The sequence below is a fragment of the Agelaius tricolor genome, unplaced genomic scaffold (genome assembly GCF_023055355.1).
Source record: "Agelaius tricolor isolate 1412-34295 unplaced genomic scaffold, bAgeTri1.0.p SCAF_10, whole genome shotgun sequence".
NCBI lineage: Eukaryota > Metazoa > Chordata > Aves > Passeriformes > Icteridae > Agelaius > Agelaius tricolor.
Window position 1 is genome coordinate 22,039,634 of NW_027269270.1, and position 143,107 is coordinate 22,182,740.

Consider the following 143,107-nt stretch of genomic DNA (forward strand, 5'->3'; position numbering starts at 1 on the left):
CAAAAGAGAAAAGAAGGACTTAGAAACACGCTGGAAAGGAGATAGCATCAAAGGAATTGCAATTGGAGGAGAAAAAAAAAAAATTTGGGAAATTTGGGCAATTTAGAGACTATAAGAAAATGGACCGGGATTCTCTCAGAGCAGTGCAAAACACCAAACCATGCCAAAACTAAGCTCACAGACGTTGCAAAAGCAGGGGAAAAAGCAGAGGAGGAAGAAAAAACGTGGATGGGAAGCTATGAGGGACATGGGATGGACACTTAAAAAAAACTGAAAAAAAAAGGAAAAAATTTTTCCCAAAGTCCAAGCCATCAAAAGGCATGGCATGTCATCAAGTGCCGGGACAAGCACCAAAGATTCCTCTCTTGGTGCCCATTGAAATCGCAAGATTCCGTTTCCCTTCCCGAAAGGAAATTTCATTTCCTTTCGGGAAGGGAAACGGAATCTTGCGAATCCAAAAAGAAAGGCTAGAAAACACTCTGGAAAGGAGATAGGATCAAATGAAATGCAATTGAAAAAAACCCCAAAAAACCCAGAAAATGGGGAGTTTTAGTGTCTTCAAGAAATGGTCTGTGAGGAAAGGAGCTGCATTGCAAAGGACCAAACCATGCCAAAACTAAGCTCACAGACGTTGCAAAAGCAGGGGAAAAAGTAGAGGAGCAAGACAAATCTTGGAGGGGAAGCTATGAGGGACATGGGATGGACACTTCAAAAAAATTAAAAAAAAAAATAATTTTTTTCCCATATGCTATCAAGTGCAGGAAGATGCAGCAAAGCTTGCAAAAATGGATCCCCGCTGAAGGCCAAAAGGGAAAAGAAGGACTTAGAAACACGCTGGAAAGGAGATAGCATCAAAGGAATTGCAATTGGAGGAGAAAAAAAAAAAATTTGGGAAATTTGGGCAATTTAGAGACTATAAGAAAATGGACCGGGATTCTCTCAGAGCAGTGCAAAACACCAAACCATGCCAAAACTAAGCTCACAGACGTTGCAAAAGCATGGGAAAAAGCAGAGGAGGAAGAAAAAACGTGGATGGGAAGCTATGAGGGACATGGGATGGACACTTAAAAAAAACTGAAAAAAAAAGGAAAAAATTTTTCCCAAAGTCCAAGCCATCAAAAGGCATGGCATGTCATCAAGTGCCGGGACAAGCACCAAAGATTCCTCTCTTGGTGCCCATTGAAATCGCAAGATTCCGTTTCCCTTCCCGAAAGGAAATTTCATTTCCTTTCGGGAAGGGAAACGGAATCTTGCGAATCCAAAAAGAAAGGCTAGAAAACACTCTGGAAAGGAGATAGGATCAAATGAAATGCAATTGAAAAAAAGCCCAAAAAACCCAGAAAATGGGGAGTTTTAGTGTCTTCAAGAAATGGTCTGTGAGGAAAGGAGCTGCATTGCAAAGGACCAAACCATGCCAAAACTAAGCTCACAGACGTTGCAAAAGCAGGGGAAAAAGTAGAGGAGCAAGACAAATCTTGGAGGGGAAGCTATGAGGGACATGGGATGGACACTTCAAAAAAATTAAAAAAAAAAAAAATTTTTTTTCCCATATGCTATCAAGTGCAGGAAGATGCAGCAAAGCTTGCAAAAATGGATCCCCGCTGAAGGCCAAAAGGGAAAAGAAGGACTTAGAAACACGCTGGAAAGGAGATAGCATCAAAGGAATTGCAATTGGAGGAGAAAAAAAAAAAATTTGGGAAATTTGGGCAATTTAGAGACTATAAGAAAATGGACCGGGATTCTCTCAGAGCAGTGCAAAACACCAAACCATGCCAAAACTAAGCTCACAGACGTTGCAAAAGCATGGGAAAAAGCAGAGGAGGAAGAAAAAACGTGGATGGGAAGCTATGAGGGACATGGGATGGACACTTAAAAAAAACTGAAAAAAAAAGGAAAAAATTTTTCCCAAAGTCCAAGCCATCAAAAGGCATGGCATGTCATCAAGTGCCGGGACAAGCACCAAAGATTCCTCTCTTGGTGCCCATTGAAATCGCAAGATTCCGTTTCCCTTCCCGAAAGGAAATTTCATTTCCTTTCGGGAAGGGAAACGGAATCTTGCGAATCCAAAAAGAAAGGCTAGAAAACACTCTGGAAAGGAGATAGGATCAAATGAAATGCAATTGAAAAAAACCCCAAAAAACCCAGAAAATGGGGAGTTTTAGTGTCTTCAAGAAATGGTCTGTGAGGAAAGGAGCTGCATTGCAAAGGACCAAACCATGCCAAAACTAAGCTCACAGACGTTGCAAAAGCAGGGGAAAAAGTAGAGGAGCAAGACAAATCTTGGAGGGGAAGCTATGAGGGACATGGGATGGACACTTCAAAAAAATTAAAAAAAAAAAAAATTTTTTTCCCATATGCTATCAAGTGCAGGAAGATGCAGCAAAGCTTGCAAAAATGGATCCCCGCTGAAGGCCAAAAGGGAAAAGAAGGACTTAGAAACACGCTGGAAAGGAGATAGCATCAAAGGAATTGCAATTGGAGGAGAAAAAAAAAAAATTTGGGAAATTTGGGCAATTTAGAGACTATAAGAAAATGGACCGGGATTCTCTCAGAGCAGTGCAAAACACCAAACCATGCCAAAACTAAGCTCACAGACGTTGCAAAAGCATGGGAAAAAGCAGAGGAGGAAGAAAAAACGTGGATGGGAAGCTATGAGGGACATGGGATGGACACTTAAAAAAAACTGAAAAAAAAAGGAAAAAATTTTTCCCAAAGTCCAAGCCATCAAAAGGCATGGCATGTCATCAAGTGCCGGGACAAGCACCAAAGATTCCTCTCTTGGTGCCCATTGAAATCGCAAGATTCCGTTTCCCTTCCCGAAAGGAAATTTCATTTCCTTTCGGGAAGGGAAACGGAATCTTGCGAATCCAAAAAGAAAGGCTAGAAAACACTCTGGAAAGGAGATAGGATCAAATGAAATGCAATTGAAAAAAAGCCCAAAAAACCCAGAAAATGGGGAGTTTTAGTGTCTTCAAGAAATGGTCTGTGAGGAAAGGAGCTGCATTGCAAAGGACCAAACCATGCCAAAACTAAGCTCACAGACGTTGCAAAAGCAGGGGAAAAAGTAGAGGAGCAAGACAAATCTTGGAGGGGAAGCTATGAGGGACATGGGATGGACACTTCAAAAAAATTAAAAAAAAAAAAAATTTTTTTTCCCATATGCTATCAAGTGCAGGAAGATGCAGCAAAGCTTGCAAAAATGGATCCCCGCTGAAGGCCAAAAGGGAAAAGAAGGACTTAGAAACACGCTGGAAAGGAGATAGCATCAAAGGAATTGCAATTGGAGGAGAAAAAAAAAAAATTTGGGAAATTTGGGCAATTTAGAGACTATAAGAAAATGGACCGGGATTCTCTCAGAGCAGTGCAAAACACCAAACCATGCCAAAACTAAGCTCACAGACGTTGCAAAAGCATGGGAAAAAGCAGAGGAGGAAGAAAAAACGTGGATGGGAAGCTATGAGGGACATGGGATGGACACTTAAAAAAAACTGAAAAAAAAAGGAAAAAATTTTTCCCAAAGTCCAAGCCATCAAAAGGCATGGCATGTCATCAAGTGCCGGGACAAGCACCAAAGATTCCTCTCTTGGTGCCCATTGAAATCGCAAGATTCCGTTTCCCTTCCCGAAAGGAAATTTCATTTCCTTTCGGGAAGGGAAACGGAATCTTGCGAATCCAAAAAGAAAGGCTAGAAAACACTCTGGAAAGGAGATAGGATCAAATGAAATGCAATTGAAAAAAAGCCCAAAAAACCCAGAAAATGGGGAGTTTTAGTGTCTTCAAGAAATGGTCTGTGAGGAAAGGAGCTGCATTGCAAAGGACCAAACCATGCCAAAACTAAGCTCACAGACGTTGCAAAAGCAGGGGAAAAAGTAGAGGAGCAAGACAAATCTTGGAGGGGAAGCTATGAGGGACATGGGATGGACACTTCAAAAAAATTAAAAAAAAAAAAAATTTTTTTTCCCATATGCTATCAAGTGCAGGAAGATGCAGCAAAGCTTGCAAAAATGGATCCCCGCTGAAGGCCAAAAGGGAAAAGAAGGACTTAGAAACACGCTGGAAAGGAGATAGCATCAAAGGAATTGCAATTGGAGGAGAAAAAAAAAAAATTTGGGAAATTTGGGCAATTTAGAGACTATAAGAAAATGGACCGGGATTCTCTCAGAGCAGTGCAAAACACCAAACCATGCCAAAACTAAGCTCACAGACGTTGCAAAAGCATGGGAAAAAGCAGAGGAGGAAGAAAAAACGTGGATGGGAAGCTATGAGGGACATGGGATGGACACTTAAAAAAAACTGAAAAAAAAAGGAAAAAATTTTTCCCAAAGTCCAAGCCATCAAAAGGCATGGCATGTCATCAAGTGCCGGGACAAGCACCAAAGATTCCTCTCTTGGTGCCCATTGAAATCGCAAGATTCCGTTTCCCTTCCCGAAAGGAAATTTCATTTCCTTTCGGGAAGGGAAACGGAATCTTGCGAATCCAAAAAGAAAGGCTAGAAAACACTCTGGAAAGGAGATAGGATCAAATGAAATGCAATTGAAAAAAAGCCCAAAAAACCCAGAAAATGGGGAGTTTTAGTGTCTTCAAGAAATGGTCTGTGAGGAAAGGAGCTGCATTGCAAAGGACCAAACCATGCCAAAACTAAGCTCACAGACGTTGCAAAAGCAGGGGAAAAAGTAGAGGAGCGAGACAAATCTTGGAGGGGAAGCTATGAGGGACATGGGATGGACACTTCAAAAAAATTAAAAAAAAAAAAATTTTTTTTCCCATATGCTATCAAGTGCAGGAAGATGCAGCAAAGCTTGCAAAAATGGATCCCCGCTGAAGGCCAAAAGGGAAAAGAAGGACTTAGAAACACGCTGGAAAGGAGATAGCATCAAAGGAATTGCAATTGGAGGAGAAAAAAAAAAAATTTGGGAAATTTGGGCAATTTAGAGACTATAAGAAAATGGACCGGGATTCTCTCAGAGCAGTGCAAAACACCAAACCATGCCAAAACTAAGCTCACAGACGTTGCAAAAGCAGGGGAAAAAGCAGAGGAGGAAGAAAAAACGTGGATGGGAAGCTATGAGGGACATGGGATGGACACTTAAAAAAAACTGAAAAAAAAAGGAAAAAATTTTTCCCAAAGTCCAAGCCATCAAAAGGCATGGCATGTCATCAAGTGCCGGGACAAGCACCAAAGATTCCTCTCTTGGTGCCCATTGAAATCGCAAGATTCCGTTTCCCTTCCCGAAAGGAAATTTCATTTCCTTTCGGGAAGGGAAACGGAATCTTGCGAATCCAAAAAGAAAGGCTAGAAAACACTCTGGAAAGGAGATAGGATCAAATGAAATGCAATTGAAAAAAACCCCAAAAAACCCAGAAAATGGGGAGTTTTAGTGTCTTCAAGAAATGGTCTGTGAGGAAAGGAGCTGCATTGCAAAGGACCAAACCATGCCAAAACTAAGCTCACAGACGTTGCAAAAGCAGGGGAAAAAGTAGAGGAGCAAGACAAATCTTGGAGGGGAAGCTATGAGGGACATGGGATGGACACTTCAAAAAAATTAAAAAAAAAAAAAATTTTTTTTCCCATATGCTATCAAGTGCAGGAAGATGCAGCAAAGCTTGCAAAAATGGATCCCCGCTGAAGGCCAAAAGGGAAAAGAAGGACTTAGAAACACGCTGGAAAGGAGATAGCATCAAAGGAATTGCAATTGGAGGAGAAAAAAAAAAAATTTGGGAAATTTGGGCAATTTAGAGACTATAAGAAAATGGACCGGGATTCTCTCAGAGCAGTGCAAAACACCAAACCATGCCAAAACTAAGCTCACAGACGTTGCAAAAGCATGGGAAAAAGCAGAGGAGGAAGAAAAAACGTGGATGGGAAGCTATGAGGGACATGGGATGGACACTTAAAAAAAACTGAAAAAAAAAGGAAAAAATTTTTCCCAAAGTCCAAGCCATCAAAAGGCATGGCATGTCATCAAGTGCCGGGACAAGCACCAAAGATTCCTCTCTTGGTGCCCATTGAAATCGCAAGATTCCGTTTCCCTTCCCGAAAGGAAATTTCATTTCCTTTCGGGAAGGGAAACGGAATCTTGCGAATCCAAAAAGAAAGGCTAGAAAACACTCTGGAAAGGAGATAGGATCAAATGAAATGCAATTGAAAAAAACCCCAAAAAACCCAGAAAATGGGGAGTTTTAGTGTCTTCAAGAAATGGTCTGTGAGGAAAGGAGCTGCATTGCAAAGGACCAAACCATGCCAAAACTAAGCTCACAGACGTTGCAAAAGCAGGGGAAAAAGTAGAGGAGCAAGACAAATCTTGGAGGGGAAGCTATGAGGGACATGGGATGGACACTTCAAAAAAATTAAAAAAAAAAAAAATTTTTTTTCCCATATGCTATCAAGTGCAGGAAGATGCAGCAAAGCTTGCAAAAATGGATCCCCGCTGAAGGCCAAAAGGGAAAAGAAGGACTTAGAAACACGCTGGAAAGGAGATAGCATCAAAGGAATTGCAATTGGAGGAGAAAAAAAAAAAATTTGGGAAATTTGGGCAATTTAGAGACTATAAGAAAATGGACCGGGATTCTCTCAGAGCAGTGCAAAACACCAAACCATGCCAAAACTAAGCTCACAGACGTTGCAAAAGCATGGGAAAAAGCAGAGGAGGAAGAAAAAACGTGGATGGGAAGCTATGAGGGACATGGGATGGACACTTAAAAAAAACTGAAAAAAAAAGGAAAAAATTTTTCCCAAAGTCCAAGCCATCAAAAGGCATGGCATGTCATCAAGTGCCGGGACAAGCACCAAAGATTCCTCTCTTGGTGCCCATTGAAATCGCAAGATTCCGTTTCCCTTCCCGAAAGGAAATTTCATTTCCTTTCGGGAAGGGAAACGGAATCTTGCGAATCCAAAAAGAAAGGCTAGAAAACACTCTGGAAAGGAGATAGGATCAAATGAAATGCAATTGAAAAAAAGCCCAAAAAACCCAGAAAATGGGGAGTTTTAGTGTCTTCAAGAAATGGTCTGTGAGGAAAGGAGCTGCATTGCAAAGGACCAAACCATGCCAAAACTAAGCTCACAGACGTTGCAAAAGCAGGGGAAAAAGTAGAGGAGCGAGACAAATCTTGGAGGGGAAGCTATGAGGGACATGGGATGGACACTTCAAAAAAATTAAAAAAAAAAAAATTTTTTTTCCCATATGCTATCAAGTGCAGGAAGATGCAGCAAAGCTTGCAAAAATGGATCCCCGCTGAAGGCCAAAAGGGAAAAGAAGGACTTAGAAACACGCTGGAAAGGAGATAGCATCAAAGGAATTGCAATTGGAGGAGAAAAAAAAAAAATTTGGGAAATTTGGGCAATTTAGAGACTATAAGAAAATGGACCGGGATTCTCTCAGAGCAGTGCAAAACACCAAACCATGCCAAAACTAAGCTCACAGACGTTGCAAAAGCATGGGAAAAAGCAGAGGAGGAAGAAAAAACGTGGATGGGAAGCTATGAGGGACATGGGATGGACACTTAAAAAAAACTGAAAAAAAAAGGAAAAAATTTTTCCCAAAGTCCAAGCCATCAAAAGGCATGGCATGTCATCAAGTGCCGGGACAAGCACCAAAGATTCCTCTCTTGGTGCCCATTGAAATCGCAAGATTCCGTTTCCCTTCCCGAAAGGAAATTTCATTTCCTTTCGGGAAGGGAAACGGAATCTTGCGAATCCAAAAAGAAAGGCTAGAAAACACTCTGGAAAGGAGATAGGATCAAATGAAATGCAATTGAAAAAAAGCCCAAAAAACCCAGAAAATGGGGAGTTTTAGTGTCTTCAAGAAATGGTCTGTGAGGAAAGGAGCTGCATTGCAAAGGACCAAACCATGCCAAAACTAAGCTCACAGACGTTGCAAAAGCAGGGGAAAAAGTAGAGGAGCAAGACAAATCTTGGAGGGGAAGCTATGAGGGACATGGGATGGACACTTCAAAAAAATTAAAAAAAAAAATAATTTTTTTCCCATATGCTATCAAGTGCAGGAAGATGCAGCAAAGCTTGCAAAAATGGATCCCCGCTGAAGGCCAAAAGGGAAAAGAAGGACTTAGAAACACGCTGGAAAGGAGATAGCATCAAAGGAATTGCAATTGGAGGAGAAAAAAAAAAAATTTGGGAAATTTGGGCAATTTAGAGACTATAAGAAAATGGACCGGGATTCTCTCAGAGCAGTGCAAAACACCAAACCATGCCAAAACTAAGCTCACAGACGTTGCAGAAGCATGGGAAAAAGCAGAGGAGGAAGAAAAAACGTGGATGGGAAGCTATGAGGGACATGGGATGGACACTTAAAAAAAACTGAAAAAAAAAGGAAAAAATTTTTCCCAAAGTCCAAGCCATCAAAAGGCATGGCATGTCATCAAGTGCCGGGACAAGCACCAAAGATTCCTCTCTTGGTGCCCATTGAAATCGCAAGATTCCGTTTCCCTTCCCGAAAGGAAATTTCATTTCCTTTCGGGAAGGGAAACGGAATCTTGCGAATCCAAAAAGAAAGGCTAGAAAACACTCTGGAAAGGAGATAGGATCAAATGAAATGCAATTGAAAAAAAGCCCAAAAAACCCAGAAAATGGGGAGTTTTAGTGTCTTCAAGAAATGGTCTGTGAGGAAAGGAGCTGCATTGCAAAGGACCAAACCATGCCAAAACTAAGCTCACAGATGTTGCAAAAGCAGGGGAAAAAGTAGAGGAGCGAGACAAATCTTGGAGGGGAAGCTATGAGGGACATGGGATGGACACTTCAAAAAAATTAAAAAAAAAAAAATTTTTTTCCCATATGCTATCAAGTGCAGGAAGATGCAGCAAAGCTTGCAAAAATGGATCCCCGCTGAAGGCCAAAAGGGAAAAGAAGGACTTAGAAACACGCTGGAAAGGAGATAGCATCAAAGGAATTGCAATTGGAGGAGAAAAAAAAAAATTTGGGAAATTTGGGCAATTTAGAGACTATAAGAAAATGGACCGGGATTCTCTCAGAGCAGTGCAAAACACCAAACCATGCCAAAACTAAGCTCACAGACGTTGCAAAAGCATGGGAAAAAGCAGAGGAGGAAGAAAAAACGTGGATGGGAAGCTATGAGGGACATGGGATGGACACTTAAAAAAAACTGAAAAAAAAAGGAAAAAATTTTTCCCAAAGTCCAAGCCATCAAAAGGCATGGCATGTCATCAAGTGCCGGGACAAGCACCAAAGATTCCTCTCTTGGTGCCCATTGAAATCGCAAGATTCCGTTTCCCTTCCCGAAAGGAAATTTCATTTCCTTTCGGGAAGGGAAACGGAATCTTGCGAATCCAAAAAGAAAGGCTAGAAAACACTCTGGAAAGGAGATAGGATCAAATGAAATGCAATTGAAAAAAACCCCAAAAAACCCAGAAAATGGGGAGTTTTAGTGTCTTCAAGAAATGGTCTGTGAGGAAAGGAGCTGCATTGCAAAGGACCAAACCATGCCAAAACTAAGCTCACAGACGTTGCAAAAGCAGGGGAAAAAGTAGAGGAGCAAGACAAATCTTGGAGGGGAAGCTATGAGGGACATGGGATGGACACTTCAAAAAAATTAAAAAAAAAAAAAATTTTTTTTCCCATATGCTATCAAGTGCAGGAAGATGCAGCAAAGCTTGCAAAAATGGATCCCCGCTGAAGGCCAAAAGAGAAAAGAAGGACTTAGAAACACGCTGGAAAGGAGATAGCATCAAAGGAATTGCAATTGGAGGAGAAAAAAAAAAAATTTGGGAAATTTGGGCAATTTAGAGACTATAAGAAAATGGACCGGGATTCTCTCAGAGCAGTGCAAAACACCAAACCATGCCAAAACTAAGCTCACAGACGTTGCAGAACATGGGAAAAAGCAGAGGAGGAAGAAAAAACGTGGATGGGAAGCTATGAGGGACATGGGATGGACACTTAAAAAAAACTGAAAAAAAAAGGAAAAAATTTTTCCCAAAGTCCAAGCCATCAAAAGGCATGGCATGTCATCAAGTGCCAGGAGAAGCACCAAAGATTCCAATCTTGGTGGCCATTGAAATTGCAAGAGGAGCAAGACAAATCTTGGAGGGGAAGATATGAGGGACATGGGATGGATGCTTAAAACAAAAAACAAAAAAGATAAAAATCTTTTCCATATGCAATCATGTGCAGGCAGATGCAGGAAAACTTTCCAAATTGATCTCCGCTGAAGTCCAAAACAGAATAAAGGGTTGTGATTGTGATTGGTGTTTTTGGAGACTTGTGATTTTAACCAAGGGGCCAAGAGAAATGCATCAAAGACAGCAGTGAGTCAATAATGTTTTTCTGGTCAGCTGGACATTCCTGTGGGATGTGAGGAGCCTCTAATTTCACGATAATTAATTTGGTACTAGAGAACTACTTGTAATATTACATATAAATAAAAGGGAATCTGTAATTTTTTTTTTCTAAAAATTTCATAACTGATCAGAGTATCTTTATCAAAACCTGTCTGGTGCCTTGTTCCATCCAATACAGTATAAAGGACAAATAGTGTGTATTTCCATTTTTGATATTCTGGTAATTATGTAAGAAGATGAAGACTTGTTTGCTGTGATAATGGATAGGATAGGATAGGATAGGATAGGATAGGATAGGATAGGATAGGATAGGATAGGATAGGATAGGATGGGATGGGATGGTATAGGAGAGGATAGGATAGGATAGGATTAATTAAATATCTCCAGGAAACATTTCATTAATGGCAAGGTCAAACGTTCTTGTTCCCCTCCATTAAAAAAAAAACAAACAGCAAACTTTTTAAATAGAATGGAAATGTGTAATTTCAGCAGGAAAGAACTGTGTGGTTTCTAGGATTACCATACCCTTTTGAGGCTATGACTTGGTGCACGTGTTTGTAGGATCTGCAAGTGGATTGTACCTATTTTTTGCTCTGTCTAGGGAATGAAGGCTTGCTTTCCTTTCTAAATATTTACTGTGTAAGACTTGGTAAATCTGGATCGTGTTGGCTTGCTAGGAAGGGATTATTTTTGTTTGGTTGGTTGTTTTAAATCTAGGATATCAGAAGATCTGACAGCACACATACAGCCAGGGGATAATGCTGTGCAAGATTACTCCTATCCAGGCAGTTTACTTTGTTTTGCTCACTGCTGTTATGTAGACCAAAAATACTGCTCTCTGTTAATAGTTGCCTTTTGGGTTTCTATTTGCTACCAGTTTCTGGAAGCTTGTTTTTCACGCAGCATATTTCTGCAACATATATATAATTAATTTACCTTCACCTCCATGTCCAAGAGAGAAGTGTCACGTTTTGTCTTTCCTTAGCTTGTGACTCAAGGCTGTGAATTCCTTAAAAAAATTGAAAATGTTAAAGTGATGGTTTAATTCCCCCTGTCCTTCTTTGGTTTTCAGTTTTTGTGATTCAGATTATGACTTTTTTTCCTGCCTGGACACCTATTCATGTGATTCCAAAAGGTTGGGAAATCCAAAAGGGATTTTGAGGGAACATCAAAAAATTTAAAAAAATTATTAAAATTTCTATTAAAAATTATTAAAAATTATTTAAAAATTCCTAGTAAAAATGCTCAGATGCTGCAACATTTCTAGACATGTGGTTTCTCTGTCAGAGTACAGTAGTAGAAATAACATGTATTTCCATCACTTGTGCAGGGAGTGAAGTGTTAAGAAAATTTTTCACAATTGACTACATTTGGTTCATTTATCTGATAGTGTTGCCTTGTTTCAAAATACAGTATGGAAACAAAACGGAAATTTAGCTTGAAATTTATGTTTATTCTTCTACATGCTGATGACCCTGATATCTGTACACACATGGCTTTCACTCATTAAACTGTAGAGGATTCTTCCTGTAGGACTGTGAATGTTCCTTGCTAAACTTGGCAGGGAAACTTGAAGATGCCACAGCATTGAATGATACATTAAAATGTCACATAATTTGGGAAGAGAAATATATCAATTCTAACTAATTCTAACTATTTGAGGCCTTCACTGTTTTTTGCTGAATCTTTATGAAAGCCTTTTTACAGAGTTGATAGAACTCTGGAAATGGCTGAGTTGTTACAGGTAAGAATATTTTTTTTACATTTTTCTGTGTTGTATTTTCTTCTAATCCAGGTCTAGGAAAACATTATAATAAATGTCAGTAATTATTAAACAGAATAGATTGTATGAATAAATTGTATCCAATGTTTTATTAGATATGTGGAGAAAAGAGGATTTGCCCAGACTGGAAAGTTACCATCCTTATTTTTGGAAAAATCAAATCCCAAACCTCAAAAACAAAGAGTTGGATAATATTGAAAGCTGCAAAGATTTAAATTGATAGCAACCTTGCAGTAGTTGAAGGAGAGATGGTTCTTGTAAGTAATGTGCAGTGAATAAGTCATTCTATTTCGTTGCCAAGGAAATAAAATGAGGCTCTTGGTAAAGGGAAGCAAGGAGGAAGACATTGCAACTGGGACAACTGTTAGCATTACATAATCCACCTGGCATGGTTATCCCAAGTGTGGAACCTTGTGGATGTGTGTTTGATAGAAAATATCAAATACCTCCTGCATTTCAGTGACAGTTTGTGCTGTTGATATGGTATCCTGGTGATATGAGATCCTTTGTGTGATTCCACCAGTTGGCCCATGTGTTCTACTGTAGCTATAGATGGGGATAAAGCAACCTGTCCATTTGAGTATATAATTATTTCTGATTTTTTTAGATATTTTAGTAAATAGTTGAAAGCTTCCAGAATTTTCAGAGTATTTTCCTAAGGAAGCACATGACTGCCTGTTCCTTACTGACTGATGATAATGAAAACCAAAATTATTTCATATTTGCTAAACCCCTTTTATTCCTGCACAATAGGGTACACAGAAATTTTGACAAGCTTCTTGTAAATATATTTATGCAAAGCTTACAGACCATTGCCATTTTTTACTCACTTCATTTAATAGTGAAGGGCAGCTAATCTGTCACAAATTCAGGGCCAAAGATCACTTTGTAATGGCTAAATCCACTCAGGCAGAGAAAAAAAATAGTTACATGCATGCGCATCAAGCACCTAAACAGCCATGTGGATGGAAAAGAAATACACTCTGAATTTTAAAAAATCTGCCAAAATTTGGAGATTCCAGTAAAGCACATCATGAGCACCCAGTAATTACCTAAAATTCACGCAAGCTTGCAATCACAGGACAGTCTTCAGTGAGACATGACACAAAGTTTTAATGCCATTTTATTTCCTGCCTCTCTCTGTTTCTGAACAGGTGAGTCTGGACTAGGCAGGCAAAGCTCTCAGCTTTGGAGCCTTCCCAGTGCTGGAGTATTAGGTTGTTTTTTTTTGGTTTTTTTTTTTTTTTGTTTTGTTTTGTTTTGTTTTGTTTTGTTTTTTGTTTTTTTTTTGGTTTTTTTTTGTTTTTTTTGTGTGTGTTTAGAGCATGACAAGAGTAACTTGAGTATCATCTTCTGTTTCTCATAAAAAAAATGGAGAGATTCAACAGGAACTGAGTGTCTGAGAGCTGTGGGAGGGAACACCTTCGGACACTATTTTTAAATCAAAGTTCTTTCACGTTGCCCTTGTTTTAAAGGAGAGAACATGCAATCAGCAAGTTCTTATCTATTATTTTTATGGCAGAAACTTCCTGATTCTTCCCTGCACCTTCCTGTGGGAGAACAAAGGGAGAGTTTGCAAGAGATTATAGTCAGTCAGGAAGGAATTTTAAGGCAAACTAGATAATGGTGAAATGGATAACCAAATTATCCCTGACAATGTTATCAGGTTAAACAAGACAGAAATCACCTTTGCAATCTCTTCTGGAATGCTGTCCCAGAAGAATGCATGATCTGCAATGGAAAGAAAAAGGTGGGCAAGGTTGGAGTTAGAACTTGATTAGATTTTGTTACATAATATATTTAGTGCAATTTGTTGTTTTCAAGATGTTGGATTTACTGTCTTAAATTAGTCCTTTAACTGATGTCACTGAAGCCAGAGAGTGGTGCTGGCAGGGAGTGAGGCCAACTGGCCTGGAGTGCTACAGCCAGAGTCAGAACAGAACTACAGATCCAAACAACCAGGTTCTTTGATATCTGAACTTCAGCTTTGAATGCTACAAGAAATTGTGATTGAAATAGACCCATTTTGCATCATATGAGTACTTGGGGTAAAGGGCTTTAGAGCTCTTCAAACAGTTTACTGCAAATATTATTTGGTATAAGAATTTAAAGAATCCAATAATGATATATTTATATTTCCATAAACATTTAATTAACTGAGCTCTACTAAATATTTTCTAAAAAATGTAATTATACACTTAAAATCAGAAATCCTTGCTGAAAAGAAACAAAAATCAATTTAACTGGCTTTTAATCCTCTGTGTAATTGGAACAGAGACTATAAACTTCTAGTTACATGAATAGTAGAAACCACTTCTGCTGTTATTTTACAATTATTTTATTTAAATGAGTTGTATTATGAAAGATTTTGCCATCAGTAGCAGGGAAGATTTTGATTATCACAGCTTGTACTTTTAAACATGCGAACTACAATTAAAAGGTTCAAGTCAGAAAAAATAAAAAATAAGTTAATGGATACATTGCTGAAATCACTTTGCAATCACTCTTCTAATCATGAAGAAAACATCCTGCTCCCAGATGGACAAAACTGGCAAAACAGGAGTACTGATAATAATGAAAAAAATAGCTGGAACAACAATTTGTGCAATGAAGGGAATAAATTGTACCTAAGCTACAAAATAATAGACTCCAAGCCAGTGAGCATTTAAGCATATGTTTAATTGTAAACAGGTGAACAGTTCATCTCCCTTTAATGAGACAACTGAGAAGTCAAATGCACTTATGGGGCTGAGGCCTAACACAGTTATTATTGACTAGAGCATTAATCAATTAAGAGAGCCATAAAAAAGCAGTGGTGACTATGTACATGTTAGATATGCCTGTTTGTGCTGGAGTGTTTGACAGATTTGCTTCTTCCCTCTGAACTGTGGCAATGAGTCATGCTGTCACCAGGGAGATGGACTACAGGTGGGTTTCATAACCCATCTGGCTTTCTTAACTTCAGCTATTTAAGCTATCCAGCTAATCGCCCTCTGTAGCTCAGGGGGAAGGGAGATCTTTCTGGTTTACCCTTCCTCAGCTTTGGAGATACAGATTCTCTCTTTTGACTATAAAAGGAACCAAGGTGACTCAGCTGAAATTAAATATGTTTAGCTGGTTACAGTTGGGCAAAATGAAGTGTTCTGGGGTCCAGTGTTAGAATAGATTAGACCACTATGCATGTATTGAACTTAATCTCATTGCAGATGATACCCATTAAGCATGAAGTTTGATTTATATTAACTCAAATTGTGCAGAATCTGTCACTAATGGCTTCCAAAAGGCTTGACATCTCTGTTACACAATGAAACAAAACATAAACAAATATAAAAGCATTAAGTTACCAGCCTGTATATTTATAACAACATAATTGCACTGCAGTCCAATTGAATTTATTTACATTTATAACCTTGTAAAACACAGCAAGCTTGAGATCAGAACAATGGTGGACAGATATGAGCCGAAGCCATTCTTGCTCACAAAGCAACAACCTCCTGCATATGTTACCTGGCTGAAATGGCTTACATGGTCATTCAGGTGCATGGCCACTCATAATATGTGGGTCATGCCAGGGGAGTACCTTTTGCAACACACCTGGAGCCCAGTAAATGCTTTGCAGCTTTGGTGCTGAAATAATCAAGTACAGAAATAACTGGGAAATGACTCATGCTGAGAGGTGGATACTTGCTGTTAATCCCAGCTTTTAAAGTGTACACAGTTTGTCATCATTTTTCATTGTGGTGAACGTGTGTGTCTGGCTGCTTTTGTTTCACGGTTGTCTGATGTTTGCTGTGGACTCTCTTCTCAGCTAATTTGCTTTTCACTTGAAAGGACGTAATCAGAAAAAAATCCTCAAAACCAGTTCCACTGAAGAAAAGACCTAAGCAGGAGGAGCAAATATATGAGGTAGGGCGGAGAGGAATGTGTTCTGACCCTGAAACATCTGCTCTTTTTAACGTAATTTTATAAATGTTTAACCACATGTGCATCTTTCAACCTTGAAAACTCCGCTAAGGCGGGGGATGTGAGGGTGAGAAAAAAAATTATGGATGATACCCAAGAAGAAAGGTAATATGAAAATAACTAGTAAGGCTGAAATTATGGAAGAAATCAGATGCATTTGGGACAAATACTACAGAAAATGAGTATTTATAGTATTAATATAAATAAATATTATGTAATATATATACAATATTATAGTATTAATTTATATTAATAGTATTAATCTATCTGTATGATTAGCATTTAGTATTAATTTATAGTAATACTAAATGCTAATCATACAGATAGATGAATACTAGATGTAAAACCAGGAAGAAATTGCATAAATTTGCAGTTTGCAATACAGATTGGCATCATGGGTAGGCACACACTATGTCCAGTGTCACTGCACTTTTCTTATGCACAACTGGAACACATGCCCTAGTATTTTATTAAATGGGAATAGTGTGTCTACTAACATAATTGAAGTATACCATGGATTTAAACTAGATTCTGAATTAAGGTTTTGTCATTAAAAAAAGCCATTGTCAAAACAGGCAAGAAATGCAGAGGCACTGTCTCATGAAGCCTTACAAAGAGGTGTTGACAGCTTCTCTGCTCACAGTTTCTAAGGGCTCTGGCAAGACAATTGTTTTTATTTTTATTTTCTGTTCGGAATGAACAGAAATAGTACTGAAGCAGAAATGGGAAACAATAAATGACATATATGTTGGAAGACCTGGCTCAGCTGTCTTAAGTTATCACCTTCGACATTTATCCGTTGCTTTACATTGCAGTAGTGCGTGCTACACTATTCCCTGTGTGTGAAACTGGAGATAACAGTCTTCATCTGGAAAAATAATGGCTGTGTGAAATGCTCCAGGGACACATGGAGGTTTTGGTCCCATCGTTGAATTAAAATAGGTGCTTCCACCTTAAACAAAGGTAAATGCGAGTTTGCTATATGTCTCAATTTTCTGTAGAGCACTGGATTGGTTGGTACTGTACTGGGTACTGAGTGCACATAGACCCAAGCTCCCACAAAGAACTGGGATGAGTGTGCAGGAGCAGGATAGGAAGGAAGGAAGCTTCCCCACCACTCACCCAAGCCCTGGTGTGTGGCACTGAGGGAAGCCTGGGGGCTGAGGATTAGGATGTGAATAACAGCACTGAGGTGGCATCCTGTGTTCCAGGAAGCAGAACTCTGTCCTGACGTGCAAAGGAATAAAGTTTCACAAAAGGTATTTGCCCAGTAGACCTAGCAAAGCAAAACCAAAGACAGGTGGCCAGGAAGGCCAATGGCATCAGAAATGCCATCAGTGTGGCACCAGACCCAGGGCAGTGATCACCTCACTGTACCTGCACTGGTGAGGCCACACCCCAAATCCTGTGCTCAGTTTCCTGGCCGTGCTATTCAGGAAAGACACTGAGGTGCTGGAGTGTGTCCACAGAAGGGTAACAAGGCTGGTGAAAGGTCTGGAGCACAAGTGCTGTGAGGAGCAGCTGAGGGAGCTGGGAGGATTCAGCCTGGAGGAAAGAAGTCTCAGGGGAGGCCTCATCCTGTCGGCACACAGTTTGTGGTGGTGACTGGGAGTGAGGCAGAGCCTCATCCCCAGTGGGCACAGCTGTGAGAAGCAGGTGAGCAGCATTGACAGCACTGAGCCATGGAGTGCCCAGGGGCACTGACCAACCACCAAAGGGAGCAGAGGGCACACAGGTGCAATGCATGTAAGATGAAGAATTTAAAAGGTTGGGGTAAACAACAAGAAGGGCAGATGCTTGGAGCCATCTGATGAGGTATGATGTTACTCTGTATGGCTTGAAGCTTTCTGAACTTGTATGATAGTACTCTGTGTGTTGTGGCTGTCTCAACTACAACATCATCACTCTGTGCTCACCTGAAAAGAGACTGTAGCAAGGTGGAGATTGTTCTCTTTTCCCAGGTAACAAGTGACAGAACTAGCAGAAATGGCTTCAGGATGTGCTGTTGGTGGTTTAGATTGGATATTGGGAAAAATTTCTTCACTGAAAGGGTGGTCAGGCATTGAAATATGCTGTCCAGGGATATGGTGAAATCACCATCCCTGGAAGTGTTCAAAGAGTGGGGGAATGTTGCACTTGGGGGTATGGTTTAGTGGTGAACGCAGTGATGCTGGGGTAATGGCTGGACTCAATTACATGAGAGGTCTTTTCTAACCTTAATAATTCCATGATTAAAGGATGGAATCTTCTGAAATTTCATGTCACCTTTTAAAATCAGAGGTTTGATTAATTTCCAGGTGCCCTTCTTTAAGGAATTAAATTTCCCTTTGTGCTTGTGAATATCCAGGAGTAATCTGGAAAGTACCTTTGTCCTATGAATTTGGACAATCAGAGATAACAATTAGTGGCACAAGTCTCTTAAAACAAGAGTGGCGTTTTGCCGCGGGATGAAAGACGGCAGCAAACTCATCCCACCACCTAAGACGAATGCCTTGCGGTGTTCCCCGGACTTTCCCACCCTGCTGGCTTCCTCTGGGACGGGCAGCGGCGAGGACCTGGAGGAGGCAGGGTGGGGGAAATCCGTCCCAAACCTGCCCCCGTGCCTGTCCCTGTAAGGCAGCGCTGTCCCTTTAAAAGGCGGCGGGCGGGCGGCGGCGGCGGTGACGGCCGGGGCCATCGCCTGCCCGCCGGGTTTTCCCCCCCTTCCTGCCGGTCCGTCGCTCGCAGCCCGTTAAAAGGAGCAGGCAAGATGGCCGAGCTGGGCAGCAAGGGGGTCACGGCCGGGAAAATCGCTAGCAACGTGCAGAAGAAGCTGACCCGGGCGCAGGAGAAGGTAGCGGGGAAGGGGGGCATCCCCGGGATGCGGGGCTGGGCGCGGGCACCGGGGATGACAGCCCTGCCCGGAGCAGGGATGGGTCTGGCAGTGGGTGCCTGCGGGGGGGTGGCAGCTGCCTTCCCTGCCTGCGGAGCCGGGGCCCCCGTGCATCCCGGGGATGCCGGGTGTCCCCGCTGGAGCGCTGCGGGCTCGCCGGAAACATGGCATCGGCTCCGGCCGGCTGCAGGAGCGCCGCACGCTCGGCTTGGATCCGCGGATGCTTTTTGTTTCACCAGGAGGAGACCTTTGCTTGTGGCTTTTCGGGTGTGCTTTATGCAGCGTTTTACGAGAGCGGCTCTGTGCTTTGCCATAGCGCTAAATGCGTAACCTCAAAGATGGGGAGGGAAAGGAGACGGACATTCGCTCCTTATCTTCACCAGCATCGCGCGATAGTCGCTGCTCGCTGTGCTGACCTTGAGCTCCTCGTTTTGGAATGGTGGTCCAGCCGTACGGCCTCTAAAGATTGTGCCGATCTGCTGAGAAGGGGGGGGATTTTTGAATCCCGGGAGCCCTTTCGCTGCTCTCCGCCCACCCCTGTGCCGGCAGAAGGTGCCAGGAATATGCAATGGATACTTTTCCTGTTCATCTCTCTGGCATGCTGCATCTGATGCCAGCTGCCTGCTCTGGGGAGGGATTATCGGGCGTTTTACGCAGGGACATTGATCAGCTGCTTTTATTGCGGGCACGCTCGTCTTGGTTTTCAGTGGTTTGCTGTGAGATGACATTGACTGAATAAGGACTGGTGCATCTTTGAGGGAGGGCGGGCGAGCAGATCTGCCCACTGCTGCTCGTGTTCCCTGGGAGTTATCTTTAGCAGCTAGATTTAATCTAGGAGGGCTGGGATTAAATGCAGTGCTGGCCTGAGCCTTGTACCAATCTCTGACACTGCTCAAAAACGCTGCTGGGTGAGAATGGCAGCCCAAACCACTTTTATTTAATGTTGCCCATGCTGCATCCACTACTTTTAGCTCGCTTGCTGAGACGAGGAGCATCCCTTGAACTTGTCTGACTGCTTGTAAAATTCCCCAATGACTGCCAGATCCAGTATGGAGCTGCAGCAGCAAGGTCCTGTCTTCACTCTGTACACAAGAGTGAACACGGCCACATCTGTGGTTTTCTTTATACCACTGCTGTTCCAGAGGGGACAGGACAGGGAATCTGGTCCACCTTGAACTCATCACAGATGCTAAACTTCACTCTGTGTTAGCCACCAGATGGCAACCATATTTGTAGTTAACATTAGGGTAGGTGGTAGAGCTTCTGGGCCTGCTGATGGAGTTTTATATTTAGTGGTGCAGCTTGGAACCAAGCGTGTCCTGCCAAGCCCTGCCCTCTCTCTTATCAAACGCACACAGGTTCTTTTCCTAAGCAGGATTTTCCACAAATTTCTGTCAGCTGTTGATCTAGCTCACTTCCTTGCTCACTCCCTGGTGGTGTTTGGGGACTAGGAATGACAATAAAAATCGAGAGTTAGCTGGGTATTGCAGGTGATTTGCACGATCTGAAAGCAGTTGTTTGTCTCTTTGGGAAGAGAAAAGCACGGCTTGTTTTGCTCTAAGGAGAAAAGGAAAACAAGCCCAAAGCACTTGCTAACACAAATTTTAGACCCTTCAGCCGTTGTTACCCTGATGCAAACAGCACAATTTAAAACTCTGGGCTCTCAAAAAAAGAAAAAAAATGGCATTGCTTGCTTCATCATCTGACTTGCCTCTTCACACTGCTGCAGGATTCTATGTAACAATTCTTCTTTTGTGAAGCATTCAGTGTTTTACCCATGAAGGACAGGTTTTTCACTGAGGAATATATGTCAGTCTTAACTTTCAGGTTGTGAGGAGAGATGCAGCTGAATATGAAGTGATGTGGAAGCACCAGTGGTTATGACACTCTACACTTGTGGTATTTAGTTATAAACTGAGATACTGTGTTTAGCAGGAAGGGTGAACCGTGGGTCAGGAGATAAGGACCAGGTGTTAAATAATTTAAAAAAACAGCACAAGTGTGCAGAGGTGGATCTGCTAACAGCTTAAATATGCGTTAGATTTTTTTGTGAATATATTTTGGCTAGGGTCAAACTTTTCCTTTTTGAGACTTAAACAAGCGGACTGTTCCTTTTCCATATTGTATTTTCATTTGAATCAAGGATAAAAAAGTTCTTCCCTTGAGAATATCTCCTTCTTAACTTGAGCCCTGAGGCTTTGACCTCAGCAGTTTTCTTCCTGGTGAATTTCAGCCTTGTGCTAAGCAAAGAATGATGTCTTTTTGTTCAGTGCAGAATTCACATTGAAACACTGTACACATCCTTTTTTCCCCTTCTGAGATGCCTATTATGTAAACTATGTAAGATATTCCTTCAGAAGTGCTATTTGTTTTGAGCCTTTCAGTAAAACTGTCGGCTATTTTTGGAAGGCACTCGAGCAATCCCACAGGAAATATACGATGGAATGGTCGACTGTGCTTTTTACAAAGGGGATGGACACCCATTTAACCTCCAACTCTACTCAGAGGTAGCCTCAAGTACAATACTGGGCAATAATTTGCCAATTGTCCAGTGAAATGTATCAAATAAGTTGATGCTGCTATCAAGAGGAACACACCTTGCAGAAGGAACTCATGCAACTGTTTCTAACTCATATCACCTTTTTCAACTAATTAGGATATTTGGACTGGAAGTCACAATCTATTCCTCCTAAATTTAGCTGAAGGATTTTCAGACTGAGATGTTGAGCTCTAGACTTTTCATAATTCTAAACTTCTTAAATATGAGTAAAAATGTAATGCCCCCACTGTCATGGTGTCTTAGAGGGAGCCTGGTGTTTGCAGCTCTTTTAAACTCTTCCAGTGAGGCTGTGAAGTTTTTTTTTATTCTTTATGTCTGTAATCCGTTATCTTGGTTAAAGTTTGTGTTTTATTTTAACACTTCTGAAAATTTAAAAAATCTCCCCAGTTTCCATAATTCCCATTTTCCTCTAATAATGTCCTGTTTCTGGATGTGTCTACCTGCACGTGCATGTTTCTGTTTTCAACAAATTCAAACAGCATCTTGATGACTCGATGCCATCCTGGGGTGAGGGTAACTCTGTGTGGTTCCCGCAGGGAGCTGAGCTCAAGGAGCAAAGAGTTGGGTTTAGTATCTTGGCTGGCAGTGTCCTTGTCACAGCATCAGGCTCTTTGCTTTCCTTCTGCATGTTAGGTGGAGGTTCAGTGTGGAAAGCTGTATTGGCTTATGGGCACCAACTGTTGATTTAAGTTGCATACAGGTTAATAACTTTGTCTGAGGAGATGAACTGTAAAGTTGACATCAGAAAAAAAGATTTTTTTTTTCCCCCTTGGGAGCTTTTTTTGGTCTGGAGAGTAGAAAGGAATGAGCTTATTTTTACTTAGACTTAGTGTGGGAAGTTCTTATCCTATAGTAGTGTTGGTCTCTCACTCTCTCTTTGTTACAAAGCTGGGCAAAATGAGGAGTCTGTGTTCTGTGACATGAACAGACTGTCGTGTTTTGTCATGGGTATCTTCTGACGTACCAACAAACCAAGGCATCCCCTTTTCTCCCTCTCCATCCCTAACCAAAGGGGAAGGCTTTGTTTTCCACATGGGACCTGCTAAAGCTTAGTTTGGAAATCCAAACTCCCTCGTGTTAGGGGGTCACATTTAGGTCGCAGACTGTGGTTTATAGTCACAGACTCTGGCTTGCCTGTTGCCATGAAATGTCACTTTGTTTTCCTGTTCTTGGCTTTGTTAATTCCACCGATGTTTGCCCACATGTGTTTGAAGGTTTCCCGGTTAAACCATCCGTCAGAGCAAAGTTCTGCTCGCCTCTGGCTGCACAGTCCAAGGAGCCTGGGCTGCAGTCTTGGTCTCACAGGTTGTGGTTTGGGTGGAACTGGCTTTGCAGGAGGCATGGTTTGCATTTTGAGTTTGCCCTGATAAGACAGTTTTTGTCCTTCTAAGTCAAGCTCCAATAGGTGGGGCATTGCAGGAGGAAGCACTTGGAACAAAATTTCAGCCCTTTTGAGGCAGGTGAGAGTCCATACTAATGAGCAGTACCCAAGAACCTTAAAGCAAATTTAAATACAGCTGTTACTGGGATTGACCTGTCAGAGGCTCCCTGCTCTGTAGAAACTCTACAGGTGGGCAGGGAGTCTTTCTATATAAATGGTAGATGCAGAAATCTCTCTTACTGAGAAGTAGTAATCCATCTACCTACTTGAGAGAAATTCCTTATTGGTTTTCCTTCGGGGTCCTTCTGTCTCTGCAAAGCTTCTATGGTTTTTTCTTGCCTTTGTATAGGGTAGGATGGGTTGGTGGCAGTCTGCCGTGTTATGCCAGTGAAGAACAAATAGCCTGAAGAGCTACAAGTATTCTTTGCCTACTGATCTGGCAGGAAAATTGATGTTTTGTTTTTTTTCTGAGGGACTCCCCAGATGACAAAGACGGGGCTTTTTACCTTGTTAGCTTGCTTTTTTAAGAGTGCAGGGCTTAGGGGATGGGTAGAGTCTCAAAGGTACTTTATGCCTAAAGGTTGCTGGAAAACAGGCACTGGATACAGCAGGAAGATCTGAATTAATGCCCCTAATGTTCAGATGATTCCAGTGTGAGCTCAGACTGTATTACTGGTATCAGATAATCTGCATGGTACAGGGAGGAGGTGAAATAGGAAACCAGGCTCCACATGTCTCGTTGCCCATGGAATGGTTTGACTGGCAGTGCACTTACAGTGCTGTGCTGAAGGTGCCCTTCTGTCTGGCTATTGGCAACAGATTTCTTATGTGAAGCAGAATCTCATGGATGGATGAATTTTTTGATTGGAAAAGGCCCAACCCTATTCCTTGTCATTTTATCTTCCCTGTAAGTTCTAGTCTTGCAAACAGTCCTCTTCAGTGCAGTTCTTGTGAGATCAGGTTAATGAAGCCGGATCTGGAAGATCTCTTTTCTCTGTGGACTTTTAAAGAGGCTCTAGGCTGTGCAGAGTGTTTCAGACCTCATCTCTCTGGGGGTGACATCAAAGCTTGTCTGGCCTCTACCTCCATCCTGCATGCTCTTAGGCAAGGTTTGTATTTCCAGGCACAGATGTTTGTTTTCTTTCCAACATCATGATTGTTCTTTGCACGTGGCTGTAGCCAAGCCATTGGGGAAAGCTGGGTTCAGCATCTAACTGGACTAGGGCCTTTAGAAATAACACAAGTTTTCCTTTGTTCATGACTCTTTAGACAGAGACACAAGACCCTATTGCTTGGGATCAAATGTATAATAAAGCTCTGGTCCTAGAAACATTTGGGATGACAAGAGGGTCCCTTAGGTTAACAGGCATTAGAGTGGCTGTGTTTTTCTGCTGTTGCCATGGTGACCAGACACCTGAGCTGCCCCTGGTGTGAGTTCTGCAACTTTGCAAGGATCATCTTACAGCCCTGGCTGCCTACCTGTGCACAGAGGGGTCAGCCTGTCTTCCCAGAAGCTCTGTGCTGGCACCCTGACATGATCACAAAGCCAGACTCGGTTTGCCAAGCAGAGCAGGCAGGTCTGTCACCCTGAGCTGGCCACAGCTCAGCCCCTACCTGGGCTGGCCCATTCAGGGTGTGCAGACCAGCAGCTTCTAATGGGGTAAGACTGTACTAATGCTGACCAAGAGACTGCATTCTCTACCAGAGCAATGAGATGGGAACAAACATTAAATATAAATAAAGCCTCCTTGGAGCACTGCTGGCAGGTAGAATTGTGCAAAAAGGCCCATTCTGACTTCAGGCTGTTTCAGCCTTCTCTTGAGGGACTGTTGTTTATTTGGGTTTCTCCAGCAACTACAATATTGAATGTGTGAGTGCCACCAAACCTGTGCCATTCTGGCATCCCTTCTACTGAGCTAAAAGGGGACATCTCTCACAGGAAGGGGTTGGGAGAGGGAAGAAAGTAATTTCCATTTTCTTGCTAGTTAAAATCAATTCTAAATATGCTTTTAGTTGAGTACCTAATACTGTCAGAACAGGAGAGGGGAACCCCTGCAAATTTGCCTGAGCTATTGGCAGTGGCACAGGGGATGAATAAATCTTGTCAGGTGTCTTCTCAGCAGGTGCATCCAAGTGGCTGGTGGCCCTCAGACTGTTCAGGTTTCCCTGGGCACTTTCCTAGCCTCTGAAGCCATTTGATCTTCATACAGCTGGCAAGTACTGCAGGGTAGGTCCTGTGTCACATTCCTGGAGAAAAACTTGAAATGTATTTATTAACAGAAAATAGGATTGATGAGGTTTTTTTTTTTTTTGTTTTGGTGATATTTTCGTCATGCCAACTTGCTTGCATAGTTTTGTTTCTTTGCTGCTACTCAGAAAGTACCTCTCTTTAGATTTGTAGATTTATGATGTGAAGGAACAGAAGGGAATAGAAATTCTTCAACCTGCTGAAGTTGGACAGTTGTTTAATTTAGTTTTTTTTTTTTCCCCTGGGTTTCCCCTTTGTTATGGGGAGCCTGCATTCAGGAAAGGTTTGCCAGAGCAGGGAGTTGCATTTTGTGATGAACTTGGGACCCAGAGCTTGGGGCATTCACAGATGTAGACAGAGGTCTCACAGAGTCACTATAAAGCAGCTTTATGAAATGAGAAATAGGTTTTGTGTTTGCTCAGATCTCTGCTAGTACACATGTGCAGCACAGAATTTTCTACTGTTTAGGCTGGGTTGGAGTGAGCTTTACTCAGACCTGTGGCTGGGGGATTGAAATGCTGACTCTCAGAAACTTCAACAGAAGTGCTGCTGGGAGAGTCCTGAAAGCCAGACAGTGTTGCCTTTCTTTCTGTCCCATTCTTTACAAGAAAGAAGAAGTCTGGGTGGCCGTGTGTTCTTAATATAGGCTGCCAGGCAGGATGGAGAGTGCGAACTTCACCAATAAGGAGAAAGCAGTGCTTAACAGCAACTAATCCCTCTGTGAAAACCATGGGCTATATTTAATCTCTTGATAGGCAGGAGTGCTGCCCTCTCTGCAGTTTCGGAAAAAAGCTGGTAACCTGTTCTGAAGTTCCTTTTTTTTTTTTTTTTTTTTGGTGCTTCTGTATTGATTGTATTTGGTTTGTTTATTTTAAATAGGTTTGGAACTTTCTGTTAAACTTTAAGAGCCACATTAGTTTCTCAGTTGTTTCAAAGTTAGCTCTTCAGGAGGGAGATTAGAGGTTGATACAGCTGAAGTGCAAACATTTTTCACTGTGCAATTGCTAATACTCTGCTTTGGAACTGTATTAGAGCTGAATGCTTGTTTGCCAGCAGGGATGGAAAGGGAACTTACTTCAATGGTGCAGAAACTACAGTATTTGAAAACACAGCTAAAAGTGTTTACACTTTAGGTTTTGGGTTTTTTTTTTCCTTTGTACTACTTGGCTTGATTGCACATTTTATCAGGCCAGGAACAATAATGTGTGACTTAACCAACTCAGAACTGAGTTGCATGGTATTTGCAGAGTGAAACAGCAGTTCTTCCCATTGGATTTACTTGGAATGGTGCTAGCAACAGATGCAAACTTATACCAAGGAGTTATAGAGACTGACATTTGAAGAAAATGTAGATCTCTGCATCTTTTTATTTAACAGATATGCTGGTCTTGTAGCTCTCTAGCACCCTTGTAGGTGAAATTAACCATTCTGTAAATTGTTGTAACTACTTAAGTCTTGATCCTGCCAGCTCTGTGAGTCTTGAGTGTGGAAGGACCAATCTTATTTCCTTATTCCTGCTTCTACAGTCATTGTGGGGAAAAAATGGGCAAAACCTTGAGGGGAAAAAACGAGAGTGCTTTAAAAATTGCAGGAAATTCCTTTCCTGGAATTTGAATGTTCAGCTCATTAATTTTGAATTTTCAGGCAGTAAAGTGTTGTGTTGGAGAGCTACTGTCTTTCCCCACTGTGGGTGCAATGTGACCCCTTGGTCCAAATGTTGAGTCTGACACATGAGGCACAAAAGGCTCAAGGAGAGTGTAAAATCATTCAGATGGAGAAACACACTTGGGTTCTGATTGAAACACTCCTTAAGGTACAGCTTCCTCAGCAGAGGAGTGAAGTGGCTATTCTTCAGTGTATTGAACTGACCTCTGCAGTAGAGGGATAGTAGGGATTTTTTTTTTGTCTGTTTAGACTGAGCAGCCATTGTGAAAGGCCAAGCTTAATTGTGTGTTAATAAGCTTGAGCTATTAAAAGGATGTACTTGCTCTGATAATGTTTCCTACATCATGCAGGCAGTCAGTATGATTATTTGTTAGTATCTGCAGTGTGATTGCATTATGTATTGCCAAAAAAGGCCATTCCCTATTCTGAAGCAATTCCAATGTAAATATTGGACAGTCTCAGTTAATAAAGACGATTCTGGTTTGTTTCAGTAAAAGTGTATTCCAAAAGACATAAAAGGGTTTTCAGATATTTTTGCAGAAGTTTATTATGAATTGTTTTGTAGGCAAAGGTTCAGGATTGTTTTTGAATAGTAACATTTTTGTGAAAGTAGCTGAAGAAAGTGGAAAAAGAGATTGTCTTTCTTTGGAGAGGAAGAACAGTTTTTGTGCAGGGCTGGGACAGTAGGGTTTGTTCACCTGATCGTGGTGGGAGTCAGAATGTCAGAGGGATGACATGATCCATCAATCACAGAGCTCTGGAATGGTGTGCTGCACCCAGTTGCTCATGGTCTGGGACTTCTCTGTGAATGGATGTCAGAGTCAGTTGCCAGACTAGAGCTTTTTGCCAAGCTGGAGGCTTTTGCTCTCCTTATTCTGTGACCCTTGGTGGCCATAAATAATTCAGGGAGGAAGTGTGCGTTATCAGGGCTGGATGCCCTTACTGTGAGGCTGTGGATGGAGTAGGTTAAAAGAGCTGCTTTGTCATGCTGGATGAAGGTGACTTGGAGCTGGGGTGTTTTAGCTGGAATGTCTCCTGAGCTGGCAGTCCCAAGTCTCCAGCTGAGGCCTTCATTTTTGAGGAGGCTCTTTGGGGAGCACTTTGTGGTGATTTTCCTCTCCAAAACCAGCGTGGCCCAGATTCTTAACAAGTGCTCTGGCAAAGAAGCTGATGGACTTAACACTCATTCACAGCCAGAGAACTTGCCTTATCAAGCCTGGCTCTCTAATTTACTGTTCCTTGCCCTTCAGCTCTGCTGAAGAAAAAGCAAAGGTGCAAAGGAGAAGAGCTGTTCAAAAGCTGCTAGGGAAGAACCAAGAGCTGATCATCTGTTGATCCATATGTTCCCACTTTGATGGGACAAACCACATTCTGTAGCTCAGCCTGGCCCTGGAGGGCACTGTTCCTGACTCCCCCATGGCTGATCCCTTGCACCTATCACCTTCCAGCTCAGGGAATTGCAATGGCTGATCCAGATGCCCATGTCTTTTCTGTGCCCCATTCTGTGTGCCATGTGTTCCCAATCTGTCCTGCACTTGAGAAACTCTCACTGTTGTTCAGCAAGGTGGTTGTGAACCTGTGAAGGAGCTGTACTGGCCTCTAAGGGCTCTGCATCCAGCCTGTCCCTTCTGGAGTCCCCCTCTGGCATTGTTTTGCCTTGTAAGAGCTCTTTGGCCCCCTCCCTCCTAGCATGCACCTGCTCCTCTATCTCTTTCTCCACTTCAGTCATGGCCTCAAATGCCTTTTATGTTTTCCTGATTTGGTTGCTTCATTCTGCATCAGAGCCTGTGTAAAAATAAAAATACTTCATGCAAAAGTATCAGCATTTAAAATGAGTGTTGCAGAGGAGGAGGCAGAGGAATTGAGAAGGGGAATTTGTGCAAACAACACTATTTATACTATCTATTCCTCTTGCTAGTGTTACTGTTGGCTATAGATAGGGTTTAATTAAGCTATGTTAAATGCCTACCCAAGTAATAGATGTTGATGTTGCTGAAGTCCTGTTGCCTGGAATGTCACATTGATGCCAGCTGAATTAAATGATGCCATTTGGCTTTATTAACTATAGAGTTAGGATGTAGTGGCTATCTAGCTCCACAGTTGTGCCACTTTTTTTGGCCTCTCTTTGGTGTCTGTTTAAGGCTGGGCAGAGAGAAGGGAGGGTGGAAATTTACCTGCTTTCTTGAGACTGAAATTTCCTCCTCCTTTATTTTCAGGGTATTGATAAATACATATTCTCTCCAGTTTCTGCTTTGTTGAATAGCATGAACTCAGGAATGCAGTGTTTTTAGCTGCCTGCTTTGAATAAGAGCAAACCAAGTAGAAAAAATTGCCCCCAAAGTTAAGAATGAGGCCTACAACAGCATATGGTGAGGATGGCCAGCACACCCAGCAGCTGAGGGGGCAGTGGTCTGTCTTTGGGACAGTGATAGTGATGGTAGGGTGGTACCTGTGTCAGTTTGTGCACCCCAGGCGTGACAGACTGAGGCTGACCCTGACAGAGCTGTGTCTCCTGGTGGAGCTGTGTTTTCAGCACCTCAGGAACTGGGCCATTGGATTAAGGTGTCAAGATTAAAGCATTCAAAGTCTGAAAACTCTGGCTTAAGCTCTTAATATTCTTAGTCTCCCACATCTCTTGAGGCAGGTGCCTGCTTCTGGCATTGGGTTTGTTCTGGTGGGAGAAGTGACCACTTCTGGATAGTTATCTTGCTGCCCTGTCTTCTGCTGCTGGAGCACTTTCTTTGTGTCTCCATCTGCCTGCCATAGATAAAGTCTTGCCTTTACAGACTGAAGTTTAACCTGACCCAGCTACTCCTGCTGGGGCAGCTGTTTCACATCACTCTGAAACCACCTCTGCCACTGAGGCTGCACCTTTTCCTCCTCTGTTCTGCATTCTGCTGCTCCATTATCAACCCTCTGGTTGTGCTGCTTAGCCTGGTTTTCTTTCAAATCTCTCCTCTCATAGGTAGATTTGATGGCAAGTTCTGGATGAGGGACTAGAGGGCAGGAAAAAGTGTGGGAACAGGGGAAAAGACAAGCAGACCACGGGGCAGTGGGATGGTGCCTGAGCTTTGCCTCTGTCCCAGCTCAGCTCAACTAGACCTGTGCTAGCACTCAACTTCTTAATTTTATGTTCTCTTTAGCTTATGTTTTGACTCTCTGAAACCCCTGACTGAAGGCTATAAAATAGATGAAGAAAAAATTGGAAATGGAGTTTAAATCACATTTGCCCAGATTTGTTTTTATTCTCAAAAGCTTGGGTGGTGAAAAAGCAGGACATTTTCATGTCCTTAAAGATAAATTGGGGGGGGGGAGGGGTGTGTGTGTGTGAAGAGTAAAGGATATAAGAGGGACATACCTTTGTTTTCTTTTTAACTGTTAAAATCTGTAAAGAACAGGAGAAGATAAATAAAACCCAATACTTTTTTTCCTCATAAGCTTTTGTTTAGCAAGGCAAGCTTGTTCACTTATAGAAGGGAGAAAAAAAACTCCACTAAATAACACAGTGAGTTAGACCTGCAGGGAACATGACAATCAGCCAAATGTTTGGAGATGGATGGGGGGTGGGAACATAGATATATTTAAGAAAGAAAAAAGGACGAAATAATTCTTTTTTTCGGTTTGTTATATAATGTTGGTTATAACTGAGAACCAACCCTTGAATTCATGCTAGAGTATGAACACAGTGCTTGGGCTGTACCTGAAGGGCAGGCATAATGCAAAATGACCTAAAGAAATGAGAGAGAGAGAGAGGAGTAACAAGATAAATCAACGAATGTAGGAGGAGCCTTGGTAAGGAATCTGCTTTTGAAGGTGCTTGGGTGGCCTCGGGCTAGGCAGACACTGAACTGCACTGCAAGTGTGTGAGTGTAGCACAGTGAGAGCGCAGAGACCAAGCATCCTGCCAGGGAGACAGGGAGCTGCTTTTCCATGCTGTCTGTCACAGCCCCGCTCCTGCTGGAGCATCACTTAATTTAGACTTGACTGACAAATGGAGCTAAACTGCAAAAACTGTGGGTGAAGAGGGAGGGAGAAAATACCTAAAATGTTGAACATAGTGAAGAGACTAAAATCTTCATGTAAAAAAATCCTGGTATGTCAGGGTTTGTGTCAGTACTCGATGCACGCCAGGGTCCCCAGCCAGTTCACCATCTCGAGGCTTGTCTTGTTCCTAAATGCCCTCTGTGGGAGAGGAGATGCTTGGTTTGAGCCTGGGGTTATGTAGGTAAAAGAACCTTTCATCTTAACTGATTGGCCATTGCAGAGAGTGCTTGCAAAACATCCGGAGAGCCAGGGGTTTATTTGTATCTTTCTGTAAACATGCTGTAGATTGCTTTGAGGAAAATAACTCTTGCGTCCTGGAGATCTGTTCTTGTGTTTTCCTAAACTGTCAATATGGCAGTTTTCTAGAGAAAAGTTACCTTATAAAGGCTGATATTATACATATAGAAGGTACATTAATTTTCTCTTATAACAGTGAGTACAGACTTTTAAGATAGATCTTTGCTTCTACTCAGGTTTCAGTTTAGGTCAAACAAGTGCTGGTCACCTATTTCCAAGGCTGGCTTTTTGTTGCAGTGCTTTTGGGCCAGTCTCCCACTTGCACTGACCTTTTTGTTGTTGTTGGAGCAGTTTCAGAGGTTAGTGCTACATCTCAGTCACTTCTGAAAGTCACTTGAGGGTTTTTTATGTAAGAAGCCACATCCTTAATGTTAATGTCATACCCTAATTTGCTTTGTTTGTAATATTAAGTGGCAGCAAAAATCAGTTTTTACTGTTGGATGAAAAACTGTCTTTGTCCTTGTTTGTTGAATTCACTGAGTCTGAGCTCCTCAGGCTGGCAGGAATGGGTGAGAATCCTGCCCTCCTTCCAGCCTCTTCATGCACGGGGTGAGCTGACTGTGACTGCACAGAAGGGGGAATGAGGGATGAGGCTACAGCTCACCGACTAATGAAATCTAACTGGCTCTTTTCCTGGGACAAAAGAGAGAATTGCATGATGTTACAGTTTCCCGACACCTGAATTCCAAGGTATTTGATAGATGCTAACAGCAGCTTTCCATTTCTGCTGGTTCATGGTGCACCAGTTTGGTTTCTCCTGCAATGGGTGCCAAAGCCTTTTTCAGTTCCTGCACCAAGGCCAGTGAGTCAGAAAAGCAGATTGTTGTGATGGTGAAGAATCCCAGTGTCTTCTCCTTTGGTGTTCCCATGCACTGGCTTTTTGACAATTCTGTATAGTGTGGATGCTGATGACCTGGACAATTTACCAGGGAAGGAGGGGAAAATCATGCTGCCAGCTCTTCTCAAGATGATTTTCTGTCACACAGCCAGAAATGATTCATCCAATGTCACTCTTAAATTAGGTGAGATGTTGTCCAGGGTGGTTGGAGGGGAGGAGGGAACACTTTGTTTTAGGACTGCAGTAAGTTGCTGTTTAGCCAGGTGTATTTGAATATGCCAGGAGACTCAGCAAAAGTGCCTTTTCTGCAGTAGTCATGCCCTGTTCTGGGGACCCTTCTCCATAAATGGATTATTTGGAGGCTCTGGAGCATAATATTCCAAATCATGTTACCTGCAGGGTCACCATGCCCTCTAACACAACCTGCAGACAGAGAGTGGCATTGCCCTGTGTTATGTGTTCAAAGAGCATTACTCTGATTATCCAGGAGGATGGATTAATGGGACTTAATGGATATTTGAGGAAGGAAGGAAGGGAGAGGTGCTCAGGAGGTGAATTTGAGCTGGCAGACTTGTTAGTTGGCAAAACAGTGTAGTCTGCTTGGGAAAAAGTCAACCAAAAATCAGCTCTGGGGAACTGCTCTGCCCTGAAGAACTTGAGGAGACAGACAGTAAGGTGTTTGTGTGGGAAGCTGTGTCATTAAAACTGTCACCAGTGAGTTGTGGTGTTGTTTGAGGCACCCAGTAAAGTCTTCTGGAATAAAACAGGAGAAAAATAAATAGTCCCTTCTGCCCTGCCAAATCTTGGAAACTAAGCTGGAATTGCTCTATAACCTCTATGTTTCCTAGGTCCAGCCCTCTCCCATGGTGCAAGGAGCAGAGTCCTACCTGGTGGGACAGCAGGATGTCAAATGGGAGCAGTTGGATGCTCTGCCAGCCATGGGTGGGCAGGCTCAGTGGGCAGCAGGGGCTGAAGGAGGGACCTGGCCTCAGAAACTTTGTGGTACTCAGTGTCTGAGAGCAGCACACTGCAATGGGAGTGGCACAGGCTGCTCGAGGAAGGGAATGGAAATGTTCTCCTTGTCACAGGAGGTCTGATCCTGTAAAAGGAACAAATGTATTTTAGGGGGCTGAACAGGAAAACAGGGTCCAGCTGCACCGGGGTAATGAAGAACAGGAGGAGTGAGGGCTGGAGTGGGGCTTCCAGAGGGGGAAATGAGGCTTTTTGCTTTAGGGGAAATGGCCCTAGTGCCAGCTCGTGTCTAAAAAAGTGCTACTTCAGAAGGACAGGAAAGAAAGGGGTTGCCAAAGAAATCCCTAGAGTGTGATGGTGTGCCTTGTTTTTCTGCAGCAGGTGTTGGTGGGGGCCGAGTCCTGCTCTGGAACAGGTTCCTAAAGCCCCTGCTGCCCTTGGCAGAGGCTGCTGTGCAGTGTGCCCTGTGCCTGTCCTCAGAGCCCTGCAGACACAGATCCACAGGCAGCAAGGAGCAGCAGCACAGCTGGGCTGCCTGGGTGAGTTAAGGTTTCACCATTATGAATGGAGCTGTTAATGAAAACCAGGATGGGACAGTGGAGTGGCAGGCCCTGGAAGTGAAGCCCTCCTTGAGAGCCTGCAGTGATGGGCAGTGGCAAGGAAAGGGACAGCTGACCTCTGTGTTGAGGGAGGAGCCCTGCAGCACATTCTTTGAGCCCAGGGATGGTGTGGGCCCAAAGCCAGTCATGCTGTAGGTATGGAAGGGTATCAAAAGCCTTGATGGATATTTTTAGCCAGAATGAGTAGGGGCAAGGGTTGAAGGGGATAGAAAAAAAAAATTATTCCTGTGTTTTTTCATCTCCTGGTGCTGAGGAACCAGCTGTCCTTTTTAAGGGATGACTAATTCCTTGTTTCATGGAATGGAGAACAGACAAAAAAGCTTTTTTTTTTTCCTCATCAGATGAAACAGGCACTTGTTTTTGGAGGTGAAATTGTCATGTTTGGAACCTGCTGCCTTTGGAGCTTCCTCCTCTGTTCCTCCTTAAGCTGTTGGTGGATCTGTGGCACCAAACATGACCCTGTAATGTCCAAATCAGCTCCATCCAACATGGAAACTCAAAAGACTTGAGTAATGTCCCTTTCTTTTTAAAAAAAGTAGGATTGGAGTTGGAGGGAAGGCTGTTCAAACAGAGAGCATTGTTCATTTGCTCTGGTCTGTTACTGTAGGGGTGGTTATCAGTGATGGGCTGTTCATAAGTCCTAAGTCCTCCTGTTCCCTCCCTGACCTGTTCCCTCTGTTCCTTCCTCCCATCCCTAAGATTTTGTCTGTGGTGAAGCTATTGGGGAAGATGCAAAAAGGGGAAACTGGGATCTGAAAGATGTGTAGACTCCTGTGCCATGCTTCAAGCACTCACCTGTAAGGAGTCTCTGGATGATGGGAGATTACAATGTGGAAAAGAGGCTGTGTGTTGAGACAAGAAACTCTTCTTTAATTTCTTCCTCCTGCTGCTGCCTCCCTTAGTTTTCTGACCATAGTAACCTTCTGGTGATATCACAGGATATTGTCTCCAGTAGTGATGGTAGCCCTGCTGCTCTAACCCCATGTGCCTGGTCCAACCCAGACAGATTTTTAGTGTTATCCTGAAACTGTGGCCAGGATAAGCAGGGATGTTAACAAGTGGTTGGAAACATGATGAAAATATAGGAAAACAGAATCTGTTTTTGTGGTGACAGGCTGAGAGATGAAAATTCATGTGTAGTGCTTTCTGCTACCTTTGGTGTCTGGCTCTATAGCTTCCTTACTAAAACCCATTGATCTGCTTTCTGTTAGTTGCTGTCATTCTTTCTAGTGTTCCTTCTAGTCATCAGTCATGCTTGGACTGATTTTGCCATTTTTGTAAAGAAAAGAAAGGTACAAGTCAGGATATCCTTTGTTCAATCAACTGTGACTGACTGCTCTGGGAGGCTCTTGCAGGGGAGAAGAGAAGGAGGAGGAGAAGTGAGGTCAATCAGTTCCCCTGTCCTTGTGCTTTGTCCTTGGGGCATGTTGCACCACTGCAGCTCATTTCTTTGGGCTTCAGAAATAGTTCTTGCTAGGAACATGTGGGTGCAGGAAAAAAAGAAAAGAGTTTTGGAGTAGCTGTGTTTATTTACCTGTGTTAGTATATCTTGGGACCAATATCTGTGCATCCTGGATGCTTCAATCCTGACTTGCCCAGGAGGAAATCTCACTTTGACAATGACCACTTGGGAATGTTCTTTTGAGCCCTTTAGACTGGCTTTCACTTTTTTTTTTTTAACTTCATGTCCTTGCTTTTTAGAAGGAAATGCCCTGTGGGGCTGAGATGTAGCCCATGCAAAGCTGACTCAAGGTTGCAGAAGTAAACAGTTTTTTTGTTCCTCCCTCACCATTACCCAGTGTTTAAAACCCGGAAGGCTGAAAGAGAGCCAGGAACATAATCAACATCTTTATCTCCTTCAGCAGTAGCTGAAGAAGCCAGCTGGACTTGTCTACCTGACAGAAATCTGATCTTGCAAGAACATAGTGCTGCCATACACAATGGCCCCAGCAGTGGTAAGGGAAAATGCTTGGAATTCTTAAATTAAGCACCTGATTTTTTTATATCAGTTATTTTGGGCTTCCTCATAGGCTGTGTTGGAGTATAGGCCCCACTGTGACAGAAAGGAAAGGTAATGATGCAGAAGGGCATCATGGTTTGTACAAAACTGAACAGTGCATCTATAACACAGGCAGTTTTTCAGTGCAGATTTTCCTGGGTTTGAAGGGAGCTGTGACAATTTCTCCATTCCTTCTGTAGTAAACATTATTGTTTATTATTGACTTACATGTACTTTAGGGTTATTTTGTAGCAGTGTTGAGTACTCCTTGTACAGCCATGGCCAAGTTACTTGTTCTCTAGAGGTCTCATTCTGAAATCTTCAAGTAGTGAAGAGGAAGTGATTCTGTGTTGGGGTGAAAAAGTCTTTGAGCATGTGTGTGCCAAGCCTTTGCACGTAGGCTGCTCTCCTCCTGGCAGTGCTGTGGGAGAGACTGCCCTGCTCTCTGGGGCAGAAGTGTTCTGGGTTTGTGTTGTGTGTGCTGGTGGAGATTGGCAGAGACAGACTGCCTGCTTTCAGCCAGCATCTTTGGTTTATTTGTGTCTCTGCTCTGAAGTCAGAGATGAGAAAGAAGGTATTTTGTGCTTGCATTGGGGCAGTACCAGTGCTGTTGTGTGATGTGCTTGTTTCTTTTGATACAGAAGAAGGTTCTGTGTTTGTTTCAGAGGAAGATGTCCAACCATTTTACACTTGCCTGCAGGTGCATGTGGAAAAAATAGCTGCAGCTGGATGCTCCCCTTCACAAGAAACTGGTGATCAGCTCTGATTGTGCATTTATTTCTTCCTTTCATCTGCTTAGCAAAGCACCTGAGGCCTAGATAGCATCAGCTGTGCATTGTTTCAGTTCCTACTTCCAATCCCACCTTCCTTCCAATCCCCCACGGTAATCCCCAGCCATCTCCACATGTGGCAGGCAGCCAAGTGCTTAAGGAGGGGATACCCTCCTCAGCTACTGAGAAGGACTTTCCCCAGAGAGCTCCAAGGGAAGCCCTGGGAGCCTGTCTGTGCTCCCAGCTCCCTTTTGGTGTCAGGAAGAGTGCCCCTGCTTTGACTGTATTTTCCTGCTCTTGGAAAACCCGAAGCTGTCACATCAAACAATTCCCCAGAGCTTTCTGTCCTCTAATCATAGACCAGCCAAAACACAGGTGACCCTTCCTTTTCCAAGTTAAGGCTTCTGTCTCAGGATCTGTGGTGTTCCACAGTAACATCTATTTAGTTGTTGATCTATATCCTCATTGTTCTATTTTTTTTTCTCTTCTCATCTTTAACCTTTGCCTGTGGCAGCTGTGCAATCAGAGCAGAATCCAGATGGAGCTGCCTCTTAGATCCTAGCCTGCATTTAATAATAGGGCACTGGTTCTTACTGAGGAAATAACATTACAAGGTGCATTGGCTCTTCTTTGATTCAAAATTTTAATTAGTGATTTGGGCAATATACAGTCATTTTAAGCTCTTAATTGCTTTCCAAAGTTCATCCTGAGACGAGCTACGCACATCCTGAGAGTAGCCACAATTGCAGTGGCCTCATCAGCCTGAGAAACTGTCTCAAAAAGCTACATAATTTTAAAAACAGTTTAAATATAAAAATAATTTTGTAACAGTTTAGATGGTATCTCTTTAAAAATCTGACAGTAATGAAGTCTCAGAAACCCAGCACTCAGTTTCTTGGGAGATTTGTCTTGAGTGGACAGCAAAACCTACCCCAGAAGTTGCATGAACTGTGAAGATACGTAGTAAAGTTGGTTTGGAGCTTTGCCATTACAGTTTTATCTCCATAATATTGGGTCATACTCTGTGTTGCTTAGAACAGTAGATTCATGTTTTTTTTTTTTTTTTAAACACTCGAATCTCAGTGAGAACTTCAAGTGTTATAGAAGGTATGTAAATATTGAGGTTTGGAAATTACTCTTGGTGAGCAAAGCCAAAGTTTTCAGTCAATAAACTGGTTCCTAAACCACCGAATTTGAATGGGTTTGTCTCAAATTGTGTCTGACTTATCTGTATCTCCCTTGTATAATTAAGAGTTAAAAAAAATTGAAATGCTGAGACTGGAATTCAGCATCTTATCTTGAAAAAGAAGAAGGCTTGGCAGTGATTCTCCTCTTTAGGAATGGGTGGGAATTTTTTAGTGTTGAAATACAAGTTTAGTAAGTCTAAAGCTTGGTGTTTTCCAGAGTGATAGAAACAGGGGCCATTCTGCTGAAACAGCCCAGCCTTTCTAGTCCTTTAGCCCAAAATCCACCCTCGCTGATGTGACGTAGTGAAAACAATGGCTCAATAATTTACAGGAGGGCATAAGTGCAGCAGTGCTACTTGGAAACTCAATTCCACCCCTTGTGAGCCAGGCTGGGACATTGAAACCAGTGGTTACTTTCAACCCAACCTGTGTTGCTATTTTGAATTGAGGTTTGGTTGCCAATCCTGTTTCAGCATTTAGCCCTTGCATTCTTGGGGTAGCACAAAGAGGGACAGAGGCAGGAGAGTGGGAAATGAGGCTTTTTCAGTGGCCTTCTTGGGAAAGCTTTAAAGTATGTATGAAACTGTGCCTCTGCAAAGACTCCTCTGTGGTTTGGGAATTTCTCCAGTCCAAAGCAGGTTTTCTCTCTATCCCCTGAGCAGGATAGTTCCATTCTGGAAATGAGGGTGGAGGGGATGCTGTACCCATCTCTGCTGGAAAACGTACTTCAAAGGAAGGTCCTATTGTTTCTTGCAGGAGATGAATTAAAGCAGAACTTTGACTCTGGAAACTGCTACCATCAGGTCTCTTGCCTGGAAGTGGTTAGGTGGCAGTACTTCTTAAATATACATATTTAAGCTGTCTACAGAAGATGGATCCTATGTCTCATATCAAGTACCTGAAGGTTTTTAGGATGGTACTCTTCTTAAAAGCCAGGTTCCTTTGATATGCAGCCCCCCCCAGTGCAAGTCAGAGGTGAGCAGAAGGTAGGAACAGCCCAGCCTATTTTTTCCTGCCCCATCCTGTTTCCTAGCGCTGCTGGAATCGATCCCTGTTGATTCTGGCACAGTCCTGCAAAAGCCACCGGGGGACAAAGGCTCCTTTTGTTGGGAGCTGCAGCCCGGGGCATGGACGTGCTTCTCAGCACTTGCCTCTTGCTGGGGCATCCTGCAGCGATTCCAGCGGGATCTCAGAGCCTCCGGGGGGGGTGTGTGTGTCTCAGCTTGGAGTCACCACACTGACCAGAGAGTGCTTCCTATTGTCATTCTGGGAGAGGAGAAAAGGCATGAGTGAGGTCGAGGTTTGCACAGGAGGAAGCTAAATATTGGGTGAATGTGACACTTTGTGGCCAGGTGCAGGTAACAAACAGTGAATAGGCAGTGACAAACACGTTCTCTTCTACCTTGTTCTCTTCTACCTTTACTCTTAGATTAGCTGCATAAAGTATCTTTCAGTTGTGTGTTTGTTTTGGGGTTTGGTTTTGTTTTTCCTAAACCCTGTCTTTGTTCAGTAATAGCACTTAACACCATCGAAACTCTGCAGGCTGCACATCATTGAAAGTAAAGTGGTGGTTGGTGGGGAGAGGTGTTGGAGGAGCAAGTTGGGACTTGGGGAATGAGCTGGGGAGCACCCACCTGCTGAGAGAAGTTCTTCTCCCTTCTCAGGTTTCTGTTCCCCTCCATGGGAGCACTCCAGTTCCTGTGCTTGCTTGGCTCTTGTCACGCAGAGCTGTTTCAGGAGCGCAGAGCTGTTTCAGGAGCGGGAAGTGAAACCTGTGGCAGGATAGGATCCAGCAGGGAGGTTTTGTAACAGTGTCCCGTGCCCATCAGGTATCTGCAGCATTGTCCAGTGTGGTGGGGAATGGAGGGAGCAGCTGCTGACAGCAGCCTCAATGCCTACCTTCATTCTTGCAGGTGCCAGCAGAAGTATTCAGGTGATGGCACTTGCCTTGTGGGAAGGAAGGCACAGAGATGTGTGCATGTGCCATTTTTGTTTTCCTGAGCTGCCAGTGTGGGTAGCCACAGCCGTGGAAGGCTTGCTTGGTTGCTGTCATGACTCATTTTTATTAAAACCATGCTGAGCCAAAATTAGTGTGTAGGAGCTGCCCAGGAGGCTGGTGTGACTGTGCTGGAAGGACACCCGTGTGAGCCAGCACGCCTGCAGCACCCGGGGCTGAGGGGCAGCAACCACAGCCATGACACTGGTGTGGCTGCATGTGGCTGGGCAGGAGCCTTGCTGGACCCATGACTTGGGCAGCTGTACTGACTGGCATGGCTCTGTGTTTAAAAACCAAGAAAGAGATATTACTTAGTTCCCCTTACTTCTGCTTGGGAATTACAGAAAACAGAGAAGCCTTTATAAGGCTTTTAGCAAGAAATCTTATCACTATGGTTATCTTGTTTCATACCCCACTCATTCCAGGTTTAAATCTTTATTCATAATGGGAGCAGATTGTGTTGTGTTAGTCTTAATGAGGTGCTTGTTCTTTTTACAGACACACCAGGTACTGACTCCCCATAGCTGAGTTGTATGTGAATGTGTCTGTGGTATTGAAGGCAGTTCCCTTAAAACCAGGAGAGGAATGTACCTCATGAAAAAAGTATCATCCATGTTCTAGATGAACTAGAGGAGGGCTTCAAACCTTTTCTTGGGTCGTGGGGCCTTAATTTTCTTTTCCAGGGATTTGGCCTTCTCTGTAAATGCCAGATATACAGCTTGCTTTCCATAGTTGTTCTTCATTGGCCTTGAAGTCTGCAGACCACATGCTGAAAATCACGCGACATTCTTTTGTGTTTATTGCCAGATCTGTAATTTCAACCCAGTATCTTCTGGCCTTGCTGTCTGTGTAACTCCCTGTGCTGTTTACAGTTGGGGAAAAAAAAATTGAACCACCATCCCACAATCTAGCATGACTGTTGCAGAGTGAGCTCAGGCAATAATTTTTTTCCTAACATGGTCTCCTGTATCTGGAATCCTGGGCTGATGTAACAGATTTGTTTGTGGCAGTGGTCTGAAAACTCAGTGGGGTTTTCTCCCCATTGTGAAGAAGTTAGATGAATGACAGTGTACCTTTCATGTGTCCTTTGTATTCCTGGGGTACTTTTTAGTAAACCCTGGCAACCCCCACCCATGCTGTGTTGAACCACTATGTTGGTGCACAGTATCTTGGTGAGAGCTGGACACTCCCTCCTGTCCAAACATGAGCAAACCAAAATTGCCTGCTCAGATCTGGCTCCCAGAATGGTGAGATGGCTTTGCACTGAGTGGCTCCCTCATTGGTCCCGTTGTCTCCTCTGAGAAGGAGGATTTTTGGTAATATATGGTGGAGGTTGTTTGGCTGATGCCTGTGTTTGCCTGGCTCTTCATCTCATGTCCTGACTGACAATTGCTTTCATGGATAATCAGAGAAGGAGTAACTTCTATGGCAACTCCCGTGTGGCTGCTTTCTGATGCTTCCTACAGTGCCAGATCACTGTGGTTTCTGCCTTATTTTGTGTATTGAACCCTTGCCCTTCCTGTTCCCCTTGAGCATAGATCTAGACTCTCCTCTGCAGGGTTTGTTCTCTGGGAATTTCATTTTCTGGGTAGGTGAACAAAACCTTCAATCACTTTAGTCACTGAAATCTTAGTTCCCTTATTTAGCTGGTTCTTGCTCTTCCCTGACTTCAGCAGCAGCAAGAATAGAAGCAGGCTTGGGAACCACCTGGATAAAGGGGGTCTGTATCAAAGCAAAAGTTAATCTTGCATTACCGATGGATAAAATCTACTGCAAGGAACTGGGTAAGTTGAAGAGACCTCTGTTGTATTTCACGTGTGCGATTAAGAAGGGCAAAATTGCTTGCATGTAATTATCTGGAATAAAAATGCTTTAGATGTTGACTTTATAGTAAAGATTCAAACATGGCTCTGTTCCAGGGCCAAGCTTTTCAAAAAGCTGTTTAAGAGACTGATCATTACACAAAGTTGTACATGACTGTCTGGAGACAGTTAATGTTTCAACGACGCAGGTTTTAGAACAGATAACTTGTCCTGCTTGTTGTAACAAAGCATTTAAATGTATCCTGGTGAGACAGAAGCACAAAAACTTGTTTGGTCCCTTCTTTTTATTTGGCTTTCATGGTAAATTTTGTGCAGCAGAAGGAGATGGAATGCTGGCATGTAAGTGCTCCTATGGTGATGAATCTACCTGAAGGTCACAGCTTGGGGCTTTTGTCACTGTGGTGGTGACCTGTAGTGACAGTAACTCAGAACACAGCCTGACTGGTTACTGGGCAGGGTTGTAATGCATCAAAGTGTGAGTTAGAAAGTATACTAAGCTGAGTTTGCTCTTGTTCCAGTGTGTGTAGGCAGCTCTTTGTGTCTCTTTTACGGTGCCGCTGAGTCTTGCAGCAGCATTGCACAGCCAGCACTGAACAGAAAAGGAGCCTGGCCACTTTGCTCTGAGGGCAGAGTTGCTGCAAGGCTGGGATGTACATGTCTGTACTGCTCCAGAGAGTCCAGGACTGTTAGGGGGTTCTTTGGTCCCACTTCTTAAGCAGATTGTGCACTTGAATCCCTCCTGGTCATCCAGGGTAGTGCAAGGGTGTCTATTGCACGTCAATTCAACAAGTTGAATATGAAATGTAATGTAAGAGGATGTGAATGCTCTTAGATACTGGCAGGGGCTTCTCTGTTCTCTGTGTGCGACTTAAAGTGTGTGAGGTGGAGTTTCAAGGGACTGGCTCTTGGTACTTCAAAGGCAATCCAGAAAAAGTTTGTGAAATACAGAAATCTTGGCATAGAAGATTTAGACATAAAGATGGCATAAAGTGACTTTAGACACAAAGATGTCCTGATGGTGTTCTTGCAGGCCATGTTGAGTGTTAGAGGGGACTTTACAAAGCTGTACAGTTGGTGATGGCATAACCAAAGGTGGGCAGCAGTGAATGTGCATGAGATCTGAACAGGAGTGATGTAGTTAAATAGGCTTGCTGTGATAGAGAGCTTGAGTTGTATCTGGGCTTGCTGGCTCCTGGTAACCCTTTACAAATAAACTCTTGGGCAAGAGGAGATAAAAGCAACTAGAGGCATTTCCAGCCTTTCTTTTGTGAGTGCTGCTAGCAGTGGAATAAGTGTGCTTTAACCACAGAAGGTCAGCGAGGCCTTCAGGCTCCAGACAGACATTATGATTTTATTGTTAGCCTGTATAACAAGATTAGCACCAAATGACTCACAGAACAAGCCAGGTGGTCTTTAATCTTCTGTATCTGGGTTGGTATGAAGACATTTTCATTACCATGACAAATGTTGTGGCTGAAAACTTTGACAAAATCAGGTCTTCAGTGGCAAGTATTTTCTGTGGGAACTCTCAACTTTATTAAACACAAACATTGAAAGAGTGGTGGGTTTATTTTTTTTTTCCCTGTTTGACTATTTTTCTTTGAAATGCTTCTGGGGTTTTCCTTATGTTGAAATGAAGCTAATCTCATCTTTTTAAAATGAGAAGCACCAATGTAAATACTGGGTGTCTCTTGCTAATCAGATACTGTGATGAGAGTTGTATTTTAAAAGCTGAGATCTTAAGCTGATAATGAAAATGCAATTGGAGTTAATTTGTGGCAAGGTAACTTGTCCCCCTTGTAACTTGTATCTTTCCCCTTTTGCTTATTATCTGAGCACAGTAACTTTATGGATCTTCATTGTAACTCAAGAGGTTTGCAAAAGACTTGGATTTGCCCATTTTTGGTGGGAGTGAACAGAGAACTCCAAACTGATGCCTGAATTTCCAAGAGGCCTCTTAAACACCATTTGAAAGTGTGCTGAGGGTGAAGTCAGCTGTGCAGCAAGGGTGAGAACTGTGTGCTTGATTCCTCCTGCAGGAGTTGGTGTCATTTAGAACTGTGGCCCCAGATGTATACAGAAAACATGGGAAGATGGTGAACAGAAGAACACAAACAAGAGGGAGGCCAGGACAGAGTAGCAGGGGGGTGTCATTGGGCATGTGGGTATCTTAGCAGCCATTGATATTTGTATAATTTTAATTATGACAGAGGATTGAAAGAATGGTGATGATGTTTGTAGATATACAGGTGCTTTTTAGTGCATAAACAGAAATATAAGTAATGTGGTGGGCAGGGAGTGCTCAGGCACTGGTGGCTATGACTGTTCCACGCCTAGGGCCCAAGGTGAGGGATGAAACACCCCTCCTTTAGGTATTGCCCAGCTTTGCTTCATGCAGAAAACCACAAATCATACTTCCTTCTGGTTACTCTCCTTTTTCTATAGGTACTGTCTCTGCTCTGCTTTACGAGGTCTGTGTTGGAAATTTAAAGTCTGTAGTGTATAGCAAGACATCCCCTTCTTTGCAGTCTTTCATATCCTAGATGCAAAACAAAATGAGTGGGCCTGGTTTTGTCCACAAGCACTGCCACAAAGCTGGAATCAAATAAAAGCAAGGGGGTTTGCTCCCAGGTTACTGAGCATCCACCAGTTTCCTAGAGAATCTTAGGTTCTCAGTGAGCCCTTTTGGAGAGGTGAGAGATTGAGTGCCAGGCTGCCTCTGTGTCACTCTGTAGTAGAATGTGACTGGGATGGTGCAGAGCAAGTGCTGTTTCTTTGTGACACCCCCCAAATGATGATGCAGGTGAGCTGAGCCTGTGCTTGACTCGGTCCACTCACGTGTGCTGCTCTGCAAACCTGCAGCTGCATTGATTCATATATAAAACCTTCTTGTTTTCTGTGAATCCACTTAAAATTTCAGGCCTTTCCAAGTGAGGCTGTAACATCAAGTGGAGGCATGTGGAGCTGGGCTTTGGGAGAGCTGCAGGTTGTTGACAGTTCCCTGGTTATTAATGGCCACAGCAAGGTCTCTCAGATTCTGAGAATAGACCCTGTGTTTGCTTTGGGGGAGACAGCTGACAATGGTGTTTGGTACAGCAATGTGTCTCTGCCTGGCTTTTGATTGACAGTAACACAAACTTGTTCTCCTCCCAGCCAAGGCTTAAACCCAGTGACATTTACAGCAGAGTTAACTTCTCTAGTCTAAGTTTAGGTGGTGATTTTGTGTTTGTCTGCATGTGTGTGCTTGATAAGATACAAAAACAGGGGAGGCCTTCTGCAAATGAAAATGTAACAGGAATTCCCAACTATGGCTGAATGTGAAAGGGGGAGGTGTTAAACCTTCATGGATTTTCATGGACTAGCTGTCGTAAATTCTCATTTGAGATACTGGAGTGTTGAAAGGTTGTTACCTATTTTGGCACTTTGGGTTTGCTCTCCTGAAGTGTGTGGTAAATATTCATAACTCTGGGGCTGTCAGTGTGACTGTGGTTTTGGGTTTTCTGGGCAAGCTGAACTTGGAGTTGGCTGGTAGCCTTAGCCCCACCTGTGCACAGCTAATGACATGCTTTGTGGGTGTATGTCCATAAGCCATCTGGAAATAGCATGTGATCAAATGAAATCTCTGACTGCTGAGATTTCATTTCTTGCCTTGCATCCCTGTTACTCTTTCAGAAGAGTTTCCTGTTAATGAACCTTGTTGCCAGACAAAAGTTCTCCTGCTTCCCACAGCAGGCTAGACCAAATGAGCAGAGGTGGCCTTGAAGGATGAGGACTAGGAGGGGAAGCCTGTTCTATTTGAATCTTCAAGCAACTAGTAGCACAGGGAGAGAGGAGAGCAGATCCTTGTCCAGTGATGGCTGAGCCAGAAATGTCCTGAGCTAATGCATAACTCGACCCTCTGTTTCCACTTCTTTTAGTCCTTGCTCTTCAAGTTTGCAAAACTACACCTATGTGAGCAGTGCTAGTGTTATCCATTGTCACTTGATATTTGTGGAATGAGCTGCATCTTTTGTCTGTAGGAGACTTGAGGATTTTCAGTTACGTGTGCTTTGCAACCCTTCTGCCCTTTGCTAAGCTGGACACATGGTCCAGTTTCATTCTTGTTAGTGTGATTGTGCATTAGTACTGCAGCACTTCTGAGGAGTAAAGCTCCAGGGTTGGAATCCCACTGTAAACAAATCTGGAACAAGAAAGGCCTTCTGCCTTGAGGTTGCATACAATGAATGATGATACTAAGCAGACCAGGCTTTGCAGCTGCACTGATGCTGTAATCAGCAATCCTACTTGCCTGGATTTGGGATTTTCTGGGGCATGGAGTACCAGGAGGAGAGAGAAGAGTTGGTCCATCAACACTCCTGTGAATGAAAGGTACTGAGTTCTGGTTGATGAATCTTGTTATTTCAGTAGCTATGTATGGGATAGTACTAAAATCCCTGGACAATTCATGTGACATCTATAAAGATATGAGTGAAAAGATATCTACATCTATAGATACAGAGATCTACAATATCTATCTATAAGGATACCTACGATGGTACTGCCTTGCTTGGACAAAAAAGAGGAAATTTTTTTTCTTTCCACCACACTTCATCAAATAAAGAGATGTTTTGAGCCATTTCTAGCTGTGTAATGCTCTCCTTGAAGTACTTTGCAGCAGCTTTAAGTTGTTGTTCCTGTGTTGTCTCATGGACCTGTTTTAATGTTGATTAATGTATGGTGCACAGTAGGAATAAAAACAATCTGAGGATTTTTTAACAGACCCCCCTCCAATTGATTTATAGTGACCAAATTTCCTCAGTGTGGCATTTTCTTCTCCTTAGGGAGTGACAGTTCATGTCCACTTGTTCATAATATATTCAGCATCTGTCGACACCCTTCCAGCATGAAGCTGAGCAGAGCCATCTTGTCCAAGGCTGGTAACTGAGCTCTGAGACTGCTGTCAAAAATAAAAGCTGCTGAGCTTGAACCAGATCTGGATATTTGAGAACTGCAAACTGTGAAGGACAGAAGTGACTGAGTTGATAATGAACAGCACAGCATGCTTTCCCATGTACCTGTGTTTAAGAATTTAGCAAACAATTGCTGCTGCTTTAGCATATGAAGGAGCCCTCTCTCTTTAAAAAACAGCAAAACAAAAAAGGCAAAAGCACCCTGAGGTGCCTCTCCCACTCTGGCTTCCTTTCCCAAGCTCACAAGATACAGACACTGGGCAGTCCCTGCTGTCTGGTGCTGGTGACAGAACCTCAGCACCCTTGCTGCCCTGTGCTAATGTCAGCCTAGCTGGGCTCTCTCAGCAGCTCTTGGTATCTTCTTCCATGAAAGAAAAAGACACTTGAGAAGTCTGCACAGCTCTGTGTTGAGGACATAGTTGTGATCCTTTGGGAAGAGGGGGCAGCTGAACTCCTCATGTCATTGCCTGCTGTGGGAACATACGTGACTGGTAGCATGGGGACAGCATCTCCTTTCACACTACTGGGAAATCCATACCTGATGTAGGCAGTAAAATGTGGAAGGGCCTCTTCTCCCCAAATGGTGCAATCAAGAAATGTCATTTGTATTCTACCTGATACAGGTGTGGTGAATGTCCTTCACCTTGATCTGTGCTCTTGGGAGCAAACAGTGAAGCATTCTGGATCTGCCCTTTGCAGAGATTAAAGTATTTGCTGCCAGGCCAACCAGGAGGTCTTGACTTAGTCCCTTCATGCTATCTTCCTTCTAAAGATCTCTAAGTTCAGGGTCCATCTAACAGAACAAATCTGCTTGATGCAGATGTGTTCACAGGAGCTGTTGCTGGAAGGAGAGAGCTTGTGCTTGGCAATCTGTTCTTAGATGGAGGAACATCTGGGGACTGGTCATATGACTTAAAAAAACCTGCTAATTTGTTCAGAAATGTCTTTTCACAATTGACCACTGAGGCAGGGTTACTTTAGGGTCTTGAATAAAAGAATGCTCCTACACTGTCAGTTTTAAAAATCCTTACAAGCAAATTTTAAACTTTTCCCAGGACAGCTAATGAAAAATGCGGGACATACTACTGTTAAGGGAGCAATTCTATTTGTGGTTTTTTGTTTTCTTTTTTAAAAAAATTACTTCAATTAACACTTTAAATGGAATAATGAGCTTGGGGTGGAGCTTTTAAATATATCTCTGTGATTTTGGGGAGCTCTTGAGTTTGTGGTTTTGGTTTTAAGTTTGTACTTTTTTTGTTTGTTTTGTTGTTTTTTTTCTTTAGAACTCAACTGGAGCCATTCAAGAGAAATGTGAACAATTTTTTCCCACTGAAAGTGCTTATCTGAAGTAAAAGCAAGGGAGTGTATATACAGCTTGCCTATTTCTTCAAAGAGCTGCTTATTTGCAGGCTTTTTGCCAAAGCTGATGCCACAAAAAATTGACTGAGCCCCTTGGCTTTGTGTACACTTGAATGTCATCTTTATCTTTTTCCTTAATGAGTCTGTATGAAACTAGAGTCAGCACAGATTAGGGGTACAGAACTTACTGTGCCTTTTGGTTTAGAGTTCTGCCCTGCACAAGTCCCCCTGCTGTGTTCTGGGAAGTCAAGGCTCAACCCATCCCACTGTAGCTCAGTTCTGTGGGAAGTAGCAGTGAGCCTTGCAATAATGCAAAGGACTATGAATGTTTTTTAAAGCATTGCACGGTTAGAGACGGTGTTAGCAGATAGCCAAGGCTTCCCAGAGTGGGAGTGGCATTAAGGCAGGGAAATGTCAAAGCCCATTTTAGATAAGTGATTTGATCACAGCCTGGAGGTTGAAGGCAAAGTGTTTGGTACCTGCTTCATGAAAAACTGAGTATTGTTAGTAGTGTGGGAATGGCCTGGGAGAAACTGTTATAGGTTCTACTCCAAAAACAAAGATGCTTTTAATGTGGGTCCTCAGGGACGTTGGTCTTGCTGAGACAGAGAGTGGGGTCAGCAGGTGATATTGCAGATTCTGGGAGCAGTAGAAAGAGAAGAAGAGGTAAGCAGGGAAATGAAAATTATCCTGGCCTTTTTCCTAGGGCAGAAGATTAACTGGGATTCTAGCCCCATGTCCACGAGGGCTTTTTATCTTTGGCCCAGGGTTCTACCTATGGGTGTAGCAATTTTGATCAGCCGGGCAGGTCAGGAGTTCTCCAACAACAGCATGAAGGACAATGTCTTGAGCTCCAGGTGCAGGAACGGCCTGAGATCCACTAAACCCACAGAGGTAGTTGTGGGAAGAATGTCCAAAAACTGGGGTTAGACCTGATGCTTCTCATTTTGGTCACATATGGTCTTAGGACACTCAGTGTCCTGTGTATTTTAAGATGCTGACTTCAGCCTGGTGAAACTTGTTGCTGTGAACTTTCTCTTTCCCCCTGTTATGGGGAAGCAAGTTTTCCAGGAAATAATTCTGAGTGAGAAAACTGGAACTTGATTTTTTTTTTCCCTCTATTGACTACAGAGTGAGAGAGAAGAGTGAAGCATGAAAGGCATTGCAATTTGACCACACTGAGTCATGTTAAACTTGAGAGGTGTGTCCTGAAGGTGCAGGTCATGGTGAGGCTGCTGTTCAACAGCTGTCAGAGGCAAATACTTGAGATGAGCCTTCAAGGCAGTGCAGCATGACTGGCTCCTACAGAAATTTTTTAATATAGTGCTGTTTAGGGAAGATGATGGTTCTTTGACACATACATGCTGTTTCTTTGGCTATGCATGTTATTAGTATCTAGTCACACACTTTGTGTCGTATGGAGAAAGGAATGAGATCTTTTTGATCTGTTTGTTTGGAGATGAAGTGATTGACCTTCGTTGAAGCTGTCATCTTCTGGATTTGGGAAAGAATAGCTTTGGAAGGGCCTTACATGGTCTGACCCATTTGTAAAGTGGAATCAATCATTAAATCACACTTGAGATTCCTGTCTTAAAGTCTTTAATTAGCAAAGGACATTCATGCAATCTATCCTAATGATGTAAATTCCTCACTGGTAATGTTTTTTTGGGGGATGTGTACAGAAAATTGACTTTTTAGTCATTTCTGTTTTACAATATGGCTCTAAGCATGCAAATTCTCACATAGTTTAACTATAGGGACACCTGTGAAAATCAAACTCAGTGTGCCTTGAGCTGAACACTGAAAACTGGTCATCTCATCTCTCTGTTCCTCTTTCCCATTTGCTAGCTGGAAATGCCAGAGATAAACTTGGTGACTCTGTGACATGCTGACCAAACACTCCTCCTTAGAGCTAGATGAGTGTGACATTAGACATGGCTTTTCCAGGTCATTCAGGAAGCTGCTAACAAAATGCAGTATTGGACCCTCATTTCCCAACACTTAGCACTGTAGCAGAGGCAATATCCTGTCTTTGTGGGATCTATTGAACCTTGCTGGCAAGTAAGAAGCAAACAAGAACTGCTCTGTCTGTGCCAAGTTTGACACTGCCCTTTCCCATCTTCCGGTGATCCAAGGGCCTTGGTGATTGCTCAGCTATGGGAATAATTTCCTCAATTTAAAATTAAGCATTAATATGTTCAGAGTTTCTTCCTCTCCGCCCCCATCTTCTTTTGTCCAGTTGTTTGAAAGAAAGACTTAATTGTGTCAGGCTTGCATGAGGAAAGCCAGGCTGTCCCCAAAACCAGCCTGGAGTCAGGCGTGGAGGGCAGGAGGACATGCCCTTCTCCTGGGGAGGGCTGGAGGGGGAGCAGATTCCCACTGCTGCTCATGCTTTTCTCCCCAGATCTGAATGCAATAACCAAAGTATTCCATGAGCACAAGTCTACTTCAGTGAACAAGTCACATTGTATCTGGGCACGGAAGAAACGAGGCTTAAAAAAGCTTAGGAAACTTCCTGTGTTTGTACCTTATTAAGTTACATGGCTTTGTGCTTTCCATCTGACTTGGACACTATTTTCTTCTCCTCCTGTTCTGAGTAGAATGTCTTCCATGGGATAACAGGCAGTGGCCTGAGATCAAAGGTCTATTTGTTCTGTTGCTGGTTGACCCATTGACACATGCCAATTTATTGCAATTCAAAATTAGTCACAGTAGTTACTGGCTCAGTGCCCATTTGGTACTTGGAGATTATGCACTGGAGTTGGCAGACACAGCAACAGTCAGAGGTGTTGTTGATAAGAGGTGGGGAGGTCAGGAGATGGAGTGATTTAGGGGCAGTGGGCCCATGTCAGTAAGTGCAGCCCCTCTCTGATACTGTGGGGGAACTAAGATGTGCACTTGTAGGGCTGAAGTTCCCTGGCTGTGGGCTTGATGACTTCCCCTTCATCAGGGCTGGACCACTCTTAATTCAGATGTTTCAGAGCCAGATTTAGCTTTGTTCGAGATCCACAAAATAAATGCATTTATTTTAATGCCTTCCTGCTCATCACTTGCATTCCCTAAACTGGTATTTGGCCTGGGTGACCCATATGCCATGCAAAGTAGACTTTTACTAGGTTATTGGTTCACATAATGAGTCTACTTGGGGTTTGTTGAGAATATTTGGAGTTTCAGGGCTTGTGTTGTGTTTGCGGCATTGATATTTCAAAAGGGAGTGAGGGAAAGTGCTGATTGAGGACTGTGGCTGCATTAAGCAGCTGGCATATATTTCTTTATTAGAAAGCATAAATGTGGTTGCAGTTGCTCTTTTGAGCAAAGCAGAACTGCATTTTAGTTGGTCTGATACTGTTGCTTGGTGCTGACAGCTGCTGCACTGCCAGCAAGTGTTTGTCCTTACTGGGGATTGCTGCTCTATATCAGAATTTCGTGGTTACAAGGCTGATGTCCAGATATCCATTCCCTTCCCACCCAGTGCTTGAAGCAGAGCACTGGATACCCTGTGCTAATCAATGTGGGACTTGCCCTTCAGGAATGTTTGCACCTGTACAGACCTGGGAAAAAACTGCAGCCACATGAGCTGCTTTCTTTTGAGTTGTACAAAGTTGTGGTATTTAGGTAATGATCAGTCATTGTGTGAATCTAATGGTCTTAGGGGAGAACCTGCAACTTGGATAGCCCAAAGCAAATGTTCAATGAACATTTGAAGATTCCTACCAAATGTTTTGGTAGGAACAGCTGCTGTTTTCAAAGGCTATTTCATTCCTTGACTTCTCTGACAATTGCTAGCAAACACCACATCTCTGGTATGAGGGTTTTCATATTTTCCTTTCACTTCTTCTGTGTTACTTCTCAAAGTGTAGCAATTCTGAGTTTACTGCAGATGGTTCTGTCCACAACAGCAGATCACAAACACATGTGTGATATGAGAGGAATGTGATTATTTACTGATTTTTTTAATAGCATCTTGCCTTCTAGGTTCTTAAACTGCTTTTAAAACTTCAGTTGAACTCTTGAGTTTCCTTGGTTTGTTTGTTGCTTTTATTCAAATGCAGGAAAAACTGAGGGTCCATGGGTGGGATTTGGCTCTCTTTGGAGATTCTACAGTAGCTGGTCTGTGCCTGTTGATCTTAGTTTATGCAGAACATTTGCCGGTCTTAGCTATAATTATTAGAAGAGACATGGTTTCTGAGAAACACTGGAAAAGTATTTGGCCTCAGTGAAAAACACTGAGGCAAAAAACACTGGCTGGGATGACAGCCCCATCCTGTCATAGTAAATCAATAAATCATAGCAAATCAATTTACTATTGCCGTTGTAAATGAAGACTGAAACCCACACCATCACTAGAGCCTCTTCTGAAATGTGTTTCACAAGGTGTTCTGTGGGATTCAGACCAAGTATTCCCTCCTTCACCCTATCTTGCACCATCTTGAAATGGTCCCTATCCTTATGCAGGGCCAGGACTCCTGAGGTCAAGGGCAGACCAAGGAGCCAAGCTATGGTTGCTGCTTAATCTCCTAAATGCCAGATCCATGCCTGCTTCTGGCGTGGTTTGCGCCAGAGAGCAGCTGACACATCACACCATCTCTGATCCGCCCGAGATCTGGGAGCTGCGGTGGAGTCCTGTCTCCTGCCCTGGTAAATCTGCTCCATTAATAGCTATCAAAGACCCTGAAGTTTCCATCCCAACTTTATCTGGCTTTGCAGTGAGCTGGAGGATTAAAACCTGTGGCAGGGGAAGGGAGGGAGCGGCCGCGGCTCACCCGGAATAGCCTGACCTATGACGGCAGTGCCAGCCTGGGGAGGGGAGTTGTCCTGTGAGCTCACGGGTTATTAGCAGTGAGCACAGACATGTCTGCAGTCAGCAGCACGCCCTGGGCCAGCTGCTCCATCCCTGCCTGGTTCAGGGAGTCCAGGGGGATTTGTTAGTGTGACTTGCCAGCACAGCTTTTTGATGGGGGAGCTGGGAGTAGGCTGGAGGGCCAGCACTGAGGAGCCGTCCTCTGTGCTGCTCAGATGACTTGGGGTCTGACCTCTGGGCTGTTTGTGCAGGGCAGATCTGGCTATGAGGGAGAGCATTATGAGGAGATAACCACTGTCCTGCTGCAGCCCAGGGCTGTTGCCTCTCTGCTGCATCATAGCAGGTAAAAAAGGGATCATTGTATGGCTGGGGCTTGCCCACAGGGCCAGCAGACATGGGGCACAAGCCTTCATCTACCACATGGGGAGTAGTGTAGGAAGCAAGAAAAGGGGGGCTTTTTGTGTAGCCAGGATTCACTTCTCACAGGCTCTCTCTTGTACCTGATTTTCTTTTCATTGCTTTATTTCTCTGCAGGCATCCCCAAGTCATCTGTTTCACCCATACCTTGTCACCACTGTGGAATCACAAAGGGTTTCTTCTCCCTTCCTCTCTCCTCATTCAGAGCTGCTCCTCACCTGAGCTTTCCTGTTACAGCAGGAGCTTTTTCCTTCAAGATAGGCTGGGAGTCAGAGCTCTTTGCAGTGCCCAGTGTTTTACAGAAGTTGAGCAGAGCACCTCAGTGCAGTGGAACAGGATTTTCCTAGCTGGTCAGATGATCCCAGACTAAGTGTGCATGTTCCCCAAGGGGCAGTAGAATTGGAAATTAACTCCTTGGATATGATGGATAGGCATGTGGCTCCATAATGAATAGTCTGTGAGTGCTGCTCAGTGTTTTACATCAGGAAGCTCTGAGGCTTTTCTGAGTCTTTGACCCTGGTGACATACTCCAGATTCCTGCCAGTTAAATGCTCTCCTTCCCTCCCCTCCAGGCCTGAAAGCATCACATCTTTTGAATAGCCAGACAGATGCATTGCCCTGTAAAAATCTCCTTTGTATCTCCAGTAATTCTATTGATCTGCACTTTGAGGGAGAATGTAATTCTTCTTTGGAATTTACAGCTTGCATACTTCATTGCTATCAGTGATGGGTGCTATTGGTGTGCCTGCTCCTTGGACACCTAGAAAGTCACCCAGCTGGTGGGAAACCCCTGCTCCATAGATCTGACAGCCTAGGGGAGTGCAGCTGAACAATATCTGGAGGAGGTTGCCCATACCACTTGATGAGAAACATGAGGCCATACTGAATCCTTGTCTCCTGCTGGCATGGCAGAGGAATGAGTAACCTCAGCAGCAGTGCTGTTATGGGATGTGCTCCCCTTTGCTGGAGTGGGTGGGCACAGGAGACACCAATGTCTGGTGTACAGGACTCTGCCAGTACAAACACCATTGCTGCTTCTCTCTCCAGCAAGCTCCTACGTGCCAAGGGTTTGTGAGGAAGAAGGGAATATTTGTGCTGTGTCCTGCTGTGTAGACAGATTTACCAAGCACATTAGGCACTTGTGGCTGCAGTGTTTGTTGCTGGCATTTGAGCTGTAGAAAGTTGTACTCAAAATTCTGGTGGTCCTTGATTCAGCTCTGGGTGACAAAGGGGACACTCTTTGTGTGTCCTTTTCCCTCCTTTTGCTGACACTGGAATACCTCAGCAGTTTCTGGAGGTGAAGAGAAGCTGTTGAACAGAGGGAGAATGAAAAACAGTGATTCCCTCCTAACATTTAATCCCAGCTGAAATAAGGGGATTTAGGAGCTGGATGCTGAATGACTGCACTGATATATCAGATCTTTCACTACAGTCAATTACTGTGGTCAGGGGTGAGATGGGAATATCCATTCATGTACTGGGGACAGAGAAACTGAGCTTAGCCAAATAGGCATAACAGGTGTTCTCCACCTCAACAGTATAAAGAACATGAGAATGGGCCAGTAGGTGCATGGGCAATTGGACTAAATTATTAGTGTAGGTCACTTCAAATTGAAAATATTCTATTCTACATCCTGTTGCATGATCCTTTTCAATTCCATTTTGGGGACTAATCATGAAAGACTGACCCCTGCCTTGCAGGAATAAAATTCTCTCTGTGTTCTCTGAGAAGATCCATGGGTAGCAAAGGCAGCTGGAGGAAACTGGTTTGGGTGACTGTCATGGCTCTCTGGCAGTCCCTCAGTCTGGGAACAGTTACTGATGGTCTGCATGAAGACCTGGTGTCAGTAACAGGGACCTGCTTTTTTTGTCTAAATCCCCTTTTCCCCAAAAGGGGCTGAATTTACAGCTGGGGTCTGTAGGTAAAGGGCTGTTCTGCTGTGCTTAGCAGAGCAAGGGGGACTCCAGCTTTCCAGCTTTCTGCCTCTTGGGCACTCGTGCCCTTTCCAGACAGGGCTGCCTCTCTTGTTGAGGTGCTCCCTCACCTCCCTTTCTAGCTCACCTGTGGCTCACCAAAACCTCCTGTGGCTGAGGGCTGGGTGGGCTTTTCTCTGGTTTCTCTGGTTTCACTGTCCCTGTGATACAAGGCTTTTTTTTTTTTTTTTTTTTTTTTTTTTTTTTTTTTTTTTTATGGTTAGGTTTTAGTTTTGATTCAGAGAGGTGATATAATCAGCCTTAACCAATTACAGGGTATATCCCAGTCTCTCTGTAGCTGGAGTTGCTTGGGGCATGGCAAACAGCTGCTGCCCTCCTTCACAGGTTTGCCCAGACCTCTTGTGATGAATGTACCTGCCAGCCCAGAACATGAAATGCTGTTTTGTTCTAACCTGGGATCAATCCACTTAGCTGCACGGAGAGGGAGCTAAGAGAGAAGGCTGATAAGAGAAGTAGCCTGATAAGGATTTTTGTACAGGCTGTGGGGAGCTGTGCTGTGCAGGGAGGTGGCTGCTGACACTCTCAGAAGTGACACTTGGCCTGAGTGTCACACAGATTAATGGTGTAAGGTCCCCAGTGGCTCTCAGCAGCCAGCTCTTGCCAAGCATGTGCAGAGTGAGAAAAGGTGGAAAGAAGGTGGAACTTTCACTGCTCCAGCCACCCTCCCTCCCTGAGATCCCTGCACAGCTCTCTGTTTGAGGCCAATCCAGCTGTTCTGGGAGCAGAACCCCACCCTGTCTGGACTAGACACTAGTGTTAAATCAGGAAAAATGTAACTGCACAACACAAGGCATATTAGTGATGTGGTTTGTGTCTTGCTGGTTCAGGAGATAACTGGTTTGCTGTTGCTTTGTCTGCAAAAAACATTAGATCAGTAAAAGAGAATCCTCAGCCATGCTCTTCAGTAGAGCAGAATGTAAGGGGTCCAAGTTCTTCCTTACTCATCTGTAAATCTGTTTTCAAACTATAACTGTGTGGAAAAATATTCTGAAAACCTTGAGCACAAGAATAAGGGTGACTTTTTAACTTTGGCCTCAGGACCAAAAACGTGCAATTGTTTCTTTCTATGCTTTTCTGTATCTGTGTTTAAAGTCTCCTTTCTCCTCTCTCTCTGCAGGTCCTTCAGAAGCTTGGTAAAGCAGATGAAACAAAAGATGAGCAGTTTGAACAGTGTGTGCAAAACTTCAACAAACAGCTGGTAAGATAATTGTCAATATGTAATTGCACCCTGGGATTCAGTATTAGCCTCCAGTCATCTGCTGCAATGTAATTAAAGGCCATTAAATTAAACCATGACATAGGCCTATTCAAGTGACCCATAACTCATAACTTCTCACTTACAAGAAATGACATTGTGAATTTCCAGGGTCCCTTTCATGAGAGAATCATAGGGCATGCTGAGGTGAAAGGGGCCCATCAGGATCCTAAGTCCAACTCCTGACCCTCTGCAGGGCACCCCAAGAGTCGCACCATGTGCCAAGAGCATTGTCCAAATGCTGAGCTCTGTCAGGCTTGGTGCTGAGGAGCCTGTCCCAGTGCCCAGCCCCTCTCAGGGTGAAAAACTTTTTCTTGATACGCAGCCTAAATCTCCCCTCCTCAGCTTCATCCTGTTTCCTCAGTCCTGTCACTGGTCACGAGAGTGGAGAGATCAGTAAAAGTAATGCTTGTTCTAGAACCAATTTTAGAAAAAGAAACAGCTCAAGCAGAACACTTTCTTCAGTTAGCAGCTGCTTTGTAATGTAATTTTTGCTGCTCTGCTGGAAGCAGAGATATAAGAGCAACATTGTGTCCCTGAACAAGGGATAGGTTGGGAAACAGATTAGAAATAAAAAAATAAAATGGAACAAGGCAGTTTCAGTTTCCTAAGCAGAGTGTAGGGCAGAAAAGAGACAAAGAAAGCAAATGGTGAAAAGGGAACATCCTTCCATGGCTAAGATCTAAATCTGACTTCCCCATACTTGCACAATCACTGTGTCAGGCCTGAGTCATTATTCTTCTGCGTGTCTGCCTCATCCCCAATATTTTAGGGCACAGAAATATTTTAACAGTGTAGCAATTTTTCCCCACCCTCCTACTTCCACAGCAGTAGGCTTCAATCTTCAACTGGGTGTGTTTTGTTTTATTTTTAATCTAGAGACTTCAGCCTCCCAGCAGGGAAAACAGCAGTTACCTTGTGGATTTTGCTGGTGCTTGTTGATAGGGGAAGCATTGCTTCTGTTTTGTGGCAGGAAATGTGTGCCACAGCATAGCTCAGGTGGTGCTGAATAAATGTTACTCTTTTGTGGCTTGACACATTTAGGACCTTTTTCCAGAGCTGTTAGTGGCAGCTGCATCGTGTCTGTTGAGACTCAGCAGATGTGGTTGTGTCGCAAAACCAGCTGAGCAGGGATTTGCCACAGCTGAATGTAATGAAAATCCTTCAGTCTGGCTTTGACTTATGTGTAACCAGAGCTGATTGCAGATTCCTGGACACTAATGCTCCTTCTCCTGGCAGCAATAGCAGCTATTGCTCCAGAAGTTCATGCAGCATGTCTGTAGCATGCCCAGCAATGATACTCTTGTACACAGCAGAATACATTTTAACTGCTTTCTGACAACATGACATTACCAGATCTGACGTTTTTGGTATAATTTTTAAGCAATTAAGAAATAACCTTTGTAAATGAGAAATACGAAAGACCTCAAATCCACATTTCTAGCTGTGACTCTCTGGGATGGCTTTTTCAATTTCCAAAGCCATTGGTTCCAGTGGTGCAGTGAGGAGCCTGTTGAAGAAGCCCTGCTTCTTGTATCCCTTACATCTGAATTCTTTCTCCTGTTTTGTGGAGCAGACCATGAACTAAATTTGCCAAATAATTAATCAAAGAAGCTGGAGGCTGCTCTGCATTTGCTGCTTGAGGTCTGTTGGTTTTGCTTAGGCCTTCAGTTTACCTATTACTAAAATAAATGCAGACAATGCCTGTTTTACAGGGCAAACCATGAGTGTGAGTTAGCTGGATTCTTAGGCTATCCAGAGCTGAGGGCTAGGGGAATAAAAAAATCAGCTTTATATACATATATACACACTTCTTTATATTTTTATATGTATAAAGTGTGTGTGGAATAGTTACCCTTAAGATTTCTATGACCTTTCATTACAAACTCTGCTCCAGTGGGGGATGGAGGTCTGGAGGAAAGCTGACCTTTTGCTGCAGGCTGGTGACAGGACAGTGCTGCTCTCTTGTGGAACTGGCTGGGCTGTGAGCAGGCAGTGACCTTGTTCACTGGCTGATTAGGGGCTCCTCTGACTCTAATGACTGTGCTGGACCACTTTGACACACATTTCTGTGTGTGGTTTGTTGAGGAATGGAGTGCAGGTCTGAAAAATCATTTTCAACCAAGGTATTTGTGGTTCTCTCAAATAGTGGTTGAGTGGACACAAGGGAGGGCATTGCACTTCCTGACTCTCTGTCCATCAGGTTCATATAAGAACACCACTCTGAGGTCCCTGAATGGTATGAACATTTTGGCTCAGATGGATTTGCTTTGTGGCAAAAGAGCTGGACACATCTGTGCAAGTGCAGGGCTTGCCTGTGTCTCCTGAAGGCTTGACAAGCAGCAGAACTGCCCCTCACTACTCCCTCCTGGAGATTCTTTGGCTATTAACCTTCCCAAATGGCCATTTGAAGGTTCCCTTCTCCTTCCCTTTCCCAGGGTCACTTGTGTTCAGTCACTGGCACAAGGATCTGTCCCAAATGCAGACCTGGGAGCAAGAGTCCTGCTATAAAGGTGCAAGTCAGCCCCTTCCTGAGATGTGCCAGGCTTTGGCTTCTCTTGCCCTGAGCTGAAGTACTCCCTGGAGGGACAGTGTGAGGCTGGTGGCAGCTCTTACACCTGCCACTGGGTGTGTTTCTGCCTGGCAGAGCAGCTGGGCTTTGATACCCTTCATGAGCTGCCCCTTGTGTGGAGGTTCTGGGCTGGTTTACAGCCTTGCACACCGAGCACACGAGAGGGAAGCAGCTGCTGGCACAGGCTGCACCCACCTCTGCCTGCACCACGCTGTCTTGGGCACAGCCCCTGCTGCAGGGCAGGCACTGGGGACCTTGGCTGTCAGTAGCTCAGAGAGAGGGCTTCTTCCCTGACAAGAACCCTTCTCACCCAGCAGTTTCCATTTCAGCCCTGTGTGGCAAAACAAGCTTAACAGCTTCCCTATGGTACCCCAGAGTGGAGCTTCCCTCCCAGAGTTCATGCTCTGTCCTAACAGTTCTGAAGTTTTACTGAGGGGGAGCTTACCTGGAGCTGTTGTTTCAGTGCTTCCCCTCCCTGTAATTCCACAGTCTGCTCTTCCAGCCCTACATTAATCTAATCTGGAACAGGGCATTACCTCCTGCCCCCTCAGATGGCAAATGTGCATTGAGTGCACAGCTGAGTTTTAAACATCAGCAAGAGCTGACTGAGAGCACTCCAGCTGCAGGATGCAGCAGCACTGGTGAGGGTGCCTGGAGAGCACAGAAGGCTGGTGTGCATTGCTGCAATTGCATACTCCAGTTTTCAGCCCTGCCTTGTAGGTTTTTCAGGTGATCTATCTAAAAATATTGACTAGGCATTTAATGGTGGTGCTGGTTTTCTGCTCAGAGGATACTTTTGTCTCCATGGCTTTGGAACTGGGTGTTGAGACTTGAAGAGTTCTGAGTTTGGCTTGTGTCATTTGCTGCTGTGGCAGGATTAGGGCAAGCATGGACACAATTGTAGAAGTGGCTTCTGGTTTTAGATGCTACAGTTTTGAATGTTACTGCTCCAGACATTGCAGTGCCCAAGCGTGTGGTGGGCAAGTTCTGCAGAGGACTTTCCCTGATGATAGTTTTTTATAACCTCCAAATTGTGAGTTGAAATTTAGTTATTCTTAAAAATGATACAGCAAGATGATAATGTATCCATTGGTGGGACTTTGCATATTTTTTGCAAAACAAGAATGCAGAAAAGAGAACCACTGCACCTCACAGCCTGCTGTCATGTTCCTCCTTCCCAGTTTGTGCCCCATGATGAATTTTGCACCCCAGCATAATAAATTTTGACAGCTGAAGCCAACTCCAGAGACAGGGAGCTCACAGGACATCTTCAATAGCTGCCTCAGAGCCACTGACTTCAAAAGCAGATGTTTCCCATCAGCTCTCCCACCACTCAGGCACCTCTTGTCTCAACTGAGCTCATGCTGAGCTTTGTGCTCCCAGTGCAGCTGTGCTCTCTAAGCAGAGGCTAAATCTGCCCAGCTGTTGAAGTGGCAGTGATAGCATAGCTTTGTGAGAAATCCATCTGCTTCCAGCAGCATGGCCCAAATTGTTTTCCATGCCTCGAAAGTTCTGGATGAGTTCACATTTGTTCTTTTCCTACTGCCATCAGCAAAGGAAATGAGGGATTGGAAAAAGCTGGCCAGTTTTACAAACAAAGTCTTCTGGTCTGGGGAAGCATTGGGAACTGACCCAAAGCGAGTACAAGAGGAGAGAAGTTATGATTACATTTGCTGCAAAAGTCCTGGAAGTTCCTAGAACACAGAGCAAAAAAATACAAAAAATGTGATGGCTTGAAGTTTCATGTGATCATAGGACTGGTGTGTAGCCTGTCTGCAAGACCAGTTTTCTTTAGTTAGAAATGCTTGAGTGCTTCTTACAGACTCTCCTTAGCTGAGAGAATAACTGGTGATCTCCTTATGTTCACAGTCTGAAGGCACGAGGCTGCAGAAGGACCTCCGGACTTACTTGGCTTCTGTCAAAGGTAAGGTCTGCACCAGCAGAGGTTTGTTCCCCTCCAGTGCTTACCTCCCAGGGAGGTTTCTGCAGCCTTCCCCTCCCTTCTGCTTCCCCAGGCATGAGTTGCAGCTTTGTCAGGGGGGGAATCTTTCAGAATCCTTTGGGACCAGTTGGGAATGGGGTTGTGCTTTGATGCCAAACACGTGGTGGTGTCTTAGCAGATGGACCTCCACATGTTCTTCCAGGGGAGGATGGACACAAAGGGCTTGATGCAAGTGCACCCTTGGTTCCTTTCTCCCTCTGGTTACCTTCCATCTCTGTGTCATCAAGGGTCAGACATTTAGTAAGGAAGAGCTCTGTTGTGATGCTCCTGTGCCTCTGTTCCTCAGGGCAAGGGTTAAACTGTGAGGAACACATTATTTTCTTCTTTGTCTGAACAGTTCCTTCTTCTTTCCTAGCTATGCACGAGGCCTCCAAGAAGCTGACAGAGTGTTTGCAGGAAGTTTATGAGCCAGATTGGCCTGGGAGAGATGACACAAATAAAATAGCAGAGGTAAGATTTTGTCCAGGATGTGGGGATGCCCAGACTTGCTCTGTCAGCAGAGATGAGCTTTGGAAGCTCTGTGTGCACACCACATTTCTTCAGGCATATGACTTTGCAGAAGAATTGTAGACAAACTCAGCACTGTGAAGAAAGGAGGGCTGGAAGGATGTGCCCTGTATTTTTGTAGGAGTTTGTTGCCAAATGCTTGTACATTACACAGAACTGCACACTTATGCCCAGAGGCTGTTTGTTCCCCCCAGAGTGGCTAAATGGGGACAGAGGATTCCAACAGAAACTCAGGAGGGCCAGCTGGGTGTACTGCTTATGTTCTGTATAAGAGAAAGGGGCAGATAAAACTCTGGCTGAAGCAGTCAGAGCAGCCAGTTGTGTAGCTGCCACAACCCCTCATGGCAGTTCCACCAGCTGCCTTGTTCCAGCTGCTCCCTTGTTTGGCTGAGCCATGTGTCACCCCACGCTGCCGGTGTTGTCATCCCTTGGCGAGGTGATGCCTGTGCAGCTTGCCCAGGTGTTTTCTGTGGGGCTCAGGGCACAGCCTGGCATTTGGCAGCGTGGATCCCCTTGGCCTGTGCCTGGGGTGGGTCCAGCTGGAGGCAGCAGCCTCTGCTCTCTTGCTCAGCTGTTCTGCTGAGCAGCAGCTGTGGCTGTTCAGCTCTCTGGATTCATTTGCCAGGAAGCTGCAGGACTGGGCTTATCTGCAGCTGTCTGTGCCATTGGAGAAGTGGTGAAGGAGTAAACAGGAGGGCCAGGAGGAGGATTCTTTCCTTCTCCTTCTTTCCCCTGCAGAAAATCTCACCTGAAATAACATCTGTATCTTGCCCAGGAAAGAATGACTTCAAAGAAGATAATTCAAACAAAATCTGAACATTTCCAGGTCAATTTTTTCATTAACATGGAAACTTTGCCTTAGTAAATGCTGTTGCAGTAAATAATGGAGTTGTATTTCAGCTGGTTTGACTTCACAGTCTCTGTTGGCCTTGTTTTTTCCTGAGCCACTGTGGTGTCTCCTGAGAGATAGACCCTTCAGAAAATTTGAGCCAGAGACATCAAAGGGGACACGAATCCTGAGAACTAACTGTAGCTACCCTTTGGGTCTGCAAGAATACCTCCACCTTTCCACCTTCCCCTTTAATTCCTTATTTATATTTTGCTTGTGAAAAGACAGGTGAGAGAGAAGAGTTATTCCTGCTAAATAAAAAGCATAAAGTGGGAATTTTTCCTGAGTGTTTTAGCCAAATCCCTTTGTTCAAGTGGAAGAACAGGAGAGAGGGTAATTTTCACCTAATCCAAGGTGTTGATAGGAAATTGCTGTGCCTGAGATAAGGTCAAGGATGAAGTGGGCACAGCTCAGAGTGCAAGCCTTGTCCTCCATTGGGCTGTGGAGGCAGGTGGTGTGAGGACTGAAGATTGATAGTGTAGCTTTCTGTTGTTCATGATTCTCCAGGAAGCTGTACTGTAATGAATAACAGAAAAGGATGCCTTGTGGAGTCAGGTGTCCCTTGTTTGTAGCTGCTGGGAGAAGGAGGCAAAACCAGCTTGGCAATCACCTTCCCTTGTACAGATTTGAGTTTTACATTGTAGGGGAAAGAGAGGGCTTCAAAGGCATTTTGTCCTTGGAGAGGTCACCAGAAGTAGCAGCATCAGGCTTTGCCATTTCTGCCAAGATCTCTGTTATCATTAGTTTTCCAAAGAACTTACTGTTTCTTAAGAGGTCTGAATGCCCAAGATTGTTGGCTGTAGCACTCACAGAGAAAAACAGAAGTGTGGAGCCCTGTGTTCTTAATAGTTAATTCATTACTTTTGTTTTTCAGAACAATGATCTCCTGTGGACAGATTTCCATCAAAAGCTGGTGGATCAAGCACTTCTGACCATGGATACATACCTTGGCCAATTTCCAGATATTAAAGTAAGATTCTCTTGGAACTATTTGATCTAGAGACTCGCAGCAGATAAAAGCTCTGAAGATCAATTTCTTATATCTGCTTTTGGAGAGTGTGTGCTGGGCTTGTCCAAGGTCTTCTTTAAAAGCAGCCAAGATATTTACAGCTCTGGGTTAATTGAAAATGTCTTGTTCTAATTTTGGGCTTAAAACAAGAGTGAAGAATCCAGGGGAAAGATGCTGAAAAGAAAATATAAGTGTGAAACAGGAGAATCCATGAAATTCCCTATTGCATCAGAGTGCAGGGGGGCAGTGTCAGCAATAGCTCAGGTGGTCTCAATCTCTCTTTTTGGTCCTTTTGTCTTATAACATCCTTGTAAGTAGAAAACATTGAGGAAGCAGTTAGTACCAAATGTACTTTATGAGTAGAGGCTGGTGTGGAAGGCAGATTTCTGTGAGTCCTTGAAGTCCTGCTGTGTGTGTACCCAGATTTTTCAGGGAAGGGAGAGTGCTGGATAGGTGTAATTTTTGGGACAGATTGTATCCAGGGACCAGGGTTTGAATGCTGGCCTGTGACCTTCCCTTCCCCCATAGCTGTCTCCTCTCTATTTATTTTGAGGTTTTGCAGGAAATGTCTTCACCATATGGAAGCCCTAGGAATGATATCACCATATGGGAAGTATCAGCTTGGCTCCTTTCCAGTGAAAGCAGCCCTTTCCCCAGCACATGTCTCTTAAAACCTTTGTCAATATTTATTGCTTCAGGAGGACCCTGCTGTATCAGATGGGGCAGGTCACAGGCTTGTAAAATGAGCCCTGAACAGCAGTGTCCTTGTCTTCTGAAACTCCCTGGTTTTGCTTCATTTTTCCAGCCTCTTGTTCCCCTGGAATTCTGGGGTGGGGAAGGGCTGTGGCTTTCCACCCCCTGGAGGCTGTAGGGCTGATCTCTCTGGGGTGTGATGCCATGGGCCTCAGTCAAAGTGCACCCTGTGCTGCTTCCTCAGCAGGATGCCTTACTTTGGGCTTGCTGTAGACGCAGGCTTTGGCACTCCTTTGGTCCAAATAACATTTCACCAGTTGTTGAACGTTGCTGTGTCTGTACAGAAGTATAGCTAGGCCTCACATAAAGAATTAATGTTCTTGAGATTTGCAGGCAAAAAAAAAAGTTCCAGTCTCATGTCATTTACAGAATATTTGAGTTCATTTTTGTTGTTGTGATATTAGTTTTCTGGTTTTTGTTTTCCACAAAATGAAATTTTCTGCTTTTCCTGGAATTCTGGCATTACTCTGGTAAAATAAGTTGATTAATGGAGAGAAGATGATTTTAATTTCGTTGTAAAAAGGCCTGTTTTTATTAATAGCCTAGTAATTAAAATGTGTGATGAGTTAGATCATGCATGTGTTATTTTTTTTGTTACATTCTAGCATGTTCTCAATTAATCTTTACTTGAGGGGCTGTAAAAATTCCCTTGGATTTTTTGGACTTGAAAAGGGATCCACAGCAGGAATGTGAAAACAGAGTGTGCCTTTAGTAAGGAATTTTTGTGCGTTAAAGAAAATAACTTATCCAATGTTGGATGTTAATCTCTGAACAAGGCCTCTTCATCTTCTCTAACTTGAAAAAGTACTTTAAACTTTCTTTGCAGGTCAGTGTCTGTACTTCTTGGAGTAGGACTCTTCTTGCATAACATTTAATATTTCTGAGTGAGTTTTCTGTTGGTTTTGCACAATGTACAATAATAGTACAGGTCTCTGCAGTGAGGCCAGAGAAGATAAACTACAGCCCAAGTTCTGAATAGCTGTGCAATTGGGGATGTTCTGACTTGAACTAAAGCTGATGCTCTACTAGCTGTAAAACCAAACATCAGTAAAGAAGGGTGTGGAGGGCAGAAGTTTTTTGTGATGGCTTGAGTCTGGTTGTTTTTTTAAGGAGGCTCAAATTAAGATGGATTTGTTGCAAAGTAGTAAAGTCTGCTGGAGTTCAGCTGTTACATTTGGGTGATGGTGAGTCCCTGCAGCTGTCCTGGAGTCATACAAGGGAGCCCTGAGCCTTCCTAACAATCCTGTTAGTGCCACCACTAACAGGCAGTGGTGTGCTCAGTGGTTACTCCAGGAGGGCTCACCCCCTGCGTGTCTGGACCTTGCAGCATTTCCCTGTACTCCAGCAGAAACAGGGGGGTGGAGTATGGGAGCTGCATAAACATGGAGGAGTGACTTTGTTTGAAAGATGGGTGACATTGAATCAAAATTCCTGGTGGGTAGCCTGAAAACTGAAGTGGCCATGTCAGAGGTGGGGAGAACTCCAGCTGTCTCTACCAGGCTGACCTGGGGGCAAAATGGTATCTCTTAAATCCCAGATGGAGTCATGTTTCCTCTGCTGTGTTTGTAAGATGCATTAACCTGCATCTCAGGTTGCTGTGCAGCTGGAAGCCCCCTCCAGTACCTTGTCTCCTGGCTGGCAGTGTGGTATTTGGGAGGTGTCTTCTAGTGACCTCGGCTGTGGGGTGGCTCAGCTTCTTCGTGACTCCTCTCTTGGAGTGAGCTGAGCCTTTAGGGGGGAGTTTGGGAGTGCGTGTGGCTGAGATCCTGCAGCTCTGCTGTGACTCACCCAGAGCTGCAGCAGTGTTTGCTGGAGGAGCAGAGCAGTGTGTGTGGGAGGTGTGTGAGCTGCTCTGGCACAGATCAGCCCTGAGCACGGCTCTGCAGCATATCTGCAGGAGCCTGGGGAGAGGAAACCACAGCTCCCTGCCAAGGCAGGAGAGAAGGAGATTCTGCTTTTGCAAGTAAATCCCAGTGCTGATTCCTCATTCTGCACTATGTCCCTGGGTTTTTTGGTTAATTAGAAATGCTCCTGGCTCTTTGCCATGCCTCTTCCCTCTGTTATCCAGCCTGTCTCTGGGCTGCTGATTACTGACGCTGGTCCAGGCTCTCTGATCCAGGGGGAAATGTTATGGTGGGGCTGGGAAGGTGTGTGCTCCAACCCAGATAGTCTGGGGTGTTTGCAGACAGTGTGGGAGGCAAGGGGGCTGAGGGATGGATAGTTCCTAAAACAGGGAAACCCAGTGGGCCAGAGCCTCAATGATGTGCAGCTCTGCTGAGAGAGAGAGCCTTAGGTTCCTCACTTCCACACAGGATCAGGCCACAGGTCTGACTGTCTGTCCTGGATTCTCAACCATGGATTTGTCAGGACTCCATTCCTAAATCTAAGTCTGGTACACAGTCAGCACCCTCCTTGTATTTGTTTTGGCTTCAGTGTTGTGTGTTGGTGACCCAGTGCTGCAGGTTTTCCCTTGCACTTCCCTTGCTTGAATGCTGGTGACAGCAACTTCTGCCTTTGGCAGTCACTACTGTCTGCAGCTTCTGTCACAGGGTCCAAAAGGCTGTCCATGGCATATCCTGAGCATGTGGATGAGTGCTTTAGCTGTGCTGGCAGCAGAAATGCCTTCTTTTGTTGAACTTAATCTCTCAGACTTCCACACTAACTAGTGAGCTGGTTAGTTAGAGACTGGCTGCAGCCCTCAGGAAGCCCTGAAAATAATGAAGGATGTAGGATGCAGGCATATGGTGGGGCTTAGGAAGCAGTGGAGCTAAAGTTCTGAAAACACATATCACCCAAAGGTGGGGCCTGTTGGCTGGGTCCCTTCACCTTCCCCTGATGGCTCTTCTCTCCTCCTGAGGTGCTCCCTCTCAAATGGTGCTTGCCACAGTGGCTCCCAGGGCCTCCTCTCTGGGCAGCCTGTGTGGAGGATCCAGGGAGAGTCCTTGTATGGGCAGAGTGTGGAAGTTGGGAGGGTTTTTTCCTGGGAGGCTTTGCAATTTTGGCTGCTGGGGAAGATTGGTGTGACTCTTTTCTCCATCTTTCTAGTCTCGTATCGCGAAGCGAGGAAGGAAGCTTGTGGACTACGACAGTGCCAGACACCACTTTGAAGCCCTGCAAACTGCAAAGAAGAAGGATGAAACCAAAATTGCAAAGGTAAAGGAATCAGGAGGATATGCAGCCTTCCTTTCTTTTTGGGAGCTCTCCATTTACCTTCTGAGCTGCTTTTAAGTTCATCTGTACTTCTTCATTGTGTTTTCATAGAATTCATTCATTTTGGAAAGGACCTTTAAGAGCATTGAGGTGTTGTGAACTGGTGAGGTTTTGCTAGGTATTTTCTTCTCATTTGTTTAGTTTTCCTGAGAGGCAGGATGGCCTCTGGGTTGGTTCAGTCCCACCATCATCAGTCTGCATGTCTTGGTGGCCAGATGCTTGGGCATGGGTTTGTCACGTGCACAGGACCAGTAACCTCTGGCAGAAAAGCCTGTGTGCCCCTTGGGGAAGCAAAATCTTGCAGTGCTCCAGAAAAATGTTACAGTTTGTCTGCTTCTTGGGACTTTCTCCCCATCCTAGAGCAGTGGTAAGAACATTTCAATGTTATTTGAAGTTTGTTGTGTTTTTGAAGCCCTCTGATATCCTAGGAGAAGAGAGCCTTAGGAGTGTGAATTACAAGTACATTGATGGAAGAGCACTCTGTGCACACTTGATGAATGTATTCTATTTTCTGTTGGTCTCAATTACTGGATAATAAATATGGCTGAAAGCAGAAAAATAAGAGTTTTTTCTTGTCAGGTTTCTTTCCTGCCTCTGAATAGCTTGATCCAGGGCTTGCCCAATAGTCAAATGAAGGATTTTATTTTTAATGAGATTTATTTTAATTAAAAATAAAGTCTATATTTTTTAATGTAGCAGAAAAAAGGTAATAGTGCTAATTTTGTTCTAGAGTAGGTGCATGGATTGAATACTGTCCCTAAAATGAGCTATGGATTCCTCTTGTACCCTAAGTGTATTTGAACCCATGTGCTTCCCTTCACAGGACACTTCTTGACACAACAGAATAGTCCAGGGCTGGGGAGACATCTTTTATTCTCTTCAGTGTGGGCCATGGTAAATTGTAAATCCTCAGGGTAGAAGCAGTAGAGGAAAGAAAGACCCTGGATCTGTATCTCTGAACCAGGCTGACAAGAGTTGTCATCTTTTGCTTAGGGTTATTTCTGGTAGGGGGGAGTATGAGCTATGTAAGAGATGCTGGTGTTTTTCTTGTACAGAAGAAATTAAGATGCATCCCTACCCTGAGTGAAAAATGTGCATTTAGTGGCCATAGTGCTTTTATTGTTAACCTGCAAGTCATCAGTCATCTACAGTGCACTGCATGCACTGTGATTAACCTTGACAGACAAAAGAGGAGAGAGATTGATGGCCCAAGTGTCATTGCATCACTTGTGTGGCAAAGCAAGTCTTGATTCTGTATGCAAGGCATGAGGCCCAGATGGTTGTGCCTTCAGTTCAAAGCAGTAATTCATTGTGTTTGGGGTAGGAGCAGAATTTCCCTGGGGCATGTTATTTTATTGGTGTGTGCTAGTGGGATCTTTGCTGCAATATAAGATAAAGCCAAATGGTTTTGTAGGAATTGATCTACTCAGGTTGGTACCTGATGCTCTGCAGCAGAGTTTAGCTGCCTTTATCTCTGCTGTGCTCACTGTTGCCCCAAATGTTCAGCTAAGATGATACAACAGGTATGGAAAAAAGTGCAGTTTGAAGAGTGAAATATTGAGAGTTAGGAGTTGGTGCTCTATTCATGAGCCTGTGAAGGGGTCTCTCAGTACCTGATCAAACTCTTCTTGTTAGCCAAGGCATGCACTGGATCAGATCTTTCCACCCTCTGGAATTCAGGCCATAAGCTCATGCACAGGACAATAGGTGACACATTGCACTGTCCTGATCCTGCAAAGATGGGAGCAGCAAGTCCCAAAGATGGGAGTTATGTGTGTATGGCCTTCCCAAGGGGACAGTTCTCACTGCCCAGCCTGGGATCTGGCATTTGCAGTCACAGGGCTCTGCAGGGCTGTGGGCAGCAGCTGGGGCTCAGTGTGCACTCAGCTGCTGGAGGTAGTTCACCTCTGTTTCTGTGCCTGGAGTTGTGCTCCTGTGACCTTTGAAGTAGGGTTGTTCCAGTGTAAGTTACTTTGGCATGTGATGACAGACCCCTAGGAGAGAGAAATCATGTTTCTGACACAGGATACAAGTGGGAACTGACTTGGTTAAGGTTTCATGGTATAGTAACAGAAACAGCAGTGCAAATACTTTTTGGCACTACATGGTCTCTTTTATTCTTCTCTAATATGTGGATGTTCTTTTCCCACCCAGGACCCCTGCCACTTATTGCTAAACTTACATCCTGCTATTAAAATAAATCACTGTGGATTTTCAGCTGTTGCATGCAAATAATTATGATGAATAATTAATCCTGACCTCTCTTTAAGGAGCTCCAACTTCACAGCCATGCCTTGGAGTAGGGTTGTCTGTGTGCTAGGTCACTAACAACTGTATCTGTTGCTCTTACAGCTGCCTGGCTGGTCTGCAGTATCCAGCCCACATGGGAACATTAATTACTGCTAAACTTGGCATGCTTCAAAGGATTCATAACTGATCAGTCCCGAGATGTTTGTTTTTTTTCTCTCGCCTTGGTGATACTGGTTTGGCCCAGCCTCTAAATACACTCTCTGTTGTGATTTTAATTTTTTTATCCTAAAAGATATATGTTTGTGTCTCTCTTGTTCTCTGTTTATTTGTTTTTCTTTTTTTTCCCACTCAAACATGCTCCCTCCCCCAGCCTGTTTCGCTGCTTGAGAAAGCTGCGCCTCAGTGGTGTCAAGGGAAGCTACAAGCTCACCTCGTTGCACAAACTAATCTGCTCCGAAATCAGGTGACTGCTGATCTACCTGGCTCTAACCCTGCATGTGCTATTTTGGGCTCTAGATTGTACCCTGCAATAATCTCTAGGCAATGTTCACTCTAGTCCTCTCTGATCCGTGTGTCCTTGACACTCCTTAGCCACCGTGGGCATGTAGAAGTTGCTGACCAGTGAATGAGTCTGTGCCTGCCCGACTGATTTCTAGTCAGGTGTGTTAATACTGGGCTGTTGTTTTCTCCCCCGAGATGAAATGTAGATGAAGAAAGGCTGTGGAATAACTGAGGCAGAGGGTGATGTAGTACAAGCTCCTCCAATTACTGCTTCCATTTTGTGCTAAGAGAAGCAGTCAATTTTTATTGTTGCTGTTTCAAAAAAAAAGAAAAAAAGGAAATGCTGAAAAATTGGCCTATGGATTCGTGTCATTGAGTAAAGTCACAAAAAAATAACATTGTGATTTCTGTGGCTGCTGAGTTAGCTTGCAACATTCTCCTGTGATATTCCCAAATGAGCACTGTCCTGGCTGTTGTGGTTTAAAAGAGCCATTTTTAGATACAATTTCGATCTGCACAGGAGAGGAGATGGGCCCAGATCAGGCAATTTGTACCCTGTGTGACATAGTTGAACAGGCTGAGAACCAAGGTGGTGTCATCTAGCAGAACTTAGGTTATAGCATCTTGAGAGACATGAGCAGCTCAGAGGAACTGCAGGGAATAAAAATTTCAATCCTACTTGCATACAAGTGTGACTTTCTGATGAAATCTCGATCAGTGTTTCAGTTGGAACACCTTAAGGGATAAGAGGAGTTGTCAGAAGACAGTGAGAAGAAAATGCTTTCAATGAGCAAGGGGTAATAAATCCTTACCCAAACTGGGAGAGCACCAGTTACCTGCTCACAAGTTCCTGGTGAGCTCATCTGTTCTCATTCAAATGCTCCTGTGTTTTCACATTCCTTGTCCACTGAATGAATTGCAGTTTAGATTCGCCTCTCACCTTATTAAGCCCCTGGGTTTTCACAGTCACTTTATGACTTTGGATCAGGGAAAAGACTCCATTACCACATCAGTAAAGCTTGGGAAAAGAACAGCTGTTAGCAGCCCTGCTTAAGATGCATAGCAAAGGGAGGAAATACGTATTCATTCTTGATTGAAGGGAGAAGGACACATGGCAGCCTCCTGGGGGCTTTTCCTGTGCCTCTGCTGGCCCAGCTGGCAGCTACCTGCACAGTTGGGGTTCTTGACTGGTCTGTTTGACTGGTGGTTTTTCTGGAGGACTAGAAAAACGGGTATGGGAAGTTCCTCAAGTCAGAAATGAAAATATAAATCTCTCAGCTCTTGGGCATTTTTCCTCCTCTCAGGCTTGGCTGTGGTGACTGCTGTAACAGCAGCAAGCACAGACTGCCCAGAGAGGCAGTACCTATGAGTGCCCCCTCATGCATTGCCCATGGATCTTAGACAGGATACCAAGAGTCACTCCATAATTTCACTGTGCTGGGTCACTTTGCCCTACAGCACATGCAAGGGACTGTGTAATCTTTCTACCCACTGTGCTGCGGGGGCGTTAATCTCCCAGTACATGGCATTAATATACTCAGTGACCACAGATATTTTCAAAACACTCCCTTTTTTCCTCTGCTAAGTAATGCTATTGCCAACCCTAATTTTTTGTTTCTATTTGTGTAAGCATTTGGGGTTTTTTTCTTTGCTTTTTTCTTTATTTTAATTTTACTTTTGGTTGGAGATTAACAAAAAAAAAAAGCTTAACAAAGAGTGTTAGTTGTATTCTCAGCCTGTAGGTTTTCCAGCTTGCCTTCACAAAAATGAGTAGGTAGGAAAAAAAGGCTTCAGTTTTTACATTTGTGTGATTTCAAGACTTAAGGTGTTAATGACCGCTCTAAATCTCATTAACCTCTTGATAAAACTGGGAGGGTTGATGACGCTGGAATTATTGAGAGGCTTCACAATGTTAAGCCCTAAAGTCTCCTTTTACCAGCAGCTGTGTTGCTCTCTCTTCTTGCCTGATACTTTTACAGCCTCCATGCAAAAATGGGGTCAGTGAGATCTGGTGTTTCTACTGTAAAGCAAAGTCCTTCCCTCCAGTGTACAAACTTCTGGCTCTTTAGGCCTTTAGCAGATAAAAACAAAAACAACACAGTGGGGATTTTTTGGTGAGGTCTGCTGTGGGAGTTGGTGTTGCACACTCCCAGTTAGAAATGTCAGTGACTGTGCTTTTTGAAACAAAGAGGAAAATGGCTTAGAACAGCACATTCTTGCCTTTTGACTAAGCTCTGCTGACATGTTTAATGCAGACTAAAAAGCAACATCCTTGGTGCTGCAATGATAACAGAACAATATCTCTGTCTGTAGGAAAAGGTGAGCAAGTTGAGTCCTTGTGAGAGGCAGGTCTGGTTGGGACTGGTGGGGCTTGGGCCTGGAGGGAGTCCTCCTGCTCTCTTCCTTATCCCTGCCTCTTGCATATCTAAACTATTTACTGAGCAGTGCCTAATTACCACAGTTCACAACATAGTCTTTGAAGTGAAATGGTCACCAGACTGCCTGAAAGCACCAGGCTGTACCTAACCAGACACTAAGGAGGGCTGGGATGGGTGGTAGTAGCAGAAACAGTGTGGAAAAATTGTCCCCCTGTCACAACTCAACTGGTTGTGCTTTGGCACTCTGAGCTTTGGCTCGGTGGAAGGTCAGGAAAGTATTTGTTGTCCATTTCCTGCCCAAACCTTCCCCCTTTCAGGCAGGGAGAGGAGAGAAAGATTTTCTGAGATCCTGTTTCCTATTTTTTCTCTAGAAGGGCTTGTGACTGGGCTGATGTCTGGCTTTGGCTCCGGCTGGAAGCAGTCAGGGCTATCAAGTGCCAGGATTTCAGCTTCCAAGCAAAATAAATCCCACTGGTGAGAAGATCCCTGGGCAGACTAAGGACTGAAGAATTATTTCAATGCTCTAGCTGAGGATGAGAGCACTAGCTGAGCCATAGGCCCTGCTGGATGGATCCCTGATTCCTACAACTGCTTTAGAGTGAACGTTGCCTGTTCCTGGCTTTGCCTTTGCCTTGGGATGTCACAATATTCACACCTTGCTTTCTAGGTTTTGACCTTATAAACAAGTAAATGGGAGAGGGAAAGAATGTTAATGATATTCACCACATCTGAAAAACTAACAGCATTCAATGATGTCACATCATCTCCTGGGTTGATTCTGGTTCCAGTATAGTTTGGAAGTTAGAATAAGATAAAGCCAAAGGGTGGACTTGTTGGTTTTTTTATTTTTTTACTCCCTTTAAAATGGTTGCATAGTAGCATTCATTCATAAAGGTGTTTTAAGGTAGAATGAGTCTTTGTGATCATTGTCTCTCATTCAGCATAAACTGTGTCTCTGTTAAAAGACTCTTTGTTTGTTTTGTGCAAACCCTCTTGAAATGTTGAGTTTTTCAGTGAGTGTAGCAGCGAAACAGGGGTTTCTGGGTGGAAGCATCATGACCCCTTCTCCCCTTGCCTGTTCCTCACCAGGTCTTAATTTCTGAATACCTCCCAGATGTGTCTTTTTACAGGGGAATATTTTCCCCCTGGTCTTGAGTACAGAGCCTTAGCCTTGCCTCTGGCAGCAATGAGCAACCCTTTGACAGGTGAAGCTAGCTGGAAAGTAGGAGCTCCTGTGGTTTGCTCTTGAGTCAGGAGAGAAGTGGAGAGTGAAAGGATCCTACTCTATAAAATGGAGAGTGATTCCTGTGAGGAACAGGATTCAGAACTGCAAAATATTTTTAAGCCCTTTCTCCCATCATTCCTGTTGTTGTATATAAGTGTCACTAAGGAGCAGTAAGCTGGATTTCTTTAATTAAGCTGACACAAAGAAGATAAAATTTGATTTCACAGAAGGTGTAGGAATCTGACTGCAGGCTGGTAGGGAGATCCAGCTTCCATAACTTGTGGGCTCTTTGCAGAGGCCTGTGGTGTTGTGAAATTCCTGCAGTTGTCACATATATAGGCACTGACCTTCCAAATTGCTCATGCAGGGGTTTTTTCCATTCTACATCCCACTGCATGGCAGAATGCTGTGCTGCTATAGATTACAGGACAGAAACATTTTAATTAGAAAACTTTAGGTCAAGGCACTGAAAAGAGAAAGAGGTGACCTAGGCCAGATGTAGGAAAGGGCATGTGCTTGTTGCTGGTGTCTGCTGTCAGCAACAGAAACCAGGAGCATCCCTTTTGTTGCTGAACCCTGACAGAATTGTCCATCAGTGTTGGGATCTATCAGTGTCTGGGTCCAATGATTCAGATCAAATTTAAACTCTCATCTGGGAGAAGGAGTTCCCTGCTGGAGTTGGGGCTGACAGCCAGCCAGGGGTTGCACTTGTGTGAGACCACAGAAAGCGGGATGTGCTGCTGAAGCCCTGCAGCCTGGCCTCCCTCTGGCACAACTCATGCTTTGCATACCCTTCCTTGCTTCTCCAGTCAGCTTTGTGGAAGAGTTGTATCAGCCAAGGATGCAGACCTCCTACCTTCCTCAAGGAGACAGGGCTTTGGCATGCCCTTACCTCAGCAGAGTCCCCAAGAGGGAAGATTCTTCTCTAAAGCCATTTGGGATGGATTTCAACTCTTTCTGAGATTTGGCAAAGGACAGAGGCCCCTATTACCTTTATCTGTATCCAAGCTGGAGGCTGAACTCCCTTTCAGTTTTTGAAGTCAGGGAAATTTAAAGAACTTGAAACAAATTAGTAGTTATTTGAATTACTTGCTGAGTGTATAAATGGGGAAATCCATTGAGAGAACCTGAAAGGAACACATTCAACCTAAAGGGTCCCCTATGGTGCAGCCCTGGTTCCTGGGAAACTCATTTGGGATGGTGGTTACCTCATGCCAGAATTTTGCCTGGTCTCCCAAAGAAGTGAAAAGAGTCAAGCTGCTCCAGCCCTGCAGGGTGCTTGGCTGTGCTGGAGCTGACAATCTCCCTTCTCTGTTGCTAAGGCTGAAGAAGAGTTGGTAAAGGCTCAGAAGGTGTTTGAAGAGATGAATGTTGATCTGCAGGAGGAACTGCCTTCACTATGGAATAGGTGAGTGCTGGAAGTTTTCCCAAGGGCTAGTTGGAAGGAAATGAATATCCAAGCTCTTGGATCATAATTCTTCTTAGCCTAGACTGGGTGTCTGCTCTTTTTTTTTTTTTTTTTCCTGGATTGTCTCTGTCTGTCCTAGGATTCCCTCCAGCCACAGGTTCACTCTTGTGCTTTACTTCATAATTTTCCTCAAAAACATGATTTTACCACAAAGAGAAACTGTATTTCTCTGCTTTGTCTGTTTAATCTCTTTGCCCTACTGTTGTATTGCGCTAAATAGTTCATTTAGTGGTTGTTTTGCACTGAGTTATTAGAGATTTGCACAGAATAGTCTTTATATTGCACCCTACCAACTCTGCTCCACTTTCTTGAAAGACCTGAGAGAGCATGTGTTTGCCATACCAGAGATTGTGGTGATGAGAAGGGAGGTGAAGCAAAGACCAACATTTAGCTTGGGGGATGAACTGCAGGGCAGCAGAAGCTGGTTTATGGGGATGACACAGTGAAAAACTGGCAAAATCTTCCTAGCAGTGTCCCAGTTTCTTATTTGTAAATGCAGTGGTCTTGTCCAGGCTGACAGTGCTGCTCTGTGAGGATTGAGAAAGTGGGCAGCAGCAGGGTGGGAAAGCCAAGTGCTGATGTGTGCCTTCACTCCCCTTTCCACCAGGCTGGGCCAGGACTCCTTGCTCACAGCAGCCTGCAGGCCTGGCTGGGGAAGGAGCTGGGAGGGACAGAGGCATCTGGGTGGTTCCCTGGTGCTGCTGGCCTGGGACAGCCTCTCCTCTCCCTCCTGCTGTTGCTCCTTTGGCTGGGTGCTGGTGGAGCACTCTCTGTTGGCAGCTGGCAGGCTGGTGACAGGCAGCTGCTGGCATTTTAAGGCCCCACAGGTTTTTCACAGGCTCCTGCTTTCCAGCTGATCCTTCTGCTTCCCTGTTGCTCTCTGTGCTATCCTTTGCTTTCTTACTCTTTCTGCCCCTGAAGCAAACAGTTCATGCTGTTTTTGATTCCCTGGTGCTAAGGGACTTCTGGATGAATTAATATCTGTCCCCTGCTAATTCTCCCAGCTCTGCCAGCACTGTCTGCATCACAGCCTCCATCCTTTTTTTCTTTCCATCTTACTACTGCTGGTGCTTTATTTTTTTTAACCTTCTTTTGTATTTTTTATTTCCTTTTTTCCTCCCCACCCTATACCTCCCTCTCCCTTTAGCCAGCATAAATTGAGATCCTACTCAGTCTCTTCTTTCCCCTGGACGTGTTTGTCCTGTGCCTGACCTTTGCTCCATTGCTCCATTGCTCCATTTCCCTGCTACCCTCTCTTCTCACATGTACCATATCTGACAGAATTGATTTTGCATGGGAATGGTGGGTAGGAGGTAGCAGAAAGGGCAGGACTGAAAGATTTTGAGAGAGCATTGTGTCCATTAAGTTTTTCTCTCTTGTTTTTCATTTGGCAGTCGTGTTGGTTTCTATGTCAACACATTCCAGAGTATAGCTGGCCTAGAGGAGAACTTCCATAAAGAAATGAGCAAGGTAAGGCAGCCAACAGCTTATCCTACTTACTGTCTCTTCACTGTTAATGAAAGAAAAACAAAACCCAAGATCCAGCAAACAAACTCAAACAAAAACAAAGAAAAAACAAACTAACCAAACAAAAAAACCTCCAAAACCTCTAGCTAAAAAAACAGCTGGAGAAAATGGCCCCATGTTGGAGCATAATACAAACCCTTAGTATTTTTCTGAGCCACCTGGGACAAAGGCAGTCTGACACAGTAATGTAAAGGGATGGAGCACAGGGAAGAGACCACAGGGCTATGGGCAGCATTGGGGAGTTCATGTCACTTGACAGCACTCATTTCCAGATCCACAGAGGAAAGGGAAGCCAGACCTATCTCTTGCTGCCATTTTTAGTTCATCTTCATTATGGATCTGTAACCTATGACCTGGCCAGGCAAAGCCTGGTGTGTTTTCCTCCCCCTCTGCTGCCTGGCAGCCAGTTGCTGTGTACCCTCACTGTACCCAGGTGTGGGGCTAAAGCCAGCAGGGAGTCTGCAAGTTGACTGAAGACTGAGACATGCCTCACTCCAGTCCCTCAGAAAGGCTTTCCCCCAGAGTACCTGTCTGCTTTGGCTCCTTTCCTGCCCTGTGACCCAAAAGAAGGCATTAAGTACTTAGTATGGGCCTTGTATGAGCCCCCAGTGTGCCTTGAGTTGAGAATCACAACAGAAAGCAGGGTTGGCAGCACCCACAGGAGACCTCAAGACCAGAGTCTGTGGGAAAGTCCCCCATTGCCAGTGTCATTTACAGATTTGTTCTTGTTCTTTCAGTGAAGAGCTAGAGAAATCCTGAATTCCTTAGGTCTCTATGCTACTTGAAAATGTAAATGTTGCACTAATATTGAGGCGGGAGTGAGAGCCCAGATGGAAAACCCTTATATTCCCTGTGCTCCCTAATGTCATCCTGACAACAAAACAGCCACTAAGCAACAGGAAACATTATAGTCCTTCAATTCCCAGCAGTCAGGGGCCCTCTGCCTTGGTGTAACACATCAATTTTGAGCCCTGCTGACATTTTATGGGGTCTTTTCCAGTTAATAGCCTGCTCTTCTCCACTGAGGGATGAACTAAGTGTTAAGAATAGGGAGGATTGTTATAATTACTGGTTTGTTGCTGCTAACTCACATTCAACAAAACATGGGAAAGATGCTTGTTAGACAGGAATTCTCTTCTTGTATGATTTTTCTTGTCAGGATTTTTTCTTTCTTGAGGAATTTTGTATGAGGACAGGGCTTTTGCTTTGGTTCCATAAGAACCATCTGTTTCTTATTACTGCTACAGCATCCAATTAATTGCTGGTGTTGCCTGCTCAATGCCTCCAACCTTGATTTCATGGGATCCCTCCTCCTGCCAGTGATAAATCCAACATCTTGTCTCATTCATGGATTGGCTGTTCCAGAATAGGAGTGTCTGGAGTCACTGCTGCAGCCTTCAGTGCCAGGGAGAGTTTAACCCCTAAGAGTGCATTTCTGCAAAGACATCCAGGTTCTGCCCAGGCCTAGATGGCCCAGGCAGCTGGTGAAGTTGAGGGTTGTTCACCTGAAGGCCTTTGGCTCCACAGTGAAAATGGCCATGTCCCATGCTGAAAAACAGCTTTTGGCTACAAATCCTGAGTATTTGTAGCTCCAGCTACAAATGTGTAGCTCCAGCTGTAGCACACAGATCTTAGGCAAACAATCCACCTGCTTCTGTGCAGTGGTATCTGGCAGCTCACTGGTGGGCCCAGGTGATAGGGAAGCAAAGAGGATGATCTCTAAGGAAGACAGAGCATTCCCAGAAATGCCAGCAGCTCTTTGACAGCTCAAGTGCTGTAGCACTGCACAGCCCACAGAGAATGGAAACAGATTTAGGGCTGTCCTCTCTTGGGATAGCTGAGGAACTGTGCATGTCCTGCCACAAGCTTGTGTTTGGTCAGTCTGTGCAGGCCAGCCCAGGCTCTCTTCTGGTATCTGAGCTCCTTTCTCATTCTAATTCTGTCTTTTGTTTTTATATTTTGCAGTTGAACCAAAATCTTCACGATGTCCTGCTGGGTCTAGACAAGCAGTACTCAGGCAATGCCTTCCCTGTTAAAGCACAGCCCAGGTCAGTAACTATGGGTAGTGTCTTTCCCTCAGCAGGGGAGGTGGGACAGGGATCTCTCTACCTACCCAGGGGTGTTGAAACCTCCAAGCTGTCAGTTGCAAGTGATTTGCCCACCTGCCAATGCCCTCCTGAGACTTCCTAGAGCCAAGCCCAAGATTGCACTTGGCACTGCATGGTGCAATCCAATACCTCTTACCTTTCTAGGATAGCATCTGGAGGCCTGAACATTCACTAGGTCCTGATATTTAGGCAACTGACTCTCAGCTCTGCTTTTAAAGTCTAATTCCAGCTACTGAGCTGCCCTTCCTTCTGGGTCCAGTTGCCCAGCACCTGTCCTGTTCTTTCCTTCAAAAGCTTCCATGTACCTGCAGCTTGTCAGCTTGAGCACCAAGAACCCATTTCCCCAGCCCCTTCTTTGGCCCTCCAGACTTGGAATCTCCATTTTGCCAGAGCCTTATGCCCATCCTGTGTACCCAGCTGCAGTGTTTCTCCTTCCTGTGCTGTGGAAGTAGTTGCAGCATCACTCATACGAGGCCTCCTGAACTCAGAGCACTTCCAATCCGTGTGTGTGCAAGGAGTCAGTGTCCTCTGGGCCTTCAGTTTTCTTTCCTCAGCTGGGTCCTGTCCTGCATGTTTAAGTGCAACTCTGCACATTCCCTAGCACTGAGAAGGGAGGGAGGGGTTGGGCTCTGGATTGGGCTGACTGGCTCCCATCCAAGTGCACGAGTGATGAAATAGTGTTGGGCTCTGGCTTCCAGCTGCTGCTAATCCCATGTGCTGGGTGAGCAGGAGCACAGCCCAGGGCCTCAACTGCTGTGTTGATGGAGGGAGGTGGTGAAGTCAGCATGAAGTAAAGGCAGGCTGTGGTCTGAGTGCATTGGTTTAGAAGGGATAGATCAGCTGTTGAGACCTCTGTGCTCCCTTGTGTCTCCTCCCAGTTTAACCTGTTGCAGTCATGCATAGATGACTTGCATGTCTTCTCCCAGCAATTCTTCCAGTGTGGTGGTTGCCAACTCTAAAGAAAGAGGAGGTTTGAGTTGAATTTTGGCCCCTGAATTCTGGATTGCTGACAGCAGATGTCAGTGATGCCAGTTGGAATGCCACTTGTGAAAACAATGTCTCCTTCCCAAATTACCATGTGGTGTCTGTTGATCATCACAACCCAACCAGACTGAAACCTTGTGAGGAGGTTGTGGTGCCCATCCTCTTGCTGCCATGGGCTGTGTTGTCTCTCTTAGCAGCATCCTCCAGGGTCCCTGGAGGAGGATGATGAGGTAACAGGACAGATGAAGGCTGTACTATTGCTTTGCCCAGCTTCTTTTTCCTCCTTTCTCTATTCCTTGAGTAACCAATTGTAGGCAGTAATGGCAACCTGGCCCAGAGATGTTCCTTGCTTTTGTGGCAAAGTTTCTGGCCTTAAAGAGCTTTCAATGAACAAATTACCTGTTTTTACAATTCCTGCCCCCTCTCTGTACAATTTCTGCCCCCCTCTCCCCCCAGCCTGCTGGCTTGCTCTGGGGCTGTAGTGGGTGTCTCAGCTGCAGTTCTGTGCCCTTTGGCTGGCTAGGAGACCACATGACCCTAAAACCCAAAGCTGAGTGCATGCACAGGGTCCCTCTGTGGGCAGCAGTCTGATTGCTGCTGTTTCATCACCTGCTCTCTGCATCTCAGCTGAGGAGCCAGACCTGCCCCAGAGTGAATCTCTTCCTCCTGAGCACACTGGAGCAGGGTGTTGTAGGAGGATATAGCAAAGATTTGCCAGGGTAGCTCTGCAGTGACCAGGAAATGCTGTGAGGCACTTCTGTGTCTGCTGCACATCTGGCCTCTCATTGTGGTGCAGGGCTGGGGTGAGAGTGTGTTGGAGGAAATAGCCCTCACTCATCTGACAGCTCATTGTGGTCTGCAGTAGGAGCAGATGCTTCCCTAACCCTTTTCTACTGGGAAGGGGACTGGAGATGGATACAATGGCAGGAAATGAATGAGGAGGTGTGAGAAGAGAGGCAGTTATCTGTGCACATCACTGTGGCATTCATGTGAGGCCCTACAGAAATACTGCTGTGGCTGATGGATCTGGAGCGGGCAGTGTAGCACAGTAGCACAGAACAGCTGGTGCATTTCTGGGAACCTCAGACCTATGTTTGGGATTTGCTTCTGAAAGAGTTAGGAACGTTCAGGGCTCAGATGCCTAGAAGACCGAGGAGTTCTGTGAGATTATCCTGGTTTGATTGGGCAAACTGGAAAAAGACATAGCAGGAAAGCTGCTGAGTAGGCTCCATGTATAAGACTGCACAGACTACATAAGAAAAGAAGAATGGGGAGCTTATTTCTTTTGCAGCAATATTCACGGGGGACAGTGAGGAGCTGTAAAAGGACATTTACAGTACTCTGGTGGTCTGTACAGTTTCCTTTTTCTTCTTCTCCATTTGCACCCTGGCCCCATATTCCAAAGTGCGGGGAAAGTTGTAGTTTGCTTATATGTATAGATATAGATGTATATCTTTGACATATCTTTCTGCTTTCTCCAAACCAGGCCATAGCTTTCTAGTAATGAAGGGAAGTGTGTATGTGTGTACTTGTGTGTGTGTGTGAGAGAGAGAGAGGGGAGATCCTGTCATCTTAATTACAGCGAGTTTTGTGGCACCCGCTAAATGGGTACTTGGAAGCTTAACTTTTCCTCCCTGGTTTGACTGTGCCATCCTGTAACTGAAATGATTTGCGTGCCATCCTCAACAGAAAGAAAACTAAACTGTTCGCCAGGCTGAGGAAAAAGATGAGCAGGTACCGGTATGGAGAGCAGCATTTCGATACGTGTTTCATTTAGTTCCTAAAACTGGAGAGGCTGTTGCTGGACTCTAACAGCCTGGCACGTGTTAACCCTGTGGTGGGAGAGGGGTCCTGTGCATGATAAGATGTGTTTGTGGCCTGCTGGGTCCTGCTGGGATCTCTCTGTGTCTGGATAATCCCATTAACTTGCTTGTGTGCCTGGTTTGAATCCTTGCTTCTTTTCCTATCTAAGAAGGTAGTGTGAAAACTCAGGCATTGTCTGTCCAGTTGTTTTTGTGTGATGGAAAATGCAGTGCTGGGTTTTCCATGGAATATAATCGATTTTGGTGTTTAACAGCTTCTAGTTTTACCTAGTGGGCTTGTCCTTTTGAACAGGTCTGAAATGCTGCATTCTCATCCCCAGCCTAGCCAGGGAGGACCAGTAGGCAGGTCTTTCACACTCAGAAGTCCTACCCTATCTACCCGTTGCAATTGGGAGAATGATGAGGTGGGAGAAGGATACTTCCAGCTTTGCTCCTTACTTGCTCTGTTCTTGAGGATCCTCACTGTCTTGCTCCGTCCATTTAAAATTTTGTGCAGGACTGGAGGAATAAGAAGCCTCTTGGCTTGTATAAAGACTAATGTCTGCATCTTGCCTTTAGAAGAGTGATGGCATTGATTATCTGGATTGCTACAATGCCTGGAGTTACCATAGGTCAAGGACCCTGACAAGAACATGCTCTGGAGCAAAGTGGGAACTGCTGCATAATGGCATGGAAAATTCCTCTGGTTTTTGTTTTTCTTTTTTGTGTTGGTACTTCCTCCATGGGATCCTTACAGGGAGAAAAAAAAAAAATATAATCACCAAGATGGTGTCCTGCCAGCAATAAAAGAAAGTGCTGATGGATTGGGATCCTTGTTTTTCCTGATCTGGTTCCCCACTGACTAGGGCAAGTCATGCAGCCATTCTCTTTGTGTCTGCTGTGCATACTTTGTAAAGTGGGAAGTTGGAGAGTGAAGAGTGGTAATTTCACAAGGAAGCTGATGGGCAAACTTAGATAATTATATCTTCAAATGCAAGTAGTAAAGCAATAGATTGTGCTGTTACTATTCTGAGGTTTTCTACTATAGGAAAAGGAGGATTCACTGGAACACTTCTCTGGAGGTCTGTCTCTGTTGTATCTGTACCAGGCAGGAAGTCTAATATTTCCAATCACTGAGAGTGGATGGATTATGCAGCAGAAGGAGAGCTAGTAAATCTCCCCATGATGAGTTCTGCTCACCATGGGCTCCTGCTCTGCCTTGGTAAAGTCCAACTGACCTGGCCATAAAGGTGCCTGACCTGGGCTCTGCTGGGGGTTTGTGCTGTCAGAGCAGCTGCTGGGGTCACAGAGAAATGTGCAATCCCTAGTGCAGAGAAGGAGGATTTGGAACTCAGTCAGTACTTGATCTGCAGCAAGAATGTACATTTGTGCCACCATATGTTTAGGTATGTAGGTTCTTTTTTCCTTCTTTCTCCCACCCACTCCTTTATTTTTTTTTTTTTTTTTGCTTCCAAATAATTCTCCAGTATGCTCTAGAGGTAAAAATTTAATTACCTTTGGCTAAAAGGCCCAGTGTGAGCCTTAACTGAGATGCCAACCTTTTTTTCTTTTTTAACTTGAGAACTTGGCAGGACATGACTGATCTGTTTTTACCATATTGGAAAGTAGGTTTTATCCTCTGATGTAGAATTGTTACAAGTGCGAGGGAAACTCATCTGCAGATGTTACTCTGCCCTTCCAGAACAAATGAGGCAGCACCTTGGAGTGTCTGGGAGCTCAGCAGCACTAAAAAGAGGCTGGGTGATTTTGACTTTCCCTTCAGCTGTATTAGACCCAGCTCTCTTTCCAGCTTTCTGTTTGCAGAAGAAAGTTGACACCCCTTTCCTTTCGTTGCCTGATATTCCTGGAATTGGCATCACTTCCCATTTGCTCATGGGAAGGAAAAAGAGCAGTGACCTTGTGGTTTTGGCTTGCTTTTACTCTGGTGCTCACGTTTGGTCAGTAGGTAGAGTCCCTGCACTCTTGCTTTTTCCTGTGTTTCCTGGAGCAAACAGTTAGCTGGAGACAAGACTCTGCTCTGTGTGGGCAGTGTGTGCTCCCTGGGGACATGTGAAGGACAGAGGATCCTGGTGACCATCTCACTTGATGCTGGTTGCGCTGGCTAAATTCAGCCAAGTTACAAAGCAACAAGTGCAGGAATGAAGGTGCCGCTCAGGGGGCTGAAAAAGGCTCAGCCAAAATTAGCACTGGCATTTTCCTAGGGGGCCTGGCCAACACATCAAACAAGCTGTAAATAGTAGTGACTTAATGAAGGCTTTAGTGTTGGGCCCTCACAGCCCAATTCTTCCCCTCATCCTACAGGGGCTGACTCACATGGGAGCCTTTTACCAATATATCTCCAAATTAAGTCACTGCCAGGCACTGGAAATAAGTCACAACAAAACTGTTCCATGGCCTTTAAAAAATAAGCCTGAACTCCTTTCGCAGTGGGAGAACTGGCCTTTTCAAGTCCCTAGAAGGAAAAGTCTACCCTTGTCTTGGTAGGCCAGCTGACAGCCAGTAGTCCCAGTATTCCCAGTGTAGTTGGGGCATTTGGGAAGTCCTGGCACTCTAGATGCAGATCGCTGTCCCCCATTTACTCTGAGGGAGGTAACATGTACTTTTTTTCCCCCCAAATTTATCATTAGAGGATGTTCTCTGATGTTTCCTGGTGACTCCTGTTTAGACCAGAACTTTACTTTCACCCTCCAACCATTACTAGTTTTAATCTGTAGCACAACTTCGTAATTTTTTTCAGAATTCTTTACAGACCCCGGGTATTGAGGTGATTTCTGGGAACTTCTGAGGAAGGACACTGTTCAATCAGACTTAAGAGCTGCAGGGGTTGGCATCCATGTTCTGTAGTCTCTCCTCCTTCCTTTTCCTTCTTCATGTCCCTCTTTCTCCCTTGGTGTGTGTGCCCCTGGTTGAGAGCTGCTGGCAGAGAATGTCATTGGGTTTGTTGCATCATGTTGGTGTGCTCTTGGCATCAGTGTCATCAGAAGTGTCCAACCTGCATGTGGACCTGAGGAAAAGTGCTTTGTGGGAATATGTGTGTGTGGGGTGTGGATATGGGGGGAGAAAGTTGGGGGGATGGGTGAGGGCAAAGTGAATGAAGAAGGAATGGGATGGGGAGCTTGAAAGCTGGAATGCTGAGCAGGGTGAGATGCTTGCTTGTAAGAGGAGGTTTGTTGAAATGCCTTGCTATCCCTTCTTCCTCTTGCTATCCCCCACTTGCAAACAAATGTTTAGGAATGAGGCCATCATGCATGTTGGCCAGTGACCACCACAACTCAGGCATCCAGGTGTGAGTGGATGTACATGTCTGAGGCTCTGGGCTCTCTCAGGACAGAGCAAAGTAATAAATTACTTGATCTCCCTGCAGAATCAGATCTGCCTTGCTTTAGTTCTGGCTCTATGCCAGGATTTAGTGTCTCAAGTTGTAGGAGAGGGTCTGTTTCTTTCAGCTTCTCTTAAGGCCTTGAATTTCACAGGAACTGTGACTTTTAGTGGAGTCAAATATCACTCCCTGTAGATGAGGTTGCACAGCCCTTTTGCAATATGCTATGATATTATATTTTCATCTGCGTATGGTTTTGCCAAACTGTAATCACTTCTGCTAAAATATCCCCCAGCAGTGAATTTTTCCTGTTGAAATTCTCTGGTAACCAACTTTTTGCTAAATCTCTCATGACTGTGTTTTGAAGCAGAGACTTGACACCCAGCCAGGGCACGCCTGTAGGGAAAGGCATGTGCCTCTTGCCATGCCTTTGAAAAATCTGCCCAAATCTGTCCAAGCTGTGAACCAACAAATGCCACTGGCATATGCTTCTTGCATCTTAATTTCCTGAAGAATCCTTCTTGACTGTGTGTCAGAAGCAGTCTTGGAATAGAGACCAACTAGGGAGACCTTTCATAATAGAGAAATCTCTATTAGTAGCCAGAACCTCACTGTTCCTTTGCTGTCTGGAGTGATCTGTGAAACCTCTGGCAACTTTGCCTCTCTACTAGCTTAGTCAGTTCATACCACATCAAGGAATAAGATATTCTGTGATTGCAGCCTTAGTTCAGGTGTTGTGAATTTATTAGTCATAACCCATACAGAGGTCCATAGACTACCAGACAGAAAAATTCCAATCTGTGGCATTTAAAACTAAATGAGCAGCACTGAACTCCTTTCCCCATCTGCTTCCCCAGTATTAAAGACTATAATTTAATGTCAGGTACTTATATTAAAATCTGGCAAAATTAAGGATGCCTGGTTGTTTTGTTTTTGTTTTTCTGTGTTTGAGGCAAGTGTGTAAGTTCTGTAGGCATTTAGTGAGTAGCCTGCTGCAAAGTGATGCTGCTGCAGTGTGTTGGACTGCAAGTGACTCAGCAAAGATGCTTCTCAGGAGCTCCAAATGTCTTCATTGCATATCTGGGCAGTGAAGCAAAGAGATAATGGAGGCCACTGATCTGTGCTGGTTAGCACAGCTCCTCCTAGGCCTGGCTCAGACTTCTCTCTTTTTCTTTCCCTCTCTCTCCCCCTGTCTCCCCCTTTCTCTCTCCACTTCCTTCAGTGACAGCACCCCAGCGAAAGCAAATAAAAGCCCCTCGCCTCCACCAGATGGATCTCCCATCACCAGCCCTGAGACCAAGACTGCCAACCATGAGCTGGAGCCGTCCACTTTGGAAGCACCTGGGGCAGGCATCCCAAAGTCACCGTCTCAGGTAGTGTCCCCATGGCATTGACCGTGTCTCTGCTGATGCCACAAGCTCTGTGGGTTAAAGACATCCATCAGTTGTTTTTTTAGACCTCATCCTGCTAACTGAGCACACAGAATATCACATGATGGTTGTTCTCTTCCACTGGTTGCTGAGAAAGTTCCTAAGAATGCAAGTTGCTTATTTGCCATTTTTCTATTATAAGAACTGAGTGTCTTTGAATGGTTTCACAGGGCAGAGGCCAGTAATACTTTTTGCTCTCTGATAGGATGGCCAAGAAGATCCAGGGAGGATGGAGTTGTAGCTAGGCAAGGAGGTTTGTTCTTTGCATTTGAATTAACCAGTGGAATTCAATGGTCCAGTTTCTTTTTAAGAACTTCTGTAGCTGAGAAAGGTTAAAGTAAAAAAGCTTAATACTATAAGAAGAACATCTGTACATTGGATGATGCTTCACTTTACTATCAAGACACAATATTATGCTAAAAAAAGAGAAGGATTTTTTTTTTATGCTAGGAAGAAATTAGGCGGGTTCCAGGAAGAAGATAGTCCATTGTATGGAGTCTGATACCTTCCATGTGGCCTTCATTAGGCCTTTCCTTACATAGGAAATATCCAGCAGCATGTTCAAAACAGTAGATACAGCTACTCAGCATATCGTATCATATATATTCTACTTTGGGAAGGTAAAACATTTACTTCATCTTCTTGTCCCTCTGTTGCTGAGTGGGGAAAAACTTAGTAGGGAAAAGTAGTAACTAGACCAAATTTACATTGGGTTCCAGTCCTTGTGTCTCAGTAAGTGGGACATTAGGAGAAATCTTCCAGGAAGAATTAAAGCTCAGAGGGGTTCTGGCTGAACTGGTAAGAAAACTCACTGCCTCTGAGAAGAGATGGGTGCAACCCAGAACTTCCTTGATGTTCCCATGCATGGCAGTGTGATTCCAAACCCAAGCCTATGGGGTAATTTTCCTCCTGTTTCTAGATAACCTCTCACTATATTGTTCTCTCCACTGCATATTTGATTTTTAGGATTATTGAGGGACAGGAAGGGGGCATGTGGCAAAATTTCTTTTCCAGCCCTGTGAGATGTGTGGATGCCTGGCAGTGTCTTTTCAGGACTTCTGCAGGGTCTCTGAATGGCTCGGCAGTGCAGAGCCTACCTCTGGCTTCACCACCAACCTGGGTTAGGACCTTTGGAGTAGGCTGTGTGTATGGGGGAGAGAAGATAGGATATCCAAAACTGCCTTTCTGTTGCAGGTTTCTTTTTGTTTTTCTTATTCCCCCAGAGATTTCCAGAACTTGACTAAAATTTGGAATGAGAAATCATATAGAGATTTATTAAGCTGTCCACAACAGACTTCACTCACCCTGTCTATGGACTCATCTTGCTGAGTTTGGTTTCTTCCCTTTCCTTTAAATAGCACACATAACCCTTGTTTTTGCCAGCCTGCAAATGCTTTCTGCTTCACTTGCTGCCTGCCTGCCCGCAGGAATGGGGCCGGAGGCACCCCTTGAGGAACAAGCAGGAGATGTTCCAGCACAGCCCTGGCTGGGATGGGCCACAGGCAGGACTGAAATGACATTTGCAGCCAATGCTGCCACCGCCCGGCAGCTCTTTCCCATTCTGCATTTAATTCATCCCCCAGGCATCGTGAAGAGAAGAGCTCCACTCCCTATTCACAGCAGCTGCTAAGAGATGGAGCTGGCTCCAGAGGCAGGGAAGGCAAAGGCAGGAGTTTCACACTCAGAGCCGAGACTGGTGTCTGTGTGGATAAAATCTAGAAACCAAGTGTGTGCCAGCTTGCCAGGCAGCTGGGAACACAAGTGTCTGCTCTTTTAACAATGCCTGACTTTAACACTGAAATTTTCACAGGTGTTCTTACTTTTGACCTATGGGTAAGTGATTTGTGCAGTGGTCCTCCAGGGGAGGCTGAGGGGCCTCACCCTCTTTGGGAGGATGGAGCACAAAGCAACAAGCAAGAACAATTCCCTGGCCTCTTTGCATCTGGAATACCAATGCAGAGTGTGAGCAAAGGCTGTGGAGAGAAAGACAAGATCAGGAGTGATCAAATAAATGCTAACTAAATTTTGAACTGTTCCCTGTACAACCCAAAACAATCTCAAACTCTTTTACTGTCATTTAACTTTTAAAACCAGTTTATTTCTGTCTTTTGGAAGAAGTGAATGCTCTCAGCTCTCCACAGAATAATTTGATGATGACACAGGACTTCAGGGGATCTGTGAAACTTAAAAGGTCAGACTTCTGCTCTCAGTTACACCACTGAAACTCTGTAATGAGACTTTTGAAATCAGTGCAACTGTGCAGAATTTGGGTAGATAAAGCTCTGTGAGATTGAAGTCAGCAGAAGGATTTTAAAGGATTTGTTCTATTCTAGGCAACAAAATTGTTGTTAGTTCATGATGAATTTATGAGTATAGCCCATCATCAATATGCAATCATCTTGTCTTTGAAATGTGGTTTTAGACTGCTGTTGGAAGTAATGCTGGAATAGCGTGGAAGTGGTGATTTCCAAAACACTACTGCATTGGAATGAAGGAGACTGACTATCCATATCAAAGGAATAAATAGTAGAAGAGTTGTGATATTTTTGACTTGAGAGTTAGTAATTGGAGCCTTCCATTTCTGAAGAGGGTGGATCTGTTCTGAGAACAGCATTTCCCCGAAACTCCTGGTCCCATCTTGCAACTGGCAGGCAGGGGGTTTTCAGTCAGGAGTTGTTCTCAGAGAATACAGATACACCGCCTTGTGCAAACAAAAAGTTGGAAGTGAACACACTTGCTTCCATTATTTCCCCTAGCTAGCTATTCAGGGGGAAAAAAGTGTGTTTTCATACACAATCACTCCCTCTCAAGTAGGTTAATCCAGTAGAAAACTGGGCATGTCCTTAGAAATCTGAATAAAGGCTGTGTAGAACTCAGTTATGTGCTGGAGGAGTGTGAACACAGGCCTAGGAGTAATGGATTTCTGTGTTTCAGATCTGGGCTTGACACTGATACACTGGGTGCACATTGTCAGGTCTCTGGGTCTTGCTGCCTTGGATGCAGTAAGAAGATCAAGTAGCTGGAAAACTTCATTGTAAATGGGAGGCATTGACATTGCTGAACATTGCTGTAGTGCTGGAAACTTGTATGGCTGATTTATTCCGACACAGCAGCAGCTCCTCAAAGTCTGATTTGATCTAGAAATGATAATTAAGCCTTGTGCACAGCAAAATATGAAAAGTACATGGATGGGCTGATCTAGGCAGTGACGACCACAACTTCCATGGGGTTGTGGATGCAGTGTCAGGCTGAATCATTAGCATGATGAGGGATGAAAGAATAGGTTAGAGTTACAAAGTGAGGTGGTTTTATGTATTCACTGGGATCTCCATTTGGGAGATGTGACTTCATTACTATTAATGCTCACTGGTGAAACTGAGAGCAGAGTTGGGCTCACAGCAGTCATGGCTTCTCAGGAGTTTGAGTTGTTCTTGCCTAAAGCTGAGATGCCATCAAAAGCTCCTGCAGACCTTTCTTACAGCACACTGAAAACCAATGCACCAGGGAGCCAGAACTGGGCAGATCAGTCTGTCCTGAACTGGGCAGATCACTCTGTCCTGTCAATGCCACCTGCCCATTGTAGGGCAAACGGCCTCTCTTCTCTCATTCCCTTAGGTATGGTAAGTATGGCAAAGGGAGGCAGTGCTGGCCTGTTCTGTTGGATCATGTTCTCAGTAATTGATCTGCTCCCTTCCCAGTGGTTCTTTTGAAGGTTGCACATGCTTAAATTATGTATGCATGTCCTGTCAATGCATATTAATTGTGTTACGCTTCTCCTCTGCAGAGGGAAACTTGCCCGTGGCTGAAGTGTAACTAATGATGCCAAACCTTCTCTGGAGGCGTGTGGTTATTGATCTTTTGTTTTGTTTCAGTTCAGCCCTTCACCCCTTCCCCTCTCTCTTCAGATGGAGTTGATTGGACCCTGCTCTGTGCCAGTGGTTGTGATTTCCCTCACCTTCAGTTTTTGTGACTAACCTGGTTCCTGTCTTTGGTTTTTTTGGGTGTCGCCGTCTGTGCTGTGGCCATGTGCTCACTTGCATGCAGTTGAGGAAAGGGCCTCCGGTGCCTCCGCCTCCAAAAGTCACCCCCTCCAAGGAGATCAAGCAGGAGAACATCATCAGTCTGTTTGATGACAATTTTGTCCCCGAGATAAGTGTGACAACCCCTTCGCAGGTTAGCTGCTATGCCCGGCCTAATTTTTCTCTGCCTCTCAACTCTTCCTTCAGACCATTCTTCTCTTTGGAGGTGTCAAGCCATGAAACCTGGTCAGGTGAAGGAGGAAAGCAAGCTCAGTATTGGACCTCAGAAGGCAAAGGATTACTTAGGAGCTGACTTAAAGGGGAGAGTACCTGAAAGGCAGTGACAGGTTGGCCTTTGAGAGCTTTCATTCATAGAAGAAACAGAGAGAGGAGAAATGCACCTGGTCAAGGTACCATAAAGTAATTGCTGCATTTGTTCAGCAGCAGTGCACATGGATTATGACTCTCTTCATATCCTGTGGTGGGCTATGCTTTCTCCAAAGCCACTGATCCTGAGTGTGGATGAAATGTGTTTTTTCTGCTCATGTACATCCCTAACTGCTGACCTTGGCATCTCTGCCAGTTCTTGGAGAAGACAGTTTTGTGCCCTCTGTGCCTTCACCCATGGCTTTGGGTTTAAAGCCCAGGTCTGCACAGGAAAGGCCAAAAGGAATTGCCAAAGTTCTCTTTGCAAAGAGTAGTTGATGCAGTTAGATGGGCAGGACTGTGCCTATAGTTAAGTCTGCTGACACAGTCTGTCAGTATTGTCAAGTGGCACCTTCTGAAGCCCTGAGGAAGGAAAAAAGTTTGCAAATTATATGTTTTCCTCTTCACTAGTCCTTTGATTTATGTCACTACCGGAGAAGCTGCTCAGGTGGGAAGTTCTCTGTTGGATCTGGGAGAATGGCAGTCCTTATGTATATAGGAGCCTGACCAGATTTCTGGCTGTATCATGAGATACCTGCATCTACTTTACTTAAATATATATATACACATTTGTATATACACATGTGTATATATATATTCCTTAAATGCTTGTTAAAGTACAAATCCTGTCTCTATCAGTGCTCATCTGTGACTCATTCCCTCATTTCTCCTTGCGTCACGCTGCTCCATTGCCTCTGGTTTGCCACCTTCCACCCAGCTGCTGAGGGGCAGAGATGAAGTGGGGAGGGAAGGAGATCCATGTTAGATTTGGCATGGCAATAGATAAAACTTGCAGAGTTGGAGAGATGATTTGACATCACTGCTGGAAGGCGGGGACTGCAGGCAGCTGAGCAACTCTTTATCATCATCTGTGCTTCCTTCTCCTGTATTGTAATGGACAGCTCTGTCTGCCCCATGCTCTCTATCATGTATTTCCATGTGAATGCCAGCCCTTAGTCATATTCTTCTGCACCTGATCAGTGCTCTGAGCCAGGATGGGATCTGCTGTGACTTTTGACCAGATGGGAGTTCTGAGGGAGGACTCTGGTTTCCAGAACAATCTTCACTTCAAGGGCCCAGCAGCCCCTGGCACTCTATGTGATGCCCAGGGCTGTTCCTGTCAGATGTCTTAGTTCCAATGAGCTGTCTTGTGGGAGATTTGGGTAAAGGCAAGGAGTGTTAGCCCTTGCATTCAAGTCTTGAATGACAGGTAAGACTATTCCATGACTGCAGCCTTTGAGGTTTCACTACTAAACAAAGCTAAAGGTTGGGGTTGTAACCTCTCTGATGGGTGGCTTGGATGTGCTGGAAGAACAAACTAGAATTACTAGAATGATAGTTGGTTTTTGCATGCTGGTCAGGGCTCATTATTGTGAGATGGGAGAGCTTGGTTCCTTATCCTTGTGGATCTCAAAAAAGGCATATTCATAAGGCAGAGAAAAATCTAGAAGAAAATTGGGGTAAGAGAAAATTAGAAGGGCAAAAATGATGGTGATGTCGGTGGTATTCAGAGGACTTACCTTAAAGGGTGTCACTTGCTACTTTCCAGAAGCTTTTCCATTGTGGGATTTTTCATATAACTGTGGAGACTAACGTGCCAAATTTTGTGTTATTGAAAAGGTAGCTGAAGCAGTTGGGCCAGTGAGCTGGGAGGCTGTAGGAAACAGGGGCGAATCTTCCTGACTTCCAAGAGACAGCAGCTTCCTCTGAAGCTGAGTGGAAAGCAATATCTTGTGGTTAGATTAAATCTATACCACCAAAGTGATAGTCCAGTCTTAAATGCTAATAATTTGTGTCCTTTGTAGTTGTCCTTTGTAGACTTCTTATTAATGGTAATCAGCAAATGTGGGATCCTTGTCTCTAGGGTAGAGCATTATTCACTCAAAGGGAGTTATTCTGATGACTTTGAATAAAGTAGCAAAGCTTCTCAAATGTATGCTTTTTAGAAGACTTACATGTGTAAGTTTATGGGATGCCTAGAAATGAAAACTATTGGAAACAGCATTTTTTAGTTGTGGGGGGATTAAAATCCCTTAGCTAGAGTGAGCTGCCATATTTTGTGTTTCTGACTCAGAAGGCATGAGCAAGTTAACAGCTTTGGGACTTAGCTCTGAGGCCTCTCAGACTTCCCTTCCAGTAGTTTCAGTGGTATTCTGCCTGGATTTTTGTTCCTGAGATGGGTTGTATGGATGGTAGCTCTTTTATATGTAGCTGGAGAAGTTGGTCTGTCAGTGTAAAGGCAGCTGGATGAGCTATGGGGAGTACATACAGATAGAGGAGCAGCCCTTTTACTTGTCAGTGGCTGTGATCCCTTTGACCACAGCAGATCAGGTGCTCACACCATGTCAGGCTCATTTGGCCAGGTGGGAAGATGAATGAGTGCTGTGGAAAAGGCTCAGATTTGGTTTGCAGGGCCCCCATGAGAGCTGCCTGGGATTGTGGGCACCAGGCAGTCAGGACTCACATCCAGTGTTTGCGCTGCCACCATTTCTTCTGCGCTTGCAGCCTCAGCTCCGGGATATCACACGCCCTCCCTCCACCATGCACACGTGCGTGTCTAATGCTCATACTACTTCTCTCCCTCACTGCTGCCAAGTTTGATGCCCCTGGGCCCTTCCAGGAGGGAGCCAGCCTGTTGGATCTGGATTTTGATCCCATTAAACCAGATGCCACTGTGGGGAAGACCCCCACACCCGCCTCCCAGGTTGGTTCATCTCGCCGTTCCTTCTCCCTTCGGGACTGACTTGCACCCACCTGAACAATAGCGTGGACCTGAGCTGTGGGTGGCTGGGCTTGGGTGTGGGTGCCCAGGATGGGGACCTTGGTCTTCTCTGCTGGGTGTGAAAGTCCAGGAAGAATCAGGTGGCTGCTGGCCTGGCCACAGTCAGGCACTTGGTGTTGGTTGGGGTGCTTGGGCTTTGCTCTGATGATCCACTTAATGTACGTCCCTCCCTAGAGCAGCATCCTCTGTATGCTGTATGTATTAAAGTTGTTACTCTGGATGGGAATTCAGCCTGAGCTCTGTGCTCCTGCTAGAAATTGCTCTCAAATGGATTTTTAATTAACAGACACTTTGATAATCTGCAGTTACTTAAGGTGAATAAGGATGTAAATGGATATTCAAGTGATGTGAAGCCCTTCTTTTTCTGTGTATGACACAGCCTGCATTCATAGTTGAGAAGCAGCTTCCTGCCTGTTACAGTGTCGTATCAAAAAGGAAGATGTCTAATTCTGTTCTGGTCTGTACCTGGTCCTGTCCTCTGTCAGAGGCAGGTGAACTGTGCCTCATGTTATGTCTACACAACTGGAGGTTTTGCAGTGCATCCTGAATATGGTTGTTGTCCTCACCGAGATTTTCCATTTTATATATGTGAAGTGGTTATTTTTTGCCTGTGGATGCTACTAAAATTTGCAATTGACATAATTGGGTTTATAGCACATCTCCAGTATCATCATGTTAAGTAGGTCTGTATGGCACAGATTTTTGTAGGAATAAGACTTTTGTCAGAGCAATCAAACATTAGGCATTTGATTCCCCTAAATTAAAATACTGTATCTGCAAAATACTAGTTATTATCATAATTGGATACACACCAATATGGCAAAGCTATCTTTTTTTGGAACTTTATGTGGGTACATGGGCATTTTGTGTCTACTTGCCTTCAGGACAAGCTGCATTTCAGGATAAGCCTTTTTTAAAAAAAATTACTTTTTTTTTTCCTGAATCATCAGTTAGAACTCAGATGATTTGTTTTACTGACATAAGATATGAGTATAAATTTGACTTAAAATAGAATTGTTATCCTTCCAGCAAGCAACAAATATTATGCTAAGTTGGTTTTTCAAAAATGCTCAGCAACGGCATATTTAGTATTCTAGCCTAATTATTAGTAGCTTCAGAAGTCATTAAAAGAGAGTAAAAAATAAATAACTTCTACTGGTAACCAAAAAATAGTGAAAACCACCTAGGTATCAAAACGGTCAGATTTATTTCCTGTTGGGTGGGCACTATGGCAGAGTGGTTAAGGTATTTTACTGCTGATCCAAAGACACCTCAGAATCATAGAATGTTAAGGGGTTGGAAGGGACCTTAAAGATCTTCTATTCCCAGAGATGTATAAATTCATGTACCAACAGATATTTTCAAAACATGCAGAGATAAGTTCTGTTGAATGTGTATGTCTGCTTCAGTCTGATCAGTGTCTGTAATGTTTGTACTCGCTGAAATAATCATGTATAAACATGTTTTATTTTTGTTGCTCTTTGACATGCTTAGTCTTTACCTTGGGATTTATGGGAGGTAAGAAATTCATACAGCTTTTGTCTCTCATCATGTCTGTTCACATGCCAGTGCCAGCTCTGTTCACATGCCTGTTTCCTTTCCTTCACTGCTTCCCTTCCTGCACACCCCAGGCCAAAGTTGTGCTATGTGCTGCTGGACCCACTTATGCACCTTGTATGAAGCCCCAGGGCCAACCACGTGTTTGCAAGTCAGTCTGGCACTCTGAGACCTAGCATTGTACCAGTGCACATGCCCATTGCCTTTCCCTGCTAACCCACTCATCCCTCCCTTGGCATAATGCTGTGACCTTCACCTCAAACTTAACACCTGTGGCATCATCCTCACTTTCCACAACACATTTCCTGAACTCTCTGTGTGCTTTGGTCTTGTGTGCAATGCATAAATATCTCGGCTATCATAAATATATCATCATTACTGCCTGTACCATTAGATATGTACTCATCTGGAATTGTCTGTGGTGTTTGCTGTTCATTGACCATCATTTTCAGAAAAGCTCATGTGAGTTTGCTCACCCTGTGTCTCCACTGGAAGTTAACTGCAGGCCCAAGACTTGCCTGGCATCTGCCTCAGCTTTGGAGCTTGCTGACAGGGAGACCCTACACATGCCCTGCATCTGAACAAAAACCTGACCCTTGTTTATGCCCTCGTATGTGGCCTGGGCAGGTCTCAGGTTGCTGCAGATTAGCCCCTTGAGAGAGATTTCAAGCACAACTACTTTTGAGTCCCCCTGGACTGGCAGCCAGCCGTGTGGACAGAAAATGCTTGATCTGGGTTCTCAGGCCTGCTGCTGGAACTGGCTGTATTCACTGAGTGAGCTCATGGCCTTGGCTCATGCAGAGGAATTGAGTCCTGCCAACCTTCCATTCCCAAGGGCCAGATCACCCTCTAGAATAAGTATACTTGGAAAGACACGACTTAGCCCTGGCCTAAGGGCTCACTGTGGCCATTACTCTCCTTCCCATGAGCTTGGGTGATGTCAAGGGAAAAGGTTTCCCCAGGGAAGAAGGTTTCCCCTGTGTGTTGTATCAGCCATCAGTGTTTAACATCTGTCCTTCCCCTGTATGTGCATTGTCAATCTGTCATAGGGAAGAAGAGACTGGTTTAGCTAGAAAAAATCTCATTCCTTTCAGGTGAATGGGCAGGGGCAAGGTATGACTGTATCTGATTGAGCTGTGCTTACAGTCTTGGCTTTAGGTTTTTTTGACCACTTCTTTCATCCTGCAAAATGATTTTACCCAAAAGAGAATCTGCTCAACCAGGAAATTCTACTATTCAAGGTGCTCTCACTCTACTAATTCTCACCTTGGCATACCATACACAAAGAACAGAGCTTCCTAAGGTGGGGGAATCTCCCTCTTCAAGTCTTCTGAAGTGTTTTTGTTATAAATGTTCTTAGCTGTTGATGAGAAGAGACTTTTTTGGGGTTCCTTAGTCTCATAGGCCATGAAGTTAACAATTGCATAGAAACTTGAGTGCAGCAGAGCTGGCTTAGTTATGCAGACTGGGAAACGTGCATTTGGTGAGCATGATGCTGCTGTTGGAATAAGCAAAGCTTTTAAACCTGGTAACAGCAGTGAGCAGTTCTTCTTCTCCCTGTACCATCTTTCCATGACTGTAAATGCTTTTATAGGCCTCAGGATGCCCCACAGGTATATAAAATAGAAAAATTAATAGTTGACATGAAAATGTTCTTTGTTGAAATTCAGGGGACTAATTTAGATCCAGTTTCTCTGATTATTCCATACTATTTTGGCAAATTAGCTGCTTTAAGAAAAAAACCCCGAACCCTCAGCTTGAGGTCCTTTTCACTTGTCCATATAAAACTCATGCTTGATCAGATAGAGCTGGCCTGGCATTTGTTCCAGTTTCACTGAACTCAAATGAAAACCTGGGATTGAATCCAATTAAACAGAAGGATCCTTTGTAGCATTTCATATGCATATATTTACCTTGGCTCTACCAAAGCTGCTGAGGGAATCCTCTGTAGGATGGGAACAGCTCTGCCCTCTATAATATCTTCTGGCAGTATAGGCCTGTGGACATGGTGATTGGGAGACATGAGGAAGGATGTGATAGGGGAAGAAGGCATGTGTTAGATGACATGGAGCAGCTGGAGGTAAAGTAATGGATTTTTATTAAATTGAGGATTTATTTATTTGCTATTGCTGCTGTTACTAGAATGCTGCTTGGAATGTTGTGCTAGTGCATGCCTAGTAGCCAGCTGGTACATTTAAGGTTTACCATGGTGATTGCTTTACTCTGGGGTTTTGTAAGGTTGGGGCTATGAGAACTACAAAGTTAAGGAATCTGGACAATGCCTTGTTTTGAATATGATTGTATGCAGGGGTGCATGTATCTTAATTCAACTCCAACTGGCAGTGAAGCACCACACAACCACTCACTCATTTCCCTCCCATTGGTGGGATGGAGGACAAAGTTGGAAGGATAAAAGTAATAAAACTTGTGGATTGAGATGAGACCATCTTAATTCAAACAACATAATAATAATTGTAATGAAAAGAAAAATAACAGAGATAAATGAAACCCAAAAAACCCCAAGTGAGCCGAATGAAAAATAGTTGCTCAACACCAGCTGACTGATGCCCAGCTCATTCCTGAGCAGTGGTGCCTGATCAGCTTTTCCCCTAGTTTATACACTGAGCATGATGGCATTTGGGATATCCCTGTGGTCAGTTGGAGTCAGCTGTCCTGGCTGTGTCCCCTCCCATGTCCTTGTGTCCCCCAGCCTCCTTGCTGGCAGGGCAGCATGAGGACATGAAAAGTCCTTGACTTGTTGTAAGCACTGCTCAACAGCAACTACATCATCAGTGTTGGCAACATTTTCTCATCCTAAATCCAGAACACAGCCCTGTACCGGCTATTAGAAGAAAATCAACTATCCCAGCTGAAGCAGGACAACACATTTTTGTCAAATGTATGAGGCATGTAGGCATGCTAAAGCTGGGTATTCCCATATATTAAAAATGGCAAATCTTGGGAGTCTTCCCAAATGCTGCCTGGCCAGTCTCCCAAGGGGCTGATTTGCAGTCTTGGTGCTACCAGATCCAATGTACTTCCTGCATTGTTGCAATTTCTGGGAGGGGCAAATGAATATCTTTAATTTTGCGTTAAAAAAAAGTTGATCTGACTCCAGATAAAGGAGAATAAAAACTTGAACTGCTGGAAGTCTGTCATAGGTGTTTGGTTGGTCTTTTGTTGTGCACAGAAACCCCTGTCCCCAGGCTTTTTTTGTCAGGCAGTGATTTGTGGATGATACTGATTTTCCTTGGTGGTGGCAGCTTTTGTGCAGTAGAAACTTTCCATCAACACAAATGTGTTACGCACTCCATCTGGAATATTCATAGAAAATTCTTAGTAATAGAATATTCACAAAAGAATCCAAATTCACAACTCTTTGGGCCTGTCCAAAATTGAAGGGAGTGAAAGTTAGCTCAGTGTCTGTTTGATTCAGTGCTAATGTCATGTTGATGCTGGGTCTGGACTAAATTTCATATCTGGCCACATTCTTACCATGCTCCTTTGTTTCTGGGAGTAGGTGAGTACTTAAGTATTCTGTGATTGTTATCCTTGGAAGTAGACTATGGAGAGATCCTTGTTCTTTGTCATGCAAGAGAGCTTGTATTCTCTTACAAGTGAGCGATCTAGAGCTAATAATAGATACTGTGTATGTGTTAAGTAGGTCTGCAGTTTGGATCGTGAAGAGAAAGGAGGCACACAGAATTTTTGGTGTTTCATTGATTTCCTCTGAATTATTGCATGGCTGGAGTTGGGGGTTTCTGACTTAGTTGTGATTTCCATGAGTTGCAGAGAAAGGAGAAGACAGAAATGCAGCCAGACCCTGCAGTGTCTCACCTGTTAGTCAGCAGATGGCTCAGGCAGTGGCACAGAGCACTTGGACAGGCTGGGCTGCACTTTTCTGCACACTCGTGTAACTGGAATGAGAGTAACTTCCCATTGGGATGACTTTTGTATTGCAGCCTGCAGAAGCAGCCCGTGCAGGAGCTGAAGCAGCTGGATCAGAAGCAGCAGCTGGAGCTGAAGCATCTAAAACTGAAGCTGACTCAGGATCGGTAAACACCTCAAGAGACAGCAATCCCTTTCCTCCATCCCTTTGTTACACAGCACACATGGGAGGCTGGACTGGGAAAAGAGCTGTGTGGCTGCTTGGAAAAACACCTCCCTGCCACCAGAGGAGTTACAATGCTCTTATTCAGGGACCAGACTTAGTTGCATTTTATCTGTGTAATGCTTAGGGAGAAGTTCTGCTGGAAAATTCAGTAAAGGAATTGTCCCTTCACCCAAGTTATGAAGTCAGCCCACAGCCCATGCTGTCCTAAGCTGTGTTGTCAGCTGGATTCCCTCTTGCTTGCCATTTACTTTACCTACTCTGTCCTCTGGGCTCTGGCTGTGTCTCCTGAATATCCAGGCTTCCTCTCTTTTTGGTGACACTACTGCCCTTTATAGGGGACAGGGGTAGGTCCTGTCTCATGGCATCTTTGTTCCTACAGGCTGTCACATTTGAGTTGTCTGTTCCAGGAGGGTTCTATGAGATTGCATTGTGACCACAGCAACTGGGAAATGCTGGGCATTATGGTCTCAGGAAACCTACAACTCATCCCTGCCTTTCTGCAGCCTTAGGCAGAGAAAGACAGCAGTCACCAATCCTGCCTTCTCACTGCTGCCTCTGCTGTCCCTTGGGGTGTTCTTGCTGCTGACTGGTGTGCTTGGAAAACCCACTGAAGCCATGGGGATGGGATGGTTGGGGTCTGGACCCTCCAGGGTGGACTTGGAGCTTCAGTTTTTGATTCTCTTTTCTCAATGTCTTTTTTTTCCCTTCCTGGGCTGCCACTGCCTATCAGAGCTCTTTGCCTGCTGTTGTTGTGGAAACTTTCCCTGCAACTGTCAATGGCACTGTGGAAGGGGGTGCTTCATCTGAGAGAGCTGACATGCCCCCAGGATTTCTGTTCAAGGTGAGTGTGTAGCTGTGCAGCATTGAGTTCCTTGTGAGGGTTTTTTCATCCCCTGTAAGGCATTAACTGCTTTCATTTAGCATGGCCATGGGCTAGGCCACATTGAAAGGCAGAACAGAAGTTGAAGAAGAGATAAACCTTCCTCTCCAGCAGTGCAGCTTCATGCAGTTCCAGATGTTTCAAAGGATTATGTAAAAAGATCATCATCTAAAGGTCCTGCTATACTGTGCAGCAAAATCTGTTCTTTCTGCTGGAGTGGTCTCTGTCTTGGTGGTGTGGTGGTGTCAGTCACAGACTCTGGATAGTGGATAAAATGTGCTCCTGACAGGAAAAGTTAAGCTTTGGTGCAAGTTGACAAATTGATAAGAGTTGGGAACACCAGCAGGAACAGAGGACTCTGTGTTCAGGAAAGTCAAAAAGTCCGAATTAACAGAGAAAAGTATAGGACAGGGTAGTTGGGTGGGCGTTCTGAATATGCCAAAGATCACTTGCAACAAAGGAGTGGAGGAAGGAGTGATTTTGGGTGAAGATAAGCCACAAATTTAATGTGCATAAGGGAGTGTGGTAGCAAGAAAGCACAGCTGTATCATGGCCTGAAAGTGAGAATTGACAGCATCTTACTATGGGAACATTTCCCTGCCTTTGTAATTCCCATTTTTTTTTCTGTGAGTTCTGCTGAAAGCAAAAGAATGGCAAAGCCCTGAAGAATGACAGGAGGCTCATAACGTTTAGTGTGGTTTCAGGTGGCATTTTAGGCTGTAGTGCTCAAAGTGCTGCTCTCCTGTCCCTGCAGGTCCAGGCCATGCACGATTACACGGCCACCGACACTGACGAGCTGCAGCTGAAGGCCGGGGACGTGGTGCTGGTGATTCCATTTGAGAACCCTGAGGAGCAGGTGAGTGGGGGAGGCAGGGTGTGAGCATGGGCCAGGTGGAGCCAAGGGGGCTTCCTGAGCTGCTTCTTTCTTCACTAACAGTTGGCTGGCTGAGTCCTGAGCCGTTAGTTTGTGGCTGGGAGCTGGCAATAAAGCTGGTTGTCCTTGAGCTTGAGATTGGCTTCTTGCAACAGAGGGGAGACTCTGCTTGTTCCTGGAAAGTGGAGACATTATTCTGCATAAAGTATGTGGAGTAGCCATGGGTTCTTGTCCCTATGAAAACATTTGAGCCGATACAGTGGCTCTCTTGATCAGAGCACAGCTGAGCCCATACTTTGCCTCCTCACTGCCCCTAAACTTGATCCATATTCCCTATGACCACTACAGCACAGTCTGTGGCATTGAGAGAAGTGACTCATACCTTATGATGTTTTCTTCTCTTTTGAGAAATGTTGGAGCTCTGAGAAAGCAGCTGGTGGATGATGTCTTGCACTTCAGCACAGCAGTGGCTGTTTCCAAATGACTGTGTTTGGTCAGGAGATGGCAGCAGAATCAAAGGCTAGAGCAGGTCTCGGCTCCAGAGAGCAAGTCTTGCTGCTCATCTTCAACCTGAATTTACTTGGTCATGTTTTTCTTTAATTTGAGCTAGAAGCCTTGAGTAAGTCCTCCTCACTTTCTGTGTTTGAGGGCACCCAGCTGACAATCTACAGCAGTTTTACTACTTTGACTGAGAGAGGTGTTGAATTTATAAAATTAATGCTCACATCTCTAGGTTTCTGTTTGAAAAAAAAAGAGAATTCTCCAAATCGATTGAGCAGTCATCAGCTCTTTGGGTTTGGCTAAGTTCAGATAAGATCTGGATTCCACAAGGAGTAAAGGGAAGATGGTGTAGTTCACTAACTCAGAAAATGTGGATCCTCTTTGTGGCCGAGCTGTTGGCTTTGTGAATGATGGAGGCAGATCATGCTGATGTTTGTGAAATGGAGCCATAAATTGCCAACAGTTCCCACACAGCTAGAGGAGGAGAGGTTTTTGAGGAACAGGCACTGATTCCTTCTGGAGACATGATTCCCCACTGGGTGGGACTGCCCTGCACAAGCATTTGTGAACATTTCTTTCTCAGAAAGCTTTCTGGATGGGAAATGAGTGTCAGCTCCCCCAGTTTCTGTGGTAGGAGATGGCGTTTGTGGAGCAGATGGCGTTTTTGGATCAGAGTTTTTCAACGCCCTGTGTTTGCACTTTAGCTGGATGTGGGTGCAACAGCCATGAACTCGAGACTCTCCAAGCTGCAGAGGGTGAGCTCTGAGTGTTGCTAACATGACTCTGTAGCTGCACTGAAGCCCTCTAACCCTTCTACAGTGTATCCTCTGCTACAACTCATTTCCCTAACCTCAACCATACCCAGCCAGGAATTGCTGGCTGTTAACATGTGCATGAACTGTGCACGTGAGTGGAGGGAGCTTAGGATACTGGAGTGATTCCCATCCCTACCTTGCAGCTTAGGTCTCAGTTTGTGGGTATGCCCAGGCCTGGATTCATCTCTCTTGATAGAAGAAAGGGTTGAGGGCAGCAACACTTCTAAGCTGGCACTTCAAGTGATGTGGTTTAAAATTAAGGCCCCATCTGGATCCTTGTGTCTAATCCGTACAGCCAAGGAGACCCTTCGTAGCAGGATGTGGTGGGAGTGATGCATGCGTGCTCTATGGCACAGCACTGTGTGCAAATGGATGAGCTTTTGTGCCTGATGTGCTGGGAGCTGCCTTCTACACACTTGGGCCCAGTGTCTTCTGCCTCGTTGTTTGTCTTCCTGATTTATGGCATGTCAGTCCTTCCACAGCCCCTGCAGCTGGCTGCTGCAGATGGGCTCCCATCTCGTGTCGTTCCCATGACATCTCCTGGATGTTCCAGTCTAAGGCAGCAGTCAGGGCTGAGTGAGCCTGCAGGCTCTGGGGGCTGTGCAGCTCCCATGCCTCATGCTGCACTCTAAACCCATGGGCTGCCCCCTGCAAATGAGCGGGGGATGTGCATGGGAGGGGAGCTTCCACTGTGGCAGCTCCAAGGCAAGCAGAGAATAGAGAGGTTGTACACCTGAGCTGCAAGCTTAGTGCAGCCCTCCCACCCTGAATATCTTGACTATCTCCCTCATGTGCCTAGGATGGAGCAGAAATCTTAATGCCAGGACAGCCTGCAGGCAGAGGGTGGGGAGTCTGTTTCTGCTCGTGACCAGGTTCTACCAAGCAGGGTTCCTTTGCCTGAGTGAAAATTCATCTGTGTTTATAGATGTACAGGTTGGTGGCTAGGGAAGACCTTATTGAGACACCTAAATCACATATAGCCAGAATTTGCGAGTTTTGCTAACCTCACCTTGCATCAAACCAAACAGACTGCTGAGTTTTGGGAAGATGGATTGGGTTCCTCAGCTCCCAGTTCCCATAGATCAGGATTTCAGCATAGCAAATAAGACTGATTTTGCCTGAACCACCTCTAAAATGCCAATCATCTGGGTGCCCTGACTGGAGCAGGGATGAGCACCTCCTGGAGCTGATTCATCCTTTCCAAACACTTGTGCCTGAGATGAACAGGGTGAATTACATGCTGGAGGTGTCTGTCTCTTTTATGGCTATGGAGAATGCTAGACCCCTCATATTTGCATTGTGATGGGTGAGATAGGTGATTCCCATCCTGTAGCTCTGGAGTCTCTTTTGGCAGAATTTCTCCTGTTTCAGTGGGTGTAAATTATGACATATTTCTGTTACACTTGCTTATTTTTTACTGTGTCTGCACAGTCTGGGTCAGATGGGAGCTTTGGTATGAACTCTGGTGGGATGTAGCCTTTTCTCTGTTTAAAAGGAAACAAAAGCATTTTTTCCTTCTCCCCCATACTCCTCCTGGATTGTCTCCAAGCCAAATAAGAGCATGGCTTTGGTAATGTCTTGACACCTCCTTGGCCTGCACTGTGTAAGAAAAATCCCTGCTCACATCTGTCCCTTAGCATCTGATCTCTGTCTTCCCCTCCAGGATGAAGGATGGCTGATGGGTGTGAAGGAGTCTGACTGGATCCAGCATAAGGAACTTGACCAATGCCGAGGGGTTTTCCCTGAGAATTTCACAGAACGGGTGCAGTGAAAGTCCAAGCCCACCAGCTGCGTTTCTGCTGGAAGGAAGCAAGTTTTCTGGTAGATAACTGAAAAAGAACAACAAGAGGAAATGAAGAGAGAATTATGAAGGAATAGAAACCTGAAAAAAAAGTCAACTTAAAGGGTGTGTTCTTCTCAAAGGGCAAGGTTTCAGAAGTTAATTGAAATTCAAAGCGTTATTGAAATATATACATATTAATAATAATAAGGCAATTCAGATACCCTCTTCCCCTTTGGTTTAAACAGCATTTGGATTCAAAGGACTGATGCAGAAGCAACTCAGTGAGGTTCTCCAAGTACTGCATTGACTGAATTGTCAGATGTCAGTCTGATTCCTGGAAAGGCAGTATTTGTTGAATGGCTTGAAAGTAGGAGCAGCATTTGCTCTTGGGTGGGTTAATCTGTTTTGTCTTGAAGGTGGCTTGCATGGCAACCATAAAAATTCAGCCTTCCCTACATCTTCAACCTACAGTAGCCAAACTTTCTGTTATGCTGTTGAAAAGAAAATTTAGTGTATAGTGTTCACCACTACAATGTATGTGTGTGTGTGTGTGTGTGTGTTTTATTTTCTTCCTTTAAAACAATGTTACATAAACTGTGATTTTATACATGTAAAGAGAGAAGAAACTACATGGAAAGGGCATGAAGAAGGTGAAATGTGTGAAGCTGTGCTCAGTCCAAAGTTCTTTCAAATGCGGACACCTAAATTCTCATGGTGGTGTTGGCCTTTGAAAACCTAAGGGGAATGGACAAATTCAAGAGGAGAAACAAGACAAGCCATTTGGATGTCTGAAATTTAGGAGAGGGAATCCTCTAGTACACACATCCCCATCCCTTACCCCCCCCCAAAAAAAACCCAAACCTATTGGTGGTTTCAGAAAAGCTTAGATTCATGTAGATGGAAAATAGCTCTAAAATCTACTGGTTAGAAAATTTGCTTTTTAAGACAGAGATAAGGGATTTTTTTTTTCTGTAAGAATATCAAAGCAAAAACACTGATAAAAAACAAGTTACTTTCTGTGCTTTTCATTGGCGTTGTTTTTTGTGGAATTGTATTTCTTATTTTCCTTTGAAGAGTTCTGTAAGTGAAATATCGTTAGATCAGCTTTCTCCAGTGCTGTGCTGATGATCAAGTTAACCTCTATGAAAACAGGACTCTTGAAATGCTTGTTTAAAATGGCTGTGTGACTTCATGCTATTGTAATGCATTAGAAAGGAAGGCAAGAATTTCAAAGTGTCAGTGTCAAGAAGACACTCTGCAGTCTAATACTGATGCTGAGTCCTTTCCTTTACCTTTCCTTTGCTTCTGTTTGTTTTTGAATTTTGTTTTTTTTTTAGTTTAGACAAGCAGATGACAAGGCATATTCTAAGTGCATATTACACTTGTTAATATAAGCCGGTCTGGCTCTCCAAGACTCTAAAGTCCCACAAAGGTACTTTATAAACTTTACTTGAATACAGATGCAGCTGGCAAGCAAGTCAGGCTATTTTAATTTTTTACAGCTTCCCCTCCTCCCCCATGATTGTTTTGCCCTGAAGGGATTTTTAACAGTGAGGTTATGCCACGCTCAGGATCACTCTGAAATAATCTTCCAAACTGGTAGGAGTTGGCTTTTGTCAAAGCTGCACCAAATGCTGACAGAGTACTGAAAATCTCACCTTTTCCAGTCTGTTTGGATTATTTGTAGAACAACAGGAAAACATTGTAGGGCAAAAATTGTGTTTAAAAAAAAACCAAACAACTTAGTTTGGAGGAACAGATCTGATTTTGATTAGAAAATATATTCTTATAGATGCAAGCATTGTTGGAGTTCCTCCTGCTTTCAGCTTGGGAGATGATCCATGCTGGTTATTTACAGCAATGTAACAGACATTAAATCTGTCCTATATACCCAAATCCCTTCTCCTTTTTAAAAGAAAAAAATGTGCAAAAATTTATTTTGCATCACTGTTAGAAACCCCAATAGTATTTAGGAGTAACTGCTCACAATACAGAAGGACTGGACTCCACAAATTATGGTATGGTGAGCTGTTGCTTTAGAATACTGCCCTGTTTGACTTTTTTTTCCTTTTTCATCAGGGTTGTCTTTATTATTACTCTTTTTTGTTTTTCGAAATATCTATTTTTATGCATTTGTGACTCCCATTACTCCTTTAAAGATTATTCATATAAAAATATACATTTAAATATATATAGAAATATATATATATAAAAAAGCGGGTTGATCCAATTAACATAATGCTGTCAGCTTAAAATGTTTATTTTTATGCAAAACCTGTGGATAATAGCTTTGTTTTTTTTAAAAAAGGACAAGATTCTAAGTTACCAGAGCTGTGATTTTTGTCTTGTAGTAACTGTTCTAGACCATTTAGAAAGCTGTGCTGATACCTAATTTATTGTGGTTTTTTTTTTTTTTTTTGCTGTTGTTGTCCTCTGCTGTGCTTGAACCAGATGACTGTCCCAACAAAGATCCTTGTAAGGCCTTTTCATTTTATTGAGCTTGCAGAGCAACTATCCAGTACTGTATTGTCCCTGCAGAAGTGGTAGCACTTTGCAAAAAAGGGATGTTGTTTTCAGGTCATGTGAGTGATGCTCCAGTGTTGCTGGTGGGGAGAGCGTTGTGTCTCTCTCCATTTGCTTCCCCCGACCCCAAAACCCCCAAGCCCCCTGGCTTAGAGCAGGTTAGGGTGGGTTACCTGGATCTTGCATTGCTCACAGATAAGTGGTGTCAGCACATCTCAGTCAGGTTCTGAAAATGCAGGATCAGACCCACAGTTTATAAATTGCCTTATGTGAAAATAGGATGGCAGAGCAGGAAACTTGTAGATGGCAGTGTTCTTTAGAGCCAGGAGAGCTGTCTCCTGGGTCGTTCAGCCCCTTGTAAACAGCCATGGCTCCTCCCATTTTCAGTGTTTCTACATCTCCTAAATACCTTGATTCTGGTTGGTATTACCTGGTGAAATGAACTTCCCCTATTCTTTGGTTTAAATCTGATTCAAATAGAAAGAGGGACAGTAAACTCTCAAGTAGGCTGTGCCCTTCTGGTTTTTCAGTTTGCAGGCTGAACTGAAAAATCGGAGAAAAAATGTAAGGGTGGCCTGAGACAATTTTTTTTTCCATTTTCGCAGTGGAATGAAAAAGGGAAAAATTGAAACAAACAAACAAATCCTTCCATACCAAAATGAAACATTAATTTCTAGGCTTGCATTTTAACAAACGTTATGTCTTGGGCTGTAACAAATTGCTTTGAAGCAAAAATGTGAAACCTTCTGTTTTGAAAATGCTGAAAGAAAATGTTTTAATGTTAATAGTCTTTTTGCCTTTGCCTTTTTTCTTAATCTGATGACTGGTTTCAGTTAACTCTAAACTGTATTTTTTTGCAAATATCCACTGAAGAGAACCCAAAGAAGCCCAGTTCTGCTCCACTGACAGATACACTGGACACGTTTCAGGGATTACTTGGTATCTGGCCCATCAAAGCTGTTGTTTTCCCCATTTAATAATCTTCCACTTGATTGTTCTACTGGGTGAAAAATAAAAGCATCTCTCATCCCGTGCCATTGACTGATTTTGTAGCTGGACTTAAAAAGACATTCTTGCTGTTGGCTTCAGTTTGGTTACAGATTTATGATACTCCAGTTTGAGCCTAATCCTTGTATGAAGTGGGAATTAATATTTACCCAACTGATGAGAAGTAAATAAGGTATTGTTTCTTACCCCTTTTTCTATCTTAGCAGTGTCAGTAATATATCTATTTGATAGAATCAAGGAAAAGTCCCAGGGTGAAGAAGAGTATGATGTTCCAGGTGAGACTCCCACATACGCTGTGCTATTTTCCATGGGAATTCCTCAGCTGTCTGCTTTTATCACCTTTGTTTTGCTTGGCTGTTGAGGTGAGGCAGTAAATGGGGTTGTGCAGGTTCATTTCCAGCTGCTCAAAAGCTGGCAGTGCTTTGTGTGAATTGTGCCACAATCCCTGAAGCTTTGTTCACTGTTGCAGAACCCTTTCCAGTCCCACTACCCTAAGACTGTGGCCAAGGCAGACAGCCCCAAGTCAAAGGGGACTTGGAGCAGGAGTGAGGGCTCCAAATTCTACCTGGAACTGGGATGCCAGCTAAATTAGGTTTTGCAGTAGCCTCTTGGAGGGAAAAGGCCCAAGGCTAAGGAGATGGAGGAGGATGGAGGAATGACTCATGATCTTTTTCATTTTGGGTTGATGCACTGACTCCCTCACCTCTCAATTCCAGGGAGAAACTCTATAGGGCTGAGAACAAAATATGAATGGCCAAGATGTGTATGTTCAGTCTGATAAAAGGTGCTTCTTGCCTGCCAGTGGCACTGAGTTCTGAGCTTCCTGCTCTGTGCCAGACAGATGCAATGCTCTGCCACAGGTAGTTGGATGCTGTGCAGTCAGTGCCCCAAAACAGTGAATGTCCTTGTCTGAAGGAGGCAAAGGTGTCTCTCAGCCCTTTCTAGGAAGACCTGTGTATCTCCCAGAGACAAGGGAGGACTGTGTGCATCTAACACAGTCGCCTCTGATTTCAGCACTGGCCCCATTCTCCAGCTCCTCTCACCTCCCAGCCTCTCCCATGCTCTTTGAGGATGGTGGCAGCATCGGGCACGCCCCACCAGCCAAAAAGTGCAAAGCCAGAAGATGCACAAACATGTCCATCAGCAAATCCTACACAATGCAGCTTGATAGTGCTGATACCAGGAAAACAAGCAACAGCTTTTCTTCCCTGGGCCACCAAAGGGAAGCTACTCCTTGCCACACAGGTACTGTCACACCTGGTACGGGTGCAGACACCTCTCTGCTTGCATGCTCTGGTTCACACCTTTTTGCACAACTCCTGATGATGGAAAGGAGTCCTGGGTGGTGCCCAGAGCTGAATTGTGGCACCAGCCCTCGCAAACCATCGGGTCTTGTTGACATGTGAAGGCAAAGAATAAAAGGCTCTTTTGGAAATTTTGCTTATGAAACTAAATGGAGAAACGACAGCTGTGAAGACTGGTCTGTATAAGCTTGTACTTTGATGTGTCCTATTGCTATAATTCCTTCACCTCCTTCTGCAGCTTATTCTGCTGTCGTGACCCTAGTCTGCATTTCATGTAGAAGGACCCTACTTGAAACTTGCCAGATGCAGCCCTGGGCTTATTGCTTCTCTTTAGCTGAATTAAGTGGGAATGACTTTGGCAGTGTATTAGCAATCTCTTTTCCTTCTGTTAATTCAGTCTCTGAGTTTAATCACAATGACCTGAAACATGTTTGGGGGTTGAGTGGTTTTTTAATTAATTTTTGTTTTGTTTAATCAAAGCTGAACAATTCCCATTGTATTTAGAGCTGTGATACCCAGTTCCACAAGTACTAGATGAATTTGTCCCATCTTGTTTCTTGGTGATGTTCAGAAATATAATTTGTGTCATCCTAAATCCTGTGTCAGTTTCTCTCTCTATTTTTTCCCTACCTTTATATTAAGAAGCTGAAACAATTCAGGACATTTTTCTTCCCACAGAGGTGAGTAGCTTCATAGATATTTGGTGTCCAGGCACCTTTAACACTGGGAGTTCTTACAATCACATGGGATGGAGAAGGTGATGCTGGTCCTCACAACAGCAGGGTAAGCTCTTGTAACAGCCATCTCTGTTCCAGTTGATGGTGGCACTAAATGAATGTAGTGTAAGGAAGGATTTGAGATCTTTCCTTTTTATTATTAGCTACTGATCCCAAAGTGATGTGACCTTCATTGTCTAAGGCAGGTCTGTTGGTGGGACTATGGCACTGCAGGGGCACTCTGTGCCACCTGGCCAAACTTCTCAGCTCCCTCTGGCCAGCTGCCACACCTGTGTGAGCTCAGTTCCCAGGCTGGCTTTGAGTTCTGCTCTTTGAATTGGACGTTTCCTTTGCAGGTAGAAAGGGGGTGTTTGTGCCCATCAGCCACAGGGATTGAGGGACAGGATTAGAAGGATTCACAGTTCATAGCTGACTGGTTTTGGGGCCACTCCCTCAGATGCCTGATTCCAGACAGGCTTGGCACAGCTGTAAATTGGTGCCAGTGAACACTTTGATGGATGGACTGCCAGAGTCCACTGCTTTAGGATGCACAAGCTCCACAAGCCCAGAGCCAGAGCAGGGGAGCTCTCTAGGCTGTGCTTGCATCATTCCTTTGCTTCCAAGACAGCCTGGAGGGTTAAATGCCTTTTAGGCTCTCACCTCTATGGCATTGGGATGGACCTGAGTCACATCTTGTGGCACAGGGAGAGCAAGAGGCACAAGCAAGGCTGTTTCCCTGGCACTATCACTGCAGCTGGTGACTCGGGCTCTGCCTTGGTGTGGTGGCTCCTGGGAGGCTGAGCTGGGCCAGCTCTGCTGCAGATGGGAGCTCACAGGGCAGGAGCAAGACCCAGAGGCTCTGTTCATGCCTTCTGCTTGTCCTGCCTCACACAGTTCCATTCCCATCACCGAGAAATGTGAAGGAAATGGGAGGGGAGAAGATGGATGAGTGGGAGCAGTGAAGAATTCGTTGTCAGAGTCTCTGCTCAGCTGCATAATTCATTCCCAGTGATGTTTTATTGCTCCAAACAAGCAGCAGTTGGTGTCATTGGCTGTGGCCACATAAGCTCTGGCAGCACATCTGGAGCAGGATCAGGCTCAAGGGGCCCTGGTCCAACCTCAGTGGACCTCATCACACTGAGGGAAGACTGGGCTTCCCTCTGGCAACACAGCTGGAGAAGGAAGCCTCTAAAATGGAGGAGGCACATGTGGCACCAGGTGAGGAGTATCTGGGAGTGGCAAGGTGGAAGCCAGGGCATTCTGTGCTGCAATAGACTGGCAGTGACTGGTGTCAGTCACCTCATGACATGCCCACATGAAGGGACAAGCTGGTACCAGGGCTGTCCTTCAGTAGGAGCCCATGCCACCTGGGAAGACCCTGTGACAGGAGCTTGAGCCCCAGTGGGCAGCTGGGAGTCAGTCCACAATGGTGAGAAGAAGATGAGAGTTTGGGGCAGCACTCAGCAATTTCTCCTGTTTGCTGGCTGGGTGAAGCTGGTGCCCTTTGCAGAGCAGAATTGCTGCTTCAGCATGTGGAGGAGCCTCTGCTGTGCAGCCCAATCCACAGAGCCATTAATAATGGTGTGGGAACAGGAATTCAGCAAGTGCCCATGATTAATTAGCTCATCACAGGCAGTTAATGGCCAGGCTGCTCTGCTTGGCCCTGTGGTGCAGGTAATGGAACAGGCATTGCTTCCCACTGGACAAGGCATAGCCCCCTGCCAGGGGCAATGGGCAGACTCTGTGAGCTGTTCTGATGTGCTGCTGAGAGGTTTGGGGTGAGATTGTTTATTGGATGCTGTGGGGATAGATCTGTAAGGGAACTTGTTAGTTAACAAAGTCAGGTAGGCAACTCTGGCACAGCCCCAACCTAATATCAGCTTTCCTTTTCCTAGCACTGCTGTTACCTCATGTCCTGCTTGTGCTCCCTCTCACTGAGGCTGACTTCTTCACGTGTACTCTGCTTGTCTCAGCACTTCCTCAGGAATTAAAATTTAGAAATTCAGGTGCCACCTATGCTGCATCAGGCACTGGAGATGACAGAGCTGTGCTGTAACGAGGAGATGAAAGCAAGGCTGCTTTTTGAAATCCAAGTGATGAGGAAGAAATCCACTCCAGTAGTGACCCTGCCAGGGAGAGGGCTGAGCTCCACCAAGTGCAAATGATTGCCTCTCTCCCAGCTGCTTAGCAATCTAATAGGAGAAAAAAAAGCTCTAGCAGGAGTGCAAGGTATAGAAATTAAATTGCACACGTTTTGATCATTTGAGCAACATGATACAGCCCAGGGTGTGAAATGAATGTGATGGGACTGAGACTGCTGCTGTGCTGCCAGTAAGGAGTGCAAGCCTTGTCCTGTGTCCCAGGGGGACATGATCATGTGGCCCTTTAGGGCACGCTCTGTGACAGTCACAATGATGCCTATTACAGCAGAAGTGAAGCAGGTACAGAAACCCCTGTGCCACAGACTGTAATTTCTCCTATCTCCAATTCAGAGACCTGTGAGAGCCTCCTGGAGTGACTTCCCCTCTCTAATATCCAGGATTGCCTCTGTACATCTCTATTAGAGGCCTCCAGGAGAGACCTGACTATTGATTTTGCAGAAAGTGCTGTATTTGCTGCTGTGGGTGATGCTGCTTTAGCAGGGAGCTGGCCACACGGAGGCACTCGTGACATCCATGAGCTCCCTGTCTCAGTATGAAACATCCCTAAGGTCTGAAAAACACCTTCTGTATGCCAGACTTCTGGCTGGCTCCCCTGAGGAAATATGGGAAAAGCTCAAACTGAAGAAAGCTCATCTGTGCTGGGAGCAGTCACAGTGTTTTAGTGGCTGGGCCATGGCATTGTATAGGGGGATAAAATATAAGAAAATAAATAGTACTATAGTAGTAGTATAGTAGTAGTATAGTAGTAGTATAGAATAGTAGTATAAATAGTAGTATAGAAAGTAATCTTACCCCCTAAAGAGTTGCAGCTGTGTTAATTATTAAAGATTAGGAGCAGGCCTGATGTTAACAGGCTGCAGCTGTAGCCAATGAGAAGAATGTTATAAAAGAGTGGATTGGTTGGTTGAGGGGAACTGGAGTCAGTTGGCTGCTGTGAGGACAAGGAAGAGTCAGTGCCTACAGGAGCTGCCTGCAAGGGACATCGAGGAGGTATGAAACTCTAGCAATATGGAACCCTTGCAATGTAATGACAATGGAACTCTTGCAATATAACTACAACACCATTGCACTTGATGGTCACATAAACCAGAGATGCTTCCAGCCCTCTAAGAACTTTCCCCATAGCACACAGCAGAAGCTGGCTTTGCTCCTCTGTGACAAGTGGTCGCTTTCCTAAATCCTCAGTGAATTTCACTTGGAGCCATCTTGTGAAGTGTCACATCCATCTTCTGCTTCCTAAGCCCTCCTTCCTGGGGGAGGCACATCAGGGCAGGCTGTGCCTCCTGCCCCACTGAGGCAGTGATGCACCATACCAGCAGGACAGGTATTTAACTATCTGGCAGCTCCAGCATTGCTCACTGTGTCTCAGGCTTTCTGCTGTGGCTCTGACAAATTGTTGCTCTCTCCCTTACAATACAGATGTTTTTGCAGGACTGTAAATTACTCCCATCCAATAACTCTTTTATGAAGCACTTTTTCTCCACACAGTAAAGAAAAATGCAACTGAAGAGGTAATTAAATGTTTACTGTTAAGTACTTTACATATTATATACTATAGATCATTCCATCCATTAAGCAATCCATTTACCTCCCTTTAACAGCATTATTGTCTATTATTAGGTTAATCAGCATTCACATCCTCTAACTGTGCATTTCTATCTAATTAGCCTTTCTTTCTTCATATTTCTATTTAATTAAGCTCAGCATCAGAGCTGAATTCCCTGTGCTCAGCACTAGCAGAGGATTTGATCCTTTCAATGCATGAGGGGCCAAGGGGCACTGAGTTTTAAGCATCCTCCTTGGATCTCTGCTGAAGTTTTCCAGAGTCAGTCCCTGCTTAACTCCTGGGAAATTTGTGTCAGTGTAAGAAGCTGTAGGTTTGTGACATTCTCATTTATCTCAGATTATCAAAGAGGTCCTGTAGGGGTGGTGGCTGCAGCTGGTGTGTCTGCAATGATTGCATGCAGCACCCAGGCACTGCACGTGCCATGGTCGTGGATAGGGATTTCCTTTACTCCTAAATGGAAAGGCAGGGAGGATGTGTTGTAAGGAGCTCACACTTCACTCTGGATGTCAGGGTAGGTAAGGATCAGCAGCAGGGAATAGCTAATTTCTTACCTGACCAGGGCAAAAATGTTCCTGCTGGTGCAATTCCATGTGCACCAGGCTCTGGGGGTGGTGGGGCAGGACACAGCCCTGCCTGTGATGGGGCTTGTCAGGGCTCTACAGGCTCCATTTGACAAAGCTCTGCGGGGCTGCTCAGGCTGTGACCTGCAGAGGGGGTGCATTGGAAGTGCTGAGTTGGTGGCCCTGAGCCATGGAAGGTGTGGAGTGAGGGGGCTGCTGTGCCTTGGAGCACTGCTGGGACCTGGGCTCACATCGTGCCTGCTGCTGTCACACTCTCTGGCACAAACACCTGCTCTGTTCCCTCAATCCCCAGCCCTGGAGTCTGCTACAGGAGCCTGTCAGCTGTAATCTCTCCCCTCAAACGTTTTTGGGGATACCCAAGGCACGCACTGTGACAGCATCACTGGAAAGCAGATTAAATAGCAGACAGGGAACACCTTGCTTGTCACCACTTAGCATCCAAGCTGCAATGGCTTTGAGGAATTGTCTGGGCCCTTCCAGAGTCCCTGAGCAGCTCTTTTTGCTAGTACCAGTCCAGAACAATCAGCAAATTGAGTTCTTTTTATTAACTTTAAAAGAAGACATTAGACTCAGCCAGGAGAATAAAACCAATTTATGAGGCAATTAGCTCTGCAAAAACATTTCAGTCTCCCCAGAGCAGCCATCTGAGGAGCATCTTATTCCAGCTGCACAGCTTCTTCCGGCCTTGGGTTTACAGCACACTTCATTTATCATAAATAATAATGAATAAACAAATGGCTTCCTGATGAGTGTGTGAGACAGCCAGGAAAGTCTTCTCTGCCTGGAATTAGACTATGTTTTTGACTTCCTCCTTCCAGGTGTCATTCTTGTGGCCTGTTGCTTGATTGTGATTAATTTTGATACTCAAGCTCTTTATAAGCAGAATTATCTAACGTGGGCTTCTTGTGGGATTCAAGCAGGGTTAGGTGCAATTCAAAGGACCTGGACTACAGGAAGATGCCATAGTAGCAGACTCAGAGAGCTCTGTGTGTATTTTCCAAGTCCCTTTGTAGAAATTGCAGCTTTCTCAAGAACTGCATGTTAATGCTGGAAATTTGGGCAAAGGCCAGGAATGGGGTCTTCCTCTGCCATTATTGTTCTGATACAATAAGTTCTGGGTGATGAAGGTGACGTAGAAATGAATGTGGATTGGAATTAAAACAAAAGTTTGATTTTCTGTTTCTGGGCTAGCTTGAGACTTTCAAATTTGCCTTAAAAGCAAATTGAGATTAAAAGTTAAAATTCAGTTTCAGTGAGCTGATGCACAATACCAGCGTGCAAAACACAGAACTCCTGTTTTCTGTATTTTCCTGTTCCAACTTTTCCACTTTTATTATAAACATCTATTTCCTGATTTTAATTTCACAGTGCTATTGTGGAAGTGAAAAGTAGAAAATCAAAACGTTAGAACATAATATTTCTACTACAAACATTGTAAAAATTTTATAATTTTGTTAATTAAGCTTTTTCTTTTTTTGATGTAAGGTGTTGCAGCTGTTGACCAGCTTTGCTTAGCTTAGATATGAAGCACTCCCAAGCAGAGCCCTGGGCTTGCACCATTTTTATCTCCAGCAGCAGGAGGGAATCCTGTGGGTTTAGTGTGTGTTAAGAAACTCAAGGGGAAAGAAAGTGAAACTGTTGTGATCTTCTTAACACATCCAGAAAAAGAAAGAGCTAAATCCCAAGTTTTTCAATAGGAATTGAGATGCCCAAAAGAAAATTTCCTGTGGAGGTTTCTCAGGTGTTAAAGTTGGGTTGTCTGTACCTCTGTTTCTCTCTGAACTCTGTTTCTGAATCTCAAGAAGTATGTATCCAGGCCAGAAATGCAACACTCCTTACAGTTATTAGGCTAAAGAGCATGAAAGGACAGGGGAAATTGCTGAGAGCCAATATTCAGAGTCACAACAGCAGCACCCCTGGTGCTATGACTGCAGCTGTGGACATGGCACAGGATACAGCAAGAACTCCTTTGGATTAAAGAGCATCTGTGAGCCCAGGAGAGGTGAGCTGCTTGCAAGAGGGCAGGGTGATCTGATCCCTGCCTTGCAAGAGGGCAGGGTGATCTGATCCCTGCCTTGCAAGAGGGCAGTGTGAGGGATCCAGTGTGCTCAAGCCTTTTGCAGCAGCTCCCTGTGCAGTTCCCAGCTGTGCAATTGCCTCATGCTCCACACTGAAGATGGGATTTGCAGCCACTCAGCAGTGCTGCTATCAGCAGCCTGACCAGCTCAAGTCTATCAAGGCTTTAAAGGAATTTTTTTTCTTTACTTTTAAAATCCTTTCCTGCTCTACTTCTTTTTCCATCATTGAGTTAAAAGTCTGTTAGCATCTCCTTTAGAATAATTCTGCCTTTAAATTTTGATGAGTCAGTGAGTCCATGCAGAGCTTTTTAAAAGCTTTTAATTCTAAGCTTTGGGGGCTTTACACAGCCAGTTTAATCTGTAATGACTTTTTTTCATTTCCACTTGAACTTTCTGCTGTTCTGGTGCTCTTTAACTCCTGAAAGGCCTCATTTATGTTCTCTTGAAACACTTGCACTGGGAAATGAATGGTTCTTCCAATACTCCCTGTTTATTAATGTGTAGGTTTGTAAGTGAAGGAATTAAATGTAGCTTGAAGAAGACCTAACCTCCTAAGGTGCTTGCTGTTGTGGCTGCACCATTCTTTGGGGAGTCTGCAGCAACTGAGCTGCAGCCTCTGTGTGTGTGTGTAACAGAGGATGTGTGCACAGCACTGAAGCCATCCCTGCATCTCCCCTCCCTGTGCACAGTAATGTTCATCCAAGCAGCTTTTGCATCTTGGGGACATAGATGCTTCAACAAACCATGACAGCCTACCAGGAAGGACCAGACCCAGCTTAATTTTTAAAACTGAGGGGTTGGTTTTGTGCTAAGGGATGGTGCCAACAATCACATTTGCTGAGCAGAAAGATCTTGAGCTGCAGAAAACAAAATTGGGCTTTCCATGGCTGAAGGTGAAGGGACACATTGGCACAACAGCAGCAAAGAGAGCAATGTTTCAGTGGCCCTTCTCTGCAGGACAGGCAGCCAGGCCAAGCCTTTGTGACACATGGAATATCTCACAGCACCAGCACTCCCAAAGCACCTCTGCTTCACCTGTCTTCAGGTGTGAGGTAGTCACTAGGCAGTTGCTTGAGTGGGAAAGAAAAAAGGAAGAATAAGCAAAGAAAATGAGGGGGGAAAGGGTGGTTTGTGTTGTACTTTGAAACCATCTTCTGTGATCTTTGTTGTTACATGTCATAGCTTTGATAGCTGCTTAGTTATCTTCTGGCCAAATGTGATGATGTACAAGAGCTGTCCCCCTTTGATACTCACACAAATGTAGGCGCTGCTGTAGTGGAAGCAGCTGTCAGCTGGGAAATGGCACATTTTCATCTCAATGATGCAACTATTCAGACATCCTAGTGGGAGGCTGCAGTGTGATGTTTGGGCTGGAATTTCCATGGTGTTTAGGTGGTGGAGGACTCAGATAAATACTTGTGGGGACTGACTGAGAAGCCTCCATGCCTGCATCCTACTGAAATCATGGGTGTTTTGCTTACAGAGGTGCCAAGACACTTCTGAGAAATCCCATTTTCAAGAACGTTGGTCATGTGTCACAGAGAGCTGGCAGCTACAGAAATACCCAATGCCAGGGTAGCATAAACAAGATAAATGTACAATTTGGTGTCCTTGCCATTGATAAAGGATTGCCTCTGGAACATTGAATAAAGGCAGGTGGATCAGGAAAGGAAGCTCAGCTGCAATGGCCTTCAGGAGGGCTGAAGGCCATTTTGGTTTTGGTCCTTGCCCTGCCTCAGACTTCTGCACAACCACAGGAGGTCATGGAGTTCCAGGCTCTTAAGAGCACAGCAGCTGAGGCTGGTTTATAGATCTCTCACCCCATGTCCTGTTTAGTGGTTTTGATGGCCACTGTGTCCAGTTTCTGTCAGAAATCACTAACATTGGGCTTCCTATGGAATGAGATGGACTTCTTCTCATCTCCAGAAGTAATATTATTCATGTTTTCTCAGCAGGAAACCTGTCACAAGAGCCCAGTATCACCGTAGGCTAGCATGATATGTCTCTTAGGGGTTGATTTTCCTTTTGGGACAGCCTGGAAGGAAGATGTCTCTCTGATAACAGCCATTGCAGAAGGGAAAAAGTGTCTTTCAGTGTTACTAGGGACAGCACTGTATGACTTTGCTTCTTCAAATTCAAGACTACATGGCAACAGGCTGTTGGGTATGAGAACAAGTAGTGCCCTCCTCTTATGGCTTCTTCCAGACTCAATTCTTCCTTATGACATTCAGATCTTGCTTTCCCACTACAGCCAGGGTCCTGGCTGCCTCAGGAGCTGGCTTTGACAGAGGTGAGTCCTTGCTTGCAAACCATTTCTTTACAGCTCTTGTAGGACTTACTGCTGTGGCTTTTGGGGCTTTTGCTATGATCCTGCCACCATGGAGATGTTTCTGCTGAGGAAAAGCACTGCTGTTTCAGCAGAAATAGCTCACAAAAACTTCAGCCCTGCAGTGTTGCAGCCTGGCTCTGAGTTTAGGGGGAAAAAATTGGAGTGGGATTGGAGGCTGTGGAGCCCCACCAAGAAGCAAACTTCTTGCATCCTGTCTCCTGCTGTGGCTAAAAATTGCCTTGCAGGTGTCACTGGTCCATGGGATGGGATGGAAGAAAGATAACAGGCCCCATCTCAGCTGGGGAAAAGAGTTTTGTAATTAGGATAGAGCCCTACAGCTGCCAGAGTTGTTATTTCTTTTCTGCTTTCTTACTCTTGGGAGCAAGTTGTATCACCCACTCCTCAGAGCATAAAAGTCCTGTTGTCTGAGGATGGATCATACCCAGGAGTGTGGTCCAGCCATCAGATGGAGAAGGGCAGAGCATAATGGCAGCTGGGCAGATCTTTCAGCAGCAAATAGAAGATAAGGCCAACTTCTCTGATGAGGAGCTGGGGTGTGTGTGTTATAGTTATTAACAAGGACTTTAAAAGAACCAGCAACTCCCTGTGTTTTTTTAAAGTCCAGTCAATAGCACTTAATAGCCCTGGCTCTCTGCAGAACTCCCTCAGCCTGTTTGCAGTCACTCCCAGCAGTGAGACTGGTAGATTGATATGATTTTGCAGGGGTACAGAAGACTTGCTTTGGAGCACAGCACCATTTCCCCTTAATGGACTCTGTGACAAAGCAAATTTTCGTGATGTAAAAGTGCCTGGGCTGCTGGACCAAAGTACTTCATTTGCAACACCCTGTGGTGAGTGAAAGCCACAGGACTGGTTATAGCCACGCTGAAAGGTTGTGAAAGCACTGATCACACCAGGCACTTATAAAAGCCAGATTTATACCACTGACCTGTGCATTATAAAGAACAGCATACCTTTTTCTCCTAAGTTCAGCCTGATGTTAAAGAGTCAGCATGCTGAGTGCCGCACAAAGCGTTGCAGACAGGGTATCTCCACCAACACTTTAGGGGGCTGCTGTGTGTTACTGACATGCTTGTGTAAAGGGCACATTTCTTCCTTCAAGGTGGCTCAGCTCCTGTGAGAAAGCAGCAGAGTCCCTGAGAGGTGGCCAGGCCCCCTGGGAGCAGCACAACCCCTCAGCCATTGGAAGGTTGCAGGAGCAGGTTGTGAGCAAGGAAGGATGCTTGAAGGGTGGCCCTGGCAGAAGAGGAATTTCACTGTGGGGAGAGACAGGAGATCCTACAGTCAGGGTTGAAACACTGCCACAGTTTGCAGATAAATGTCCAGGTGTGGGACTTTATATCATGATGCCAAGCAAAGTCTCTGTCCTTCCAACACTCCATGTTGTGCTTTTTTTTTAACTGCAGCATTTCTCCCAGTGAGGAAGGCTGGGAGGCTCAGCAATGGCTCTGTCACAGGGAATCTGGACTGATGGATTGGTGTCACAGCTGACACCTGACAGGCTTTTATCAGGACAGAACAGCCACGGGTGCCATGCCTGGTTAACACATTACTTGGGCTTTAGGAATGAGATACATCTATTCCACTTTGGTGGCCTGTCTGGCTGAAGCCAAAAGCAGTTTGAGAGCTTTCTTCATGGCTGTGGGAGCTCCTGCCTAAACCAGGCTGCACAAGGATCCTGTTGCCTTAGGCAGCTGAGCTCCTTGCAGCCTTGCTGCTGTGCAGCTCTGCAGGAGCAGCTCAGGGTGGCACTGTTGCCCTGTGGTTTGCACTGTTCCCTGCGCTTATTCCATTTTCTTGCTGACACACGGGGAGTTGTATCCCCAGAAGGAGCATCGGGGGTTTCATACAAAATAGTCCACAGATGCAAACTGCAGAAGTCTGTGTCCTTCCATGCTGGGTTTAATTAAGGGCACTCTGGAAAAGTCCCTGTTTGGTAACATCTCTCTTTCTCCAGTCACACTGTGCTGGAATTCAAGTGCCTTTATGGCAAGCCTGAGTTTGGGCTCACATCTGGCAATATTAAATCACTGCCATGTATAAAGAGAAGGTTATTTCTATTTTCTCTATTTTTTTGCATTTCAAGTGACCACGTGTGTCAAACACACATTTCTGCTGTATGTGGTAGAAAGGAAAAGCATGTAACCTCTGCAGGAAGTATTGGAAGTGAGCACTAAAAAATGCCACCCTATTGATTGTAAGCACTGTCTAGTCCCAAAGGAAGTGTCACCTTTGAGTGACAGCTCTTCATCCCGACATCATCTGGCTGAGAGGGAGCAGTGGCACACGAATCTGGAACAGACACAGCCTCGTGTGTGCTGGTTGCTGTTTCATTTGTGCTCTCAGCACTGACCTGTCTCCTGGGGATGATTGACACAATTTCATGGGTTTGAGGAGCTTCAAGCAGCTGATCTATGATGTAAAATCTGCCTACTCAATATGTTTAATTTATATCCCTGTGCAATTTGTTATATCTGTCAAATCTATTTATCCCATATAACCTACGCACCTACCTAATTAGACACAGCTGTATAAATAAATATAAAAGCAATGGGACATTACCTTTTCTTCTGGGCATTTTATTCAGTTTGATGTTAAGAATTTTCCCTGTTTTTCCTGGATTTCCAGTGTAGTCTGACATAAGGTACCTAAGCTGTACTGTTACCTCTTCCCTGACAACATATCTGCTGTGTGGATGCTCTGTGCTTTTTATGTGAAACCTGTGGCCCATGAGCTTAAGAGCATGTATATGTATCCAGGGGCTCCCAGACAGAAACAAGGCAGCCCTCATGATGTATAAAGAGCTTTAGAAATACATTTATGTGTCTATATACGAGTCATAAATCCACCCACTGCTATTCACAGGGTCTTTCTGTCAGCTTTGCAGGGGAGAATTCCAGGAGCCCTGGCAGGGAGGTGTCCTGTCACAGGCATCCTGCTGGGTGGCACAGCATACAGGTGAGTACATGTGTATATCTCCGTGCTTCTTCTCCGTTATTCCTCACTCAGGGTGATGAATACCTCCCAGCCTCAGAGGTAACATCCCATCCTGGTGAAGTGGCAGGTTTGAGGCCTGAAATATCCTTGAAGCTTTGGTGATTTGGGAAGCAAAGCATCTCCACTTGTTCTAGACAGCATCAGGGCTTCCCCTGAGCTTTAGTACTGCCCAGGGCAGCTAGCTAGATTTTGAATCATTATTTCTTCTCCTCATCCAGCTGGAGGCTTCTCTTGCCAGCTCCTTTCCCCTTGCTGTGCTTTGGATCTGCTCCTTGTACAGGGTAGAAGTTACTGAGCCATATGTGAGCTGGTTGTGCTGACACAGAGTCAGCAGTGCTTGGGCAGGGCAGGTCACAAGGGTGGACACATCTCCACTTGTCCCCAGATCTGGTTTCTCCATGGTTGTGTGGAATCAAATCCTGAGTTGCCTAAGGGGAAACAGCTCCATCAGAAAGAAGACTTGCTGTCTGTTCCTGTGTTCACTTCCCCTAAGCATAAACAGCAGGGGTGTTTTACTGAGGCTACAGAGACTGCTTGGCTGGAACTAGGGAAAGGCAAAGCACAAAACATAAAGAGAAGTAGCAATATGTAAAATGTAGCCAAATGCAGTTTTCCAGGATTTGCAAACCCCACAAAATCCAGGCAGTGCAATTTATCCCTAAGAACAAGGACAGCAGTTGCTTTTCTGGAGGATGAGACATTCTGTTGACTGCAGCACAGGTCTCTGCTGCTGTGTCTCTCCTGCTGCTGCCAGAAAGGGAGCACAAAGGCTCCTGCTTAGTAGATATGGCCAAGAATTTCTCCAAAGCATCAGATGTCAAATCAACCAACATTTTCAATCTCTTCTCCCAGCCTGAGTTACTTTTCCTTCATGTTCTTTTCACTGTTTTTCTCCTTCTAAAGCCTCCCCCTCCTTCTCCCTGATCAAACCCTCTCTCTCATGGCAAACATCATTACTTTAGCAGGTGAGATGAAAGACGCCTCAGTCTACCTCAATCCCAGTGCAGACAGAAACCCACGAGAGAAGGGCAAAGAACAGCAAATAAGGAGGTTTGCAGAATGCCAACACAGCAATGACAGTGAGAAATACAAGACAAAGCAGTTAACCACACAAGGAAATAAATGCTCCTGTGGGAAAAATCATACACTAATGCCTATTAGCTTAATAGCCCTGTGGTTTAGGCAGAGGGCTCAGAGACAGGGGGTCTGGGCTCTGTGTGCTGCTGTGCTGCAGCCTGGCTGCCACTTGGGAGGCTGGATCCTCCCTCTGCCCTTGGTCACCTTTGCTCTCAGCTTTGCCACTTTCCAGTGTAAAGTGGAATCCAGTTTCTCACGGGGCTGTCAGACACTGCCAGGAGCAGCTGGGGGAAGCTGAGCTGCTGGATGAAGGATTTCACCAGATGTATGCACACACTGTGCAAGGGACAGGTCTGTCCCCATGAGTGGTTCCTCATCTCATTCTCTGTCCAGAAGCTGCAGGTGAGTGAAGGTCTCCAGCACTTCAGAGACTTCACACACTGTGCCCAGTCCAAACCCCAAGTGCTCTGGTGTTTTCTTATTGGCTGTTGGGACTTTGGGGGCTGAACCTCAGAGCAAAAAGGTCAAAGCAAAAAAAAAAAACCCACATTAAATGGAAACAAATGGCAGAGACAGTCCAACAGAGAACAGGAGATAATCAGCAGTACCAGTTTACTAGGAAGGTTTATGAGGGAAGGAGAGCAAAGATTCCCTTGGAGAAAAGATAAAGAAGCAGATTATGATATACTTGACTTCATAGTGCTTCCTGAAATGGAGCTGAGGGCATTGTTTTCTGCTTTAATATATTGTGTTAAACATTAAAGGAATGAAGGCAGGGAGCCTGAGTAGCAATGAGTTAATCTGAAAAGCAGACATATTTTAGGCTGGGGAGTAGAGGAAAGAAGAGGAACTTTATTGGTTATTATTAGACTTTTCAGCTCACAATGGACAAGTCAATATTTTTTCTTTTGACTGCTGCTGTTTCCTTTTTTGATTGTTAAATCCCCTCTCTGCCTAGAAATACCCTGCTTTGAACAGAGTCTGCTTGTACATAGCAAATGGCCTGAGAAGGCTGAGCATTGAGTCTGTGGGACACATGACTCAGTCTGAGCACTGCAGAAGCTAGATTTGGGGAGGTATTGGGTTAATAAGAGATGATACCCCTGCTCTAGCTCTTAGCTTGAGGATTTGGGGCAGCAATGTATCAGCTCCCAGCATCTTTTTGTTGTGGGAAGAATAAGACCTTAGAGAGAATAAATAATGGGATAAAATTCTGTGTTATGGGTTATGAATGTTTTGGACAAGAAATTCTAAAGAAAAGTGGTTGAATGGAGATCCTACTACTAGTAAATCAAGGTATGAGACCTTTCTCACTCTTTATCCTTCTAAGACTGCCGGGAGGTGACAAAAAAAAAATTGCTGGACAGTGAGTAGGTGGTGATGCTTAAACACCCCAGGGGGAAGAGGGGTCTGTAATGATGATGATGATGTTTCCAAATACTGCAAAAGGTTCCATCAAGACAAATATTACAATTAACTGTTGTTAACTACTGCTCCTTACATTGCTTAAGGAGGAAGGACAATGTTCCCTATACCTGGAAACTTCTGCAAGCATGGGGATGAATCTTGAGTAGATATTTAAAAAGAGGGTGAAGGATTATATGTTTCCTCTTATGACCATGCCATGTCAGATTTACTGCCTTGCAGCGGCTGGCAAGAAACTTATTAGGAAATAATACTGCTATCTCAGAGCTGGGATATTAATTTTTAATCGATTACTTCTTTGTGATGATGATAGAAGTGGAATATCAAAGATGGGTGAATAGTGTAGCACATGCTCTTGCTGTTCTGGAAGCACATGCTAAGCCCCAAGCTGTTTTTAAGGCTTTTCTTTCCCAGCTGGCCAAAATGAGATGTGCCAGCCTTCTCCTGCATCCTGCTAGCTTGTGAGCATCTCCCAGGCTCTAAAGCATTCTTTATCACTGTGCCACCACAGGTGACAGATGGGGAAGCAAGGGCAGGAGGAAGAGTTAAACCTTTTGGTTCCAGCAGGAAGGAATCACTGAAAGATGGTTTATGATATTGATGAGAATGAATAGAAATCCCCTGGCAGAGGAAGGAAGCAGAATTTGCATCACTCCATGATCTGAAGGGGACAACCACAGCATGGCACAGGACACCCAGGCTTGTCTAGGAAGGGAGCTGCTGTGTGCAAGTACCACCAGAGAGGCACAAGCAGGGGACCCTGGCTCCTGCCCAGGGCCACTCACTTGTGGGTGTCACCAAGATCCAGCTCTTCACTTTGGTGTCTTTGGGCTTTCCTGTGATGGGGGTACCCAAGGCTTTAACCTGCTCCAAACAAATGCTCCCCAAAGACTCTGTTTGGAAAAGCAGCTGCTCTTTCCCCCAGGCTGTCTTCTCTACCTGCAAAACATGTTATTCACTGTATAGCAAAGCATCAGTTGCCTACACACGGTAAGACTGAAAAAACAGAGTCTGAGGATAAAATAGGAAGGGAAAAAAATTGCTGCAGCTGCCATTGGGGAGCAGCATGTAGTCAGAGAGGCTGAGAACCAGCCAGAGGAGCAGCAGCCCTCAGGCCCTCTCTGGGTGGGGTTCCTGGTAAACCATGCTTGCCATAAATGATCAACTGCCTTGCTTTCAATATTCCACCCAAGGAAATGGCCCCTCTATGCCCCCACCCCCTAAAGCTGCAATAATTTGGCCACTAATGTGAATCATGAATGCCATATTCCCAAAGCAAGCTGTGTTTCTCCTTAGAAACTTCATGGAGCAGCTATGAAGCAACAAATTTTGGCTTTCAAAGAGCAGGTACAATGAGAGCTTCTGGTGGTGGGAGGATGTCCATGTGCATGCATACATGCACAGATGTTATTTACAAACAAATGAGGGCTTGTTTTCTAAAAGGACTTAGCTCCTGATTTTGGTGTGTTTGGCTTTGTAAACTTCACAAATCTTTCTTAGGTAGCAAATTCTCCCCAAAAGCTTTCAATCCCCCTTAATCTGACTCTGTTATCTCAGCTGCATAACAGTTCACTGCAGCATGGGCTGAGGGACATGGTTTTCAGCCTTCTCTGAAAAACAAAGGCAGAAAGAGCTCATTGGAGCTGACAGATAGAGACTGATATTTTGTGAGAGTGTGTGGGCACCCATGTACATTTCAGCCTCAGAAAACACAGATCTGCCACCTGCTTGGAAGCCTACTTTGAAGCCTCAATAGCAAAGCAAGCAACAATGGGAAATGTGAAAAACAATTTCCCCCCTTTTTTTCTCTTTTGGCCTTTCTGATTCATAAAGAAATTCTCCAGTGAACGCTCTTGAACTTGTAGAAGCTTAGTTGGCAAAGAAAGGACAACTTAGAAGTAATGCAGTGAGTTGCTGTTGGAAGCTTGTTTCTCTTCTGATGGTTCTTTGCAATACCCTGGATTGTATGAACACTGTGTTTCACTGTTGCAGCTCATGCTGCAATCTTTCTCCCTCAAAGGCAGTCTTGGAGCTCAAAGAAATCACAAATCCAGCTCTGTTCTTGTATTTCAGATGTTCCTTTAAGGGTCACAGATGGAGGAGAAAGAGGTAAGGATGGTTTCAGCCCCTGTTTCCACTGGGTTCAGAGTGAGCACTACCCCAGGCTGTGGCTCTTTGCCTGTTATGCAAAGCAAATATTTGAGCATCTTAAATTCTGTATGGTTACAGGCTCCAGCTTTAAAATGCTCCCAGTGGGGCTTGTGACAGCACAGGCAAAAGGTCACTACTGGGAGAACCAGAGGACAGTCCTCTGGGAAGGGTCCACCAGATTTGTTTCCACCTGAAAAGGGACTCTCTGGGAAGAGGAAGCACTTTCTGCTTTCAAGAAACAGAGATAGAAAAGGTGTCCATCAGTCTTACCTCTTCACCTGACTGCTAGGTGATTGTTGAGGAACTTAAACCACAGTGTGGACCACCTGACTCCAGTGGGAGCTGGATTTGACTGTTCTGACTTAGCTGAGTTAGACTTTGTCTCCTAGAAGCTGTCAGAAGGCATCATCCAGTACTGTCAAGTTTGGGTTTGGATCGATGAGCATCATCTCTGCCCACAGGGACAGAGCTGTCACTGGTCAGCCTGGACCAGAAGAGAAAAGAAATCTTCTGTGATTTCAGAGAAAGGAATATCTACTCTCTGGGAACTAAGCGTGCTAGGCTCTTCAAAAAGTAGTTTTTTTTTCACTGATCCATCTTTTTCTAAAGGATAAAAACCAATTCAAGAACAAGAAAGAGGGAAAATAGAACTGGGACTTATAAGCAAAAGGAGTCTATTGTGTAGCAGGACTGAACCCATCCTCAGGTTTACGTTTCCCTGCTCATCTTGGGGCAAAATTCAATCCTGAGGTTTGCCTTCTCCTCTGCACTGAACACAGCGATTATGTTCATCCTATTCAGATTTCAGACTCAATTTTCCTTTTTCAAAGGCCTGTGCTGTTATTTTCCATCCATCCATTCTACAAGTTAGAAAACATACATTTTAGAGGCTGACTTGATTTGCTCTTTCCCTTGGGGAATAATAGATGTCATGCTGTTCAGAAAAATGAAAAGGCAAAAATCCCCTTTCCATGCACCAAAGGGTGTGGGGAGAGAACCCTATTAAAAACCTGCATTCTAAATACTGTTATCTAAAGCTGATAAAGAGGGTCACAGACTTATTTTCCTCTTCAGGCTCAACCTTCCTTTAACCAATACAAAAATTTCTTGTAGCTCCTGTCTCTCCAGGGATTTTGACCAGCATTGTCTCAAGCAGTTCTTTCCTCACTATTAATAGGTAACAATTGTGTAAGCTCTGACTCTTTTTGTTAATATTCTAACAAAACAGATTTTCCAAACAGCCACACCTCTTTTGTCCCTTTCAGTTCTTTCTGATACCTCATTGTAGGTGTCAGTGAGAGGCAAATAGACATCTGTGGAATCTAAAGAGGAGATCTGGTAATTTTACACAGTCCCCTACTGCCTGCCTCCATAATCTGACAATAAAATTGGATTTTTGGTATCTCTTTAACACTCCAAAAAGTAAACCCCTTTCATACCATGTATCATTTTCCAAGGTAATTTGAAGAGAATACCTTTCACTTTCAAATTGCCCTTTGGCAGCTTTGAAACCACTGTTGTTTTGTGAAAGCTCTTGGCATTTAAAACTGCTTTGTAAGGAGGAGGAGGAATAATAACAAAAAAAACCCTCCCAGCCCTGGCTACTTCACGTTCGTTCTGTTCTGTCCAGAGCTTTTCAAGTGAATGGGAACACGTCGACAAATGCATTCTGAAGAAAATCTCATTTCGACCCTAAATGGTTCTTCACAATTTCCAATTCATGCTATTGCCATTTTTGCAGGAATTGATGGCTGCCATTGTTATCAGAGCTGACAGGCCCCGGGTAGGTTGCACAATCAGAGCAACCTGCCCGAGCCTTTCATTATTCCCAGGAGGCAGGTTCTCATGATATCTCTCTTTCATAGGTATTGCTCATTTCTAGTTTGCATTTGACAGGGCTGCCCCACTCGCTGGCTGCTGGGGTGCCCAGATAAAATGGCTCCTCTGAAGTCAAAGGAACAAAGCTCCCACATGTGCCCAAAGTGGCTGGCAGCTCCTGTCCTTCCAGCACATTCCACATCAGAGGCTGCTCTGTCTGTGGGAATTAGCAGCTGGGAAATTGCCCAGCATGTGGGTCCATTCTGCTCAGCTCTGCTGTTCCAGCAGTGCCTTGCAGACATGCAAGCATCCTCTAAAAGCAAATCCAAATCAAAGGTTTGGGGAGCTTTTGTGTTTACAAAAATAAAGAGGACAGGGTTTTTGTTGAGCTGTTTTTTTCCCTTAAAGTCTCTCTCTATTATCTCAGCTGGGAGAACCTCAAAGGGTGCTGAAACATTCCCAAAATAACCAAACTGGCCATCAGACTGTGAAATAGGACGAGTGGGAAAAGGGTGACCAGCTCCCCAGGAGCATGAAGGAGCTGAATGGAAGATAAAGCTCCCAGCAGCCAGGAGCTGTTCCCCTGCATGAGCACAATTCAGGCACCCTTAAAGGGTGACATCCCCCTCCCTGACACATTTTCTAATCTGTAAAACTCCAGCTAGAGGTTCTGCTCAAGCCTGTATAGGGCCTATGATCGCATGAGTTTCTTGTGTGACAGAGACAGCACTAAAAGGAAAAGAAAAAGAAAGGCCTTTTGACTACACCGTGATAAACCTAATATTTCAGGATTTTACTCTATAAGATTTGCATAATGTCAAATAGGTGATTCCTGGTAGATCTGAAAGGAGATCCTCCATTATTATCCTAAGGGCTTTGTCCCTACTAGATTCTCATAGAATTCTTATCTTGCCTTTAACCCCAGATGTGCTTCCAGCCTGGGTTTTTTTTTTTTTTAATTGTTTAGCCCAGAATTTGACTTTGAAGTGTCCTTAATGAAGATAACTCTCTGTGAGGAGACCACTGTGGTTGCCAGCTGTGTCTGTCCTGCTCAGAAGTGCAGGATCTGATCTGGGGTGGGTTTCTCCCCACTGCTGGAGCTCAGGTCAGCTCTTTGAAGGTAGGAACCACCAAGTGGTGTGTGGGACCAGCTGTATAAATGTAGCTCTGCAGCTGTTCTGTGTTTGCACTTACACAATTTAGAGAGAATGTGAGGAGGAGGAATCTCTGCTTCTGCACCAAATCTGGCTTAGAAACATTGTCATAAAAGAAGATCTATTGCTAAATAGATCTTAAAAGAAAAAGGAAAAATCAGCCTTGCAGGTAAATGAAAAAAAAATTATGAACATATAAATTAGTGAGCATATATTGACAGATAAGTAACTCTACAGCCCCTAGTAACATAATCACCATAAATACTTGAGATAAAATCGGCAGACAGGGATAATAGATTTTCTTATTAGATCAAGAGCCATATCTAGAAAAATATTAAATACTGAAGGAACTGGTGGGCACAACAGCCTTTCTTTGGGCCTAAAGCACAAGTAGCCAGCTTCCAGGTAAATAAATGTTGGGGACAATTGTCATACTTTGATTTAATTACAGTCATCAGTGAAACAATTAGAGTGAAAAGGGTTGCTAAAATCTCAGAAACAGGTGGGAACATTCAGGTTTGATTTCCCAAGTTAAGCATTCATGATGATACCGAGACAGGCATTCAAACCTTTCCTTCCTCTTGCTGTTCCTGGTCTTACTTTTGCTGCACAAACAAAGTACTGTCTGTGCAAAGGCACTGGAACAGGAGCAGAGAATCGAGTGAATTAAAAAACAATTAATGAAAAAAGAATTAAGCTTTTCCCCCCCCCTCTTTAGGCCAGCTGTAGAGGTAGAAGGAAAGGACAGTCTTTGCTAATAATTTCAACCCCCACTGCTTCCAGAAGTACTGCTATGAACAGCTGATGTCTATTTGGCTCAGCTGGACCTGGCATCACTCGAAATTAGCAGGTAGTGGGAAAGGGTTGTCTGGCCACTGTCAATGCACAGAGGACACCCAGTGTTGTGGAATGCTGTCCAAAGGCTGTTTGTCATGTGAGCTGGAACTTAAGCTGTGCCCTAGAAAGAGCCTGAGGACAGGAGGACTTTTAATGATGCATGGTAGAGAAATAGATACATTTGGTATCTATGGGTAGGGTTTAGGACAGACTATTTGCTTTCTCGAGTTAAATAATGGCCCACCATGTAATTGTGGGAGACTCAATTTTAATAAATGGTTTTGTTATCACTGGAGGCCAGATGTGCTATGAGGATTAAGGGCTCTAACCATATTGCAGCAACTTTGATAAACCAGATCTTGCTCTTCTGCTGAAACTCAGAAGAGAACACATTCCTGATGAAGCAAGACATTGGATACCTTTCCTTCTTAGGCACCGATGAAAGGTCCAGCATGGGAGGGGTTGAGACTCTTTCTCACCTGGCAGGAAGGCATGTGGGTAGCAGCAGCAAACACAGAGCCTATAAACAAGCCAGGTGAGCAGACAGCTCTACACCTGTATCTTCTGCCTGGTTCTCATCTGTGGAAATTCTTGCTTGTGAATTTCCAAGGGACATGCTGGAGTCTCATAGCCTGACAGAAAACTGGTAGAGGATGCAAGCTGCAGGCTCCAGCTACCCAGGACACTCTACTCACATCCATGTTCCCTACAGTTTCTGCTAGGAGGCAGCATCAGTGATGAATTTCACACTGTTCACCATCACAGAACAAAGTGACAGCTCCTTATTTGATGCATAAATTATCCCCTTTCATGACCGTTGGATGCTTAAACACACTACTCAAAGTTGAATTCTTCTTTAAGAGGTTTCACTATTTTTAATGTGACAGAGAAGCTTATTCAGAGGATAAATATCTTGTTTAGAGGATAAATCTCTGCAGTGCACAGTTATCTGGAAATGAGAGAAAATATTTTTTCATGGCCATTCATCCAAAAGTCCCCAAAGGCTATGGACACACATCCAGTGTGGTTCCAGTCCATGCACCATGAGTAAAACACAGTGGCCAGAAATGTATTGCTTTCATGGACATCTCACAGCAGCCACCCTATAAGTTTTGGGGAAAGGAAAACCTCTGTGCTTTGTGCTTTTGACCTGCCCCAAAATAAAGCCCTGGCCCAATTTTTATCTTTAATTCATTTGTTGTGCTGCTGAGATGAAGAAAATCTTCCATGTCAGAAATTCGTTCTTGTTCCACTGAAGCCTTCTGTTCTGTGGGAAGCACTATTTACATGGGTGACCAAAAGGTGGTTCAAAGGCAGGCATTTATCAGCTGTTTGGGGTAAGGACTTGAACAAGCTGGTGCCCTATATCCCTCCTGCACTGCTGGTCCTTGCCTCATTCCTGGGGATTCGCTGTCATTAACACTTGTCTTTGTTGCTTCCTCTCACTGTTAATGGGACTGATGGGCCATATATGGAGCACGTTATCTCTTCCTGTGGTTCAAGCAGCATAAGATCTAGGCTGAAATCACCATTGAGTGATTTTTTGAAGGAGTGTAATGTGTATTGGGTTAGAGGCAAAGAGTACCTCGCCCTGCTCTCTGCCCTCTCCCTGATCCTTATCCAAAATAATTCTGGGTTTGCCATCAAATGTTCGCCACCAGAGTTTTAATGGCACTTGTTGAAAAGAGAAATTTTATTGGATGAAGTAGTTAGAGCTACAAAGTGGCATTCTCAGCACTCAGGTTGTCCCTATGAGTCTGTTTTTTTTTCCAAAGCAGACCTGAATACATTTAGATAATTTCCAGCATGATTCTGTGATGTACCTTATAGCTCTCTGGGATACCTTTTTTATCTACCAATACTGAAAGCTCCTAATACTGGTAATGGCTATACAAGAAATCCTGCCTTTCATGTGCAGATCCAAGTTTGGACAAGGTACCTTTGAAATATTTTGGCCTTGAACAGAGCTCTTAAAACCATATACCCTTGAGCTTGCAGCCTCTCATGCTGGCAAAGGGGCTGTACTTGACTTTGTGTGAAATCCAAGAGCTGGAATGTTAACTCACATAAGTCTATAAGTCCATATCCTGCTTGATTTGATATTTTGGGGAATGCCTGAATGAGAAGTGACTTCTAAGCTTCCTTCAGATACTTTTAGACCAACCAAAAAGGTGTTTTTCAAAGATGCTAAATAGCGCACTTTAGCAGTACTACTGTGTCAGTAGATTACAAATATTTGCCCTTTGTAGTTACTATCTTCAAAGTGACAACAAATGAGCCAGATTGGCACATCTATAAGTCATTTGCATTTTCTGTTATTTTTGTACAATTATGTGTTTGAAGAGAGAATGATTTTTTTTTCTTTTATTTTTACCCTCCCCTTCCAAAACTCCCTTAATTACTTTCAGTTCAGGTTGACTTACCATCTTATTCTAGGTAATGAAAGTCAGGTGAGAAATAGTGAAACTCAGTCTAAAGTCAATCAGTCTGTTAAGTTGAATACAAAATGCACTTGTGGTTCATTCACTCTTGGTAGGGAAAAAGAGATGCTGACAATTCCCAATGAGCACCTAGAGAAGAAATGAAAAAAAAATCATTAAAGCAAATATCAACACTGCAGATAGGAGAGGGAACAAATGCAAGGCATGCTCTGTCTCTGAAGTGCTGCTGTGCTACAGAAACATGGGAAATAGTTCACATGGATTTCAGAAGTTTCTATCTTTTATTTTTGTTTTCTGGTCTCCTGTCCCAGAAGCACCATCAGCGCAGATTTTGTGTGTCACAAAGGAACAGTGCTGTCATTGCAATTTGCATGTTCCTTTGCATGAGGCTAAAGTGAGGTCCCTAAACCTTTCTAGAGCTGTGGAGCACCCTCAGAAGGGAAATGGTTTTGTGGAGGGGACTCAGCTCTAGCTCCTCTACCACAGAGACAGAGCTGGGAGAGGATGTGATGTTTTGGGCTGTTGAGAATAGCCCGTGTGCTCTTGTGCATTCAAGCTCTCCTCCCCACCCGAGGGCTGTAATTGATGGATAGAGGTCTGGGGCAGAGGCTGGCAGCTGCAGCTGGACCTCAGCAGCTTGTCAGGCTGGTCTCACCACCAGCACATTCCTGCTTTTGGCAGACAATTTTCTAGGATATTCCTGTCTCCCAGCTCCCTGACAAAGCAGTGTGGGCTAGTGGAACTGCAGACTCTGCCTCTTCAACCCTGATCAGGTCAACACCTGTGTGCATGTTCTTCCTTGAGGTGGGACTCACAAGAGAACAATTCTAGTGCCATTCTGAGCTTCCTTCTGAGCTTCACTTTCCTTGGTGGTAAGGTGAGGGAAAGATTTCCCAACTTGCGGAAGTAGTTCTGGACCAGCTGCATGCACAGTGCCACAATGAGGTTAATTGTGCATTGGCTTCCCTAACCTTCTCAACTCCTTAGCTGTAAAGATCTGTCTAAGCAGAGAAATTTTCATTTTCAATTCACAGCCTGCACATTAAAGCTCCAGCAAAACTTCCAAGGTAGGGTGACATATGTAAAGTATTGTAACTGCTGATTTCTCTCTGGCTTGCAGGTGTTGGGTTTGTTTTCGGCTCATTGGCATTAATTGGAATGAATTTTAATGAGTTCATGTGGCTTAGAATCGAGGCAGTTATAACTAATTCCATGTGTACCTGCCAGATATATGTGTATGAGAAATCTCATGATCAAATAATTATTTCCTTGCAGGAACAAGAGCTGACAGTGCCAGCAACTACCTAGTACCAGCCTGGATTATGCAGCCTGAATTAATCTGAGGTTTCAAAACCCAAAACCATCTCCAATCACTCCTAATCCCTGGGACCACAGGCAAGGTCCCTCACCACAATACACTTCAGTTTGCCCTCTCTGCAAGGATGCCAGTGCCAGGAGCCACCTTTCAAAAAGGTTTTTGAGATCACTTAATGAACAGTGCAATGTGACCAAATACAGCTATAGAACAGTTTAGGTTGGAAGTCCAGTCATTATCCTAACACTGCCAACCACATCCCCAAGTGTCACACATAGACAAAGTAAGTGGAAATCACTCCAGGAAAGGGATGACAGCTTAGCTTTCCATGACTACCATTTAGTGGCATCTGTGAGACGCAGAGCATGAAGGAAAATTGCACATCTCAGCATCTCTCACAACTGGGGGCTCCATTTACAGTCCTGATAGAACATCTTTTCCTCATATGAAAAGACAGGGGTGGGAAGGTGGCCCTATGTTAATTTTTCAGGCTTATTCTGCCCTTTCCTTGTGCTTGATTTATCTTTTCAGATGCAGGGCTTTGTGCTAATGAAGATTAAAATGTCTGTGTAACCTTCCTTGGTGCAGGCATGGAACAAGTCAGTCGGTGTCAGTATGGCTCTGGCTTTCCTCAGCCCATTGTGCCAACAGCTCATGGTGTCACAGGGAAGAAGATGGGTGGCTGCTTGAAATGCCCCATTTGTCTCAGTAGGCAGAAGGTGTGAGAGGCTCCTGGATGGCCAGAGCACACACATATTTTTATAGGAGCTCAAAGTTAAACATCCCCTTTAATAAGGATGAGACACTTACATTTGCATAAGTGTCAGCCTTAATGTGTTTCAAAATGTATAAAACAGCACAGGGATCACTCCTGTACAATTGGAGGGGCTGGTGAAATGGGCTGAGAGGAGAGGTGCATGTGTCCCTGTCATGGTGGGTAATGCTTGTGATCTTCCCCAGCACCTGCACAGGAACCTTAACAAACTGTGCTCTACAACAGAGCACAAAACAGCCCTAAGCTACACAGCCTAACATGACAAACACCCTCCAGCACATTAAAAGAAATACCATGAAATGTGGGGCTTAGACAATTTTCCAAATTAAAGTGGCTCAGTATGTCACTGGAAGCCAGGTGGGCACTGCTGACTGCCCCTCTGCTCACATGGTTTTAATCTGAGACTGGAGCAGCTTGATGTAACCTTTCTTTTTCCTGGGGATAAGCCATGCTGTATTATCTGGGCTGTTACAAAGGCTAAGGAGGAGTACAATTATTGTAGCCCAGCTGCTGTGTAATAATGTACTGATCATCAGCATGATGTTCTGCTTCAAGTGTGATCAGTCTGAGTGTCCCCTGGGTGGGTTCACAGCTCGCTGTATTTTACCTAAGCTTGGGGAGGACTTTCTAAGACATATCTGTTTTCTTGCTCCCCTGACTCTGTGCTTTTTCCAGACTGGAGGATGTGAGAGCCTGCAGGAAGGCCACACTGGCTTTGACATGATGAACCAAGACAGGTCTCAGCAGGAATGGCATAGCTGAACTTGATGTTGGTCCTATGGCAATCCAGTACAGGAGTTTCTCTGAGAAGATGAGAAAGTGAGTATCCACTGATGGCCAACAGGAAAGGCTCTTAATGAGATGTTTACCTAGTTTATCTTTGGAAAACGTTCCCACAGAGCGGCCCAATCCCTGACAACACTGACAGAAACCTGCCTTTTCTCCCCATGGCTACAGCTGCTCTGACCTACCAGAACCCTTCTTTGGGGACCTCAGCAGGACTTGCTAATTCTGGCTCACCACTGAGCTAAAGCAGAAACGCAGTTACTAAAAGGCTCCAGTAAATCAGAGGGTGGCCAGGGGGCTTGGATCCAATCCAGCTGTCAGTGTAGACACAGGAAATAATATATTGACTGAACTTGTCTATGTCCCTTCGCAGAGATCAGATCCTGGTTCCTGCTTCACAACTACTAACGCTGCTCTGACAGAAGTGACTGATGCCTTTAGATCCCAGAGTCACAGTTCAGCTCATGAGCATGACCTAGCCAATGGACTGCAGCATGGTTTTGCAGAAAACTATTTCATTGCAGTATAGACTTGGTTTCAGCTCTTACATGGGAATGCTAGTGCCTCAGAAAGGTTATTTCGTAGCTGCCTTTATTTTTGTCAAAGGACTTGTTGTTTTGTTGTTTTTTTTTTCCCATTGGATCTGCTCTGTAACAGCTATGATTATAAATCTTATTTGATATAATTTTCCAATGCCTTAAAATTCTGCTAATCTGGCCCTTGGTTTAGCAAGCTTTGATCCCACAACATCCCTTATCCCTTTCCTTGCTGTCAGTGGTAGCCCCATTAGAGCTGGAGTCCAAAAGGTTAATTGACTAAACCATAATTATTGAGTTTCTTCTCCCTGGTGTGAGCTGGGGACATCCTGTGCTAGTGATAAGTGAGTCCTCAGAAAAGAAAGCTGGATAGCAGGGAGACAGCTTGCTCATCGACCTGGTAGCCCTGTTTGAGGTGATAGATTCCTGGTTCTGTAAATGTTTTCAGGTTCAGCAGCCTGAGTACTGCCACAGTCTAATCCAGCCCTGTCCAGCTGGCCTGCACTCAACTCCGTCCTGGAGACAACCTGATTCCTTCTGGAAACCTGTGAGAAACTTTGTGTTGTTACCTGGTGGGTCCCTGAGGCAGGACCTGGTAGGACTGTCCAGCTTGGGGGTGCAGGTGGCCACTGTGCTCCCCTAACCCTGGCTGTTCCTCTGGAGCAGCTCTGAAGGAGCACGTGGAGTTGTGGTGTGGCTTGGGATGTATGGATCAGGACACAGGCACCATGATTTCCCAGAGAGGTTTCCAAAGAGTCAACAACAACTGGTCCTGGTGCATGGTGCACTGGGCTTTGTGATCCTGAAATGAAAGTGTCTCTGTAACCTCTCTTCTGTGATGCTACCCTGGGGTTTGTCCCAGGCTGCTGCAGAAGGAAACAGAGGTAACGCTTTAAGCTCTGCAGCCTTTCCATGTGGAAGGGAATGGCTGCAGAGTGAGGCTTGGAGGCTGCTGGTGGTAGGAGGGATGCTGTCTTCCTGCTGTGAAACCTTGATCAGAAGTGGAAACACACGTGCCTTTTAAAAGAGAGTCTGTAGAGTAGGGAAAAAAAAGGAGCAAAAGAACTCTCTCTGTCTTTCTCTCTCTCTCTCTTTTTTTTTTCCCTAAGAAGATAAAAACAGCTGTCTCAGCCCAGTAAGGTACATTTGAAATGATTTTAAAAGGCACTGTGGGGAGCTGGACTTCTTCTCTTTAACAATTTTCTGCAGCTAAATAAGAAAAAGTAACAAAACCTGAAACAATGGTGAGGAAGTCCAGAGGCTTCTCACAAAGTCTGCTGGTGAAAGACAAGCTGTCCCTGTGACTGAGAGGGTAACTGCTGGCCAGAACAATCATGCAAGCATCTGAGCAAAGACAGAAGCATATGTTTATGTGTGCATGTGTGAATCCCTTGGACAGCTCTGAGTGAGGAAAAAAGCCTCACTGAAAGAGGCAGGAGGCAGTGTAGGAGTCAGCGTCATCAAATGCTCCCTCTTTTTCCTTTGAAAAATCACACCAGGCTATCTACTTCCTTCATAGATTAGAATGAAAACAATGGGTTTTCTAGTGGAGCCCACATGTGATGAGGGAGACATTTTCTATACATACATGCATATTTTTATACATAAGTACACAGCAACTACATATATAAATATAGTCATATATGTATACATGTATGTATAAGAAATTTTAGACAATCTATTTAGCATTTTCTCTTTGATCATATCTTTCCCTGTGCTTCTTTATGCTGTTTTTATGTTTTTGTTGCCCACTAACACATTTTCTATCTTTTTCCCCAAATCAGAGCCTGTGTGGCCAGGTCCTTTCTGCAACCAGCCCACTCAGAGGCAGAGGTAAAGAAACCCAGGGCTTTGCGTATTGTGAAAGATTTTTGCATTCTCCTGGATAACTGAAAATAAATAGTGATTAGATTAAAACAAACAACTATGCAGTCCTATACCAAACTACTGAAACTGGACCTGAGAAATGGAGGAGATTGCTGGTGTGGGGCTGTAGTAATCATAGCTTGGCATGATGGAGCACCCTTCAGGCAGAGGAAATAGACCCCCAGCTTGCTCCGTGTTTTATTGCTCCAATCCTGTGGTGCTGTGTTGATTTACCACAGCAGCAGAAGCTGTGTTTTCAGATGTGTGTTAGCAAAATCAATTCCCCTGCTCTGGAGCACAGGCTGGTGGAGCTGAGCACAGCAGGGGCTCCATGCCCCTGGCAGCAGGAGGATGCTCAGGACAGCGTGAGAGAGATGGGGGAGGTAAACACACGAGGGTGGTGGAACTCAGGATGTAACCAAGCAAGCAGGAAACCTCTGCAGTGATTCTGGTGATTCCCCTGGCTCCTTGCCCACGTGATGAAGATCAAAAGCTGACTTCTACATGGCCATTTCTGTCCCTCAAAACAGCCTGCCCTGACAGGCTTTTTGTGGGGAGCACACTGCGACCTTGTGGGCTTGACCTTTGGAGCTTTATGTATTGGGGGTTTCTTGCTGATGAATGAATTCAAAGAGATCCAGGATGAAGGGTCCACAGCTCCCGTCTTGTTAGGTAACAGCAGGAAAGGCATCAGAAACCAAGGTGATTGGAAGAAGCTGGGAGTGGGTAATCTGAATAAATAAGAAATTCAGTGAGCAATGAAGTGACTGAAATGGTCTCGATCATCTCTTTCCCCCTTTTCTTATAACACTGTAATCTGAGCAGACTTTCAAATATCTCCTTCCACACAATAGTGCTATGGGGCAAGGAAAAACTCAGCATATTACTTGAAGCATTAACAAGTGTGGAGAGAGCTTTCCTGAGATGGGACCAGTGGAGTTTGCAAGTTAGCTGAAAGCACAATGAAAAATGCACCACTTAGGGATTGTATAAATAATTCCATACATTATTCTATAGCACATCAAAACACAGAGCCAGCCTCACACGCTTCAGCAGTTTTTGCTTCTGAGTGTTTTAAATGAGCTTGAAAACCTCTCAGATGCTCTTCTTCATAGGTGAATGGCTATCCAATGTACCAAAAGCAAAAATGTAATTAAACTTTAAACTCCTAAAATGCCAAGTACCACTGAGATAACACAGGGGTAAAACACAGTAATTGTTTATATTTACGTCTAGTTACCGTTTCTTTTCAGGTGTCTGCCAGAACTGCTACTTGGGAAAGGCAAAAAAATGTAAGAATGAGTTTGTCTTTGTAAAGTCAGAACTTCAAAGTCTTCATTGACTTTCAATGTGGTGTGATCTCATTACCTGCCTGCTGAGAACAGTGCTCTGCTTGACGCTGGTAATACAGGGGGGGGCTTCTTTCCCAGATATTTCAAAGCCCTCCCCTTCCTCTAAAGCCCTGGTAGCACTGCATCCCATCTCAGAGCACCTGAGCATGCTGTGTGCCAGCCCTTGAGACTGCACTTTTGAAAGAGAAGAATGAGACTCTGTCCTCTTTCTCCCAAGTCCTTCCCCAATTTCCCATGGCCATGGCCACTTCAGAGGCATTGGAAACTCCTGTGTCCTGGTGTAAGGATAACATCTCTGGGCTATGTTGTCTGTTTAGTAGGAAGTAAGGAATAAAGTTGTTACAGGAATAAGAACAAATGAAAGGGTGTTTAAATTACCACAACAAGCAATTTTTTGCTGCAGGTCACATTACAAATCATTAAAAGTGTTACAATCAAGTGGGAGGCCCTGTGTCTCAAGTGTGATGATATAGATGCACACACAAGACCCAAATAATCCAAGTAAAATGTAAGAGACTTGTTTGAATTTATGAACTGACTTTGATAATATTCTCAAATCTCTGCTCTGTTTGAGAGGAGATGTTTGTTACATTTTCAGTTCTGATTTTAATATGTTAACTGTAAAAAAAGATGCATCAGAGAAAAGCAAATATGAACTAAAGCCTACATTTCTTGAGCATTGGCTTAGGAGAAGGTATGAACTTTTTTGTTCTTTGAAGGGGTTACTGTGTGTGTAACTGGCAGAGGCCATGCAAGGACTTTGAGGAGGGAATTCTTCTCTTTTTATTTCTTTCCTATTGCAAAATGAACTTTACCAATAGGCCTTGGCTTCTAAGCAGAGGTGTAATGCACAGGATGCCTTTTCAACTTGGCCCCAGCCTGCTTTTGAGCAGATGTGAGTGAGTCCAATTTTCATACAAATGGGTGTGTTGAGCTTATAAGACTTTCAATAGAAAACTGTGATAAACCATCTTAGTAGCAATTGTGAATGTGTGTTTTGCCAGGCTGCTCCAGGTTACTGACAGTTCAGGTGGTCCCACAAGCTCCCAAAAGTTCTGCCTTTGCAGAGAAAGTTCTGCTAATGCTCAGATATTTCACATTGAGTACATTGCAGACTGCCACAGGACTCTATGTTTCTTTGTTTAGAGGCTGTGAAAAGCTTGTGTAACAATCCAATTTAAAGATCAGACTTGCAGTGTATTTCTGCAAACAAGATTTCTGGAGTGATCAAAAAACTGGAAAAGGCTTTTGGAAAGTTTCTGAACTTCTACAGAGGTTTGATTAGTCCTCAAGGTGGAAGATTCCCTTCTGCATATATACGTTCCCTCCCCTCAACACTTACTCTAGATCACCTGAAAGATCCCTTTCTTGGGCAAGGAAATTAAAGCAAAAATTATCCTCTTATTCCCATCCCCTCTTTATAAAATGGTTTGTGATATAATCTTGCAGTAAAGAGCAGTGGAATCAGCACTATAATGATCATAAGAGTTATTCCAAAGAGTTTTGTGTAGGTTTTTGTTTGCTTGTTTGTGGTATTTGTTTGGTTTTGTTGCTGGTGTTTTGTTTGTTTGTTTTTTTGTTCATTTTGCAGTTACTGGAGCTCATTTAGCCACTCAGACTGCAGACATCTACATCAGCCTGTCTGTTTGTCCTCCCTTAGCAGTGAGATGGTGAGAGGTACTTCCAAGGGGGTCATTCATGCTTTAGGGAGTGCTGCTGGTGGGAGGGATTAAACCAGCTCTGTTCCCTCAGGAGCTTCTGTATGAAATATAAATTATAAAACCACAAGGCTTTTAGCTGTGTGGTCTGGGGACCTTGGTTTAAATTTGGTAGCAGTTTGCCTCTAGACACAGTCTGCACATACTGCAGGGGCTGGAGAATATGTATCAGCAGTCCCTTGGCTTGATCATAGCAAACTTGTGGCAATTACTGTTTCTAGGTGTAATCTCAGTCTATCTATGGGGAATGGGAAGCCAATTGCTTTGGAAACCTTAGTTGAATGCTGTGGCCCAGTCTTTCATTTCCAGCTTGCCTAGACAGAGATGAAAGACCTGTGTGCAAGAACAGGCTTATTCATTCTGTGAGCACTGCGCAGCAGGGCAGCCAGAAAGTTGACTGAAAGCCAACCTGCAGAAAGGTGGTCAGACAGGCCAGAGAGAATTCTTTCCTTTGAACACCAGGGAGTCTGCAGGCCTCCAATCTGGTGCTGTTTGCTATTAACAGCCAGACAGAAGAATCTCTGCCCTCTCTCCAGGCTGGGGGATGCTGATGGATGGGTGCGAGGAGCTTGGTTTGGGGTGAGGTGAAAGGTGAGCAATGTGAATGTATCCACCAGGCTTGCTCCTGCCAGCTGCTCTGAGCCAGGCAAAGTCATACAATCACAGACAAGACAAACCAGGCAGCCCTGAGCTGTTGTGGGTTCACCCAGCTCTATGCATCCCATCATAGAGAACTCCAGGGCTGTGGGGTTTGGACTTCTTGACAGGAGGAGGTACCTCTGAGTCAGAGGACTTGGACAGTCAGAAGCTTCTCCCTAGGAGGAGCAATGGTCCTGTCCCAGAGAAATGTTCCTGTCCTAGTTCTGTCCCAGGGAAAATGAACTGGAAAAATGTCTAACATCTTAATGACTGTTTCTACTTTTTTCTCTAGGGTTATGGATGAAGGCAAAGGCAGAACTTCTTGTTGAAATCCAGAACCAAAAAGGAACTAAGGTGTGAATGCCCCAGCATGCTCCCTTGGCTTTTCCATAGGATCACATCTCCTGGGATGTAATGAATTTCTTTTCTTTGCACCCATTTCTTTGTTTCTTTCAGCTCTTCCCTGTCTTTTTACTGGAATTCACTTCCCCTGTCTCTTTTCAAATTTTTCAGTCCTTCTCTTGCTCTTCTATTGGCTTTCTCAGGCTTTCTCTACTGACTCTACACTTCAACCATTCTTGTCCCTTTATTTGAATACCTGCCTTCTCCTATCATCCCCACAACTTCTTTTTTCTAGCTTCATTTCAGTCTGTTGGAAATCCTTTTTCACTTTGACCATGTCCTGGTCAACTTGCCTCTATAGTTTTCTTCACCTCACAGATGATGGCTCCTCCTTATTTCTCTTTAATTTTAGGATTTCTCTCCTGCACTTTTGGATTCTATCAAATCCTGAGCTCATCTTTCTTATATTGCATCATTGCAGGGAGGTTTTGTAGACTCTTTATTGATCAGCTTAGTCTTCTCAACTTCTCTGTAACAGGGGCTAAATATATTCTGTGTGTAATGTGGGTTGGGTTTTGTATTATAATGCTGCTAAAATGCTGCAGCCATCTCAGGCTCCATAAAGGTATACAGCATTATACTGTATTATGGCTTTACAATATAATCATGTTACCCACCAGAAAGGCTGCAAGAACCTAAGATTACACTTCTTCCTACTAGGTGGTGAATTGTGATTAGAGAACCCCATGGAAAAACTGGGTTGCTCCATTTAGTTGTGCTCTCAATTCATCAGCCTGAGAGTTAATCGCTTGCCTGCAGCCACGGCAGACTGAAATAGCACCATTTGTTCTGGCAAGTGGGCAGAGAGGACAAGGCTAACCTGCTGAGCTTCTCTCTGCCAACTGGCTGCTGTTTGGAGATGTGGCCTGAAGTGAAGATTTGCTTGTCTGTGCTTTGAATCTAATTGTGTTTGTTGACCTTCTGACTTTTTCTGTTGTGAATCAGTTCTAAACCTGGAAGCAAAGTGCTATTTTAGTAGTCAGGCAAAAAGGGCTGCTTAGGTCCTACCTCTGTCTTTGTGTGTCTGGGAGTAATGATGAATGCTTTATTTTCATGAGATCGCAGAATAAGCTCAAGAGGAGCATGAAATGCTTTTAGAAACATATCTTGAAGTAGATGGCATGGTATTTGGCTCTTAATTAGTTTTTGATGGGGTTTCTATAATGCAAGGCAGCACAGATCGATGTTTCAGGATTGTTAACGTGATAGTTTATTTCAGGAGGTGAAAAGGGGAGTATCCCACTTTCTCTGTTTCTGCAGTACCTTACATTCATTGCTGTGTAGTCTTTTATTGAAAAGGGCTAGAAGGGTGACTCACCTGGCCTCTAAATGTCATCCTGGGTACATCAGAAACCCGGCAAGCGACAAACGCTAAAAGATGGTATCTGGATACCCAACTTGCCAGCAGCTTTTGTGCTTTCTGTCACGCTCAAAAATCTTTTAATCAGGGATGAAACCCTGAGTTGTGCCTCTCTGTTTCTCTGTGGTTTGCTTACTATTAGGTATGAGTGAAGTAACAATAGAATAGGGCCATGCTGTTAAAATTCAGTGTAGCCCTTTCAATTTAATACTGAACTTTTATGGGGGTAAATGGAAAAAGGTTCAGACACTTGATCTGCATCACATTTATACTTTCTCTTTTTATACCCTGGAAATACTATCTTTGTTCTGCTTTTCATCACAGATGAATTGGGTACACTTCAAGCTGTCTGTTGTT

At 44.3% G+C, this 143,107-nt stretch overlaps 1 protein-coding gene across 9 annotated transcripts; it reads left to right on the forward strand.

The window, feature by feature from the left end:
- Window positions 1-18,679: 18,679 nt before the first annotated feature.
- On the forward strand, window positions 18,680-109,242 carry BIN1 (bridging integrator 1). 9 transcript variants are annotated; one of them, XM_071435211.1, is made up of 19 exons: window positions 18,683-18,891; window positions 55,969-56,049; window positions 60,548-60,602; window positions 61,036-61,130; window positions 62,951-63,046; window positions 66,884-66,991; window positions 69,669-69,761; window positions 74,725-74,810; window positions 76,265-76,340; window positions 78,363-78,445; window positions 81,179-81,223; window positions 85,854-86,004; window positions 90,106-90,234; window positions 93,103-93,210; window positions 94,783-94,806; window positions 98,808-98,900; window positions 99,690-99,800; window positions 100,594-100,695; window positions 103,693-109,242. In XM_071435211.1, the coding sequence occupies exons 1-19, from the start codon at window positions 18,808-18,810 to the stop codon at window positions 103,798-103,800; spliced, it is 1,728 nt and encodes a 575-aa protein (XP_071291312.1). In that variant the 5' UTR covers window positions 18,683-18,807; the 3' UTR covers window positions 103,801-109,242. The 9 variants fall into 9 exon arrangements, with proteins under 9 accessions (XP_071291315.1, XP_071291312.1, XP_071291313.1 ...); XM_071435214.1 differs by lacking the exon at window positions 69,669-69,761 and having other exon boundaries at window positions 18,680-18,891; XM_071435212.1 differs by lacking the exon at window positions 94,783-94,806.
- Window positions 109,243-143,107: the final 33,865 nt, after the last annotated feature.

Coding starts and splice junctions, on each gene's coding strand:
- BIN1 (XM_071435211.1), top strand. CDS start 18,808: ATGGCCGAGCTGGGCAGCAAGGGGGTCACGGCCGGGAAAATCGCTAGC. Junction 69,762..74,724: donor CTAATCTGCTCCGAAATCAG/GTGACTGCTGAT, acceptor TCTGTTGCTAAG/GCTGAAGAAGAGTTGGTAAA. Junction 94,807..98,807: donor TACCTTGGGATTTATGGGAG/GTAAGAAATTCA, acceptor TTTGTATTGCAG/CCTGCAGAAGCAGCCCGTGC.